Source organism: Triturus cristatus, chromosome 4_2, assembly GCF_964204655.1.
Source record: "Triturus cristatus chromosome 4_2, aTriCri1.1, whole genome shotgun sequence".
NCBI lineage: Eukaryota > Metazoa > Chordata > Amphibia > Caudata > Salamandridae > Triturus > Triturus cristatus.
In genome coordinates, this window is record NC_140586.1 from 392,630,302 (window position 1) to 392,774,480 (window position 144,179).

Consider the following 144,179-nt stretch of genomic DNA (forward strand, 5'->3'; position numbering starts at 1 on the left):
AGTTTCCCTTTTCTCTGCCGCATCTCACAAAAATTCAGACTGTACTAGCAACAAAATCACAGAAGCCATGGAGGAACACCAACACTCTCTTCCTGACATCCCGTACATTAGCCTAAGCATACCTGCCTTACATGAAACAGAATCTGAGCACTATGACTCTCTTGACATCAACTACATTCACCTTCCAATCCTCCTGACCTACACTCCACCTGCCAGGCTGAAAACAAGTCCCACTACTCTGTGGACCACATGTACCCCTCAATATATATACAGTAACCCTAAGGTATTACATACCTGCTCTTTCAAAATAAAGACAGTGAGCACAGGCACCTAGGTGCAAAAAGTACATTTATTAATGTCAGTACACAAACATGTTACAGCTCTGGAATGCGGCCTGGTCACTGTAAATATAGTGTCACTCACATAAATAGATATAGATACATTTATTTATGTAGAGTGCACCAATATGCTATAGCTCTGAAAAGACACTTGCTCACTGTGAACATGGTGTCACTCGAATAAATGAATGTACTTTTTGCACAGTTTAAGCCAATAAATGTCAGTGGTCGGGGGGTGGACGGGACACACTTGCACATTTACACATACACATTCACACACGCACAAAAAAAACCAGTGCCAACACTCATTACCAAACATTGACTCTTTCTCTGCCCTTTGTTTGCCCAGCCGGACCCTACACTCACCTCGTGGTCCTCCCTGCGGGGCAGCTGTCGTTGTAGCCTGTCCTTTCCCTCCCGCCGCCGTGAAACTTCTGTGGCTGCAGTGTGGAGGTGAGGACAAGAGGCGAACTACATATCCCAGGCTCCCCGGACGACGACGGAAGCAACGTCACCCCTCAGGCGCCCGGAGGCGCTCTAAAACCGGCCCTACACCCGGTGGAGCGGATTGACTCTTTCTCTGCCCTTTGTTTGCCCAGCCGGACCCTACACTCACCTCGTGGTCCTCCCTGCGGGGCAGCTGTCGTTGTAGCCTGTCCTTTCCCTCCCGCCGCCGTGAAACTTCTGTGGCTGCAGTGTGGAGGTGAGGACAAGAGGCGAACCACATATCCCAGGCTCCCCGGACGACGACGGAAGCAACGTCACCCCTCACGCGCCCGGAGGCGCTCTAAAACCGGCCCTACACCCGGTGGAGCGGGTTGACTCTTTCTCTGCCCTTTGTTTGCCCAGCCGGACCCTACACTCACCTCGTGGTCCTCCCTGCGGGGCAGCTGTCGTTGTAGCCTGTCCTTTCCCTCCAGCCGCCGTGAAACTTCTGTGGCTGCAGTGTGGAGGTGAGGACAAGAGGCTAACTACATATCCCAGGCTCCCCGGACGACGACGGAAGCAACGTCACCCCTCACGCGCCCGGAGGCGCTCTAAAACCGGCCCTACACCCCGCGTCGCGGGCTCGCGCGCGGGCTAAGCCCGGGCAAAGGGCGGGCCGTCTGTGGCCGTCAGGGGCCAAAGGAGGCCGGGCTGGGCCACACATCTAAGCTGTGGATTTTGGGTCAGTCTGAACTAACCTCCATTCGTCATTGACATTTTAATTTGTATTTGTCAGTCTTACGCTGTGCATAGAGTGTGTTCTTTTATCCTATACTGTTTGGATTTTAGGTATTTGTGTTAGGGGTTCCTTATTGAAATACAATCGCTGTTGGTTTCATTGGAATCATGGGGAAGCATTCTAAACCTACAGCAAGTCGCCCTATGACTAGACAGCTAGCCAATTCCAATCCGCAGATCCCTAGTCTCACAGCGATAGATAAAATGCTGCAGAAGACAATTGGGGTGGTGGCTACAGCCATTGAAAACACCGAGAGACGGTTGTCGATTACTCCGGCATTTAATATGGCCCCCCCCCCCTGATGGATTGGCTGACTTATCTTCATACCAGGTGGATCCTGATGCTATGTCATCTATGCTGCCCTCGTTTACCCAATTACCGTGCGCTCAGGCACAAATAGATGAGCCTGAACAAGAGGAAGCTGGCCCATCATCATCCTCTTTCGTTTCCATAGTGGCCCCCATGAAGCAGGTAAAACTAAGAAAAAAAAAACAGAAATCCAGAAAAAGGAGTTTTCTACCAGCCCCCCCTGCAGACAGCCCTGCTCTCTCGGCCTTGACCCATCACCCTCCTACTTCTATCCCTCCGACCTGGGTGACTACTTTATTAACTGACCTACAGTCACATATAGATCAGTCCCTAAACCTCCTTTTAAAAACCCTGTCATCTAAAATTGACAGGTTGGTATCTTTAGTTAATACCAAAGGTTTCGGGAAGAAGCAGATAAACCACGATCTATTGCATAACTTGGGTAATACGGAGGGTGCTGGTATTCAAGTAACGCATAACAACCCTACCCCCCTAAGCCAGACAATTTCATCCTCAAACCATGCAGCCACGGTCTCAGTCCAGCCTCCATTGGTGCAGCCAACTGCCCCTTCCCTCCCTGCTGGTCCCCGTATGCCCCCGACTTTGCCCCGAGCCCCTATTGTTGTTTCAACACGAGAACAGTCCCTTAGTTGCAGGGACCCAGCCCTTCGGAGTCCGGATGGGGATAGGATCCTTCCTCCTGGGGGGGGGAACCGAGTTCTACGGTGCCCGGAAAGTTCCCCTCCTCTTGTACAGCTTCCCCCTGAGGCAGCTCCCTATGTGACTGTGCTTACCGGAGTTCCTCCACTAACGAATGGTAGGGGGGAATCTTACTCTGAATTAAAAAACAAAGTCATCCATTGGTTGTCCAAAAATAGACCATTGGAGGGAGCAGGGAGAGGGGAGATCCTCTTTGTTCGGAGGGTTAGTTGGCTGGGGACCCGCCCAAAGGACATTGGTGGGGATTGTGTCCTGATTAATTTTAGGGACCCTAGAGTAGTAGGACACATACTGGAGCAGGGTGGGCACCACAAATCAGGAGCCATTGACACATCGCATTTGGGGTACTTTTACTCCATCCCCAATACTTTGAACCCGGTGGAATTACCGTATTTTCATCAGGCTTCTCATAATACTTGCTTTAACATCCCAGTTGAAAATCGTTTCGATGTGCTCAACACTGTGGACTGACCATCACCCCTGAGGCTCAGTAAGGGAGGGTATATGCCTTCGGGGGGGATTCAGGCCTGGGATGATACTGGTGTGGAGACGGCTCTCCCCTCGGCTGCATTTGGCACGGAGAGTGGTTCTGGGCCCACTCCTCTTTCATCCCCGATCTCCAGCGCCATGGAGGGACGCCCCGTGTTGGGCCCCATTGAGCATTCTGCTTCCCACCGCCCCCCCTCCTCCCTCCCTCTGGCTGATAGCCCTCCCCGTACACTCACTCGAAGACCTCTAGTTGGGTCTTGGAATGTGGCTGGATTGGAGTCCAAACTCTCTGACCCCGAATGGGGAGAGCTAATGGACAATTACGACATCTGCATATTCCAAGAAACATGGTTACGGTCCATACCATGGAGGGTGGGCTATGCATCGTTTTCGGCCCCAGAAGTTCAAGGGGCGAGAGGCAGACCTTCCGGGGGGTTAGTAGTATGGGTTGCAACACACTTGGGGTGCTCAGTAAAGTTATTAGACTCAAAGTCCCCCGACATTTTGTGTTTGATACTTACTTTCCCTGCTTCTTATTCGCTAGTAGTAATAAATGTCTACCTGCGTCCCCACCCGGTACAGCTGGGTCTGTCGATTCTGGGCGCCCTGGAAGATGTATTACATTCTCTTCCACCTGCGTCCCATAAATTAATTGGTGCAGATCTTAATTGTCACTTCGAACCCCTTTCTGGGATCCCCTCTCCCACCTGTGACGAGGATGAAAGTTATCTAATCCCAGACCCTATTATTTATCCCGCCAAACGATTTTCCCCTCTAGCCCTCGAGATTAATAAACTTACCATTGCACATTCTCTGAGGGCTTGCAATGGTAGACTCTGCCCGGACATGCCGGGGTCTTTTACCTTTAATAGACCCGGGAGCTGTTCGACTATCGACTATCTTCTGGTGAACGTGGAATTTTGGGGCCATTTGGCTGCCTTTTCTGTTATTCCACGGGTCGATAGTGATCACAATCTACTGTCACTGGAATTGGTCAACAAGATCGGTGGCAGTGGAATTCATAAGCTCCAATCACCATCAAATAGCGAGAATCTGGTGTTAGCGGCAGGTGGTAGACGGATCAGGTGGGCAAGGGTAGCGTCCGACGACTTAAAGCTTGCAGCTATATATAGCAGTGTGACTTGCTCCTTGGAAGCAGTCTCCCACCTCTTGAGCCCCACTGGGGATATTCCGCAGACCCGCCTCCTCGATTTCCAGAACATTCATGAGGATCTCCTTGGCAGCTTGGCTGGCTTCTTTTATAGTCCTACTGCCTCAAAACCAAGGCCCCTTAGGCCCGAGCACTTGTTTAATGGTTCTTGTAGGCGGGCTAAGACTGTCTTGATAAAAGAAGTAAAAGAGGGCACACAGTCTAGTATCCGGGCGGCGAGGGCCACCTACAAAAACCTGATCAAGGAGGCAAAATCCGAGTGGGAGGATCAAAGGTGGCAAAATTTATTGCAAGCTTTAGTAGACCGTGACTCGAGGGCGTTTTGGAACATTGTTCGAACGGGCACGGTAGCCAGCAGCCCTGCAATTATTCCTAATCTCAGTGAGGAGGTCTGGCTTGCCCATTTCCAACCCCTCTTTTCGGTCAGTAATTCCAGGGGTGGCCCCGATCCGGGCACCTCGAGGATTGATATTGCAATGGACCAGCAGGGCCAGGAAGAACTTGAGAGCCGATCCTTCTCTCTTTCAGAAATAGAATTGGCCCTCAACTCCCTATCAGTAGGGAAAGCTCCGGGGCTTGACAGGATCCCTGGCGACTTGTACAGAAGTGATGTAAAAATCTGGGCCCCTTACATTTGTGTGTATTTTAATGCCATTTTGCAGGGCCTTAGAATCCCGGACACCTGGTTGGGTGCAGAAATTATACCCATTCACAAAAAATCTTCCCCGTTGGATCCAGCCAATTACCGCCCCATAAGCTTGATTGATGTTCTACAGAAGCTGTTTGCCCGAGTCCTTTTATCCAGATTGCAGTCCTGGATGGAGGATCAACAAATTCTAACCTCCCTCCAGGCGGGGTTCCGTGCAAAGGTTTCCACCATCGATCAATTATTTAGATTACTATTGATCTATTGGAAGTCAGTCAGCATGGGTGCTGGTAACCTTTATTTGATTTTTGTGGACCTTCGGTCCGCTTTTGATATGGTCCAAAGGGAAAAACTATGGGCCCTTTTGTTAGAGATGGGTGCTCCCCCCTACCTTTGCCACTTATTTAAACGCCTCCACTCTGGCACCTATGCAAGGGTGAGATATGGGAGATGTGGGGAAATTTCTGGGCCATTCCCGGTTGAAAAGGGTGTGAGGCAGGGCTGTGTCCTGGCCCCCACTCTTTTCTCCCTTTTTATCAACGGGTTGATTGAGTATCTCTTGCGCACCGCTAACTTGGACTCCCCTGTACTGGCGGGGCGTAAGGTCCCAGCCCTAATGTTCACGGATGACACGCTTTTGTTATCTAAATCTTACATGGGCATCCAGCGTACATTAGAGGCCTTCTGCTCCTTCTGTAAAATCAGGGATCTGGAACTGAATCTTTCCAAAACTAAATTTATGGTTTACGGTTCCAACTCATTTAATTGCCCCCACCCTAAGCTGGGAGATGTTGAGCTGGATAGGGTTGCCACTTTTGAGTATCTGGGGGTGACCCTAAATGATAAAATGAATTGGGGGTCCCATTTGGCAAAGGCCAATTTGAAATTAGCTCAATCAGTGGGGGGTATCCTGAAGGTGTTTAACAATACCTCTTTTAAACCTTTGGGTCCCCCCATGGAAATTTATAAATCGCAAGCTAGAGGAGGAGCGCTCTATGGCGCTGAACTATGGGGATATTCCATTCCCGCTTCCCTCTCTTCTACTGAAAATTCCTTTATTAGGAGATTGCTGAAACTACCCGTCAGCACTCCATTAACCCCCTTGAGATGGGATCTGGGTCTGGTCCCCATAGAAGAGATTGCCCTGAACCGTCCTCTCCAGTTCTGGAGGCATCTCTGGTCAACGCCTGAGTTGGTAAGCTATAGGTATGATCTTGGTGATATATTGGCAAGGGGAAAATCGGATAAGATCCCTTGGCTTACCTATATAAAGAACCTCTGCTACTTAATTGGGATGGGGAACCTATGGTCCGCCCCGGAAGAGACCTGCCATGCACTTTCGAAGAATTCATTACGGGAGGTCTTGAAAGCATATCGGAAGGGAATTCTATTCCACTCCTCTCTGGGTAGGCTTACTGACACGTTTCTGGATATTAAGTTTAGTCCCCAGTTTGAAGTTTTCCTGGACGTTATCCAACCACCTTTGGCAAAGAAACTCTACATCCAGTTCAGACACGGCTCGCTACCGCTGAGGGATCTCACACATAGATGGTCCAATGTTTCGGATCCCGTAAGCACGTGTCCTTTATGTACTGTTACCTGTGAAACAGAGTTGCATGTTGTCCTTTTCTGCCCTTTATATATCATTGCAAGAAAAAAGTGGATCGTCCAGTTATGCAAGTCTAGGGGTCTCAGGGACCACAAGGAGGTGTTTAGAATTTTGAAATATGATACTACCCCACTGATAGTGTTTGCAATGGCCAAATTTCTCCTCTCAATGTGGTTTACAAGGTCCAAATTTATGATTTCTGCTACCCACCTCCCCTGATTTTAGTATTACCTACATTGCCACTACAGTACTTTGAGGTGTAGTGAGTATATCTTCGGCCCTGGATACAATTTTTAACAATTTGTCTCTGTGGAAAAACCACGTTCCTTCACTGTGTATTTTTATGTAATAATTTTAATGTTTTAATGGATTACACTCTACACAATGTTTATTTAATCTTGTTTTAATGTATATTTCTATTTATGACTTTTTATGGTATTTTACCGAAATAAAAGCTTTGACTGACTGACTGATACATACAAGCACGCACGCACCAAACATTAATTATAAAAAAACACACACACACTTACCTGCAGCTCTGCCTCAGAGGTCCCAGGAGGCTTGGGACTTCTGCCTTCCCTCATTGGCTGAAATAAGGTTGACATTAAACAGCCAGTGAGGGAAGGCAGCAGTCCCAACGTCATTACAGAGTGGGATAGGGAAAGTGAGAATTCTGACCCCACCCCACTCTGTGATGTAGTGTCACTGATTAACACTCGACCCTGGGTGTTTCAGGGCCTAAAACTGAAGCACCCAGGTGCGAGGCAATCAGGGATGCTACCCCTCGTGAATGAGGGGAGGACCTAAGGGACAATTGCTGAGCTGAATAGGTCACACCCACAGGAGCTGGGACTTCCTCAGCTCAGGAAAGTTCAGCTCAGGCAGCCAGGAGTCTGTGCATTTAGCGCATGCCTAGCCCCTGGCTGCCTAACCTGAAAATGAACAGTGTCGGTCAGGCTGACCTTTGTTCAGCCAGACAGACACTGTACATGAGGGGAAAAGGTAGTGGGTGGTCCCTTAGCCCCAATGGACTGGCCACGGCTGGTAAACATTCATTTGCAAATATATTTAGCTTTGTTTGGTGATGCCTTGTGACATTTTCAAAACTAGCTCACCACTTACTTCAGCAGCTGACTTGAAAGTTTTGGGGTGATCCTTCAAGCCGGGTCTTAGAAAAATTAGGTCCCAAAATGCGTTCTCTCCATGTTCATTTCCATAGGATCTTTAGACACTGCTGAAAGGAATTACACCAAACTTATATGTAGGGATGCAGAGAATCCGTGACCCCTTCCGATCTCGTGCTGAGATCTAATGGGCTGCCAACACTTCAAACCAGGAAGTGTTGGCAGCCGTCTAGGAACTCGGCTTGAGCTACATTCCAGTGTGGATTAGGCAGTTCTGGCAGTCATACAATAATCCTTCCAACAAAACCACCATTTGCTGCCGTACACTTAAACGGGTGCCTCTGTTGTGAGAGGTTTTTTGATGGAATTTACTTCCAAAAGAACAACTCATTGCGCATCAGAAATAATATTTATCCACCCAAAATTATTGTATGACTGCCAGAACAGTCGCATCCGCACTGTTATGTAATACCTGCAGATAAAAGGAACATTACTATAATGGATAGGTGTCTGTCACTCAGAGGGGCACCTACGGACATGTAACCATGAAGAAAGTATTTGCAGTAAAATGAGGGCAACAGTTTGAAATTTAATAAATGGCAAGATCACTTCTGCCAATGAGAAATCAAGACACATTTGTTATAGGCGAGAGGACAAAAAGAATCAAACTGTGTGATGTTTTGTGAACTAATTACATGATTTCTCGCACTCAATGTGTGTTTGAACATCCATTTAAGGCATAATGAATGTACGAGCAAGAGCAGGTATTTAGTATCTGCAGATAAAAGGAACATTACTATAATGGATAGGTGTCTGTCACTCAGAGGGGCACCTACGGACATGTAACCATGAATAAAGTATTTGCAGTAAAACGAGGGCAACAGTTTGAAATTCATTAAATGGCAAGATCACTTCTGCCAATGAGAAATCAAGACACAATTGTTATAAGTGAGAGGACAAAAAAAAAAACGGTTGGATGTTTTGTGAACTAATACATGATTTCTTGCACTCAATGTGAGTTTGAACATCCATTTAGGGCATAATGAATGTACGAGCAATAGCACTGTGCCGTATTGAATAGTTAAACACACACTTAATGATGGTGGAGGACAAATGAGCCATTGTAATGAGAACTACCAGTCCTCTCTTGACATCTACTACCTGTTATAAGACGGGAGTGAATTAATTTGTATATAAAGGTGTGTTCAGTGATACTTATCATGTGACCTAAATTGAAAAAGGAAGCATTGCTGAAACGCGTCTGAGGTGAATAAATGGTATTTCTGCAGCCCGTTGAGAGCTCTGACTGGTTCCTGCTAGGAGCTGTTTGCACATATATATATATATATATTACCTACTGGCGGTCGCCATTAGGTAGTTATAGTTAGGACCAAGTTTACATAGGAAGAGCATTTTTTGTCTTGCTTATAACTTTGGCGTCGTTTGATAAATCTTCATGATATTTTCCACACTAATTCTTTGTTCATATCAGCTCCTATGTTTAAAGTTTGGGGGTGATTTGTCAAGCGGGGGCTGAGAAAAAAGGGGGGTCCCAAAACATGTTTTCTCCATGCAATTTCCATAGGAAACTTTAGACAAGGCTACAGGTCGAATGGGTGAACGGAATTTCCCCAAATTTGGCAGGGAAAAAGGTCTTGGTCTAGAAAGCACACTTTTGTTTATTTGGTGTAAATCCGTTCAGTAGTTTTGGAGAAATATAGAAATGTACAGATATCAAAATTTGGGAATTCTGCAATCTGATTGGCTAAGGCGTTACAAGCACAAGCTTGCTGCTTATTGGCTGCGAGCGGTGCGATTGGTTGCAAGTAGGAAGTGCTGGCATCCATTTTGTGATTCTGTTGAAGCGAGTAAGGGGAAAAAAGGATGAAAAAAGTAGGAAAGAGGAGGGTGGGAGCACTGTAACCTCTGTGGGGTGTTTAAGGTGTGCTATACATGGGTGCGAAGCGAACTACTCATCCCTACCGGTCTGAAAGTGCTGGGCTACGGAAATTAAGTGAGGTATTGCCTAGAGTCTGATGCTGCTAAGGTGAGCTGCTGCGGGAGTTGGGGATTAAAGCGTGAGCCCAAACTGTGTGACTTATGCTGTGAAGTCATGTGCCCTCTCCGTTGCACCACACCTGTGGAAGTAGTGTCAGCATGTGTTTATACCTACTAGGATGAACTACTGACCGCTACTGGTCTGAAAGTGCTGGGGTATGGAAATTAAGTGAGGTATTGCCTAGAGTCTCATGCTGCTAAGCTGAGCTGCTGCTGGTCTCGAGGATGAAAGTGTGAGTCCATATCCTGGGTGCACTGCCAAAGGCAGTGCACCCAGGATATGCAGCAGACGTGCAAGGTATAGGTGGACGTGAATGGAGTCGACCATGTATTCGAGTTTCCCTGCTATGCGTCAGTGGCTCTGCTTGTAGCTGCACTGGCTTGCCGTGTGCCAGTCTTGTGGATGAAATGTCACATCTTGGTGCAATGAGCAGGGTCTGTGTGCAATAGGTGCAGGGCAGGGCTGTGGTGGGAGTATGTGTGAAGGCCATTTCATGCACGCTAACTATGATGAAGGACTTTCGAGTGTGGGATGTCCACTCGTTCTGAAATCGGGCAGTGTGTAGTGTGGGAGACAGATGCAAATATTATCATATCTGTCAGGGGGGCTGGCCACTTGCAAGTCCCTTCTCGGAGCAGCATGTGTGTTAGCGCAAGATAGCTCAGACAAAGAACCTTTCATCCTTACAGTAACTTCTCCAGCTGCATTCATACAGGATGTGTACAAAGGCCGGTCATGGGTGTTGTGGGATGTCTGCCACCCTGGTCATTATGGATGAGATGCCCAGCACATGGCACATGGGCGGGTTCACTGTGTGTTACGTTGCCAAACAGCTGCTCCTCCCTCCCATGAGCCTCCACAATTTTGTGCGCTGCGCAAAATTGTATCCCGTGCACTCCTACAGCACACCTTTGTAATGGCTATTCGCACATGTCCTGCGGATTCCAATCACACTGTGACACTGATGTTTGGAGGTGGTGCATGCCACTTTACAACATCAGCTTCTTCGCGGCCCGGCAGATCTCACACATGTCGCTGAGTCCTGAGTCATCGATGGCGGAGACCACATCAGCTTTTGGGGCCGCTAAGCCTGTGGAACTCAAGCGTGTGCACGTGGTTTTAGGCCCCTAATGGCCATATGAGGTTTTGGTGGTACTAACCCTGTGCATCTGAAGTCCGCGCCAAAGGGGTGGTAGGCCCCTGATGGCTATACAGATCAGGGTGCGACTAACCTTCTGCACAACTTTTCAAAGACTCTTTATGGCTGAGACACATGGAGCGTCCGCCATCCAGTCACCACCGGCAATTAAGGATGTGACGTTGTTGATGCATTATATTTGCGTGGTCACATGGCCTGTGAAGTATGTGCCGGATGGGTGTGGTGTGTGTGCAAACCTGCCCTCAGGGAGTGGCCGTGACATGTTGACAACTAGAGCACTGACCTGCATACCAACAGCGAGGACGCCTGCATCAGTTAGCTATGTGGGGGTGTGAAAATGTGTTTTCTCAATGGATTTTCCATAGGAAACTTTAGACAAGGCTACAGGTCAAACTGCTGAACGGAATTACGGCAAGTTTGGTAGGGAGAAAGGTCATGGTCCAGAAAGCGCGCTTTCTTGCATCGAGTGAAAATATAGAAGAAAGGTCCCAGGGGCAATTTAATATACCGGAGCTCTATCTGTGCGAGATAACCCTTTCACGGTCCCTCTTCCCAACATCACCACTTTGCAGCTATAGCGTTAGAAGCCAGTCCATTGGGTCGCAGCTCTCTACCTTTGCGAGCTATTACGTTGCTATGCCTGTACCTCTGCGAGCTACTACGTTCCTATTCCTTTGGGAGCGGCCGGGTCATAGTACTGCGTCTGTGAGTCGACCGGCCGCAGTTGTCCCTCTGCGAGTCTGGGTGCGAACTGTTCATAAGTCACACTACATAAGCATTGAAAAGCCATTTTGTGATTCAGTCCATCAGCTGGCATCTGTCCGAGGCATTTCTGAAAACATACCGGAGTTCTTTCGTTGAGAGATACCCCTTTCACGCTGCCTCTCCCCACATCAGCAGGTAACGCACCCTCTTCCCACATTACCAACATACCCCCAACAACCTTCTTGTGCCCAGAAATATCCCTGTGCAGTTGGACAAACAAGAATCTTAGTCATGTATAGATTTACATATAAAATATTTTATTTAAACAAAGCAACAACAAATAAAACTGAAGGGAGTCTGTTGCTGTGGTCGCTGCCACGAAGTTGGGGTTACTGTCATTCAGGACTCAGGACACAGTTCCACATGTGGGATCGGCTTGAATTGAACAGGGTTAGTGGCACCATGTGTCGCGCCTTGTGTTGAACAGGGTTAGTGGCACCGGCCTGCTTAGTTTAGGTTCAGTGGCACCACGTGTCGCCGGCCTTCCATATGCAAATACGCATCACTAATCGAAGGGAGTCTGGTGTTGTGGTCGCTGCCACAAAGTTGGGGTCACTGCCATTCAGGACTCAGGACACAGTTCCACATGTGGGATCAGCTTGTGTTGAACAGGGTTAGTGGCACCATGTGTCGCCGGCCTTGCATATGGAAATATGCCTGACTGATCAAATGCGCATGTGCGAGTGGCCGCACATGCGCATTTGTGAGGAAGTCGTAGGCGCGAGAAGGAAGAGGGAGCCCCGGGACGCCGCAGCTCAGTAACCCTAGGCGGACAACTACGCTACGCTCGTGTAGATTGCATAGTTTGTGCTACTTTGCGCTACGCGAATTGCACGTAGCACAGTGCGAAAACACGTAGCGTAGTTGGCATTTCTTGCTTGCTCGCGGTCCTCAACGTCAAGTTGGCGACCACGAGCGAGCAAAATGACAACCCGGCGAGACTTTTTCCTTGTTCGCAATCAGCAACATCAAGTTGCCGATTGCGAGCGTGGAAAATAAACCTCTCGGCGAGATTCTCAATGCGGGGAGGTCAGGTTTCTCATTGCGAGTGGTCGCGTATGCTCGCGACCGCTCGCGATAAGAAACTACCATTCCGCGTTGAGAAAGCTGCCTCTCGAGTAAAAATCTACTCGAGTGGCAGAAAACAACAGCTCGCACTGTGCAAGATGCTGTTTTCAATGATTGGACAGTGCGGACAAGCATCCGGCACTGTGCAATCATCGCGAACAGCGCAGTTCACGTAGTGCTACGCGTATCTCGCATAGTGCGAAGTGCACTTTGCGTAGCTACGCATAGCCCTACTATGCGAACTACGCCCAGGGTTAGTCATCAGTGATGTCATCAGCGATGTTATGAGTGATGTCACTGACCATGTCATGAGTGATGTAATATGTGATGTCCTCACCAGTGCATTGCGGGCACGCGAGTTATAGTTACCTCAACTAACTATAACGGGCAAATTTATCTGGAGTCAAATGTCCAAGTAACTATAACCTCCCTGAAACCTATGGTTTTCTCAGTGAATTTCTAAGGTTTTTTAAATGCTAATTTCTAATTATAATGTCCCTGAAACCTATGGTTTTTTCAGTCAATTTCTAAGGTTTGTTTAATGCTAATTTCTAACTATAACATCCCTGAAACCTATGGTTTTTTCAGTGAATATATATATATTTACACAGTACATATACATCATACAACTCCAATTTAGCATCTATACATTCACAAGGCATTGGAAACCACCCTACATATCAAACAAACCTTTGATGCTCCTTAGGGACCCGGGGAATGATTGGGCTGCCTAACCTCTTAGACTATTGCTGGGAAGATACCCTGCAATACCCTACATAATAGGTTGTGCGAGAGAGTGAAAAATATGCATTTCGTATGGACCATGCAGTTGTTTGATGCCCTCTCTGGGACCTTATCTGGTTCCCGCAGCAACACTGACCGAAAAGCACATATGTATCCGCGCCTTTTTCGAAAACAGTCTTTCACATATGAGACTGTCTAGCTATTAAGAAGGGAATCACCACATTTCCATCGCCAAACACACCGATAGACAAAAAACCCAATTTCACCCCAGTGCTGGGCCTAAATTTTTTTCTGAATGAATCTGTTTCCCCAGGACTCCATTAAATCATATGAACAATGGGGGTCATGGCTAGCACCCACGGAAGGTGATGGCTGGTCCCTGACTCTCCGGGGATGGCGGATGAGATGGCGGATCTGGCGCATTACTCATCGCCAATGAAGGACCTAGAATGTCTGACTAATCTTCATTAGCGGAGCAGCACTCATCGGGATGTCTCTTGGATTCCACTGCAAGCCGTAAGCAGTGTTTTCTTGCTTTTGCACTACGGAGTGGCTCCTTCATCAGACGGCCGCCATTTTGAATCACGCCTGACTGGGACAGCATGCACAATAGTTTTTCCACGCGCCTCATTACCGACAACTAATGAAATCTATTATATCACGCTGTGAGCAGGATTACTGTTGCCATAATGCAACTTTACTCTCTTTCCTTGCCTGAAACGACATAGTTGCTGCTCCTCTCTGATACCTCAGCCATCATTACTTTTGCTCTCTAACAGGAGAGTGTCTTATGGCAACCTCTATTTCCCTGTTGCTATGGGCTATTTTCCATAACTCTCTCCAGCTTATCTCCTATATTTGGCTGAGGTTTGAGACCCTCCACCCTGGTATATTTTTGTTTTTACTGTGTCATATAAGGCTTATGAACAGTAGCACTCACATGAGGCTGTTTTTCATGGACAGATAGTGGCTTACACTTGTACATTACACTGGTGTGGATGTGTTAACACGTGCCCTTTTTCCCTATGTTCCCTCAATTAAAACACTTTGAGGAGTCGCCTTGACATAGTAAGGACTATTCCATTGATAGAACGCTATCATCTCTGGAATTGCTAGATGTGCTCTCTCCCTGCTCAGGTGCATGGGCAAACTAGTTAAAATCTCATCTCAATCAACGCCTTTAGCGCGCAAACTTTCAACACATTTAAGTTCTCGCTCCTGTCATATCTCAATGCAGGATTCAACAAACCCATTGCCTAAAGGCACCCCGCCATCCGCTACTTCTATATCCTCTGGTACTAGTAAAGTGTCAAGCAAACATCTGAAAAAAGACCCTCCCTCTCCTCCCAAACAAACCTCTTCAGTCTCTATGGACCTTTTGTTGGAAGAAATCAGAGCTTTACGCCCATTTATTGGGGAAACTAACTCCAAACTGCAGGTCCTAACTGACACATGGTCATGCCAGGAGGACAGAGTTACCACAATGGAACAACACATTGAATCTCTAAATTCATCAAACAATAAAGCAGAAGCTCTTCAATCTCAAGTGTCTACGCTCCAAAAACAGGTAGAAAATCTTGAAAACAGGAACAAACTAAACAATCTCCATTTATATTGGCTGCTAGAGGGATCGGAGGGCTCAGACCCTATCACTTTCTTCAAATCTTTTCTTCCAAAAATCCTTAATTTGCCAGAGGACACCATCCTTAACATTCAGCGGGCTCACAGATTAGGTTCTGCTTCTGCAATGATTTCATATCCCGCGAGGAAACCGAGAGGGATCATTTTGTACTTTTTGGAATATACTGACTTGATCAAGATTCTCTCGGCTGCCAGATCCAACAATCGTATCACCTGGTCAGACAACCCTCTGTTTTTCTCTCAGGATTCTGCAAAGCCCACCGGTAACAGACGTAGGGAGTTCCTGGCAATGAGACCTCACCTTTGTTCTATTGGTGGGTGGTATGGCCTCTTTCACCCTGGCCTTTTCAAGGTGACCTTCAATAACAAGACTACCACTTATGAGGACCCTATAAAACTGAAAAGTGTTCTCAATTTGTGCCAAGTAGATTCTCTGGATATACCCTGATCAGATAATAAGTAGATGTCTCTGCTTTTGTTATGCTTCAGTTTTTTGGACATTCGTTCTCAACTTTAGTAATTCTTTCAGAATGAAATTAGTTGTTGTTTCTCATTTCTCAAAATGCAGATGATGAAGGCAGATGGTTGTTCACCAATGTAATGATTGAGAGAATTCCGATCCCTTTTCTCAATGTGTATGCTCCTACAAACGGTGATGTTTTCTTCTGGTCCCAAATCTCCCGATTAATTGCACAGAGTCCTGCAAAAAACTTTATTCTTGCAGGTGATTGTAAAAAAACACAAATTAATCCTTTTCTACATCGAAAATCCAAAGTCTCCTTTATACTGAATAAAGCACATAAAGCTTTTGTACAATCTGGAAAGCAACAAGCCCTAATAGACGCATGGAGACTTTGTAATCCGGATTTTCAGGAATATTCCTTCTACTCTTCACCTCACCAAACACAGTCAATAATTTATTATTTTTTATTTCACAGAACATTTCCCAATCCTTGCTTTCAGTGGACATAGGTCCTATACTTATCTCGGACCATGCTCCTGTTTCCATTCAGTTAGATCTTCTTTCACACTTGGATTATTCCAGAAGATGGAGGTTTAATAACTCCCTACTTTTAGATCCCAACTTTCACGCCTCATTTTTTTCATTTTTTAATGCATAGTTTCAAATTAATAGCACAGACAACATTTCCTTACATACAATTTGGGATGCTTTTGAAGCATCTGCACAAGATTGTATTCTTAAATACGTATCTAATAAAAAAGGAAGACAGCCCGGCTATTGAACTTGGAAACCCTCTCTAAGATAAAGGAATTAGAACATTCATATTACACCTCTAAATCAAAAGATTGCCTTGCAGATCTACTTAAAGCTAAGATTAAATATAACAAAGATACCACCGACAATGCTTCCTTATTTTTACTGAAGACTAGTGGGAAATTCTATGGAGGACAAAATAAATCAGGCAAATTATTAGCCAATTATTTTAATACTAAACAGAACAAATCACACACAGATTCTATATTAGATGCTAATAACACACCAAAATACAAAGATGCTGACATCTTGCAAGCATTTGTTCAATTCTATGATAAACTATACACACCAGAGATCGTGCCCAGACATTTCTCTCTTTGTTTCTTCTGTTTCAAAACCTACAAATTCTCCTACAGATTTGTATCTCCTATAATGTGATATTACGCAGACAGAATTGCTTAACACACTCAAAACCCTAAAAAAAATAAGGCCCTAGGTCCAGATGACTTCACTGTTTAATTCTTCTTGCATTTTGCCCAACAACTTCTCCCAAAACTATATAATCTCATTTCTTCCTTCACTGATCCCGGTAATTCCTCAGGAACCTTTTTAGAAGCCCTGGTATGTCTCATACCGAACTATGGTAAGGATTTATGATATTGTAAAAATGACAGGCCTATTTCACTAGTTGGTATAGATTACAAAATGTTTTCTAAAACTCTGGCCCTCAGAATTAAATCACATCTCCCTCACTTATTTGGCAAGGAACAGGTTTTGTCAAGGGACGTTCTATTACTGACAACACTCGTTTGTTTTTAAATATCATTTCCAAATCATTGAAATATAGAGCCTCTTGCGGCTATTGCTCTAGATGCAGAAAAGGCCTTTGATAAAGTGTATTGATCTTCTATTTTTCATACTTTGACGTGATTTGGGTTTGGCCCGAAAATCATTTCTTTGATTTCTCTGCTCTACTCAGATCCAAAAGTGGCGATTTTTGCCAATGGTCTCACATCTCCTTACTTCACTTTGCATAGAGGAGTGAGACAGGGATGTCCTCTATCTCCATTCCTTTTCAACTTCACTTTAGAACCCTTCTTATCCAGAATAAGACAAAATCAATCTACTACGGATTTTGTTTCAAACACTCTTCACATTGAACTAGCAGATTACGCTGATGACCTACCAGTGTTCCTTTCTCAACCTCACCTATCTCTCCCGGCCTCTCTAAATGAAGTCCATTCCTATACATTCGTTCATGGTTATAAATGAAATAACGGAAAATGTGAAGTTTTACCCCTAACTAATTTCACCATTAAAGAGGACTTTTCAATCTCTAGCTTTACCTGGAACCCTATAAAAATTCAATATTTTGGTTTGTGGTTTACTTCACCGAATAAGTCATCCATATCCATAAATTTTCAGATGTGTGTAGAGAAGCTGACTACCCTCAAAACTAAATGGCATCCCCTACATCTTTCATGGTGGGGACGACTTAATACCATTAAAATGATGTTGTCTCCTATTGTCCTCTATGTTATTTCTAATATTCCAATGCCCATACCAACAAGATTCTTTTGTAAAATTATCTCCGTCCTTATATCTTTTCTATGGCTTAACAAAAAGTCTAGAATTTCTTTGCAAAAATTGAAACGCCCCAAATCATAAGGTGGTGTCAACTTCCCTGATTCCCCTAAATATCATGAAGCCTTTCTATTAAGACAGCTATCCAAATGGTTGTCTGACTCATCTCCTGATTCTCCGTTATGGTTGAGTTAGAGAGATCTTATCTTTCCCCCATTTCTGTTCAGGAATTTTGTCCTTCTCACAAAAACCACAAAAACTCTCCACACCAATCATTAATCATTCATTTAAAGTTTTAAACTCTTTCCTCCACTTTGATTCACATGATGTAGATACACTTCTTACCTCTACTATATGGCATAATAAACATATATGCATAAAAAATAAACCTATTTATTGGAAGACGGGGAAAGACAAAGGCATAATATGGGTAAATCAATTATTTGATAAGGGCTCATTTATCACATTTTCAAAAACATGTTCTCTTTTTCAATTGCTTACCTCATTTCACCACAAATTTCTAATTCTATGCACTATAATGTTGAACTCTCATTACCACTTCAGTTCTGTGGTTTCTTCGTCTCCCCCACCAGATTCTACATGGCACAATTTACTACGATCTGCTCCAAAAGCCTCTACTATCTATACCCGACTTTCACAACCCTGCATCGAGAGAGACAAATCAAATACGGAGCTCTCTTGGGAGCTTGACTTAAATATACAATGGTCTATTCCTCTATGGAATAGGATTTGACTAGAAATTAGGAAATCATTCAGAGCGGCAAGCACCACACAAACCCTTTTTCTCATATATAATAGACTTTTCCTAACACCGATTTTATTACATAAATTTCATGCTGAGATTCCTGACACTTGTTGGTCATGCCATTTGGATCATGCTGATCTAAAACATTTACTATTTACTTGTCCATTTGTACTTCAATTCTGGAAACAAGTTTGGACACAAATTAATAACATATTTCAAACTGAAATTCACCTCTCACCTCCCAATATCTTTCTCTGTAGTCTTTCTGAGGGATGGAACACGAAGTTTGCACATGCGCAAATTATTGACCTGCTATTGGCAGCTGCCTTTTAACAGATAACAAAAAACTGGAAGGATGTTTCCAAACTCTCATACCTTGCTTGGTGGTATTCTGTTTGTAATAATCATAGATTGGATACAACTTTTGTATTTCCTATGTCTCTTGCCAAAAAGCGAATACAGTTATGGACCCCTATTGCTAAAAAATCATTTGCTCCCACACCTTATATACAATAAGTTGCCCAGCCTCCCTGAGTCCTCAGATGTTGTAATTTGTATTTTTCAGGCAATAATTGCAGCACTTGTGCACTTGAATGTACTCAAAATTAACAATGTACTCTGTTCATCAAGACTTTTATGAGTGGAGTGTGCACCTTGAAAGGGGCTCTGTCAGCCTCCTTATACAAAAGTAAGATGGTAACAGCCCAGATAACTATCCAGGAACTCAAGTTGCACTACTATAAAGTCACTTTATCCAAAGTTTACATTTAAATAATAAAGAGAACTTCAGAATGAAACTTATAACAATATTGGAACAAGTAATCCACGAATCATTGAACTTTCAACTAGCGTTATCAGAAACATTTCACAATATGACACAAGAAGATGTGCTCTGAAATCTACTTTTAATTCAATCCATGGCAGAATCTCTTCAATGTAAAATGTGTGATGCTTTCCTCAGCATGACAATTCAGTTGTACAAATGAATATTCACTTCTCCCAATGCATTTTGGGCGTGAATCTGCCCTTCGTCAGGGAAGTCTAGAATATTGATAATCACAATCAGTGTTTCAAGAAAGCCATGCTCACAGCTATATACAGTTGTTTATATGTTTTTAGAACTCATACAGACAAATTACATAGGGCTCTGACAGGGAAACGGGTGTAGAAAATGATTGGGAATGGTGGAAGATGGTTATTGAAAAGTGCAAAATAACCTGGATTAAGAAGGGAAACGTGAAATAAAAGACGTGAAAAGCGTGAAAAAAAGCATCATGTGAAAAGACGATGAAAGGAGAAAGCGATATATCCAAATCATTATTATATGCACACAATATGCAACGCTGAACGTGCTGGAGAGCGGATGAATCTAAAAGAAATACCTTAAATGTGTGCTGAGTACACAACATGTCGTTGCGTATAAATGTGGAACTGACTCCGACTGAAAATCGATGGAAATAACATGGTGAAATATCTGAAGTTAAGATACCAGAATATTATGTGGTTACTGAGAAAGAAAAAGAAATTACCTCCAATTGCGGCACTTATTCACAGTGAAGCTGTGTAAGGAATCTAAAGAGGGGGTTAAAAACTATGGTAAAAAACACCGCTCAATCAAAAGTAAGACTGAGAACGATTGATCAAAGAAAAATTAAAGGGCTTACCGAATATCAGGTGGTGCATCCCACTAAAGTCTATCAACTAGGTGACTGGCGTGGTTTACAAACCTCCCCACCTTCTCACGGTAGTGAAAGATGAAGCTGTGATCGTACGTACTATAAACACTGCGCTAATTCAGTTAACTAAAAAACATATATACATTATGAGTTTATTATCATGGCAAAATCGTGATGTGACGGTATCAAAATCAATGAGAACAAGCTTATAATCAACATAAGTAAATACAATATTACTGCCTATACAAAACTATTAAAATTAATGAAGGCCCTGCCTATACAAAGCTGCATCAATGAAAAGGTATACGACCTATAGATCAAACAGCATAGAATACTATTTTGGTGGAACCCGTAAGAAACAAGACAATTCAAACTTGCCATTCAACCCTTTCGGGTGAACAGTCTCGAAAAACGAAATCCAGTGTGTTTCGCGCTGTAAAAGCAGTTTATTTAGGTCTCGACCTGGTAATGGCTCAATAATTTCAATTGCGCTGAATCTAAGTTGTGATATAGTATGATGATTATCTATAAAGTGTTTGGCCAAAGAGGAACTCAATGTTTTGGTGCGTATTCTACTTTTGTGTTCTGTAATTATAATTCTTAAGGACCTCTTGGTTTTTCCAACATAAAAGGAGCCACAGGGGCATTTGATGACATAAATGACGTGAGTGCTATTGCAGTTAGCTTTAAAATATAAATTTATGTTCCTACCGGATCTGGGGTGAGTGATCGATTGACCGATAAGTACATTGTTACAATGAGAACAATGTTGACATTTAATCATACCTTTATGTGCATTAGTAGTAGTCGATAAAGAAGATGCCAATATCTCCTTTAAATTGCGTGACAGTTTGTATGCAAATAATGAAGGATTTTCAAATAGCCCAAGAAAAACAGATTCAGTTTGAAGCAATTCCCATTGTTTTAATATGGTCTTTTTTATCAGATGAGACTGAGATGAAAAGGTGGACACAAACACTTCTCAAATAGCAGTTTGCTTGGACTTTTGTTTGTTAGTAGAAAACTTCTGGCCACTTGTGTTGACTTCGTTTCAGCCTGGTCTACTATGTCACGAGGGTAACCTCTAGCCATAAATAGTTTCTTGTATTGTTTGAAGACTTAAAGCAGGGTCTGAGGTGATACGTATAATCCTGGTAAATTGAGAGTAAGGGAGCTGACGTTTAAGGGACCAAGGGAGAAAGCTCTGATACAGAAGAGCATTATTCTTGTCTGTGCTTTTTTTGAACACCTTAGTGTTGATCTGAGACCCATTCAGTTCTATAGAAACGTCCAAGTAGGAAATCATCTGAGAGTCAATGAGGGAAGTGAATTGAATTCTAGGATTCCTGACATTCAATTGACTGACCATATCTTCCAGGTCGGCATGTTTACCATGCCATATGAAGAGTATATCATCGATGTAACGACGGTATTAAATTAAGTTACTCTTCCAGTTGGTATTGGACAAAATGTGTTCAGATTCAAGTTTGGACATGAAAATATTGGCGTAGCTGGAAGCTCCTAAAAAACCCATGAAGGTACCATTGGATTGGTGATAAAAACAATCTTTCCACCTGAAGTAACTGTGGAATAAACAAGACGCACCAAAACATTGAGTTCCTCTTTGGTCAAACACTGGATAGACAAACATCATACTATATCACAACTTAGATTCAGAGCAATTGAAGTTATTGAGCCACTACCAGGTTAAGACCTAAATAAACTGCTTTTACAGCGCGAAACACACTGGATTTGGTTTCTCAAGACTCTTCACCCGATCTTGTTTCTTATGAGTTCCACCGCAATAGTATTCTATGCTGTTTGATCTATAGGTCATATACCTTTTCATTGACGCAGCTTTGCATAGGCAGGGCCTTCACTAATTTTAATAGTTTTGAATAGGCAGGAATATTGTATTTACTTCTGTTGATTATAAGCCTGTTCTCATTGATTTTGATACCGTCACATCACGATTTTGCCATGATAGTAAACTCATTATGTATATATGTTTTTTAGTTAACTGAATAAGCGCAGTGTTTATATTACCAATAGATAATTTTTACGTTTCCCCAAATGATGTATAATTTATTTATACTCCTTTACGTTTCACTTGAATGCTCATGTGTTCTTTTTGTATACATTTTTATTTCACCTCTTCTCGAGCAATCGCTTGGTGATTTTTCAGGTTTAGTCCTATTTCTATTGTCATTACTCACACGTCGTGTACGCACGATCACAGCTTCACCTTTCACTACCGTGAGAAGGTGGGGAAGTTTGTAAACCACGCCAGTCACCTGGTTGACAACTTTAGCGGGATGCACCACCCGATATTCGGTAAGCCTTTTAATTTTTCTTTGATCAATCGTTTTCAGTTTTACTTTTGATTGAGTGGTGTTTTTTACCATCGTTTTAAAACCCCTCTTTAGATTCCTTACACAGCTTCACTGTGAATAAGTGCCACCATTGGAGGTAATTTTTTTTTCTTTCTCTGTAACCACATAATATTCTGGTATCTTAACTTCAGATATTTCAATGTGTTATTTCCACCTTTTTTCAGTCGGATTCAGTTCCACATTTATACGCAACGACTTGTTGTGTACTCAGCACACTTTTAAGGTATTTCTTTTAGAATCATCCGCTCTCCAGCACGTTCATCGTTGCACATTGTGTGCATATAATAATGATTTGGATATATCTCTTTCTCATTTCATCGTCTTTTCACATGATGCTTTTTTTCACGCTTTTCACGTCTTTTATTTCACGTTTCCCTTCTTAATCCAGGTTATTTTGCACTTTTCCTTAACCGTCTTCCACCATTCTCAATCAGTCATATTGTGAAATGTTTCTGATAACGCTTGTTGAAAGTTCAATGATTCGTGGATTACTTGTTCTAATATTGTTATGAGTTTCATTCTGAAGTTCTCTTTATTATTTAAATGTACACATTGGATAAAGTGCACCTTGAGTTCCTGGATAGTTATCTGGGCTGTTACCGTCGTAATTTTTATTGTTGCCATTCCTTTTGCTATACTTGCTATAGATATATGTCAATTGACGTTTTAAGCCTTGCCTTTTTCTTTTTCTTCTCTGTTATAAGCTTAATTTTTCTCTTAAACCCAGTATTTATATTGCCATTGTTTTTCCTTTCAATGTAACTTTTTGATGTTGATACATAAGTTGTAGTGATATTTTTCCATTGGTGCTTAATAAACTTACCTTTTTACAAACTTTATAAAATCATTTGAACATTGCAAACATGACTATCACAGGGACAATCAGGCTGCAGTATTGTCAACTCATTCACTGGGCCCTACACCCATATAACTGCACTGATTTTACAGGCACCATTACACTATTCAAGAGTCTAGTTTGTGCCTATATGGGCACGAAAGGCCACATCTCTCGGGCATACAAGGTCCTACAAGGCTACAACCCAGGCTCCCACACACCTATCATACCCACTGGGAGACAAATTTACACAAAAACGTCCTCCCCAAGCACTGGGATAGACTTTGGCAGGATATACGAAAGGCACAACGCAGCATTCCAACATGGAAATTGTCCTACAAAATGTTTTACCAATGGTACTTTGGTACTTTACATTGACACAATTACATGAAATCATTCTCACTGCCTCAAATCTGTGCTGGCACTGTGGTTCTGAGAACCGGACCTTCCTACACATCTGGTGGTTTTGTGTGCTCAATGAGACATTTTGAATGGAGATCCTGGGCCACATCAAAGGAACCCTGGGATACCTCATCCTGGACAATCCACGTACAATGTTCTTAGGCATGACGCCACTGATGAGAGCTATGACATGCTTTGACGGGGTACTTGTCCATCATATGACAGGGACAGACAAGCAACTGACAGCTCTGAGATGGAAGCAGAAGGACGCCCCACACACAATGCTTCGGTTTCACAAGATATGGCAAGTACTTAACATGGAAAAGATAACATCCACCTTCACATACTCAGATTGGAAATTCTTCCGCACATAGAGGCTTATAATGGATTGCATGTCACAGTCAGAATACCAGTACTTCACATACCATTGACTCTGAGAACTGCAACATTTTGACCAACCTGCTGGACCTAGGAGACATATTCTGTGGTTGTATCATCACCCATGACTCCCAAATAAACTAAACGGAGGATACATGCTCCCAGTTGGGACACACAGGCCTCCCACATTTTGAGGAAATAGCCTCCCCAGCATTCTGCAGCTACCCTCCTGCCAAAACCACCGCTGCTACATGCCAAGTCTTAACATACTGTGTGCACTTGTATACCACACTGCTGCCCTGTCATCCCAATCCATCTGCCCTGCTCTGAATTACTGGTCCCCCCTCTTTCGGGCCCGGTCCCTCTTCCTTTCCAGTGCCAGTCCCTTCTCCCCTCCTCATCAGGGAAAGCAAGATGACCAGATAATCTGTGCTCCTGTACTAATGCAATTTTTTTGATTTTGGTCTATGGATCCTCTCTGATGCACCATAGTTATATATTTGAAAAAAACTATCAAAAGATTTGATACAAACTGAGGTGGCCTGGAGGGTAAAAGAACGATAGGCTGAATTGCTACCCCAAGCCCCCCAATCATCTTTATTGTGCTTGGTTCGGTAAGATAATCTTTGATATTTAGCTGACAAAGAGTTATGAACCTCTTAGAATGATTACTTGTGTTAGTGTGGATTATTGTGAAAACGTTGTTCCTTTACACATTTCCGAATGCACACTCCCCCTAACTCTAATATTGTTTTTTTTTTTATTTCCTTTTATGCAGTTGCATGTGTAGGGTGAGTTATTGATTATGCCCATATGTTGCATATTTTTTATGGTACCTCATAGCACTGGACGCTGTGGCAGTAGCTGTGCGCTGGTTGGATAACATATCAACTTTGTGTTTTGCTCTGATTGTGTAAATATAACTTGTGGGTGGTACCCATATGTCATCTAGTTCACTTCTCTAGTAAGCAGTTGGCTTAATAAGTCATTCCCACACCAATGAGGTGCCAGTGGCTTGGCTCACGAATGTGGTGGCCATTATGTTGTATTGTAACCACCTTCATAAATCAACTACGAGTTTTTATGTACTATGGTCCACATTTACTACTGTTTTGCAAAAGCAATGGAAACTTGGCACCAACTGTTGAATGGGATTTACTATCTAAACTAGGATTTGCAGAGGAAAGTACCCAAAAATAATGCAAAGTTGCGCTATGTGTTGCATTGTTATTCTTTGTGTCAAGGAGGCATTCTTTGAGTGGAACATGGGCGTTCCCATGCAACCATCCATGGGATTTGGCACAAATCATTATTTCCCAACATTCCGAGGCAGGGATATGCACCAGAATCTTATTCCTCCTGGAGGCAGGCACAGCAAGAAGAAATGTTTCATTTCTCTTAATTTTTCCAACTTTGCATGTGTGCTGCATTGTACAGCATACAAAGTGGGAAAAGTCTTAAATTATAGTTTTTGTCCTGGAAGAGTCCCATTTAGTACAACACCTATTCTCAGCACAACACACACACACTTTCACCATGGTGCAGCATTGTGTGCGTTGGTATATGGCAGTGAACAGTGCAACAGCACTGGAGGAAAGAGGAAATGTGCCATATATTTATATAGATATGGTGCAATTTTCCTCCCACCCTCTGCACCAGGAAGCAGAGCAACTTAACTGGCTGTGCAGCGTTACATCAAATATTTGTAAATCTGCGTGTATATGTGTTTCAGGCATTTTACCTTAATTCCACATTACATGTTTCAGCTTACAGAAACCCATTTCTTAGTTCATGTGTGAATACTTGAACACGTAACCTCTGGGTACGGCTTAAGAAAAGGTTTATTTTCCTTGTGTAAGTCTCTCCTGCACGCTGTCGTGAAATATTCCCTGCTCAGCTAGAAACAAGGCCGGGCTGGGAACCAAAAGAACCCTGGCAAACAATTTCAAATCAGCCGCGAATTGGACCCTGCGCAGAAATATATTAAGGTAGCCGCATCCTTTCCAGGGTTTTTATGGTGGTGGGAAGTGCAGAATACCCTCCAAGGAAAGGTTTTGAAAAAATGGGTCTGGAAGCATATTACAACTGGATTTTTCAATCATATAAGCTACGCGCTCTCAAGGCCAAGCCATGACTGACAGCCTATCCAATAATAATAGCTTCCAGCAGCTTGCAACCCAATGGTAAAAGTGGCAGAATGCCTACATAGCCAGTCCGGGACGGGCTACAAACATGTCAAGGTATTGTGCATTGTGCCTCTTGTCAGGTGTTGCAAGATTTATTCTTTCCTCTTCAATTAGGCGATTCAGCAATAAACATTTTTTTCCCATGTAAACAATCAAAGCATAGGGTGACGTGCCAAATACTACACACAAACAAATATAGTGGGTTTTATTTTCATTGTAGCTTTTCCCCATACAAGGTCTCGCGCATGGATTTCCTTGTCAGCCTTATGAATATTCTAATTGAGGCTGTTGTCAATTTCATGGACCCAGCTGTATAACATTACACACTGCACGACTAAGAGCTTTTATTTAAAATCTAAACATTCATTCCCCCCAGTGAATGTAGCTTCTATTTGGAAGCATTTGCAGAAATAGACCAATTCATTTCCATGCTTTCAGCAGCTTATACCACCATTCTGTAATTGTAAAGAAAAAAAAACCTGTAATGTACGGAGAGCGTAGAAATCACTTTTAATTTAAAATGTATGTATGCCACTTGTGATTTATAAAAAGATAATTACATATGGCAAGACAGAGAGGCTTTAAAAAATAAAGTGAAATGTTCCCTTGAATGTGTGCCTAACTCCATTTACAACTGTTGCTACTTTAAACACTTCAGGCAGAATAAGCGGATGGCACTAAACAGCTTAGCTGCAATTATTATGGGATGTCTGAGGTATAATTTCCCCTGCGGTTTTGTTAGGCGTACAAAATTCATAATTCTGATTTGTGGCAGGTAGTTATTAACCATCACAGGTGGGGATATGCAAATATTATCCTGGTTGGGATGAGCAAGTGAACAGCCTTTATTTCTAGATTCGGCTATTAACGAGATTTGCGAGTCTGGTACTCTGGGGCCATTTAATTAATTAGATGGCGCAGATAAAATATAAATTGTTTTGTAGGCAACACAATTCTGGTTCCAGGAGATGAGAAAAAAAATGGCCGCCTTGAGCGCGCGTGCTTGCGGTTGTTGTTTTGCATGCACCGAGTAGAAAAAAAGACATATTTCTCATTATTTTTCTATAATAATCCTTCAAAGAGCTGATGTTTTGTCAGGGGGCTGGTGAAATCAGGCTATTTGTTTATATTGCTCAACGCCTCATCGACACCGTAGCGCCGTGTAATCCATGAATGTCAGGTGTCTGACACGGACTGTACTGTCATTTTCTTTTTAATAAGATGAACAATAGCAAAGTGAATGCATTATTAGGAAATGTGCAGTCTCTCCCTATTGGCGTTTTACGTCTTCGGATGAGGAGCATGGTAAGGGCAATTCATCATAAACTGACGTGTATAATAAGTACAGTCATCACAGGGCTTTCGAGTGTTTCTGAAATGTCCTCCCCTTCACTCCCACAACCTGTCCCATCACACGGAATATGGGGTGTTTTAAACTATCTTATCATTACATTTTTCTCAGTGGGTACATGAATGTAGCAAGTAAGGTTTTTTTCCTGGGAACGCTACGTGAAAAGGGTTTAACAAAATGCCATTAACAACTACATCTTGAAATATTGCAGCTTCTGCTGCAAGACAGTGTTAGTGCCATCCAAAGTAATGCTTCGATTACTAACAGATAATTTTCATTATTGTCATTATCTCACCTATGTATTGAAAACCAAAATATTTCACCTTTGCTAGGAGCTTCAGTATGCGTTCAAAGCGTGTTAAAGGAATTGACGACTCCTAGGAATTGAGCAAAATTTGGTGTTCCACCAGAAACTTTGAGCTGCACATCTCACGCGACTTTGACGGAGGTCATCTTGATTTCCATACTCAAAAACCCTTCAAGCTCCTCTATTGGAGTTTCAGGAGAAACAGCACCACTCCACCCAATAAACCAGCAGGGGCCATATAATGTAGGGTGCACCGCCCTGGTCTGCACCGTGGCACATCTTTAACTTGGTGTGCCCTGCACAGACTCGGTCACTGCATCCTTTTAAGTCTAATTGGTCGCACACTGCTCCACCTACCAAGCGTGTTACCCCAATGAAAAATGGTCCCTGAGGTCAGCGTCGGCGGGTACGCCTATGCCCGTGTAATGCATGCAAGTATGAGTAGCGTTAGCCATCCCTGGACACGTGTTTCGAGGTAGTTGCTTCTCGTCAGCAGGGAGTAGGTATGTGTGTAGGGTTGCAGGGTAGGCTGCCAAAAAATATTCTCAGGTAAAGTACCACTCAAGGCGCACAGGTGCGTAGCCATGGGCTCGTCAGCCCCACCGGCTCAAGGGAGCCTGAATGTAAACAAAAATCCGATTGGCCGCACTCTGCTAGTCCTACCAGCGTGTTACCCCAAAGAATTGTGGCACACTATTATGCTGCCTCCGCCGCTCACTCCTGTGACTGTTGTGATACTGCTTTAGAATTACAAACAGGACTTTCAGGTACTGGGGCAAGGATACATGTCCTTGTGGCTAGGGGGAGAGGCTCCTTCTCTGTTAACCCCTTCAGTGCCACGCCCTTTCCCCCTCCTGTGCCGGGCGTTGCATTAGTGGGTGGGGTTCATGACGAGATAGTCTCGTCATGGGCACAGCGCGACCGTGCTCCATGACGAGACTATCTCGTCATGGGCGCAGAAGAGGTGAAATGTAAAAAGCTGGCGCAGTTGTCTGCACACAGCACAACTTCACCTAACTATGTAAGGACTCTGATGATAATACGTAGGGCTTAGTATAATTGTCAGGCCTAGTCAGATCTTCTGCTTAGAGTGGGTCCCTCTGTGTTACCGCCATGTTGTCCCCTTGATTACACAACGTCCTATTTAGCAGCAGAAGCAGCAGCAGAAAGTAAGATGGAAATGAGAATAGAGAAAATTGTAAAGGAAGACAGTTTTTTATGTAATTAGTGTTCTGTTGTTTAAACTTCTCATATCCCTTTATCTGAAACAAATGGGAGATAGTGGCCTTCAACTTGTTGAACATTTTCCCTATTCCCTGTTCTTTAAGTGGAGTAAGTGTACCCTTATGGTGGGAATCTACTGCATCCCTAAGAGACTGGATTGGCACGTACTGTGAAATACATTTATGTATTCAGTTACTTCAAGATGTACTAAGTACAATAAAACAGTTATCATGTTGCTCTTGAATAAAAAATTGCCTTCGTGTAATTTCTATACTGTGCTGACATACATGAAATGTAAGAGCACTAAAGCAAGCACTGAAGAGAAAGCACATTTGACTCAGTAGTCGAGTTTGCCTGTTGCTTCATTAATTTGAACTTTTGCTGATTGTACTAATTATATTTGATCAGAAATTGACTTTAGTTGCAAATGTGCTATGTGCTTTATCTTCTTGGAGATAACGTAAAAGACTTCCTAGATTAGATGATAGGTCAACGGTTTCCACAAGCAGTATCAGACAAAAGGTTGACTCCAAGTCCAAGACTACAACTAAAAGCAGATCCAGATCTTGGAAGGGCAAAAAACTAATAACAGTAAAACCTGCCAAGACTGCTCGAATTCGAAAGAGGCAGATAATGCTGGAATGCCCAGAGATTCGGAGGGAAAAGCAGAGGTATCAAAAGATCAACCAAAAGTGAGCAAGCCACACAGCAGAAACGTTGTGATGCAACCGGCACCTGCTACATTCCTGTTGGACTTGGCCCTTTTAGCAGGACCAGCCCAGAACATTTTGCCTTCCTCCAGTATTTGTTCTGACCTGTTGTTGGTGGTTTTAGGACTCTGGGCACTTTATCAGCACTGTTTAGTGCTAAAGTTCATGTTCTCTCTATGGTAAACTTGGTAAGGTTGGTCTACCTATAAAGTCCCTTGTAAAGTGGTATCTCATATACCCAGGACCAATAAATTAAATGCTACTGGTGGGCTTGCAATGCTGCTTGCACCACCCACCAAACTATTCTTTCAAACCTATCTTAGGCCTCTGTCATTGCAGGTCCTGCGTGCGCAGTTTACTGCAGCTGTGACGTGGCACATTCAGTGGTTGCCACGTCTATAACTCCCCTTTTACTACATATCATTCACCCCTAAGTTAGGCGCTAGCTAGCCCTATGGGCAGGGTGCTGTGTAGGTAAAAAGTAGAACATGTGCCTTAACTGTGTGGCGTGTCCTAGTAGTTACAAACATCCTATTTGGTTTCTCACTGCTGTGAGGCTGCCCTCTCATATGAATGCATTGGAAATTCCCTGATATGTGCTCCGGTGGTAATTCCTGACATGAGAGGAGTAGCGTAATCAAGTTTGGTATGTTTGGAATAGTGGTGATAAATGCTGCGTTGTGGTGTTTGCAGATGTAGTATCACTATTTTAGAAATGCCACTTTTAGGAGTAGGCATTACAGTGTGCTATGTGTCTTTGTGCCTGCCTGTTGTGTATTGACTTTCTGGCCTTGGAGTGGGGGCTGGGTAGGTGCAGTGGCTCCAGAGGGTCTAGGTGAGTCAGCGATAGGCTGCATAGGCCTGATCTGCATTTGGAGTTGTGGGAGGAGTAGCACCTGAGCCTAAATAGGGATGTGCCTGCCTTCCGCAATGCTGGCTCCGCCCCCTGTGGTGTGTCTGAGGCCAGAGCCTACACTTTCAATGAGGAGTGTTGTGCACTTGCTGTCTTCTGCTTGGTGGACCTGCGTGCGGACCTGCCTGTGCCCAGCTGTGCCCTATGGGATTTTTGGGGACTTAGAGCCGAGCTGAGCACTCTACATTGGTTGCCCTGGACTGGGGCTTGGGGCGCTGCAGGATTCTTATGTGTTGAGCCACTGGCGTGGGCTCCTGCCGCAGCAGAGCGTGGTGAGGGCTGTGCTTGATACACCGCCCTAGAGTGTTAGGAGCACTTTGTAACTGCTGTACCCCTTAGCGCTGTGCTACACACCAGATGCACATGATGGGTGCTTTTTAATTATATCTCTAGAGCCTGAGAAGGGGGGCTCCAACTTTGCTCATAACGAGCTCTGTGGCTAGGAAGCCACTGAAAGTCAGGGAGCGTTTGCACCTGATTGTGGGTGGGGCCCACAGGCAAGATGCATAGACTGCCCGGAAGTCAGGCAAAGGTCGATCCTTGTTGTGGGCAGGGCGGCGCTCAAGGAGGAAGCCAAAGACACCGGAGCCGCCGGACACTTCACTCCGAGTCCTGCCCCCTTTGTGTCCCCACAGCTGAGCAGCTACACCGCATGGTCGCAGGCCACCGCCATCCTTAGAATTGAGCCGGATGACCCTAACCTAGCAGAGGCTTGCAGCACAAAAGGATTGTGTGGCTGTGCTTGGCCCAGAAGAAGTGATGCCTCCTGTGAGAGCCTGGCAGGGAGGTGGGTTCCCCGGGGTAGAACAGGCCAGAGGGAAATCACCATCCCTCATTTTTCTAACATGAAGGCAGCCACACCGCAGGGTAGTGGGTGGCCACTTTGGTGGCCATTCCGTTGACTTTCAGGGGGTGGGGGGAGACCAAGTGAAGTTGTTCCGCCCTCGTCGGCATTGTTCTACCTGGTGGCATTGCGGGGATCACCCCGACCCTGGACACGAGACTCAGAGAGGTCTCCAATGTATTTAGCACCAGCCGCTGCGCCCTGGAGAGTCACTGCAGCTGCCAGTGGTGTGTCCTGTTAGGGGCCTCCTATTGTTCTAGGGGGCAACGCGGGGTAAGTCCACTTATTTTCATTTTAAACTTTTGGCATAGGCGTACCCGCCGACGCTACTTCATGGACCACAATTCTTTGGGGTAACACGCTGGTAGGACTAGCAGAGTGCAGCCAATCGGATTAATGTAAATAATCCCTCAAGAAATCTAACTTCACCAATGATGTGCTGTTAGAAATGGGGGTCTCTAGTTCACAGAGGTAGGTACCTTTGTCCAATTAGGGGCCCCTCCTCCTAGTCAGGGTAAGGGGGACACACTTCTAAAATAACCTCTGCTCACCCCCTTGGTAGCTTGGCACACACAGACAGGCTTATCTCAGAGGCAGTGTGTAAAGCATTTGTGAACACATACAGTAATACAGTGAAAACACTACAAATAGACACTACACCAGTTAAGAAAAATAAGTAATCTTTATCTGAACCAAACAAGACCAAAACGACAAAAATCCACAATACAGTTATCGAGATATGCTTCAAAATAGGTTATGCACTAAAATAAAATGTGTAGCAACAAATAACTCCACCTGGAGTTATTGAGACGTCGTGACAGATAAAAATCCCAAAGTACGGCAGTGACTGCGAAGTGTGCGGCGTCAGGCGCGGAGTCCAGCAGAGGCCCGAAAGGACAGTACATTGGAAACGATGAAAGCAAAGACAGGGCACAGCATCAGGAAGGTGATGCTTTGTTGGCGCCGGGCGGCGTCGGTTTGTTACGACCACAGGGGAGGTGAAGCCTTGGTTCCTTACTGCGATGCAGGGTGTGTGTTCCTTACTGTGTCAGTGAAGTGACATCACGGTGGCGGCGAGACATCAGTTTCTTACAGGGTGCGGTGTCGATGGATTCAGGTGTCACCCACGTTGAGTATCGTCTCCACGTTGATGAAGCACCAGCGTCGATGAAGTCAGGGCTGAATTGCAAGTTGGGACTGTGCATTGAGGACGTCACAAGCAGTGTCCTTGGCTCTGGTGCGGGCAACGGCCTTGGTGACAGCTTCGGAGTCAATGCGGCACAGCATCAGCAGGCGTCGGGCCTATGGTGAAAGTCAGGGCGGTGTGTTGTGCTCTTCAGGAGTGGTGCTCACGGCTTCGGTGGAGGTTACGGTGTCACTCGCCGGCATCGGTGTTGCAATTTCCTTCTGTGGCAGCTGAAACAGCAGTTCCAGATAAAGAAAGACAGAAGAAATTAAGCCTTTGTGTCCCTGAGACTTCAGAACAGGAGGCAAGCTCTATTTCAAGCCCTTGGAGATCTTCCTCAAGCAGGGGACACAGCAAACATCAATGTCCTTCTCCTTTTCTTGGCAGCAAGTAGCCACTGCAGGCCAACCCCAGACAGCAAAGCAGCACAGGGGCAAGTTGAAACATGCCCTCATAATGGCTTACCCGTTCGTCCGCAGTGATATGGGCGTCCAGTAAATTGCCATTATCCCCTGCCAGAAAGGGACTATTGATGATTCTCCAGAACTTGGAGCTAATACCCAATTTGCTAGCCTCTAACAGCTCTGACCAGGCCTCCTATTTTTAAAGGAGCCTTGCGCTTTGCCAGTGTGGCCTTATATTGCCTACGGTGTTTCTGGACAGCGATGGGGTCTCTTGGTGTAACACTCAAAGCGTCCGTCAATCTCCTTTAGGCGCAGGAGCACTCCTGGTCAAACTATCTTCAGCCTGTGTGAAGTAATCGTCTACCCAGAGCCTGCAATAGGTTTGCTATAACTTCTGAGATGCTTCCAAAAGCCACCAGGATATCTGGTGATATTGCCACAGTATCTAAGCAAGTGGCAAACTCCCTATTACACTGCTTTAACAGGGACTGGTGGAACTGGTCCGGGATAATCTGACACCACTTAAGTCTCCTCCCTCCTTCCACAGCTGCCAAAGCCCCCCTTAATCCATCCTTGATTGGCTTTACTACTAGGGGCCATTGAGTCGATCACTATACACACTTTACTTAATGGTGAAGTCCAAGATTTAGGAGAAAAAAAAGGCATGGAAACAAAAACAAACTCATACAGAACACTCTTAAGTATAGTGCACTGCACGGTGTGTTAAGCTTTCCTCAAAAATATGTCATAAAAGCCTTAAAAGTTAATATACTGTTTGAAATCCCAAGCACTCAGAAAGCCATGGTGGCTAGAAAAGAGGAACAAGATAACAAAAGCTGTTTTGGTTTGTTTTGTTTAAAAACAGGCCAAAGTGTTCCTACATGGAAAAGCCAATTTTTTTATTGTGTTCCGGGTGGTAGACGCAACATCACTGTTGCCCACAACCTCAGATGAAGATCCCAGAGGCGCAACTCAAAGCAGGTTTATGGAGCAAAGGTGATTCCATCCAATTGCCACAGCAGCCTCTGAGGGAGGTTTTGTTACCCATGAGTGATCCGCCGAGCCGCTTTTCACATCACTAGGAGCTGAAGCATTCCAGGGTGACTCTAAGAATGCATTCATCATCAACAGAATACACTGGGGACAAAAACACATGGGCCTTTAAGGAGTCCATCAGTACTTCAATTTCCGGTGGTGCACCCAATTGTCATCTGAGACATATATCCAGGGTGCATTCATGGCTGCAAAGCAGACAGCAGAAGACAGGTTGTATACAGTCAAGTCAGACAGGCCTGAATTATAAGAACCAGTGCTCGTTTAGGTCTTGAAGCTGGGGTGTGCCGAAGCAGGGTGCCATGCGCTCACAGCAATGGAACACCAGCAGTGCTGTCTCTATTCCGAGTTAAACTGGGACGTCCATTCTGGAGTAGAAAAGTTTACATCAGCATTCCCTCATCAATAAACAGAACAAGCCCTCAAAAAATGCTTACCAAAACGGAGTGTTAGAAAGATAGTATAACTCAGAAAATCATCTGAGAGGTGCTAACCAGACCAAAGCCAATACATTTTAAAAAGTGCACTATTCCCTTTGTATTAGACATGATAAAGATACGGTGGACCAGCTCCCCAAAATGCAGCAGGAAGTTAGTGAGAAGTAGTGTCTGTCTCTCAGACAAGGGCCTTGCAACCTGGAGATCACACATCTCTCTGGCTGAAGTTAAGGCCACATCCTTTTGAAAGAGAATGGCTTTCAGTTTGTTCAAATAAGCAAACTGTATGTCGGAAACATTAATCGAAGTCCATACCGCTGCCTCCCTAACAGAGCGGGCCGGTTGAAACAGGATGTGTGTGACACAAGTCACTATGGATTTAGCCGTCCCTAGATGAGCAATGTCTCATTCCATTCCGCAGCAACCTTGATCATTCAGCATCAAAGTGCTTCAATTCAAGAGCAGCTTGGAGAACCTAATGATGTTTAACAAAGCTGAAACTTGTCCAGTGTTACTTGCATTCCCATTTTCAAATGATATGGCTTGGTAGTTCGCGCTAGCCTATTTTTACTGGAACTAGGACTAACATTGATTGCCATCTGTTTGCATATGGACTGGAGTACAGCTTATTAAATACTAGTGAGTGAGACTTTGGCAAACAGTCCTCCCATCAATCTTTGCTGTTGGAAAATTATTCAAAGTAGCTTGAGCTGTTAGTTTTTACATATTCCCTACAACAGAGTCTGAACCAAAAACTAGTGAAGAGGGTAAGTAAAAGTTTATTGTTTCTGATTAATTAAAACCATTACAAAAGTTCATATTACATACACATTTCATCAATTGAAACATTTTTAAAAAGAAAAGAAAGAGAGATCTTAATTGTTAAGAAAATGCAATAATTATAAGATAAGAGTTTAAGAAATGTCCATAATTCCTTATTTTTCTGAGCCACCATCGTCTGTTTTGGATTGTTTGAGCATGACTAGTTTCATAAATGTTACCAACAATCCATTCAGTTGCGGGAGTCTTGGGCCAAAGCATGCGATGACTGCTTGTCTCCGTGTACGTATACTATGTTCCTTAAAGGTGGTTTTCACGAGAGCTACTCTTTCCTCTTTTAGCTTCTTGCAGGAGCATAACAAATGTTCAATATCTTCTTTCCCTGTGCCGCACAGCCTACATATAGTCCCGCAGTTCCTTCTCAACCATGGTTGTAGGTGGGGTATGGCTGGTAAAATTCTTAGCCTTTTACTTACTTACTTACTTAGTGAAGAGGGGAAGTGCCTGGGTTTAAGAGTACCTCATGAGCCTCATCCTCTGATTTCTTCCTCTGCTATCCAAAGACGAATGTGAAGATCTTCCTTGGAATCCATTGCTTTACTTGAGTCTTTAGATGTCGAAATCCTATTTCTGACTAGTACAGTTCGGAAGTGGAAAATGTGAAACAGATCTTCAGTTTGCTGTATTGAGGACTAATATGATTCCTGCATGGTGACTGCTATAAGTAGTTAGTTAAAATTGTCAAAATATCCAATGCATTGTTGTCTGCTTCCTGTGCAAAGTGTTGTTTTTTTGGCATCAACACTGATTTGTTCTCTCATGAGTCCTTCGTCAGGCTTCTATTTTTCCACCTTACATGATTTTCTCTGGCAATAATTCATGCAAAGAACATAACCAGTGCTACTGTAACATCACTCACCTATTCTCAATTTGCCCCATCAAAGTATAATGCACTGTTTGTTGCATTTATTTTTTGGGTAAAAATGTTTTTATTGGGTAGTTGTAAATTTTGTATTCCTCATTATATAGGACCTGTTGGCTTTACCTCCAATTACTGTGTGTGTTATGTTGTAAAGTCTATAATCCTTAATGTGATTTAGTTCAATCACAATTTACATTACAAGGACATGAATAAAGACACTCATACCTAACTATGAATAGGAAGTCTTCCTTACCTGTCATTAGCTTTCTACTGAAAACTCACTAGAGCTTCAATTACCTTTGTATCCCTCAAACAAAACCAGCATTTATGCTGCCAACCTGGTTGGAGATATGGTGCCCTAGATGCTTAATTCCTGGATAGAGGGCCCTCACACATAAACATTGCATAATTTGGAGTGAAATTTCCCATTTTTATGTATAGTTCCTTCTGATCATTTTTACCATTGATCACCAACTGACAGACCAACAACTGACACCTGAGCATTCTAGCCTCTTTCAGTTCATACACTCTGTCTCATCAGTATATTGAATCAGCTAAACTTTCTTGATCACAGGCAGGCCTTATTGCAGGACCTAACATCCTATTGCACTCAGTTAAATCATATATTTCATTACCCATGTCACATTCCCACTACAATCTTAAGAAAAATTGGCAGGAGGTATGGTCAAAAATATAAAACAGTGTTATCTTCATTTGTATGGGAACTATAATTCCTAGATCTAAATGAATTAAAAAAATGCATTAATTTCATAACATACTTGGTTCACTGTATATGAAAATGACAACCCCCCCATTAAATAGGGCAGTAGCAAGTCCGTCATATATGCATTTCCCTTGAGGGGTAGGTCAGCATATTGTGTTTAGAAATATTGTTTCAACTTGGATGTGCCCATGTTTTGCATGGTGTACGACCATATATTTGCCTTTACTCTTTTTGCTGGCTGTAGAGCTTGGTGCACTCTACCGTCTCTAACCAGTGCTAAAGCACCTGAGCTGCCTCTTTCAACACTTTGACATTGAACACCCTTAATTGACATATTTAACTTACCTATATCACTTTAGTATACAAAGGTGTACCCAGGGCCTGCAATTTAAATGTCACTGTGGGCTGCATCACCCACTGTGCCACCCACTGCGGTAACTGTGCAAATATGACTGCATGCCTACCCTTTGTAGCCTGACCGTATAGTTTTAAAACTGCATATTTGACCTGTCAAAATAACCCCTTGTGACAGGCCTATACTTTCCTTTTAAATTTTAATAAACCATCCTGGAGTAGGCCTTACACCCCACAAGGTAGGGTGAATGATATTTAAAAGTTGGACACAAAAATATTTACAATTAAACATGTCCTTGTAGTGAAAAGGTCCCAAAAATGAGTTTCATTGTATGATGATTAGTGTTTCCATAGGAAAGCACTGGGAAATACTATTAGATATATTAATGTTATCTCCATCAAGGAAACAGCTACAAAATTCATTCTTGAACGTTTTAAAATATTTATTACAACCTCAATTCACTGATGAATTATTTTGAAAAAGGTGCTTTTAGAAAGTTACCTTTTACCAGGCTAAAACCTCTGGAGGCCCATCAGCATAAGATTCAGCTGTCACCTGCAACTCGATAGGCCCCTTGATGAGGTGTGAAAACTGCTCAAAGAGCATGAAAAGGGCTCGGTTGTTCCTCTGGCAGAATGACCATCTGGACTGTCTCCAGAAACTTGATTAACTTCAAAGAGGCCTACCCTGTCACAGACAGATGTTGGATGACATGTGGGCATTGTCCTTCTTTAGTCCCTCTCTCAGCCAGGCTCCAGTCTCAGTGGGGAAAAGAGCTACCCTAAGAACTGATTTAGATTGACCACAGAGGAGGGGTTTCTCATTTGCCTGGCCATACGTCTGCGGAAGGAACAACAATTCTTCACAGAAGGAATGTCCTGGCATAATGGGCACAATAGTGAGTAAGCCTGTCTTTAGGAACCTTTACCCTATTAGTTAGGGAGGGGCTAGGAGTCACCTCCATTCATCTCATGAAGCCAGGCAAACAACTTTTACCCACAGAACCCCCTCAGACCACTTTCTGGATCTGTGGAAGAACAGAAGAGGAGTGCACCTGCTGTCTGTGACCTGAGAAAAGCCAAGATAAAACCTGCTCCCCCTCTTCTAACCTGGCCAAAGAAGTGGACTCCTACGGTCTTACAGCTGACCTCCTGGTTAAGCTGTAGAGAAACAAGAAGCTACTGGAGGCCTTTTCTGCAACTGCCCAGCACTCCAGTTCTGACTGGATCTGTTCTGGAACCTGCTGCAGGACTCTGCTGGAGTGAATCTTGAACCCCAAGTTATATCCCCAAGGTCCTGAACCCTTGGCTGGTGTCAAAGTATTCCCCCCCTAACTTTTTCTGAAACCTGGGACATTTTGGCTCCAAATAACTGTGCAGTTCTAAGACCAAGCTGATCCAATGACGTCTTGTTGTTGCTAGGACAAAGACTCAGGCTGCTACAGCTCACAGGTTTTCTGCAGCATCAAGGGAGATTCAAAAGTCTTGTATCCTTGGCTGGTGTCAAAGTATACTCCTCCTACATTTTTCTGAATCTTGGGACTTAGAAATGTTTTCCCCTAAATGCCATATGCAGGACCGGAACCAAACTCATCCAACAAAGTTGATTTGCCAATAGGCCAAAGTTTCAGGTTGCTCTAATTTTGGAGCTTTTCTGTAGAAGCAAATATGATTCAGCAGATCCTTGCAAAGAAGGTTTCTGACCTCATGGAGCCCTCTTCAGCTGCAGCCTGCAGCCTAGGCTCACTAGCAGGATCCAACCTCCAAGAAAATGACTAAGGGGCCGATTACGATTGCGTACGGAAACTTTCCTCCCGACACTGTCTCGGAATCGGGACCGACAGACTCATGATCAGCGGTTCCGCCTGACCGATTACTATGCGACCAAACGCAGTTTGGTCGGAGTCCCATTGTTCCCTATGGGAGCTCATGTTCCACCTGACAACCAGTCGTAACACAAGTTCCCATGGGGAAATGTTGTGTGTGTAAAACTCTGCACCCTGTCGCTGGCACCCCATTGTGCCTGCCACATAGTGCAGGGTTTCACAGGGAGGGCTCTTAGGTATCCCCTCAACCACCAACCGTAGACTGTGGAGGCAGGAGGCCCTGCTAGGGGACCTGCTAGGGGCTCCCAAACTTGCTTTCTGACAGCCCTTTCATGTCGAAAAGACCGACTCAGAAAGGCTGTAGAAAAGCGATATCGTAATCAGTCAGAAACGTCGTCCATAGAGGTGTACGATGCGGTTGCGACCGGCACAAATACTCCAAGAGCCAGTTGAAACCGATTCAGAATGACCGTGTGGTCTACTTTCCAACCAAGAACATTTTAATCAGTCGGTCAGAATGTAAACCGACTGAGTCAGTAGGAAGTGTTCTGACATGGTCGAGGAGATTCCAACTGTCGGGAGAAGGCTTTTCGCCTGACATTGTAATCAGCCCCTAAGTATGGACGTAGACATTTTACCTGGGTGAAGGTGTCAAAAGTATTAATTTGGCGAGGGACCTTCCTTTTGCATGAAATTTAAATTTCTCTCACTCTGTACTTTCCTGCCAAAATGCAACAGCTTCACCGAGACCTTGCGCGGCAACTATCCGACAACGTGGACCATTCTTTGGCCACTGCCTGCTGCTTTGCCCTGCTTAGGATTTTTGACATACATTTCAGAGTCAAAGGAGCATCTTTACAAAAAAGCTACGCAGGGCAGCAAGTCACTTTGCTGCGCTGCATGACAAAGGGCAGGAATGTGCCATATTTAAAATAATATGATGCATTCCTGTCCTTGTTCCTGCGTTGGTGCCATTTTGGCTGCCTAGCCCCAACACAGGCACCATTGCACCATGGTGCATAGATGCCTGTGTTGCAGACAGGATTGTTTGTGTGCAGAAAGGGTACCTTCCTGCACCAAAACAGTCCCAGGATGTTAATTCCTCATCTTTCTGTGTGTGCTGTATCATGCAGCACAAATAGAAAAATGAAGTAACAAGGCGGAATAAAGATATTTCTCATCGTTAATCCTCCTCTGGGAAAGTGCAAGATTTTTGCACATTCCCAGGTTTACAAGTTCTTGTAAATCTGAGAATGCATCAAAATACATGGGAGTTGTGTGGGAACACCTATGCAATGCTCAGGGAAAGCCTAACCTGGGCAGAGTAGGGCGAAGCAGCGATTTGTGCTGCGTTGCACTACTCCAGATTTATGAAGCCACTCAGAGATACGTAAAGTAGCTTTACGTGGCTTCATAAATCTGTCATAGAGGTTTGTGTTGTCAATGTACCACATTGAATGGTGATAACAGGATGCAAGCCTCGCGTAAATATGGCCCTAAGTTTGAAGGTAAAAGTTCTGTCTGGGTCGCACATGGTCTCAATATCTGGCTCACACCCCATCACAGGTTGGTCATAACTTACACCTAGGTATTGGTAACTGCTACCAGATGATCGTGGTTGGCACTTTATGCATTTTTGTGTTATTTTCACATTTAAACTTTAAAAATCATAACTACAATTTCCCTTATTGTTTTTGTCATTTTTGTGCCATTCTGTCTAATGAAAGGTACTCTATTTTATTGAATTGGTTTGGGATGTTTCTTGTGCTTGCATTTCGACTTTATTACTGTTTGTGTGTGTTAGTACTGCATGATTAATTTACAAATTGCCTCTAGGTTAAGCCCATCTGCTGTGTGGTAAAGCTACCAGGGAGTTGAGCTGAAGTTAATTTAGTGACTTCACCCACACCAGGGTTGTGACTATTAATTGAGGTGAACACATATCCCCTTCAAGTAACACGACCATTTCTAACATTGGTGCTCAGCAGTAGGACCTTGGACTTGTGATGCAGTACGATTCAGTTATTTAAGTGAAAATCAAAAATCCCTATGGTAATCTGAGACCAAAATCTAATTTTATTTTTCAAATTTACTTTTGAACGCAAATGTTTTTTCCCCTAAATGTTATTCTTACACCCTGTTTTGCACCTATGATTTTTCAAAGGATAAAAGTGGAACTGAGCAGGAATGAGATCCACAGCAAGACAGATACAAGGAAGATGTATATAAAGAGCAGTCTAAAGCTGGCAAATGGATCAGAGAAGGAGGAAAGTTCCAGATGAGCCTCAGAGCATGGGAGAATGTTGGTCGTCTTCAGTCCCCCACACAGGAGCAAGAGGCTGAACGGGAAGAAGATGAGGAAGAATAAGGTGAAGAAGAGAATGGCCATGAAACAGGTACAGTATCAGATAAGGAGGTGGTTCCCCATAGGTTTCAAGTCACCTCCCTTGTCCAGAGCAGAGAGCAGTGTGTCTTTGCACAGCTTTATGGAATTAGAATTGGAGAACAGACAACCAGAGAGAAACCTAAAACAACAATTGGCTACTCTTGCACTGGGGGAAAAGAAACTGGCACTGGCATTGGAGGAGAAGACATAAGCCGTGGCTTTTGAGAAGAAAAAGTCCATCATAGATTATGTAGGTAGTCAGAAAGAATTTTACCTGAATGCAAGGAAGATCTCCAAGTCTAGTGATGATGGCTGGTGCGACAGTGAAGTGCCTAGTAGAGATTAAAAAAAGTCTACATCACCAAAGACCTGGTGCCTTGCTTTGTTAGAATCAATTGAGAAAACGATTGTTGATTTCAGAATACATACAGTGAACTTGAAAACCTCTAAAGTCACGAAAAACATTTAAAAAATGTATACCAAAATGATATATCCATATTATTTAAAAGAGGAATTTTTCAAAAATAATAATCCCAGCACTCTGAATCTGCAATATGGGGGTAGAACCGAAGAAAATGTATTACTTTTTCGGATTCCTCCTCTGATTCAGATTAGGGATCGGGAGCATATTTTCAACCCTTTCAACACTATCCACCTTATTATCAATACCCTAGAGCCCTTCCATTTTTAGACAAAGGAAACAGGGGAAGGGGTTTCAGAGGGGAATGGACAGCACCAATGCCAGCCCCAGAACAAGGAATTTTCAGGACACGACGAAAAACATACAGACGATAGGACATGAGCTCATTGAGGGTGGAAACAGCAATAATAATGAACTCATCCCTATTTATAATCTTTTGAAGCATCCATTGACAGATATGGAACGACAAGTATTACATAAAAGTCTGTCTTTTGTTCCACTTACTCTACAGGACCCAGTCAACACCAAAACAGAGGTCCTTCAATTTCTGCGTAAAATTAGATTGAAAACCTTTTTCGCAGAACAGGATGATGTTTATGAAACTAACATTAGTGGATTGCGAAATAAATCGATATTTTTTCCAGAAAGTGCATCTATGGCGAATGAAATTCTTCTCTTTGAAGACCAAATATTGAGAGAAATTGATGATCTCAATAAGAAAAGAATTTTCTTTAAAACCAACTTCACCCACGAAGAGCAAAGCGCATTGAAAGATTTAATCAACAATCCCCTTACAGTCATTAAACCAGTGGATAAGGGCGGGCGGTATTGTCTTATGGGACAGTGATGAGTATGATAATGTGATAGTGAATCAACTTAACAAATTGGAACATTATCGCCCCATCACTGATAACCCTACCTCGCGCCTGAAAGCCCAGATTTTACATCTTACTACACAGGCCCTTGAGGAAGGATATATTTGTAAAAAAGAATACGACTATTTGAATACTACTACACAAAAAATTCCCAATATTTATGTATTGCCCAAGGTTCATAAAGATACACAACAACCCCCAGGATGGCCGATTATTGCGGCATGTGGGTCATTACTAGAACCTCTGGCCAAATACATTGATGTGTTTTTTAAACCATTCGTACCTGAGACTAAGGCCTACGTTAGGGACACCATGAATTTTATTTCTAAGATTGAGAATTTGGTATTTGACAGTGACCAACAGGTGTTGATCACTTTCGATATTGAAATCTCTACACCAACATCCCACAGGAAGAAGCGTTATTAATCCTCAGGATGGTGTTAGATAAAAGGCCCAGACCACATGTTGTTCCGACAGATTTCATCACAGCTCTAGCTAAGATTTGTCTTAAAAACTATTTTTTTGCATTCAAAGAAGACCTGTATTTACAGGTCAAAGGCGTGGCCATGGGGTGTTGTTTCGCCCCGGAAATTGCTAATCTTGTGATGGACGCCTTTGAGACACAACAATATATTTTCCATGAAAATACCCCGTTCAAAGCTCATATCACACGGTGGATCCGATTCATCGATGATATTTTTATGATATGGACCGGGAATCAGGAACAACTACAACTATTCCACAATTGGTTGAATGAGCGCTCAGTAGATCTCAAGTTTTCCATTACTTATAGTGACACCAAAATTAATTTTTGGGATGTTTGGGTATTTATCAACAGTGGTACTCTTGAAGTAAGTCTTTACACTAAGCCTACTGATCGCAAAACACTATTGCACTTCTCAAGTGGTCACCCGAAGAACCTCAAGGAAAATTTACCTTACGGACAATTTTTAAGAATTCGCTGTAATTGTACTAAAAAGATTGACTACTTTGAGAATGCTGAAAAGTTACAAATGAAACTATGTGACAGAGGCTATCCTAGAAAATTGGTAAGGACTGCATTAAAACGAGCATGGTTCACACCACGTGAAAATCTATTGAGACCAAAAGAAAAGCAGGAGTCTAAACAAATGACGTGTGTGCTTACATGTAACACCAAGGCCAACAAAATTAAGCAAATTATTTTACGGAACTGGAGATTAATACAGCACTTAAATATCATCAAGCTTTTGTTCGCATTTCGAAAAGGCAAAAACATCCGCCAATATCTAGTGAAAGCAGCACAACAACAAAAACCCTAAGGGAAACCTAAAAAAAAAGTTCGGTCTTCCATCAGTTGTGGTACACTTTAAGTGAAATTGCTGTGTAGTTTGTCCTTACACGACTAATTCTAAATTTGTAATGTTGAATGACAAAAAGCATTTTCAAAATAATTTCACGAATTGTAACACGAGAAATGTTGTGTACTCACTTACATGTCCTTGTGAAAAGGTATATATTGGGCAGACCACATAAGCAGTCAAAATGAGGGTGATGCAGCATCAGTCCAAAATACGCTATAAAACGCAGGGAGCCCCCTGGTCCAACACTTTATGGAGTGTAGCCATAATGAGAATGATATTAAGTGGTCCGTCCTTTTGGTGGTTAAATCCCAAAACAAACTGATTTTGCAGACAACTCTGAATAAGCTTGAAGTATGAATGATAGAGAAATACCACACGGCTAGTATTGTCCTTAATGACCACAATGAAATCTGGGCACTTATCTAATTTCATATGCAGATATTTAGTTGGGATGAACTGTAAATCTATGTGAAATGCAACTTTGAGTAAATATGTATATATTGTAAATTCCAATGACACGCACCTCCATAGTTGTTACATCATATTGTTTTGTGCAATTATTTTCAATATTTTTATTTTTTAATATTTGCCCTTTCTTATGTGTAGCTTTAATGTGTACCCATACATCACTTTAGATGATTTAGTGGTATGTTACAGTAGGAATGAGATTGTAAGCTGATTTCTGTGCTGGCCAGTGCAGACCGACGTGTCATTACGCTTCTTTGTAATATACGTGACCGATTTCTCTGTTTATTTAATTTTTTGGTTATATATATTGGTGTTATTCGGATATATGCTTGTTCTTTCTTCTGAAGTAGAATAACGTTTTGTTAAAGCATATGGAGCCGGTAGTGACTCGTAAGAATGGGTAGTCCCTTTTTTGTGGTTTTGTAGTCAGGTACCTTTGGACTAGCAGTACTTCTTTTTACCTAGTCGGGTCCCGATCACGTGGGACGCCGAGTCACATTCATATTCTGAATGCACCATTGCTTCGGAGCCCTGTGCCGACAGATCTGAAGGAAGTACGCCTACGGAAGTCATTGGAATAGACAGAGGTATGAATTGCAGACTGCTTAGTTGGTTGGTCACTTCGGAGACCAGGCAGAGTAGGGATAGTTGTTAGAATGAAGCTCTCCTGTTCTTCTCCCTAGACCTTCACCAGAGGATTGGAGTAGAGGCTATTTACTATTGTCGAGTGCCTTCATTTTTTGGATACAGACACATTATGAAATTGAGATAAGATTGTTTAGGATGAGAGGGACCTTATCCCCTCAATAGTATACTCATAACTATCGTTCTACCTTGCTAGAAAGCAAGTTACTACGACTACCTTATGTATTGTAGTTAAAAGCCCTGGATGCTGCCCTGTTTAATTAGCAAGTTCCTGTTAGTATTTCTGAGCACATGTTATTATTTTTGTCGCACTTAGGGGTCACTGCATTTTATTCCTTTCTCACCTTATTATGATTTTCTCTGGGTGAGTTTCTCTAGTGAAATGTTCGTTTGGGGTGACTGGCGCAGAGATTGAGATAGTTATTGCTGTGGATGGGCACTATATGTTTGTTTGTATATTTATATAGTTTAGACATTTCACTCACCCTTGTCTTGAGGAGGCCAAGATGTGTATGAAGGCCGAAACGCGTCCGCGTCAACATGTTACGATAAAGAGGAGTCTGATGAGATTTGGATCAATTCTTTAATGATTAAATGCACAACTTTTTTTAACGTTCTGGAGGAATTAGAATCTGGTGTGCATATAAGACTACCTCCAAGTGTATTCCCTGTATGGATTAGGTGAACACTTTCTTTTTGACCAAGCGGGTGGAAGGAACCGATGAATTGTTGTTAATTCTTTGTGTTTTGTATATAATTGTTATGTGTATATATATGTATGCAGTTTGATGATAGAATTTCTAAAATTATTAATTAAATTATGTAATCATGTGTCCTTGGTATTTGATTGTTTTGTTGTTAAGAAGGAACTTGTACTAATGACAGGACTATGTACGGGTAATAGAGGAATATATGGTTCCCTCTAAAAAGAAAGAGAATTATATATCGTCTTTCCTCAGTGCAATTTTTTCTATTTTCTTGTTGCATTCTTCTTTACCCAGGTATAGGAGGGTAATTTGGGTAAACCCCTATAATCTTTTGAATATATATTGTGGTGGGAAATGACATAGATGAGAGGTGTGCAGCATTTGAGATGTTCCTGTGTATGCACAAAGTCCCGGAGAAGGACTGAGGGATAGTCTGTGAAAGCACATTCCAATATCTGGACGGGATACCCTTACGGCTCTAAATGTAGCTGACAAGATGAGATATGCCTCCCTGAAGGGAGCCCTTTTAACTCCTCAGTGATATTGTCTGAAGATCTGGGATAGCCAAAAGCAATTATACCATTAATACGTTGATTTTGTGAACTCATCAAGTAAGTCACTAAATGGTTGGGTGAATGCAGCAAGGTGAATGGGTTTTATGGGCATTATAATCTGATGATGAAGCAGCACATTTTGAGTAATTGTTTTGCATAGTTGCACCAGTATCTAAGTGATTCCACGCTAACTGTACCCAGAGAGCTTGGGAAATAAGCTGACCTTTGGATCAGTAACAGTGTACATGAAGGTACCTTAGGGGATTACTAGAACAGTGGGTTGTTCCCCTTTATCAGAAGGATGGGGACAGGGAATACCAGAGAAGTTCTCTGAATAGCCTCCAAAAGATTTTCCAAGGAAGAGATTCCTATTCTGGCCATAGGAAGGGAGGATTTAGTGGCAAGAAATCCATCTGGCCTTACTAGCCCCAGTGCTAGGATGTTTACAGTCAGGGCACAAGAAAGTATATGCCATCTGCCCTAGAAAGAACCAGACTCTACTGGTGGGCAAACCCCAGCTATTGCTAGTATAACCCTGGGGGTGGGAGGAGGTTCAAGGTGCAGTGCAGAGGTTAACCTAGTTCCCTGGGTGACAGAAAGATGGTACCTAAAGCTCACATGCCTGATAAGTCTAAGAAGTACAGGCAGTGGCTCACCATCAATAGGCAGAGAGGTGGATCCTCTGATAGATACAACAGCCAGCATGACTACTGGTAGGTGGCATATGATGTTCTTAGAGCAGGTTATCCCTGATGAAGTCCATCACGTTGAGACAGTATACGACCATGTAAACAACTACCCTGGTTCTTTGGTTCCCCTGGAATGGTTGGGGTCTCTGGTTCTTTGAGAGGAGCTGTGAGTCAATCAGTCAGTCAGCGTTCTGTATAGTGCAGTTACTCACCTGTGAGGCTCCCAAGATGCTGGGGGAAGGGAGCTTCCGGTCGGACTATGTGGAGGATCAATCGAAGAGCCAGGTCTTGAGGTCCTTCCTGAATCGGGTAAGAAAGTAAGATTGTCTGAGGTTGAGGGGCAGGGTGTTCAAGGTCTAGGAGGTGAGGTAGGAGAATTACCTTCCTCCGGTTTTGGTCTTGTGGATCCTGGGGACGGAGGCAAGGGTGAGTTGGGAGGATCGAAGTTGTCTGGCGGGAATGTGAGGCGATGATTCAGGTATGCTAGTCCTTTGTCTTTTAGAGCTTTGTAGGCGTGAGTGAGGAGCTTGAAATTAATTCTCTTGTTGACTGGGAGCCATTGGAGTTGTCAGAGGTGTTGCATGATGTGGCTGTGGTAGGGGATGTCGAGTACCAGTCTGGCTGTGACATTTTGGATTTTCTGTAGTTTTTTGAGCTGTGTCTGGGTAGAGCCGGCATAGAGTGCGGTGCAATAGTCAAGTCTGCTGGTGATGTTTGCATGGGTGATCATCTTTCTGGATTCTGTGGGTATCCATCTGAATGTTTTTCGAAGCAGGCAGAGCATGTAGAAGCAGGCTGATGAAACTGTGTTGATTTGGTGGTATATGGTGAGCGATGAGTCCAGTATGATAGTGCGGTTCCCTGCGTGGTCCGTCAGGTGGGGGAGGTCCCGGAGTGGCTGGCCACCAGGAGTCATCCCAAGCTGAAGGATGGGTCACAGGTGAGTACTTCGGTCTTGTCCGAGTTGAGCTTGAAGCAGCTGTCTTTCATCCATGTAGCAACTGCCTTCATTCCACTGTGGATGATAGTTCTGGTGGATGAGGGGATAAAGGAGAGGATCAGTTGGGTATTGTCTGAGTATGAGATGATGTTGAGACTGTGCCTTCTGATAATGGCTGCGAGGGGGGCCATGTAGATGTTGAAGAGGATGGGGCTCATGGACAAGCCTTAGGGCACTCTACAGCTGATCTCTATGGGTTCTGAGAGGAAAGGTGGTAGTCTGACTTGGTGGATCCGGCTGGTGAGGATGGTGTGGATTCAGTCCAGAGCCTTAATATGGATGCCGGTGTCCTAGAGTATCGTGATTAGGGTGCGGTGGGAGATGGTGTTGAAGGTGGCCAAGGGGTCTAGTAGGATGAGGGCTGCAGTATCGCCCAGGTCGAGTAGGTAGTGGATGTCATTGTTGGCAGCGAGGATGCACGCAGTGATGGTCAGCCCAGGAGAGTTCGGTTGTGTGGCTACAGCTGATGTTCCAGCTGGTGTAGAAGATAAGGTCGAGTGTGTCCAGAAGTGTGGGTCGGTGCAGTGACTAACTGCTTCAATCTGATGCTGTTGAGGTTCTCCAGAAGGGAGGTGGTGTTCTAGTCACTGGGGTTGTCCATGTGGAAGTTGGGGTCTCTGAGTAGAATGTAGTCAGTGGATGTGAGAGACAAGGGTGTGATGAGGTCCACGATGGTGTAGCGGAATTGGGGTCGGGCCAGGGATCCTGTAGACAAGGGTGTCGCAAAGGGTGGTGTCGGGGTTGGTCCGGATCTGGAAGTGGGGGAGTTCAATGGTCATCGTTGGATTGTTGGAGTGCGTGGTCAGTTGGAGTGTGCTTTTGTGGACGGTGGCAATGACTCCTCCTGGGTGGTCGGGACGGTCCTTGCGGGTGATTTTGTAGCCATCGGGGATGGCGATGTCCGGTCTGGAGCAGAGGTTAGTCCTAGTTTCTGTAAAGAAAGCAATGTCAGGTGAGGTGGCATCAAGGAGGTCACAGATTCTCTGGCATTTTTGTGGAGGGACCGCAAGTTGAGTAGGATGCAGCTAAACCAAATGGGTGTGCTGTTGGCCCGCTGGGCGGCCAGAGGAACTGGTGTGTTGGCGTGGCTGAAGGTGCAGTTGCAGTTCCGGCATGTGATGGGGCCAAGGGCCTTCTTCGGTAATGCTAGATGGCAGGCGGAGTGGGGTCCCGGGTTGAGGGCTAGGAGGCTGCTGGTGTTGTAGCAGTGGAGTGCAAGAGAAGCAGTGGCCCTGGCACTGGGTGTGGTCCTGGCATGAACGGTCATTGAAGGGCTTGCCTTTAGTAGTGCTGTGGGGGGCTGGACAGCTGGGAGGCAGGAAACACCAGAGCTGGAAGGGGCACTGGAGGTGGGCATGGCTGTGGGGGCTCACAGGGGAAAGGAAGAAGGAGGAAAAAGAAAAGGCAGAGGCAGAAAAACACAGAGAAAAGAAGAAAGAGAGATAGAACCAGCAGCAAAAGAGACAAATGGGCAGTCAAGAAAAAGAGCGGTGACGCTCTCCCACTGGACCACCAGGGATGAGGTGCAGGCAGGAGTCTCTGAGTGGAGAAGGACCTCGAACTACCGACCTCCGAGTCAGTAGCAGAAGCAGATCCGGACTACAGCAGCTACCAAATGCCTCTGTGCTGTGGAAGTAGCAAGTCCACTAAAGGATAGTGGACTGCAATTTCACCAGAGGCCGCCTTTAAGTAGTGCTGTGGAGGGGCTGGAAAGCTGGGAGGCAGAAAATGCAGAAGCGGGAAGGGGCACTGGAGGGGGCCGGGCCACAGGGGATCACAGCAGCAGGGGAGAGGAAGAAGGATAAAAATGGTTAAAGGAAATGCCGAAAGGCAGAGGCAGAAAAACGAAGAGAAAAGCATAAATAGAGACGAAACAGCAGCAAAAGAGAAAGAAGGGCAGTCAAGCAGCAGAGCGGTGACACTTAACCACTGGACCACCAGGGATGAGTTGCAGACAGGAGCCTGCATTTGGAGGAGAGCCTCGAACTCCTGACCTCAAGGTCAGTAGCAGCAGCAGATGGGGATAGCAGCAGCTGCTACAAATCAGGACCTTGGCGAAACAACACCCCTCTTTCAAATCTGTGGCTCACAACACAGCTCTCAGGGATCCCAGTTCCATGCGCGGGTATGTGCTCCAGTCCACTGTTTTGCTTTGCCTTTACTATATGCGTCCTAGTTTTAGAACGGGAGAAACAGAACTACAACTACCAGAACACACGGCAAATCCAACCTTGCCTGTAGATTGCCTGTTGGGGATGACTTTGAGCACACTATCTGGAAAGAGACAGAGCGCAGGTCTCATTTGAAGATGTTGGGATTGCCTGAATGGGTCCTCGTGACCACATGTTTCATGGCAGCCCAACAGGGGAGTCAGAAGGACCTGAAGCCTGAAATATTGGCTCAGGTGCCTTCAAGGAAGAGGAGGAAAAGGAGCATGAGAAACCCACTTTGTATATTACTGTGGTCTGGCAGAAGGCAGAGGGGGGTGTCCCAGAACCTACTGGGGAAGACTTGCTGCCCTGGGAGACCTGTCTGAGCTAGCCAAGTGAGCAGATGCATGAGGACCATCCCTGGCAGAGTTCTGCAAGATGTAAAATGAGTGCCCCTCTCTTGAGGCAACAGGCTTACCCTAGTTTTGGTGGATCATGCCACAAGTTACCTAAGACATATGTCTAAGGCAGTAACTGCACTAGTCGTGGCCAGGGCACTGGTGTGGACTTTTAGCTGCATGGGTTTCTCTAAGGAGGTAGAGTCTGACAGGGGCACCAACTACATGTCTACCTACATGAAAGCCATGTAGGATAAATGTGGGTTTATCTACAAGTTCTCCACACCATACCATATAGGCTAGTGACAGGCATAAATGCAGCATCCACACAACCCTCTCAGGACATTTTCTGGACCTGTGGAACAACAACAGAGTACTGGACCTGATGTATGTGACCTGAGAAGAACAGAGAAGACTGGACTTGCTCTCCCTCTTGTATCCAGGGCAAAGAAGTGGACTTCAAGATTTATAAGGCTGACCAAAACACAACAAGTGACAACAGGCTTTTCTGCAGCTGTCCAGCGGACCAGTTCCACCTGAATCTGCACTGGACACTGGTTCTGGCCTCTCCTTGAGTGAGTCTTGACCCGAAGATATATGCCAAAGGTCCTTGTCGCTTGGCTGATGTGAAAGTGTTCTCCTAACTTTTCCTAAAATCTACAACTTACAAACATTTTGGCTACAAAGGCCCCCAGAAGACTAGGACCAACCTGCTAAGCCAAATTGATGCATTTGTGTTTCTATTAGGCCAAATATTTAGGTGCTCTGTCTCAGAGCATTTCTGCAGGACCAAATCGGATTCAGCAGGACCTTGCAGCTCTCTTTGGCTACAGCCTGCAGCATTGCCCCACTGGAAGAATCCCAGCTCTAGGTATAAAATGTAACCTTTTTCTGCTCTGAGCTTTCCTGCCAAAAGTCACTGAGATCACTCCTAGCGGCTATCCAACTATGTGCAGCCTTCTTTGACCACAGGCTGCTGTCTTGCCCCGCTGAGGATTTTGACTTCTATTTTGGAGACTAAGTAAAACTTCCCACTGGGTCGAACCTGGATTTTGTGTATGAATTTTTCTCAATTACAGTCAGTATGTTGCGCCTAGGTACCAGTCAAGCACAACCAAATGACTGCAATTGCTGCTTTGTGCTTTCTGGCATTATTTGCACATTTAAAATTTTAAAAATTCTATATCTGGTTTCCCAGTATTACAATTTTGTCTTTTTGGTGTCAATATTTGCTATGTTTTTTTAATTGATTTGAGATTTTTCTTGTATTTTATTTTTACTTTATTACAGTTTTGGTACTACATAAATGCTTTCAAATTGCTTTTAAGTTAAGCCTGTCTGCTCTATGCCACAGCTACGTGGGAGTTACGCTCAGGTTAATTTAGTGCTTCACCCTGACAAGGGTTGTGGTTATTACTTAAGGTGGGTACTCATACCCTCAGCTAATACCGCAGTTTATTCCATTTCACGTAAATATTCTATCCCAAATATTTGGTACAAAAAATATTGCCCCATCGGTTAGTAGAATTTCTATAATTTATGTGGTTACATATAATCCAATATCAACTGATATTATTGATATAACTATAGGTAATATTTAGATCACAGTATTTATGTCTGATAATATTTTGCCATCAGTATTCTGCTGGCACACCATGACAACACACAATATTTATATTAACATTTCGAAGATCAGTCGTTTAAAGGAGAAACAAGGTGTCATTCTATACCATCTATCTATTAATAACATGGAAGTTATCATATGGAATATGTCAACTCTTCTCTACGAGATGCTTTTTGAGTAGATTACAAATGTAAGGTGATCTCTTGACAACATAACCTCTTTTGCATTATTTGCTTACATCTCCTTGGAAAGACACGTTGCAAAATTTCCTCACACAGAGGTAAAAGTACCTAACACTCATGCCTCAATTATGTTCCACTCCAATCTCAGTAGAGGCCTGTGTGGGTCGAAATGTAGACTAGATGACCTTACAGTAATTCACTTATATGTTATGTACCATGACTGTCTCTTACAGATGATCAGAAAGACTTGAGCTCCAGCCAGTTCATTAATTTTACAACGTTTTCAGCAGAGCTGTTTTAATGCACGGGCAAAGTGGGCTAGGCCCAGGCCCCCAGCTTTTCAGGGGTCCCCTTGATAGAGCTAGATCTGTTTTACAGAGTCTTACCCTGATGACCTTTAGTAATTCTTAAGTAGATTGTTTTAAATATCGTTTTCCTTTAATGTATTTTTAATGTGGGTGATGTGCGAGAGTCTATCACATACATTTTGCAATGAAAGTGTGTCGGTGTGTCATGCAACATCCATAAAAACGTTTCTATTAGATCACAACAGGACCTCAGATATGAGAAATGGGAGGGTGTCACAGAGATTACATGCAGTACTATTAGTGAGCTGCTGCTGTGTTACAATATTCAAAACGCAAATCACTATCCCTGAATGTTAGATGCAAACACAGAATATGGACGATCCATCATGTGCACTGGCAGTGACCTGACCAAAGAGCGCGTGAAAGAGCTGATATTAAATCATAAATTCAAACCTGTCGAATAGGGGTCCCCAAAACAGGTTTGGGCCAGGGCCCCCGACATTTTTATGATGTCCCTGGTTTGAAGTCTACCAAAGACAAAAAAAAAATCTCTGGATTTATTTGGCCTATCCTGCAAAAGATATCTCTGACCATTCAAACAAACCTGTTTGCCTCGCGCAAATATTTCAGTTCTAACCCTGTTTCGTCTTTCGGACTCTGTAGTCTCAAGAGTCTTCAAATCATAAGCTGTTTCCAGTAACCGTTATCCCATTACTACTGCTGTGTTTCGATATCCATTTAAAAGGCAAACTGGGTGTTACGTTTTTACACAAAGCCATGTCCAGCTGAGACCACTTTGGTTGCCACATACAAAATAGAAATTGTACCTTTTCGCGTTAACATCCAGCTATGCCAACTAATTGGACACGCATTTGCTTTCCATATTTATGTAAACGTAGGGCACGTGTGTTAATAAGCAAAGTTACACACAAAATTACAATGACCTTATATTTATATATAAAACTGTTTGCTATTTGAGTGCCATTTTACTGACATGTTTTCCATTTAAAAGAAACCCGGGCTACCAAAGATTCAATGCTTCCAGTTGGCAATTTATTATACTGGGGTTCATATACCATGTAACTGTGGTTAAACATTTATGGGTCATAAATGGAACAAATGCCCTTTCACTGAATATTATCCATATTATACATAAGGATGTTAATCATAATAAAGCCAGTAGAGGCATAGATACCCATGATTTGCAGGGGAATAATCATCCTTCAAAAATAATTGGGAGTTAAGAAGAGTAATGCATTGGAGTTGAACAAAACAGTTCATTTAGAGGAAACCCCAACGGGGGAAAAACTCTGAAAACAGTTAAGTCGGCAAAACAGGTAACACATTCAATCAATCAATCAATCAAGAAATTTGTAAAGCGCACTACTTACCCGTGAGGGTCTCAAGGCGCTGAGGAGGGGGGGCGCTACTGCTCGAAGAGCCAGGTTTTGAGGAGTCTTCTGAAGGTGAGCAGGTCCTGGGTCTGCCGTAGGTGGGTGGGGAGGATGTTCCAGGTCTTGGCGGCGAGGTAGGAGAAAGATCTGCCGCCGGTTGTCTTTCGTAGGATGCGGGGGATAGCAGCAAGGGCGAGGTTTGCTGAGCGGAGCTGGCGGTTGGGGGTGTAGAAGTGGAGTCTGTTGTTCAGGTAGGCTGGTCTGGCGTTGTGGAGTGCTTTGTGTGCGTGGGTGACGAGTTTGAAGGTAATCCTCTTGTTGACGGGGAGCCAGTGCAGGTCTTTCAGGTGGGGTGTGTTGTGGCTGCGGTAGGGTAGGTTGAGGATCAGTCGTGCAGAGGCGTTTTTGATGCGCTGAAGTCGATGCAGGTACTTGGCTGGGATTCCTGCGTAGAGTGCATTGCTGTAGTCCAGCCTGCTGCTAACGAGGACCTGTGTAACAGTTCTCCTTGTTTCGGATGGAACACACTTGTAGATCCTGCGTAGCATGTGGAGGGTGTTGTAGCAGGAGGAGGAGACGCAGTTGATCTGCTTCGACATGGAGAGGGAGGAGTCGAGGACGAATCCGAGGTTGCGTGCGTGGTCGGTGGGTGCCGGTCCCAGCGTTGTTGCCCACCACGAGTCGTCCCAGGCCGAGGGGGTGGGTCCGAGGATGAGGACCTCCGTCTTGTCCGAATTCAGTTTCAGACGGCTGCTCTGCATCCAGTCGGCGACGGTCTTCATTCCCTCGTGGAGGTTCATTTTGGCAGTGTGTGGGTCCTTGGTGAGGGAGAGGATGAGCTGGGTGTCGTCGGCGTAGGAGATGATGTTGAGGTTGTGCAGACGGGCCACTTGTGCGACGGGGGTCATGTAGATGTTGAACAGCGTCGGGCTGAGTGACGATCCCTGGGGGACGCCGCAGATGATGTCGGTGGCTTCGGTTAGGAAGGGTGGGAGTCGAACTCTCTGGGTTCTGCCGGAGAGGAAGGATGTGGTCCAGCTGAGGGCTTTCCTGTGGATCCCGGCTTCTTGAAGGCATGTTTTTAGGGAGCGATGGCAGACCGTGTGGAAGGCGGCCGACAGGTCCAGGAGGATGAGGGTTGAGGTTTCGCCGTTATCGAGTTGGCGCCTGATGTCATCTGTGGCGGCGATGAGGGCTGTTTCAGTGCTGTGGTTTCATCTGAACCCAGACTGGGATGGGTCCAGGATGTTGTTGTCTTGGAGGTGGCGGGTTAGTTGTGCGTTGACGATTTTCTCGATGACCTTCGTCGGGAATGGGAGCAGGGAGATAGGTCGGAAGTTCTTGAGGTCGTTGGGGTCCGCCTTGGGCTTCTTGAGGAGGGCGTTGATTTCGGCATGCTTCCAGCTGTCCGGGAATGTGGCTGTCTTGAAGGAGGCGTTGATGACCTTCCGTAGTTGGGGCACGATGGTTGAGTCAGCTTTGTTGAACACGTGGTGAGAGCATGGGTCTGATGGTGATCCAGAGTGGATAGTGTTCATGACCTTGCGTGTTTCTTTGTCGTTGACGTTGATCCAGGAGGTCAGGTGGTTGGTCCAGGTGGTGTTAGCGGGGGTGGAGTCTGGCGCGATTGGGTCAATCGGGGGGTTGAAGCTGTTGTGGATGTCTGCGATCTTCTGGTGGAAGAAGGTTGCCAGAGCGTTGCACAATTCTTGCGAGGGCGGGACGTCGTTGGCGTTGGTGTTGGAGAGTTCCTTCACGATGCTGAAGAGCTCTTTGCTGTCATGTGCGTTGTTGTCCAGACGGTTTTTGAAGGAGGATCTTTTGGCCATTCTGATGAGGTGGTGGTGTCTACGAGTGGCGTCCTTCTGGGCTGCGTGACTGTCTGGTGTGCGTTCGCTGAGCCATTTCTTCTCCAGTTTCCGGCAGGCGCGTTTGGAGGTCTGTAGCTCGTCGGTGAACCAAGTGGATTTCTTGCTGGCGTGGTTGATGGGGGGTTTCCTGAGTGGAGTGAGGGTGTTGGCGCAGTCTCCAATCCACTGTCTGAGGTTGCAGGCTGCTGTGTTTGGGTTGGTGGAGGCCTCAGGTGGGTTCTGGGCGAGAGTGGAGGTCAGTTGGTCTTCGGTGACTTTGCTGCAGCAGCGACGGGGGAGTTGTTGGGTGCGGTGGTGCGTGGTTGGTTTCTTGAGGGTGAAGTGGATGCAGCGGTGGTCGGTCCATTGGAGTTCGGTGGTGTGGTCGAAGGCGACGTGGATGCATGTGGATAAGATGGGGTCCAGCGTGTGGCCGGCGGCATGGGTGGGTGCGGTGACGAGTTGTCTGAAGCCGAGGTTTGCGAGGTTGTCAATCAGGGTGGCGGAGTTGGCATCGCTGTTGTTCTTGAGGTGGAAGTTCAGGTCCCTGAGGAGGATGTAGTCCGTGGATGCGAGTGCGTGGGTGCTGGCGAGGTCTGCGATGGAGTCGCTGAATGGCGCCCTGGGTCCTGGGGGTCTGTAGATGAGCGTTCCTCTGAGGGTGGTGTTGGGGTCGGTGTGGATTTGGAAGTGCAGGTGTTCGGCGGTCTTGAGGGTGTTGTCTGCGTGGGTGGAGACCTTGAGGGTGGACTTGTGGATGATGGCTATTCCTCATCGGATACCGTTGGCGCGGTCTCTGCGGGTGATCTTGTAGCCATCTGGGATGGCTATGGCGATGTCGGGCGCCGAGGAGTCGTTCCAACAGGTCTCAGACAGGAAGGCCATGTCAGGGGCGGTGGTGTCAAGCGGGTCCCAGAGCTCGACGGCGTGTCTGCGTGCGGAGCGGGTGTTGAGGAGTATGCAGCGGAGGTGGTTGGGTCTGGTCGTTGGAGGTTTGGTGGCTCTGTCGCAGGAGAAGCTGCTGCCAAGGCAGGAGAACTGTCTGTGGGTGCGTTTCGGTGCGGCCTGGAAGCAGCTGTGTTTTCGGCCAGTGTTGAGAGCGTGGAGGGCCGTGGCGTCGTATCGGAGTCTGGCGTAGTGGCGTTCGTGGGGTCCAGGGGTTCTGGCGCTTGGCGCGGGCCCGGCGCAGACGGGCGCGGATGGGCATTAGCAAAAAAACCAAAACCAAAGCTGCGCACCTGCCATAGACATATCTGAACAATGACCTCGAAGTAAATAAAACACTAAAAACAATATAAAAAGAGGACTGGCAAAACGCCGATATGTAATAAACAATACAAGAACCATGCACATAAAAAAAAAATCACATAACAAAGAAGCACGCTATATAAGTCTGACAGGACAAATAAACACATGTAATCTTAAAAGCTGCACATGGAGCCTTGCTAGGTGATGATCAGGTACTGTTGTGTTGTGAGCAGAAAGGAAAGTGCTCAGGCTAATCCACGGCCTTAATGTCATGCTCATTCCCATGAAACCCCTCCATTGCTGCACAGGTTTATGGCCCAAATCCACAGAATGGACCCATAGACTGGACTGCACACAAGACTAGTGAGGAGAAGGAGCTGTCGTGTATACACAGGGCAGAAACACCTGTCAAGGGATCACCCACCTGCGCCTCACCGACTCTCTTCATTGTTCTGTGTGTACAGATAAATGTAGTGAAATAGAGGAGAACTTATATCAACTGAGCTGTCAAGATGAAGAACCAACAATATGCTATGTCGGTCATTCTCCAGCCAATTTGTCATTAACAATGCAGAGATGATGGACTGTAAATAAAACACTTTTATTGACATGTATTGGGATAGTAATTTTTAATGAGACACACTTAGAAGTCTTTGGTTTGCATCTTTGTCAAGATTGGATGGATGGATTGGAATGCTACCTGAGCAATTGCCAGTGGTTAGACTATTTGCAAGCATTCCTCCCATCACCTTTTGGGTGGTTGGTTTGAAACTAGTCACTCATCCTCAATTTACACAGATTATATGTGAAGCATTGAAGACCACAGAACATTCCATTAAACCAGCCGGTTTGTAAACACAGGAAATATCATCTAGAAAGAAAGATTTTTGATCTATAGGTCAGGTTAGAGTTTGTCATTTTGTCAGGTAGCTGAAATAGCCATACTACTTTCCGGCAATTGAAGCAAGCTTGCATGGCATGTAAAAGTGAAATAACCAGTCAGCAAGATTAAAGGCTGTTTATGAAATCATTAAAAAAAGAGTCAATTTACTAGTTTTATCTTGCTCCAAGATGTAAGCGTTTCTTGTAAGGTGGCTTCAGTAGAACTGGTTAAAGTGAAATCAAATGGAACAAAAAACTCTAGGCACAGAGGTAGTTTAGGTGGTTAGTGAATATTATTTTGTTAGCAGCTGAGATTTTGTTTTAATATTGTGTTTTTTTGTTGTAAATTAAGGTTCCAGTTTTGCGGTCAGCTTTTACCGAGACGAACCTTCAGGCATCTGCGAACATCTCCTATTGAAATCTTGATTATAAGATTGTTATCGATATTTTAACATATTTAACAATGGTATTTCAAAGTGAATTCACCCTCGTCAGAAACTGGATATTCCACAGTAGCTTATTACTACCATTGATCCGGCTGAGTAGCTCCTAACTCCTTTTCAACTATTGCTAATATTTTATTAGATAGGGCAAACCTGAGACAGATCTAAAACAAAGGGTGAAAAGAGTTTTTGAACTGGTTTTCAATCAGTGTTTTAATAGAACAAATCCAGTAGTCTTTGTCAATCGAAAGATAAACTAGACCTTTCCATTCAGTAGAATACTTGTCATGGGGGTCCCTTGTCTCCTCTATTATTCAAACTATATAAATAAGCCTCTCACACAAGCTATTGCAATTTGTTAGAACTGACAGCCTTCGGGTGGTCTTCCCCAACCATTTGACCTGTTTGCATGACCATTTTGCTGATTTGCTTTTGTTGGCCAGAAGTCTTTGAACACTTTACCACTGCCAACCAGTGATAACATGCACATGCTTCTCCCCTAAAACATGGCGTGGTTGACTATCTATAATTACCATATTTAATGTATCTGTAAGTCCTTAGTAGAATGCACTACCTGGCCCTTGGCCTGTAAATAAAATGCTACTAGTGGGTCTGCAGCACTTACTGTGCCACCTACATGAGTATTAATTTAAACATGTCGCAGGCCTGCCACTGCAGAGCCTTTTTGTGCAGTTCTACTGTTGTGTCGACTTGGCATTTAAAACCCATTGCCAAGCCATAAACTCTAGGTAGCCCATAGGGCAGGGTGCTGTGTAATTAAAAGGTAGGATATGTACTGTTAAGCTTTGCATGCCCTGGTAGTTAAGAAACATCCAAAATAATTTTTCACTACAGTGAGGCTGATCCCTCTCTTCGGTTAACACTGGGAATTTCGTGTTACACTTATAGGCTGTAACTTTTGTTTTGATTGGAATGGTGAAATGTGGTAGAGAGTTTATCATCACTATTTTCAAAATTCCACTTTTTGAAAGCTGGCATTTCTCTGCTCTTAGCTCTGTGTGCCTGCAGCTTGTCCCAAAACACACCTGGGTGGGTGACAGCTGGACTTTGTGCATTACTTCTAGACAGCCACACACAAAGGAAAGTTAGGTGTGATTGAGTGGCCATCCATTTCCCGATGGGTCATCCTGTGCAGGAGGCAGTGCTCTTTCCCCACACAGAGGGCTGCATACCCCCCTGTAGTGAGACTGGAGCCACCAGAGCTGAGAGGATGGACCTCTTTGCACTTCAAAGCCCCTCTTTGAATTCACCTCCACTTGAAAGGCACAACTGGGAATGAGTACTGGGTCTCTGACTCCACCGGCTCAGACACTACTGGACCTCTGAAGAAACTCTGCCAGGAGGAAGGCCTACTGCGCTGCGTCAAGGACTGCTACTCTGCTTGGATTCTGCACAGCAAGAACTGATTTTCTGCTGTGGTGCCATACTGAGTAAGAATTGGACTCTTTGACTTGTATCCAGATTGATATGCAAGGGTATGCTGCTGTGCCTCCTATTTTAAGACTCAGGGATATCAAAGTCTTCCCCCCTGCTCCTGTGCCTGGTCCATTGAATGTGGGTCCTGGCGCTTGCTCCAGTGGAACTGATGCATCCTCTGCTGTTGGAGCAGAGTCAACACATCATCGCTGTTGCAGGAACAGAACTGGTGCATCGCACTTGGAAACAGCAAATTGCCTTTGGAACCGACACATTGGAATTATCGCATTGATGCATCCCCTTGACTGCGTGGAGAAACCCGGGGCATTGGCTTCAGAACCAACAAATCTTGCAACCGGTTCTTTTGTTTTCTGAACCAGCGCATTGCAATCGCTGTGTGGAGAAAATCGATGCATCATCTCAACTACAGGATCGACACAGACACATCGCTCAGTTGAACCCCACATATCGCTCTTGAACCAGGATCAAGGTACTTTTTTCAGTCAGCCTTGCGTGACCACATTAGCCATCCCACTCTCCATCATGGTTAGTCTGAACTCTTGACTTTGCCCGGTACTGCATGAGCTGATAACCCCAGATGTGCTTGATGTTTCTAAGCACTATTTTGCACTTTTAATCTTGAAAAATTCATAAATTGACTTCTACTTATTGGATTTTTATTATTTAAATTTTATTTTATTTATACAATCATAATCCGTTTTTCTGAACTGTTGTTTTCACTGTGTTACTGTTTGAAGTGCTGCACAAATACTTTACACATTACCTCTTGATTAAACCTGCCTGCTCTGTGTCAAGCTACCAGAGGGTTAGCACGTGTTACTTTATGATGTTATCTGACTTACTCTGACTAGGATTGTGGTTCTTGCTTTGACAGGGTGCATACCTCTGCCAACCAGAAATCTAATTACTAAAATTGGTGATCAGCGGTGAGGACAGGACTTGTATTTGTGCAGTGCCACACAGTTACTTAGTGTACACTACTGCTACATATCTAGACCAATTCTAGTCAATTGTCCCTAATTGACATTTCTCATTTTTGCAAAGTTTTCCCTACTCTTTTTTCTGCTGTGTCTGTGACCTCACCTGACAGGATGAACGTTGGGCGGGGCAACCTAGAGAGCTACACTGCTGCCAAGAGAAGAGGAAGTGCTAAGAAAGCAGAGCTCCAAACAGCTTTGTCAGCATGTGCAGAAGCTTACTAGAACCACAAAGATAATGAGGAAGAAGGATCTGAGGAATTGTTAGAACAAGACCAAGAGGGTCTTGACGTGTGATGTGTTGGGGAGGGAGCATTCTCCGAGGACTGGAAGTCCATCCACGTGCAGGGAGCAGTTTGTCATCCAGGAACCTGTCCCCAGAGGAGCTGGAGGACAGGAGGGAGGAGAGGAAACCAAAACTAGAGCTTACAAAAATGGAGAAATAACAAAAGCTTGTCAAGTTGGAGAAGGAACAAGCTCTAGAGTCGAAAGGCTGACAGTGAAGGAGAGGGGGATGACTCGGGAGCTAAGCCTGAGAGAGCTGGACATTAGAATCATGCAAGTGGAGTCCAGCAGTAGTGGTGGCAGCGAACCAGCAGTGTCCACTGGAGAAGGGAAAGTTTGTATCCCAAAGGATTTGGTACCAAGTTTTGTTGTAGGGGAAGACATTGACAAGTGGGTCACCACCTATGAGGTGGCTTTAAGGGTACAAAATGTTCCTGAGGTGTTCTATGGGATAGCTTGTGAAGATACATGCCAATGGTGGGAAGAGACACTCTCCTATCACTAGAGATAAAGGATCAAACACAGTACACCCCCATGAAGGCCCTTCTAGTCAGTGCATTTAGGCTGGCCCCTGAGAGGTAAAGACAAAGGTTCAGGGGCAGCCACAAAATCTCTTCACAAACATGGGTGGTATTCCTTGATTATGCTTGCATGGCACTGAAGGCTGGGTGAGGGGCAGCAAGGCTGATGCTTATTCTGGGCTGTACAACTTGATTTTGAAACAGCAAATTATAGATTTTTTTTTTCAGAGCTCTGCCAAAATCTGGTTGGTAGCAATCTAACTGACCCCTGAAAATGCTGAGGAGGCAGACATCTAGGTCAGCACCAGAGTGTCCATGAAGGCATCTGGGGGGGGGGGTCTTCCAAAAGATTGGTCAAGGTTCCCACCAAAAGAAGGAGGGAAGGAAAGATGTTCTCTCAAGGGCCCCAAAGATTTTTACAGGGGAAAGGGTCCAATTCCCAACTTGGCCACCAGAAAAGGAGCTTCCCTGACAAGAGTCAGTCAAAGTATCCCAAATGCTATCAGTGCTTCAAGTATGGGCCTTACAAGGGGATCCTAAGTGCACATGGCCTCTTAAGTTAAGCCTTCATAATGCCATCCTCCCAAATCAAGTTAATGCTTATCCAAGAAAGCTAATTTTGTTGATGGCTGATATATCAGTCCAAATGTAAAATCTTTCAAACTTTTTCCCATATTGATTAGTCTTGAATTTTGAAAAGAGATAGGACTATGAAATAAAGATTTGTTATTTTTATTTTTGCAAACTTTTTTTATATTTCTTATACAAAGTATGAAATAAACATGAGGTTATGAAGAGCTAGGCACGTTTGACCTTCAGAGGTAAACCAGGACTTCTGTGAGTTTATTGTACACATGTAGAATTTGTGATTCAATCACTTGTGAGAAAATGTAAGCATATGGTGCAAAACAGTTTCAGACTCTTCACATGGCAAAGCTAAGCAAGGTGTGTATTTGCAGAAAAATACTCATGAATGTATTGTGTAACATGGGTTCAAAGTACTCAGGATAAAAGAAACTGAGCAAAGTATGCATTTTCAAACACAAAGTTCACATATTACCAGCGTCTTTGCGGAGGAGAGTCACAGTTCCTAAGGAGGAATAAGGGAGCTTCTTCTTTTAAAACAATGGCAGGGGAAAGTGTGTCCTTTTCTTGATGTCCTCACAAACCCCCAAGGATGTCATGCTTCATCATGGGGCGGTGCTCCTCGTCAGGCAGGCGCTGCAATGCCCGAAGGGTCCCCTTGTCGGAGATCTTCTGATCTGACCGTATGGGTGTGTGCATTTTAAAGTGGTGTACAGTGCAGTGTTAGAACATGGCTACAGGGGAGTAAGGGTAGGTTTAATAAGGAAAATCCCTCTGTCATCATTAAAAAAACAGGAGGTTGTGTGCTGCTCAAGGGTGATAATGGCCCTCAGTAGCTAGACAAATGTGCAGTCCGTTTAGAACAAGAGTAGTGTCTACATGTTTTGTGCAGTGTTGTGGTCTCAGGAGGAGATCCTATGTGCTTCATCAGGACTAGAAAGGGAGTTAAGTGAGTGCTAGTACAGTGAAGTGACCTTCCAGGGTGGCGAGAGGTTGGGTAGGTTCAAGCGCCTGCACACACCGACGTAGCTATTACGACGGCATACCCTCAGTTGAACCTTATTGGATATTGCGCTCACATTGAATAGATAGAATCATTCCACAATTCCAATGAGTGGCCCTACTACATTTTACTAGTCCACTTAATTGCACTAGCACTGACAGGATTGCCTCATTTTCTTGGAGCAGACATACTTTCAAAAGATAAAATTGTCCTTTAATAATGTGTGGCACTGAACCTGCACACACACATTCTGTAATACAGAATCTGGCAAACAACTTAGCTTTCCTTACCCTTCCTTAATGAAAGTTTGAACCCACAATGATGCAAATTCCATAATTTAGGGAAAATGCTTAAACTCTAGCACTTTCTTGGATGATTCATTTCATGCAAAATGCCCATAATATCTAATGTAAAATGCACAGTGAAATCGTATATTTAGTGTGGTGTTTTCCTCAAACGTGCCTTCTGGTCTCACCTGGCTCTGCATCATCTGGAGTTTATTTTTTGGGCTGCTGAATCATCTGATCCTGTTATCATTAATGTGATGTTGGCTGAAGAGTAGTACATTGTGGGAAAATGCCCCTTTTTGGTAGGTTACTCCCATTTTATTGCAGTATTTTATTTCTGTTTTTTAAACTCTGCACACTGATACACAGCTGTCCATTGCTCAGTGTATCTGCACTGACCTTGAAAACATGTCGAAATTCGCTAGTCTCCTAACTGGCTTATTTAACTTACCTATAAGTCCCTAGCCTATGTTAAAATATGTACCCTGAGCCTGTGAGTAAAATGTCACTTGTGGACTGCAGTACACACTGTACCCTGGATCAACAGTGATAAACTTGACAGCAGGCCTACTACTTAAGGAAGTGTGTGCCGTTTTAACACTGCACATTTGACATATAAAAATACCCAATTTGACAAGCCTAAATCATCCTCCTTTTCAATATTAACAGGTCACCCCTATTTAAGCCGTATTACCCAAAAAGGGCTGGGTGGTATATAATAATGGACAGATAAAGGTTTAATGTAGAACATATCCTCAATAGGACAAGGCCCCAAAAGCTATTTCAACTGCAGCAGGGTTAGCTGATCCATGGGAAGCATTAGGAGTTAATGTTAAAATTAAATAATTTTATCTCTGCCTAGGAACCAGCCACAAACTTCATTCTTGGACTTTTAAAAATAATTATGACAAGTCCAAATCATTGGTAAAGTCAGATTTTACATATGGTCCTTTTAAGAAGTCACCTACCACATAAACAAGTACAGTAGCATCGATGAGGGTGTTAGAAAAACACAGATCTCTCTATCAAGTTGCCTAACAAAAACTTAGGGGCTGATTACGATGCGGACAGAAAAGGCTCTGACATTTGGATTGCATCTAATATGCTGGTCGGATTCCCTTCTGACCGCCTCATTATAATGGATGCAGTTAGAAAGGAATCATTCTGGCTGGTTTTCGATGGGCTCCGAGAGTCCGTCCGCCAGTCGGAATGCAGCCAGTAATCCAAAAGATGCACTTTTCGCCCTTGGAATTATGATGTCGGGTTTCAGCAGCCTTTCCGTGTCGGCCTTCCAGGCACAAATAGGTGTTGGCCCCCAGCCTCCCTCTTGATCCCTGCACCCCTTGACAGGCACCTTGAGATTCCTGCCTCGGGAGCAGGTATGAACTCCACCACCCATTTTACAATGCATTCTGGACAGTTTATGGCTGGAATACATGCTCCCATTGCAAAATATAGGAATGCGACTGAACAGTGTTCGGTCGCATCCTAACAGGCTGGTCGGGATCCCAGACTGGGTGTTGGTTGTTCCCATGACCGAGATGATGTTGGACGGAGGCAACTCCACCCGGCAGAGTAATCAGCCACTTAGACAGAAGGAGGGAGTTCTTGAAGAAGACTAACTGGACAAAGAAGGAATCCAGATTTTGTTAAAAATACCTGTGTTGCCACGTTAATACCTTTATTCAAAGGGGCACCAGGTATCTCTAAAAACAATCTTGAACAGCCATAGTGAGGACATGGGCCCAAACCTGTTCCTCATCTGCCAACATGATTCTGCCCAATGATAATAGCCGAAACAGTCTGGGGCGTTCTTCAAGGCTAAATGATCACTTCTAACCGTCCCTAGAATGAAAAATATAGTGAAGGTGTGAACTACCTTTAAAACCAGGTGATTCCTATCTGGTGCATGTTTCCCTGTTCAATAGACTCCTAGATCGGAAAAATTGATAAAAATAAGCAATTTATTTTATTGCAAACAGAATACATGAGTGAATAGAGGAGGCTTGCTATCACAGCTTATATAAACTATGAATGCAATTAAAACTGTGTGAGCATGCAAGTGCAATATCACAGCACACCACTATAAACAATAAAATGTGAAAGTAGCATGGCATGGAAATCATCGCGAGTGTCCATGCAAAAAGTGGGTGTCTTTATTTGCTTTTTTGTTTAAACCACAAAACAATATTTATAAAAAATATTACTATTCCTTACCCTAAATGGTAGGGGATACCGACTTCCTGGTCTCAAAGGGGATGGTGTCCTTTGTAGTCACACTTTGATGTATAAGGTAAAAATATTAGTTGTATCTATATACGGGTATACTCATGTGAGCAACAAGATTCTCCCTGGAGCTTCTTTGTTTACTGTCCTAACTCCAGATGAAACTAGATGCTAGCATCTCTTATGTTGGTATACTCCAAGAGTTTGTAGTAGAAGTGAGCAAACAATCTGAAATACAATCTGCCATCAAAAATAATGATCCAACTGAGTATACCTCACGCATTTAAAGTAGGCTCAGAAAGAACAAGAGCTGGGTTTGTAATCATAGTTATTGCTTTCACCACCAGCCATAATTAATTGCTACATGCTGTTCAGTGGGGATTTATATTGTTGCGGCATTTCCTCCGGAAGAAGGTAGACAACTGCTTAAGGACCCCAAGTAGTAGTCTGTCATCATCATTCACTCACTACAAACAAATGTAGTGACATGTACTGGCATGCAAACTCATAGTGGGTTGGTTAAATAATCAAGGTGATGCATTTTTATCATATAACCAATCATAGCAGTCTTCACTTCGATATAAGGAAAAAGACTACAGCAGGGATTCAAATGCAGGCCCTGCTGCCGCACGTTGCTGCCGTCATTTTATGTACCACACAGACAGCCATTAAGCGTGACAGAGAGTAATGAGTTCTCACCACAATCGCGGTGTTGGTAAAATATCACACACATTTGCACATTCAAACGTACTGGATTCCCTCGTGGAACCAAAATGTTAACGCTGCTTTTTCTCTGCCCCACTTACTTCATTGAAAGGTACACCACGTTTGGCTACATACGTGTACACCACTCTAAGACTCAGGTACACTGGTCTGGAGCAGAGGAAATCTATTTGAACAAGATTCCTCAATTCGTGGTTGTTGGTCGGCGGAAGGGCACGGTGAAAGAAAGACCGGAAGGTTGCTCGCCCTACTGGTTCATGGGAAATGTAGTTCTTCCAATGGGCGATCCCCATGCCAAAGGAAATCTGAGCTTGTTTTAAATAGTGTGCTCATGGGAGATGTAGTATTTATTTAAATGGAGGGAAGTGTTTACTTGAGTTTTAACATGAGCCAGAGGATTTATACAGTGGATACACAAGGAAAAATATAGATCATTCCTCCATGGGTCGTCGGCGGGTCAGGCTTCAGGCTGGATCTGAAGGAGGGCTTGATGACGGCAGCCTGGTGAAGCACGGACCTCAGTGTGAGCCTCAACTTTGATGGGAAACTTGACACGCTTGTCATCAACAGAGAGAAGCTTAGACTGGGTAAAGTTCAGAATCTGTACCCAGGAATGTCTCATTGGCATTCGGAAGCTGTTCGAAATTAGCCTTGTGGAATTCCTTCTACCTTTGAACTGTCAGAAGGATGCCAAACCTCCTCCCATCCAATGCCATTTCGTTCCCTTGTCAGGGAGCCATTCACACCTTCTTGCATGGGGCCAACAGGCTGCCAGGTGACAGTTGGGATTAACTCTGAAAAAACACTAGAGGCTTTAGGTAGAAAAATAGGGACTTTCTAAAGCCACTATTGCTGAAATAGACATTTGATTTTTGTTTTGCAATAAGTTGGATTTAACTCGAAAAATTAGTGTTTTATGTGTTTTTCCAACTAGTGTCAATCTGAAGTTAGCTTTATTAAGTTTAGTAAAGTAACCCATGTTTCCTATGGCACAACCAAACTTGCTACAGTGAGAATCAGTTTTTGGGCCTTTTTCATTGTAAGGACAAGTACAACAATCAGAGTGGACATGAGACCTTACTCTTGTCCCCGTCTAGCCCACCACATCGTACTGACATCTCTGCCTTTTTGTTCAAAAGGGAACAATGGTGGGTGCACAAGCTTCACACAGATGTCTGTGGTATGAATGACAACATTCCCTGGTTACTGATATAAACTTGGTTCTGCATCTTTTTAGTCTAGGCTCATGATGCTCTTTTGTTATACTGCATTATATTTAATATCTGGCTTTCAAATATCTGCCTCTAAGAATTCTTCAGCAATACATGTTGATGGTTTCATAACATATGTTTTGAGGCGTGTTGGGTATTTGGAATTTTAATTTGGCCACAACATTGTAAACTGATGGCGTCATTTGCAATGTACCCTTGAGCGAGTTTGTATATCTATACCGTTCAATCTACACTGACCTGTCAACTTTATCGGATCGGTATGTTAGATCCACACTTGTGGTATTCATGATTGATTATGTTTGTGCATGGTTGTGTTTTGAACTAGGTGAAATACTTACCTTTCGTCATCCTGGTATTCCTCAGGTCTTATGTAACCTGAGTTGCCCTTAAATTGCACATTCGTTGAGAGGAGCTCGATACTGTTTTTATGAGACTGTTACTGGCATTGTGAGCATCACGATAAGTACGCTTCTCTCATTAGTTTTTTGCAACCCTTCTCACCGGTTGCCATGTGTATCGTTGGCTACACATGCGCTTTGAAGTATTTCTGCCGCTCTCACATACGCGCATGTCTTAGAGACGGTGGCTCTTTACGCGCATGCTCTTATCAGTCTTGTGTTCTCGCGTTTACACTACGTTCAGCCCGAGTAGGTGATTGGGCATGAAGGACACGGGGCTTCCTTTTTAAACGCAATCACTTCCTGGTCCCAGTACCTCCGGCTTCAGGCTCACTGAAGCGCCGGCGTACCGACGGACAGGTAGGCTTGTCTTTTGTTCCCTTGATTGTCATTTCGTTAGAGCCTGGTGTACTCTACTTTTACGTTATTTTTACATTCGTACAGACTGGTGTGTCCGATTTCTCAAGTAACCTGGTTTGTTTCATGTATTATAACACAGTTTGTGTTCTATCGGTGTCTTGATGCTGTGCCCTGATTACACTGTTTTAGAACGCATGGCATCATGTCTTGATGTGGGGTCCCCCAGCACCATGGCTGGCATTTTTGGTATTTTTGGCACTTTGTCCATTTATATTAATCATGGTTGTACCCTTTGTCCAGTCCTGAGAGTCCCCTTTTTAAAGGAGTCATTCATTCCCAGTTCTGTCATTGTATTTTGGATGTCTTACATCTCTGGGAGGCTCTTCTGAAGGGTTACAATTTACTGATATGTATCTCCCCTTCAGGATTGAGACTATCCCTACTAATTATTGATCACCTCATCCTTTATAGAGCGGTGCTCCTTTCCTGAGCGGTTGCCAGGTAGAGGTGTGGCGACTTACCCAGTATTCATGGGTAAGTTGATTTCCACTTTTTTCCTTCTTGTATTTGAGAATGACTGTTTGAAATGACACTTATTCTGACATTTTGCTTTTTGGGCTTTTTTAGGTATTTCACATCGTTCATGAACGTATCGAAAGAACGTATACCTATAGTATCCTTTACTTGGGTTCATTTGCACGCAGTAGCTGTCTATGTCCTGATGAAAGCCGTGCCTTCTTAGCTGCTTTATGGCTGAAACATGTTGACAAGTTATTTCACTACCACGGTCTCAAATATTTTCTGACTGTTGGTGTATTATCATTTTAACGCTAGCCAAGCACGTCTTACGAATAAAGTTGTGTCTCACGCTCTTGAGATAGTTTTAAAACTTCACTTGCACTCACTATTATATTTTCTTTGCGCTGCGCTCTCACTCACTCCATTCGCTCTTCATTTGTGGATTTAGTATATCTGATATCTTATTAATTAAAACATCCCTGAGCTCCTCCCTCCCAGTGAGGGAGTTGTAGCCCCCAGAGGAACTAGGTGTTTCCTCTGCTTTGGAGAATCCCATATGATGAAGCATGTCACCTTTGGTGAGTGAGGGATTTCGTCCTATTAAGGGATATGCCCATTTAGTTATGTAGGTGCTGTTTCACTCTCAAATTTCTCTTTACATTTTTTGATTGGATGTTGTTATAGTGGCTCTTCACACTTTTCAGACACGATACAGACCCCAGCATTTGCATGACCAGTTGCCCACAGTTGGCACATTGCATTTTTGGGTGTTTTTATATATAAAACCTTTAAAATTCATGTCTCCAGGGCCTTTTACTGGATTTTTGTTGTTTTAATGTCATTTTTTTTATTAAAACATTCTCTGTTTATATAAATTGGATTGGGATTTTAATTCCTTTTTTCAACATTTAAGCTGTTTTGGTACTTCTAAATGACTTACACATCATTCTTAAGTTAAGCCTGCTTGCTCTTTGTCATATCTACCAGGGGCAGAACTCAGATTTGAATTAGTAAAACCTTTACTGGCGCTAACAAGAACAATGACCTTCTTATTTGGGGTGGACTACAATCCCTCCCAATTATCAATCCACTTTCTCACATACATTATCTCTTTTTTTATGAGATCAGCATTAGAAAGCTAACCTCTACCAGACAATTTGGGGAAATCAAGATTCTTTGACTGTAGGTGAGGGGTGAAAGTTAGCAAGCAAAAAGAGAATGTTGCTTTAATGTGTGTCTAGATGATTGTGAGATCTATAGGAGAACAAGATGTCACAATAGGGCTTTGGAGCAAGGGCTTAATTGAAGGGGATCCCAGCTGAGCATTGTGAGAATCATATGTGTAAGACTGCCTCTGTGGAGAGTGTGGAACTCCATGAAAGGAAGAATAAGTCTAATGCTGAACCAGGAATACCATAGTCAGTAAGGATACACAGAAGAGTTGTCTACAGTATCAAAGGCAAAGGAGAGGTCAAGGAACATGAGAAGAGTTTTAGTTGTGGTGGGCAAAGGAAATTAAGTTAGCCATACAAATGAGGGGCATTTCAATTTAGTGATGGCTCAGAAGACTAGTTGTGTCTGTTGAGAGAAGGCGAGGCTGTTAAATAACAGAGTTGTGAAAAGCAAGTAAATGTTGTTGGGGACTGGGCCGTAGCTGGAGGATGAAGCATTTTGAGAGCTGTCTTGTTTTCTGGCTGTAAAATCTCTGTCAACTTGGGACATTATGGGTAGGTGCAGTTGAGCAAATAAATAACAAGTGAATTCATCCAAGACTGGAAGATTCAAAGCTGAAGGTTAATTGTTCGATGGCTGAATAGATCAGATGAAGCACAAGGTAGGCTAGCAGTTTTAGTTCTGGCAGTAAATCTAGTCTGATATGTAGGTGAACAAACATATAGTTGGGCCAGGTAGTTGGTAGCGAAGAGTGTATAGGCGGGAGGAATAGGAGCAATGGGGGATCTAGTTATGGTAGTTCTGATGACAGTAATCTTTGAAATAGATATTCCACACCTGAGGGAGGAATGCGTGATAAATATGCAGGAAGGGAAAAGTAAGGTTTGACCACATCATTTACTATGTGCTCATTTTCTTGTCAATGAATGTATATTAATGATGGTTGGGGCAATGGGCAATGGGAGAGGGTGCTTGGGGTTAAGCTGAAGTGGTAGAATTGAGAGTCAAACTCTGCTCTTAAAACACTGCAAAGTTGGTGAAAAGAAGGAAGTTTGGACTGACTGCAACATCATTTGGGATTTGGTCTAGAAATGATGCAATTGATGTTAGGGAATGCCTATGTTATCTACATTGGGGACTTCATTAGACAAACTAGGCAGGTAGAGAAGTTGGAAGCATATGAATCATGCCACATCCTAAGGGTTATGGGTTAATGATGGAAGGGGTATGAGATTAATCAACGGTGCTAGCACTCAGGTCTAGTGGATTGAAGTGGGTATACAAAGATGACTTAAGGTGTAGTGGGTGTTGTCCAATAAATATTAAGAGAGAGGTTGGTCTAATTCTGAACTTTTTCAGCATAGAACTGGCCCTATGGCCAAGTCCTTTAATATTATATGGGGACTTTAACATTCATATAGACAGCCAATATGATTTGCATAATTTGTCCATATATCAAGGTAAAAAAGTTAGGGTCTTCAGAGCCCTTCAAGGGCTAGTAACTGAATATGGGCTATTTGATACCTGGTTCAAACTGAAATCTCCAGACCCAGGCTACACTGCCCCCCATAATAAACACGTGAGGTTAGATTATTTGTTTCTCTCAACGCATTTGGCCAGTTTTTGTGATATCGAGATTTTCCCCAGGGTGATTTCGGACCACAACCCATTAATAATAGAGATTCCTATGCAAGGGATGGGTAAGGTCCAGCGGTCATGGACGTTCGAAAGAAAACTTCTGTTGGATAAGGCATACTGTTCCCACATGGCTACTTGGATACCTGAATTTTTTTCCATTAATCGCAATACAGCATCAGCCTGTGTAGTATGGGATACTTTTAAAGCAGCTGTTAGAGGTGAAACTCTGAGCTTCACTATCGCACGCCAAAAAAACATACAAAGGGAGATCCAAAATTGGGTGGAATTATTAAGGCAAGAAGAATGTAACTTAATAAATAAGATTTTGCAGGGGACAAGTATAGCGGAGTGCCAGCAATATATTGCTATATTAAAGAATAAAATCCATGAGTATATTAGAACGGAGATTGCAGCCAGATATATTCAACAGAAGGCAGAGGCATATGAGCTGGGTGAAAATACTGGTAGAGTTTTAGCCAAGCGAATTAAACAATGGGAGGCTGTTAACCGAACCCTTAAAATTAATGACCATGATGGACATGTTCAAGAGACTCCAACAGGAATTCTAAGGGTTTTTAAAAAATTCTACAAACAACTGTACCTACAGGACCCTACCGTGATAGAGAATGATATTCTAGCAGAATTTTTAAATGAGATAGACACGGTGAAGGTGCCTCAGGCTCAAAAGGAAGCTCTGGGAACTCAATTTAATTGGGATGAAATAGAGCTTGCATTGATTTCCCTAGCTTCAGGGAAAGCAGTTGGCCCTGACGGCATCCCGCTGGAATTTTATTGTGTATTCCGACAAGAGCTTAAACATGAATTGACACATCTACTTGAACATGCACGTAACAACTATGAGATCCCTGATTCTTGGCGAAAGACCACCATTATTGTCTTTAAAAAAAAGGGCAAACCGGAGCTAAGTCCTGCTTCCTATAGGCCAATAACGCTTATTAATAGTGATAGTAAAATATATTCGAAACTATTGGCAACAAGGCTAGGAAAAATTATAACTCTCCTGGTCTCCCAATATCAACATGGCTTCATTCCAGGAAGGGACACGACTGATCATGTACGCAGGTTGATTGCCCTTCTTAATTGGGCTCAAGCCACAAGGTCACCGCTGGGAGTGCTCCTCTTGGACGCCGAAAAGGCGTTCAACAGGGTCTCCTGGCGGTTCCTCTGGTCAGTTTTAAGCTGGAAAGGTCTGGGGACAGATTTTATATGGGCAGTTAAAGTAATGTATACTAATCCTGAAGCCGTAATTAGGATAGCAGGCCAGGAATCAACAACATTTACTATAAGCAGAGGCACAAGGCAGGGGTGTCCTTGTTCACCCCTCCTTTTCGCTCTATATATTGGTCCTTTCCTAAAGAAGTTAGAGACTAACACCTACATTAAAGCAATAGAGACGGGAGGGGCAATATACCGAGCATTGGCTTATGCTGACGACATCGCGGTCCTCTCGCGCAATGTCGCTTCTGCCTTTCCAATTGTTAAAGATTTAGCAGATCAGTATGGGGTCTTATCTGGGTACAAACTAAATGTTGATAAAACTTAAATTTTATGCTCTGGTTTGTCCTGCCCCCCCGGTTTTCCAGTCATGACTGAGGCTACATATCTTGGCATTACAATCACTGCCCAAGTTGAAAATATCTCAGATCTGAATCTTTGCCCTTTAATTGAAGCTAGTAACAAGAAATTGGAGAGGTTGGATCAACTACATTTATCTCTGATTGGGCGGAGTAATGCTCTAAAGATGGTGATTTTACCTAAATTCCTCTATTTGTTTAGGACAATACCGCTTGAGTTTCCTTCTTCTTTTTTCTTGAAAATGGAAAGGGTATGCTCTAGGTTTCTCTGGTCTTATCGCCGATCTAGGAGAGCATTTAAGTGGCTGTTCCTCCCCAAACAACGAGGGGGATTAGCCATTCCGAATTTTTTACTTTATTATTGGGCTGCAATTCTCCAACACACGTTTATTTTACATGTTGGATCCAAATTTAATATACCAACGGCATGCCGCCCATCTATATACGAATTCGGACTGGGGGATCAAGCGAAAGGGTTGCTGGTCTCAATATTGGAGCCCAGCTATTACAAAAAGACAAGATTTAAAATATTGCAGGCAGTGTTTAAGGTATGGAGACAGATTCAACGGAAATAAAAAAATCCCAAATCTAAATGCATATACTCCCTTATTCACCACACCCAGTTTACCACCAATCTTTCGGGATTATGTCACATCTACCTGGGGTAGGAAGGGTATCTATACATTGGGAGATCTTTATTTTAATGGGCAAATGAAATCTTTCGCAATCTTACAAGAGGAGTATGGGCTAAGTAGGACTGATTTCTTCAAATTCTTACAGATCCGAAGTTTCTTATCTAGCGGACCCCATCGGTCGGTTTACAACTTTAGTAAAATATCCTTGGTTGAACTGATTCAGAAAAGGGACCGTTTGGGGAAACTATACATTAACCTGCTAGAGTCCTTTCCAGAAGACTTACTGTCCCATACAGGAAAATGGGTTAAACTGCTGGGGGAGGATGAAATTGATATTGAAGATTCCATATCTTTAGCAAATCAGATATTGATCATGGGTAGTATAAGGAGTCAACATTTTATGTCCATATTTGATTTATATTACACTCCAGCGTAAATATCAAAATGGGGTGGTACAAGGGGCGCAAGCTGTTGTAGGTGCAATTTATTTGCAGCAGATGCTATTCACATGTTTTTCACATGCCCAAAATTAAAAGAATTTATATATGATATTGAAACTTTTCTTTCTATAATCTTACGGATCTCAATCCGAATTAATCCAGCTCTCCTTATTTTTGGTATTAGTCAAAATCTAACAGATGGATGGGCAAGATCAGATGTAGAACTCTTATTTATTTCTATGGCCATTGCCTGTCTCTGTATAACGTCCCAGTGGATAAGTGCCGATCCCCAACCTTTTCGAACTGGAGGGCACGATTACTTGCAGTATATAATTTAGAGTCTTCAATTTATAAATTAAAGGGACGTAGGAAAAGAGAAAGAGGCTTGCGAATATGGGCACCAATTGATAAACTGGTGAATTAAGTTATGGGGAATTCTATTATATTTTTTCTCAAATTATTTGTTAGCCCTTTTTGCCACCCCTTGTTTTTTTATTTATTATATGTATATAAAATTGATCTATTTATTTACTCATGAATTGCTGAAAATGATTAATATGCAAGGACTATTTGATTCTCATATATGTATTTGATTGCTGAAATTTTTCTCTCTGATACCTATTGTTTCTGTTTCTTATTTATTTTGTATTTTATGTCAAAGAACAATAAAATTATTTTTAAATTCTTTTTTTTAAAAAACAAGCGGCCCAGAGCACAGACACCATCCCTAAAATACAAAACAGGCACACAGGAGCGCAGAGGCAAAAGCCCTTCACGTGACACTCAGGGGCATCAGGCCAAGAAGCAGGCCTCAGGCTCACATTCATCCAAATCACCCCCATCCAAGGACACGCCCATCCCCACACCTGCTCCCAAAGACAAACAAACAGTTGCCCTGCCTGCTGTGAAGCTGGTGCCTGCAAAGAGTCAGCACAAACAGCTCTCTAAGGCAGATTCACCCATAACCTCAACTACCACCCACACCCCTGTGAAGCTGGGACAGGAGAGCAATGTGGGGGGTTCACCTGGTCAACAGGGGATAGAGGGGAAGAGGCAAGGCCAACCCAAGCATACAACCAGATCCAGCAAATCCCCACAGGGAGAACCACCTGCACCCTATACACCTTTGGTAGTGAGGGATGCTGTTGTGCCCGCCCCACTTCCCACTCCTACCAAGACAATTCTTACCTATCAAATCCCCAAGAAGTGTAGACTCAGCCCTCCTGTTGGACCCGGCCTTGTGGCGTGGTCTTAACCCTCTCGGATTGTGCTCGTCCCCCCGCACCGGCCTACACGGGCCGCCCTTTCAGGCCGCCAGGGACCCCTCCTCCCTTCGAGGCCCCCTTTGGATTGTACCCGTTTTCCTACACCCGCCTCAGCGGCCCGCTTTTCCAGGCCGCACAGGGACCCCTCATCCCTTCGGGGACCCCCCATGCTTACTCCACACACTAGCCCACGCAGCCCGGCTCCCTCCGGCCTCGTCCCCAGCGAAGCCCCGACATCGAGGCACCAAGATCTGGCCAGGGGGCACCGCATGGCCACTTCACCACTCCCGGAGGAGGAGAGTTTCGATGGGACCCCCCCGTCCCTCAACACCTAGGTGTGATCATCCTCCGGCCTCCCCTGGCCTGGCGCCTCTCCCGCTGGGCGTCTGGCCTCTCCTAGCCCGGCCTCTCTGCCCCCCCAGGCGCAAGGGTCCGGACATCAAAGGGCTCCAGACCTATATCTGGGGCAACCCCGCAATGGGACAGCAGTTGTATCCCGGAGTCAAGAGCCCTGCTGATGGAATCGCGGCTGACCCTACGGAGAAGAACTCTTGCTGACACTACCACGAGCCCTGCTGACTGCGTCGCGGCTCCACCTTATTGAGACAAGGAACCTCACGGAACATCGGAGCCCTGCTGACGCTGTCGCGGCCCAACCTCTCTGAACCCTCCACCAGAGCCCTGCTGACGTCGTCGCGGCTCGAGCTGAACTGAACCACCTTAAGAGCCCTGCTGACCTAGTCGCGGCTCAAGCTCCACGAACTGATCGCCAGAGCCCTGCTGACGCCGTCGCGGCTCGACCACTCTGAGACCCGGAGTCCCTCCAGCTTGAGGATCAAGAACTGGGCCTAAGGTACCCTCGTACCCAGCTGCTACTAAAGACTGTCCCGCTACCCCGTCCCTACCAAAGACTTTGAGACTCTTAGGGATCCCTCGATCCCCCCCTTGTATATATCGATAACCGTAACTTCCTAAATGCTGATAAAGAATTGCTCGTCTTGATAAACCTCCTTGAGTCCTGTGTGGTGGTGTTACTGTGCTAGTACGGAATAGGAGAAGGACCTCTCCTAGGAGGCTTCTCAGCAGCACTCGGCTACTTCGTACAGTGTGGGGGCCCCCCTGGGTGGTCTCTCCGACTCCCCCAAGGTCCGCCTTCCAACACCTCCACATTCAACCTCACACACTGTGTCTCACAGAAGCATGTCTCTGCCTCCCCGTGCCACCATGCCACCCTGTCCAAGCAACCCTCCGGCTTCTATAGCCACTGATGCCTTTATCTCAGCTGGTCCTCTTTCTCCCAGGTCCAGTCCTCCAACTGACCCGAAAATCAGCCACTTCCCAGTTCATCTGACAGCAAAGTCTGAGGCAAAGTCCCCCTCCCAAACCCATCTCTCCCACAGCGGTTCCTGGACTGCCTCTTTGTATCCCTGGAGCTGTGGTGATTCCCATGGCAGTGCACGGTGTTGCCCACTCCCTGTGCAGTTTCTCATGCGCACATGTACATACTTTGCACTATGGACTGGCCAATGGCCTTGCTGTTTGTCACTTTGGATGCCCATTCCCTGTGCAGTTTCTCATGCACACATGTACATACTTCGAAATATGGACTGGCCAATGGCCTTGCTGTTTGTCACTTTGGATGCCCATTCCCTGTGCAGTTTCTCATGCACACATGTACATACTTCGAACTATGGACTGGCCAATAGCCTTGCTGTTTGTCACTTTGGATGCCCATTCCCTGTGCAGTTTCTCATGCACACATGTACATACTTCGAACTATGGACTGGCCAATGGCCTTGCTGTTTGTCACTTTGGATGACCATTCCCTGTGCAGTTTCTCATGCACACATGTACATACTTTGAACTAGGGACTGGCCAACGGCCTTGCTGTTTTCTACTTTTGATGCCTATCTGGGTACTGGGTAATATGTGATAAAGACAGTTACTCCTGTTGTCTGCTTTGTCTATGTCCTTGCTAAATAAAAAGTGTTATGTATGTGTATGGTTTAATGTGACACATGCTCTGAATGCCACTTTAACATTGCCAATTGCTTGTTTTACTTTTTAAGAGTTTGCCAGAGGTGACAGGTACTTTAGTTCTTCTTGACTCTGAAGCTTGAGGGTGCAATGATGGTTGTTTGTGATGATCTACTCTTATCCTAATCATTCGATGGTCAGGTTTCCTAAATTGTACACATGTCATGTTAGGATGCAATACCACAACAGAGGTGAATTCTATCCACAGGATTACTTGCGGGGTGGCCAGGGTCCATCATATCTGTGTGATCTTTCTTAATGTGTGAACAGCAATGTTGATGTGTGGTCATCTTGTGTAGGCCTGTCTTCCTAGTCACATGGGTACATTTAAATATGTGAACTGGAGTGGGCATACAATGTGAATGGGCTGTCATTGTCAGTAGTGTTGATGTGTGTGTGCCCCTGCAATGCCAACTGCACACATGTATGATCCAGGTAATGAGTGCCTGTTTGTTTCAATTGTATGCCATGTGCTTCAGATTGTGGGCACATGTAGGAGTTGTAGGTTAGGCACTGTGCAGTGTGTTGGTGTGTCCTTGCACTCCTGGGGGACACCTACTTGTTGTCGCTGCCAGTTGTGAGTATGCTGAGTCTGTGACTGCCAAGTCTGTGTTGTGTTATGTTGATCAGCCATGTGTCTTGTTACTGTGCAGACCTGCTCAGCCACACTGACATTATTTGTGAGTTTTCTCATGCATTGCTGTCACTTGACCAATTTTTGGCTCCAGTATGGTATGTGGTATGTGAAGTCATGCCATCCCCTATATGTGCTTCTGATGCCTAAACATTGTGAGTAACTCCTCTATGTGTTTGTGTACTGCACACTCCTCACCTGTCCACTACTGAAGTACACACCACTTCAATCTCATGTCTTCCACCCCATGGCTTGCCAGTGTGTGACCTCCCCACCACTTCATAGTGTGACACTATGCTGTGTGAGGCCGAACTGTGTACAGGACCAATGTGACACTCTGGACAGTTTCTCAATTAGTTATGTGTTATTTTCTTCTACTAGTTTGCTGTCATGGTTGCTCATGTGCAGTGCATTTTTTTTAGCAGCACAGTCCTCTAGCCATGTTGTTTGCACCTGGGATTCCCTGAGTTATGCATCTGTGGGTGATGGGTAAGCTGTATGTGTGTTTGCTGAGGTACTGCTACCCTACCTGAGTGTGATGTTCTCTGTGTGCTGTGATGATTTGTGATGTGGAAGTTCATAGTGTGGCACTCAGATATGTGTGCTACTGGTTTTCTTGGTGTGCACACACTGCTTGGTGTGCATGCAGTGCTGTCAGTGTATGTTGCCTTGCACTTGCCTGGTGTGCATCCCCCTGATGTCCAGCTGAGTTTGCTATGTGATGGATTGGTATGTGCCTCTGTTATGTTGTTCTTGTGGATGTATGCAGTGTTTGGCCTGTGTTGGCTCTTTCTAGTGACAGATGCTATGTGTGTGTGATATTCTATTTGCATGACATTGTGTGTGAGTAGCTGTTGATGTGTGATACATTCAAATGTGTGTTGCAAGTGAAGTGTGGATTCCTTGTGTGTCTGTCACATGCAGCAAGGTGGATTCTTGTCCCTGAGCTTGTTTTTAGTGCACATTAGTGGTTTGTCCTCCTATTTTTGACCTGTCAATTGTCAGGATTGTGCATGTGCATGCTTGTGGTACACTGTGGCACCATGTTCACTTGATGAGTGGTGTGGTGTTTCTGTCTGTGTTAGCTGATTGTCCCACTGATCCCAGTTAGTGTGTAATTCTTGTTTGTGTGGCGGTATGGTGTCTGTGCATTGGCACTGAGTGACAATGTTGTGTACTCTTCTGTCCAGGGTGACATTGCCTTTCCACTGTTTGGCTACACGTGTCTGGGCTTCCTGGTCTTCTGTGGATGTGGTTTGTGAGCTTTGTGTTTGGCTATTGTTTTTGTGTCAGCATTGGTTCACGTCATTCGAACGCGTGAGCTGACTTCCGGCGGCTATCTTGGTAAGATCGCGATCCCGAACACGCAAAAACTACAATCTGGCAAAGGATATCTCTCGAGCATCATAAAACCTTCTCGAAAATGATCATTTTGCTCAGAAAAGCTCCTCAGATTGTGATTAGGCTGTAGTCTTTTGTGCAAGGAGTCCTTTTTTTTTCTTTACTCTTTTTTTCAAGAGGAAGGAAGTGCCCCTGAGTCTCCAACTTCCTGTTCCTGTCCAGCAGGAACCTCCCAGTGCTTTGTCCATATGCTGGTCACTTTCATTTGGATTTGGAGCTGGAAGGATCACTTTTTGTGTCTGTCTGCTGCATCATATCATTGGATTGGATTTATTTGAGGACTTTTGGATTTGAGATTTAATTTTACAAGTAAGTTGGAGAATTGGTGTACATGTTTGTTTGATTGGGGCTTGTTTGTACCTACATTTTTCTGGGATTTTCATTGTTTTTAAAAATTATTGCTGTGGGTGGCCTGTACTTTCAATAGGAGCCTAGTTGTTTTTCTTTGAAATTTCAGCCAGTATGCCCAGAGGTACCCATGGGTCCATGTTTCTTTTGGTGTCTGTTGAATTTAAACATCATGTAGGGCATGGATGGCATAGGATTGAATTGCTAAATGTGGTTGTGGTGTATTTCACTGTTTGGGTGTGTGTGTTAAATACCTTTGTTGGATGTGTGTGTATGCTTGATGTGTAACTTTCCAATCCCTCCGTAGCCCTGTTGATTTTCATTTTTGTATTACAGCTGTGTTGTTTAGCAGGCCTCCTTTGTCTGGTCATATATAGGCCTGCTTCAGTTAATTGTTTTTAGGCCTGGGCAAAAATTTAGTTCCGTTCGTGGAAATTGCGATAATTTGACATTTTCGCGTTCCGCGGAGAGCGCGAAAATGTCAAAATTTCCGCTTTCCGCAGCTTGGCGATAATTTGTTTCTTGCTCGCGCTGTAAAATAATACATTCTCGCGCGCGCGCGATCGCCTTACCTGAATCCCTGCGTTCGCCGACAAGTTTTCTTGATCCGGTCGCGTTCTCCATGAGATGTTGGATTGTTTTTAGCCATTTGCGCTGTTTCGCGACAGTTCGCGCCCGCGGTGACGTCATGCGTCGCGCGATCACGTCTTTCTTCTCACGATCATGCACCGCGAGACAACTCAAAACAAGATGGCCGCGCCCGCGAGCAACCACATGGGTAAGTTGGCGACCCGCAACCATGCAGAAAATCTCGCGAACATGCGGGAAAAAAAATTCCGCATCTTCGCGATATTTCCGCTTGTTTGTGATAATTTTAAACATTTTTGCGATAATTTGGGAAAATGGATTTCGCAAATTCCGCCCACCCCTAATTGTTTTCCATGGCCTGTTGTGACTGTGAGTGACCATGTGGCTTGTTGCCATTTTGTGGTGGTAGTTTAGTAGTGTGCTTCTTTTTCCATATAGGCCTGCATGTCTTTTCTTTGTTCCCCTTGGCTTATGCTCGTTGTTGTTGTGGCCTAGCCATGTGTGTGGCAGCCATTTCGTGAAGACAGGCAGTGTGCTTTTGGCATAGGCTTACATTGTCTGTCTTCCATTTTTTGTTGTTGTGGCTGGCTAGCGGCCATTTTGTATAGCCATCCAGGCAGTGTGCTTGCTTTTACCATTCAGTTCTAAGCTTGTGGCGTAGTCTGCCAGTAGGCCCAGAGGTAGTCATCATCAAATCATGGGTGCATAAAAACTGTTTGTGTTGTCTGTTGAATTTTAACACCATGGATTGCAAAATTTGGTTTTTGAAGTGTAATTTCAGTTTTTGGGTGTGTGTTAATGAAATAGGGATTTTCAGCCAGTAGGTAACCCTAGGAGTTCAGATCGCGTACTTTTGGCAACTCTGCACAGCGTGACAACACGGACTTACAGTTTTTGTCTTCTTCTCGCTCTCTATATAAGAGTGTTCGCACACGCAATAACGACTTTTTGTACAGTTCGCGATGCCGAACACGCAGAATTTGCAATCTGGCAAAACAATATCTCGCGAGCAACATAAAACCTTCTAAGAAAATGATGATTTTGTGCACATTGCTAAAAAAAATCCTCAGGTTGTCATTTGGCTGTAGTTTGGAGCATGGAGTCACTCTTATTTTTTTTATTTTTTTTTAAAAGAGGAAGTAAGTTCCACAGAGACTCCAACTTCCTGTTCCTGTCCTTTGGATTCACTCTCTTGTTATTATTGTGGTGGGTGGCCTGACCATGTGAGTGGCGGCCATTTTGTGAAGCCGGGCATTGTGCTTTTGCCATAGGCCTGCATTGTCTGTCTTGTATTCCTGACTTTTTCTTGTTTTTGTGAGTGGCAAGGCCATGTGGTGGCGGCCATTTTGTGGGACCAGCCACTGTGCTTTTTCCATAGGCCTCCAAGCTTGTGGCCTAGTCTGCCAGTAGGCCCAGGGGTACTACTACTCATCAATCATCATGGGTGCATGAAAGTTAAACAACTGTTTTTGTGTTGTCTGTTGAATTTTAACATCATGTATGGCATCGATGGCTTTGGATTGAATTGCAAAATGTGGGTTTTACTTTTTTCCTGGGGTATATTTCACTTTTTGGGTGTGTTAAATAAATGCATTTTTATGTGTATGTGTTCGTTGTTGTTGCTCCCTGATGCTGCATCCATCCCATGTGATGCACACATTTTTATTTAGGGCAAACAGGCTCTACTACATTTATGTTTTTGTTCTCTGCTATTCTTATTCTTCCTGAGTGTACACAGTACAGTACACCAGGAGCCCTGGCCTTGTTGTCGAAGTCTCATAAATGGCTACACTGTTGTTGTTCACTGACTTAATACAATTTAATAATTGTGACCACCCACCACACACTAAGAAGTTATATATTATATTAGTTTGATTGTACTATTTTTTGACTGATGTTCTTCTGGCTTCTTTGCTTTTAGGTACACAAAAGACTGAGGAGGAGGTGTGTCATCATCATCACCCGTTGTGGTGCCAGACCGACGTCCTGCTGCTGTACACGACATGACATGTGAGTGACCTGACCAGCCATCTCTGCAACTTGTGCAACTGAGTGCTGCTGACATCTGAAGAAGATGCCCCCAAAGAAAGCAGGTAGCAGGTCCTCCAGTACCAAGAAAGTTGCCATTGAGAAGAAGGAACAGAAGAAGAAGGAAGTGTCACTTAAGTCTGGTGTGCCGCCCAAAACCTTTTTTGGGACACCAAAAATGATGCCTCCAGCAGCGGTGTCCGGGGTCCAAGCTGGGGGCAGCACCTCTGCATCAGTGGGCCCAACCCACGAACCCAGGCCCAAGCAGATGAGTGTGGAACAGGTAGACAGCCTACTGGTGGAAAGCAGTGATGCTGAGCCTGACCTAAACTTATCGCGATCTCAAAGTAGTACACAATCAACGCAGAAGGGAACACAGCAGATATGTGGTCAACAACAACAGCCGCAACCACCGCGGGCAATAGTAGTTGTTGTTCCTCCCGAAGTAAAGGCAGTTCAGGAAATTGAGCCTCATGCAGAGGAAGAAGAGGAAGCCACTCCTTCAGAAGTTCCATTGTCTTCCAAATCCCCAGCAAGGAAAAGGAGGGTTAGTCCATCAAGTTCTTCGCCAAGCCCCCCTTCTGATGATCTAGATGCCACTTGGAAGCCACAAACTGAGTCTGAGAGGAAGACACGTCCCAAGATCAGGCTAGGGAAAAGGAAGGTTCCAGAAAGCCTTACACTTATGGAGGTTGATGTAGAACAGCAGGATGCTGATGATGAGCCAGTCATCATGAACATCACTCCCGGCCCAGGGGAGATGGAGACCAACATTATTACCCTATCCAAAATGGCTGCGAGGGATGTAGCACACATACCTCCAAAACAGGAACCCCCAACACGACCTCCAGCTTCCATATTTACATTAGCAAAGGGCCGGTAGTGTCCTACATCCAGCACAAGCACCACCTCAGCAGAAGTAGGTAGTGGTACTGCACAGAGTCAAATTCAACGCACACCCTCTAGTTCATACGGTATTTGAAGTGGCACCTCCAGCAGGAGACAAAAGTAAATCTCCCCAGTGTGGGACTTCTTTACGGTTAGCGAAAAGGAGGAGAACATTGCTATATGCTCCATTTGTCATACCTCTGTTAGTCGTGGTAATCTTGGTACAAACTAAGGTACCGGAGGCCAAATGACCCATCTGAAAAAACATGAAGCAAACCACTGGGAGGAGCACCTTCGTCACATATAAACTGGAACCATTGCTGTTGGTGGGGATATACGAGTAGAAGAAGGTCCGCTCACGGTGGAACAGGAAGAAGAAGAAGAGGGAGACATTCTCTGTGGTAGTGGTACACAAAGTAGCCCTGTCCCCAGCACTGCAGTGGTAACGCCCACATCCTCAGCAATATCTCAGTGGCACAATAGTAAGAGTCAGCCTGAGACACCAAGGAGTAATGCATTGAAAAAAAGTGCGACGTTGAGCAAACCAGGAAGGAATACCACGCAGCCTACCATTCTTAGCATGTTTACTAGGCCGGAGGGGCAGTACAAATGCAACCACCCAATAGCACGTTTGTACAATGTGAAGCTGGCTAAAATGTTAACACTGGACCTTCTCCCTTATTCTTTTGTTGAAGGGGTGGGTTTTCTGGAATTTGTGACAACCATTTGCCCAAAATGGAAGGTTCCCACCGCTACTTTTTCGCCAGAGTTGCTGTTCCAGCACTACATTACGACGTGCTGGAATTGCTTGGAAAAGCCTTAAAACAGAGTGCTGTTCAGAGTATCCACCTGACAACAGACATGTGGACCAGTTGCCAAGCCACTGATTACATGTGTATCACTGCACACTGGGTCTCTTTTTCGGGTGTTAGAGATAAGATATCTGCAGGTGTTGACACTGCTGAGATTTTTAAAGATACTCGCAAACATGCAACTGTAGCCATGTTTGCTATGGAGAAATATTTTGTATGAGTTTAACAGCAAGGTCTTTGAGTGGCTGCGACCAAGAGGGCTTTACATTGGCTTTGTTGCCACAGACATTGGCAGTAATGTAGTTAGGGCCATGAAAGATTGTGGTTATTTCAGGGTCCCATGTTTGGCACACTGCATTAACATTGTTGTTCAAGACTTTCTGAAAAATGAAGGCAAAGTCAGCAACTTACTGACCACCTACAGAAGAATACGCACACATTTCAACCATTCTTTTAAAGCCCGGAAGCAGCTGAGGGTCATTCAACGTGAGCAACACGTTGGAACTCAACTTATTACATGCTTGAGCTTCTGTTTGAGCAGTAGATACCACTCAATGCTTATGTCATGAAAAGGTCAGGAGATCCTACTGTGAAAGGCATGACCGTTGAGATGGCCCAATGGGACCTCGTTAAATGCCTGACAGAGATGCTACTTTCTTTTGAGGTCTTCACACATGAAGTCAGCAGGAAGGACTGTACTATGGGCCAAGCTATCCCATTGTTGTACATGCTAGAGCAAGAGCTGAAGGAGGTGTCTGAAACGTATGCAGGTGTGGATGACAAAGTAGACGCATATTATTTGGCAGACACCTTAGCCGTTCGCTTATCTGAAAATGCAAGGATTCAAAATAACATAGTGTCACATTGACATTACATTACTGCATCAATTTTGGATCCACGGTACAAATTATTTCTCAACAGTAATGAAGTAATTCCTTTTTCAGAAGTGGATGTTGCCAAGTACAAAACTTTGATAGCTGAGGAAGCCACTGACTTTGAAAACGAATGGCTCTTAATTATAGGCCCGCCACCCCAGGCCAAAACAAGTACTACAGGGCACCCAGAGATAAGTTCTACTTCAGAGCCTGAGAGCAGTGCATTTACCTCCCAGCAGTCACCAGCACTACCAGCAATAACATCAACAACAGCACCAACAGGATCATCAGCCACATTAAAAAAAACAGCAAGTGATTGGTTTCTACGGAAAGGGTTTTGTACGTCCATGGCTGGTGCAAAGGCAAAAGAGGCCAGGCAAATCGGAGCACCCCTGAACATTGAGCGGATGGTCCAGGCCTATCTGGATGACACAACAGAGATCTTCATGTAGCAAAGGCCATTGGTGTATTGGTATGGGAAAAGAAGCCAATGGCCAGTGCTCAGCAGGCTGGCAATAAAGTATCTGGCTTGCCCTGTTGCAAGTGTCTCTTCTCAGCGTGTTTTCAGTGCTGCTGGTGGCATTGTAACTGTGAAAAGGACCAGTCTCTCACCCAAAAGCTTGAAGAGGTTAACCATGATCAAAATGAATCAGCACTTTTTACCACTGGAGTACAAAATACGTGAATCACAGCAGGAAGAGGAGAGCGACTTCGATGACATAAGTAGTGGGTTACATGAGCTACTTCTGTCCGAACCACCAGAGTTTGAGGACGAGCTCCTCTTCCCTGACAACTAGGCTTTCAAATAGTTACTTTCTTCCTTCCTTCATTTGTGTGTGTATCTGTTTTTCTGGTTCAAATCTAATCACAACAAATCCATCAACACCGTCTCCTCTTTTTATTTCCCTATTGGAGTTGCATGTCTGTGCATAACTATCCACTCCACTCCTCAGAGTCCTGCTCCATCTTCCTTACTCTCCCTAAATACATTTCCAGCAAGCCAGACATTGGATGGAGATGGAGAATAGTACAATAAATGTTGCCTCTAACAGTCCCTCCATAAGAAGTGAAACATGACTACAGCTATCTTCCGTTTTGTTTCCGAGCTGAGACTCATCACTGTCAGAAGGCTAGGCATTTGATCTAACAGCCAAAGAGATGAGCAAGACAGGTAATGATTAATGAATGATGGCATGCATTGCATTGGATGCTTGCTGACTCAGAGTGAATGTGCATGAAGTCGAACTATACTAGTAAAAGTAACAGAGAAAGTGACTCAAGTGACAGTCAATGTTTCCTTGTTATTTAATAACCACATTGTACTCCTACTACTGCAGGTGCAGGCCAATATCCGTTGCAATTTTTTTAATATGGAATATAAACTTAATCGGAGTCACTACAGACTGAGTTGGTGTTGGACAGCACGTACCACACGGTCATGATGATGACCGTACAATCTTTCCACGCAGTCAGTCAGTCGGATCGGAGATAATTGATGGAATAACTGCGTTTCATGGACTGGCATAAAAGGTAAACACAACAATTCAACAATTCAACAAGAACCATAGCAGACCTAGGCTACATGTCCATGTAGTGGTGTGGAGTAGAGTGTAGTAGTATGACTGACAGTGGCGCATTGATTTAGTCACTTGATTTGGAAAATGCTAGGTTGCTGTATATGCCTTTTGACTGGCTCTGTCAAAATTTAAGGTAAATGGAGGTTGGGTCACGGGCCGGCCCGGTGCTGTGGTGGGCCTGTTCTGTGCTGGCTCCTGTCCTGTTGTTATTCTAGCTTAATGCTGTAGAGTGGACACGATGTATCCAAGCTGCCTCAGTCTGAAAGTGTTCTCTCAAGAGTCTTGTCTTCTCTTCTTGCACTCCACCGTAATTGAGTTTTTTTTTTTATTCAGTTATTTTTCAATACCCCTTTTGTGTTTCCATCTACACTTACAGGCCGGCCTTTACCCTGTGCTATAGTGGGAGAAACAACTCACACTTACCTTACCAATCTGCATCAGGCAGGCAGTGTTACCCAAGATTGATGTGCGGAGTGTCCATGGAAGGGAGGACCAAGATGAATGACGAGATGCAACTCGACAATTGGACCAGGATAATACAGTAACATTAGTATCATTCATCATTCGTCTTTTAGTTTATTTGATTCCTTTTTTCTCTTCAATCATTACGACTGTGTGTTGTGGTTTGTTTGGTACTGGATCCCTACAACTATTTTTTCATTTTCTTTGCTAACTTTAAAACTAAAAGTAAGCCCTGTACAGCATGTAATTTGGATCTCTCTGAGAGCAGACAGGCAAGGCAAATTTCATATTAATAATTTCTGCCCTGTACTGTCTAATTGTGTAGTAGTAGTTAGTAAGTACTTCTCATTAACCATCAAGTTCTCTTCATCATCATGCATTTCCTTTTTCTCCCTTTATAGATTTATTGGATAATGGATCATGATCATCTTCCAAGATTGAGTTTTACTTTTGTTGTGTCCATGCGTACTGTCTGTTTTTCTATATCAAACCTTTTCCCAAACCCCCCTTCCCATCCATTCATCAATCCTTAACCCTCTTCCCCCGGGCTGTGTGATTTATATTGAGGTGCGATGTGACTACATTAAATGTACATCAACAATTGATCACACGCTTGCTGGGGCAGATGTGGTGAAAGCAATACTAATTCAATTTCAAGGCAGGGCAAGGATCTTCTTCTGCTTGCCTACCCATGCTGTACTTTACTTCGTTCTACTACTCCTCCCACAGTCTCTCTTAGGCAAGTGACTGTTTTCTTTTTTTTCAAATGCTAGTGCCAGTGTCTACTACTACCACCACAACCATGGCACCTTCTCCATTCTCTTGGGAAACCATGCAGCCATCGCTGTACCGAACTTAATCATCATCAATCACAGGTAAGATAAGTTTGGTGGGAGGTATAATGAACTAGGAGGAGAGACTGACAGTACTAGTAGGACAAATAAAATAACTCCGTGAGGGGTACCGTATCTATCTGTTTGTGTGTTACAAAATCGGCGGATATTTTAAATCAAACACTGGCTGCAGGCCTGCAGCAGCAAGGAAACCATGTGATGTAAATTTGTAAAACAGTAACCCAGCCACAAAACATTAACATCATATGTTTAAGTAAATATAATTTATTACCCTAACAAAAATAAACTATCCCACTCTGACCTGACCTGACCCACCCCTCTCCCTAACCCCAACCAATGTCCAAAAGTCCAAAATGTCCATAAACCCCAATGCCCAAAACCCACCCACCAACAAAAGGAATTTAAAAAGGGGCAATTCAACGAGGTCCTAAATTCAGCGGGCTTTGAGATGTTTATCGACCAGGATCTTGACCCGCTCCTCTAGGTGCTCCTCCAAGAGTGCCATTCGGAGGAGCATCTGGCGGCGAAATGCCCTGCAGTTACATCCAGGGTGGGGGGCAGCAGTGCTTGATGTTATTGAAACACGGTGGCGGGCAGCTGCCTGACCACGGCGCCGTAAAACTAGAAGCGGGGCCTGGCTGGGGCCCGGGGCATTGGAGGAGGCTGCACCTGCAGCCGCCTCATCCTCCTCCTCCGCCTGAGCCACCAGCCGCCGGTACTCTTCACAAATGGCCTCCAGTTTACGGTGCTGGGCCCTGGCTGCCAACTCTTTCCGCGATGGTTTTTCTTGGGAAGAAAGAATAAGAATATTGTAACCAATACTCTTAGCAAAACAGTAACACAAAATTAATTCAACACATAGTGGCACAGTATCACTAGCAAGCACAGTACATAACATTTGTGGTAAGTATCTATCCTCCTACTTCCTCGGACTCTAACATTTGTGGGAGTTTCCGGCATTATATTAGCACTATGGACTCCAGTACACACCATTCATCTTCTTCTTATCTCTAGTTTAGCGAAATGACATAACCTTGTTGTAGCTGGCATGCCAGCTCAGTCAGCTAAGCTTGCACCCAAGAGAAACATATACGAGTCACATGATGCAGACTCACGTTAGTTTTATTTACTACTACTGTCTGCAGGTGGGGAAGCTCATATTTTTGTATTACGGGTGGCACTGCTCATACTCTCTCTGTTACATGTGGGCAATTGCTCAATTTCACTTTCACCCTGCCCTGGGTACTAAAAAAAGGCAGATTATTTATCTGATCCAATGATCATTGCTTATATTATAGACGGTAACACGACATAAGGTCAGTAGCGGTCGGTGGTGGGAGTGCGGCCGGGCGTAGACGTGGGGAGGGGCAGGGTGGGGAGTAGTAAACTATGGATTACGGACAATTACAGGTAAGTAAACAATACATATAAATAAATAAAACAAATTTTGTTGCACGCACTGCATCACATTTGGCGGTGCAGTGCGCACAATGAAATTTTTTTTATTTATTTTTATGTTTACTTACCTGTATTTGGCCGTAATACATAGTTTACTACCCCCCACCCTGCCCCTCCCCATGTCACTGCCCACCAGCACTCCCACCACTGACCACTACTGCATAGGGTACTTTGTTTTCATTGATTGTGTAACCAACAGATAGGCCACCCTTTGCAAGCTCTCTGACACAATCGAAAATACATTAACATAGGTAGGGAGTGGTCCTCGGAGTCGGAGGAAGGTGCTTGATAATATAAATATATATATGATGTGCTTGCAAACTACTGTGAGTCAACTGTATTCTGAAAATAGTACTTATCTTCCCCTCCGCTTTGCTACTCTGGCGCAGTTTCTTTTACATTCTCTTCAAAGAAAGACTCTCCAGTGACAGTCTCCACCTATGCTGTCCAGGATGATAGAACATCCAGGCATCCATCCATTAAAAGTAAATGTCTATCATTCTTTTTCATATATATCTTAACAAACCTTAGTTGGTTTCACCAACAACCACCCATGCGTCCGCTCCTTCCTTGCTTGCCATGGCTTTGAGTTTGACCGAAACACCACTGATGATTCTTGCTATCTAGTATCCACCCATACTGTGTCGCCCACCCAGGCAGGCATCTTCTTTCACCTTCCACCCATCCTTCAACAACCCATGCATCTGATCTGATTCCTATCAGCCACCTATGCATGCTTCCAACATATCCTTCTCTGCCAGTCATATTACATCTCACCAGTCCTTCCTCCTTCCACCCTTCTTTCCCTCTTTGTTCAACACATTCATCAAGGTTATATGATCTGAGTTTTAGTCTTCTCCATAAAACCTTCACAGCTGAGTAGGAGTCAGATAGAAGAAGCCATTGGTTACTCAGCTCACGCTGCTAATGCTATTGCTAATGCATTGCTATTGCTAAGTAGAGGGTGTCTTCTTCAACCCTTGTATAATATTCACTACAACTTAATAAGTCTCACAGTACAGCGAGTGAAGTGAACACCCTTCCAGCTAGTAGTAATGAATATAACTTACCACCGCCCGCCACTGCTGCTGGATCCCCCCTGTAGCTCATGCAGGTGCCGCATGTTCTCCTGCCCCCTCAGGAATGGCCGCATCGCCATCGCTGCTGGCCCCGCCGGCACTGGTGGTTGGTAGTACGCCTAAAAAAAACATTACACATTTTTAGATGCCTGTACACCTCCCCCTATTTTATTAGTTTTCACTAGGAAGAATGGAAAAAAAGTTAATATAACATATATCATCACTAGTCCAAATCAGGTACTAGAGTAGAGTCAGTAGACAGACACTAGTAGTGTTATTATGGTCCCTCGGGTCATCTAGTCCTACTCTACTCTTTGGAAAGTTAGCCTGAGCCATGTAACCATTTTAGATTCATCATGTCTACTCTTGTGCGCATATTACCTCGCAGCTTGTTGTGCAGTAGACACCTTTGAGGCCACATGAGTGTTGCGTACAAGTGAAGAGGTCGAAAGACAAGCCACTTTGTTATGGAGTTCGGTTAGTCCGTATTGCTTAGCCATCACATGTACATGTTACACTTTTTGGCATGACTGCGAAATGCTTGCATAATTGCATTATACTATCTAACGTGCACCATTTTTCTCATAATAGGTGGAAGATTCCCTTCTACAAACCAGAGATATGCAGAGCTTATGATGCATGTAACCAGTATTTCTACGTTCTATGGTGAGGGGTCTTCCAGAATTCACAAAGATCTTTTGTCTTCTATCATGCACTTGTAAATATTTACTTTTTTAATCTTATGCTTTTTGCTGTTGGAGCTGGCTGTAGTAATAATTTCATAGAATGACGTACAGAGCTTGTTACTTATTTGAAAATAAAACTTTTGAACTTACACATAGACTCTGTGGTATTTGGTGTTGTGGGGTGGACTTACACAAGTGAGTGATCAAAAGAGTGTTATGTTCTGGGTTGTGTCATCATCATTGGGTATCTTCGTGTGGGGGTCGGGACCTAATGAGACACTATAGCTAGTTGGTCAAGGGATTGTGGGTTCTTCTGACTGAGGTGTGAGTAAGGTCCAACCTCCCATCACCAACATCCTATTTTCTTGTGCATAGTTCTGTATGTGGCTGTGCAGAATCCCTACAACAGGAGTAGTATGTACTATCCTATCCAAAATACTAGTAAAATATCTGGTTGGGCATTTTGATGGTGGGAATTGTCAAAGCCTCAAGATTAAGAAGACTAGAAGAGGACAACCCAAAGGACAGGACACAGTGGCTAGAGCTATTGGTCAATCTGAGTTTTATTCCAAAGAAAACCTCCAATAAAGAGTGGCCAGTACAGAGAGTCATAGCAGAGGCAGTTAGAAGGAACTTAGAGGCAGGGATAACCAGAATTTGGAAACAGATAGTCAAGGTCAAAGAAGCTTTTGTAAAAAATAGAATTAGGAAGTGGAACCATAATTAATAGTTCGGAAAAAGGGTGCAGTAAAAGTTAGGGAAAAATAATTGTTAATATTAACCACTGGAGGACTTACTGGGGCCAGCAGCAGGGGCCTCGGTAGAGGAGCGGTCCTCTGGTTGTTGTCCCGCCGACTCGGACCCTGTCTTCTTGCCCCTGGGTGGTGCTAATGATCATGTAAGATATAATAAAGAAAGAGACAAACATTAAGGAGTGCTGTGAAACAAATAAATCATTTTAAAAAAACATAAAAAAACATTTTAGGAAACAACAATTGCAATAAAATTGACCTATCTAATCAGATGGATCGACTACTGGGCTGCTTGCTGGATTCACGGATCGTCTACTTATTTATGAACACTCCAGTGTTCCATAATCATTCTGATTCCAGAATACTAACGAAGCCTAAGTACCACCTGACCTAGACCACCTATTCCAGACGGGCCAATTGTTCACTAAGTCGCATTTCCATTTTTTTTAGCCATCAAAAATGCATAGATGAGATGGAGGACACAGGCATAAATTTGTGCATACACCAAATTGTGGGTTGGTTGCCTCTGATCTTGTTCTGCTACTGACTGACACTGCTAAGCCTACCACTCACTAAACAAACTACAAAAGGTTCTATGGAGGACTGGGGTAAGCAGCACTCAGTGACAGAGGAGGCGTCACGCAGACCGTAAAAAAATTATGAACTAATACTAACTAAACCTAGTATCCATCCACCACTATTTCACATGAGGACAATGGAAGGACTAGAGTCTCTCTAGCAATAGCATTACCTAACTTCAGTTCTCTAAAGTAAACTCTTACATTAATCAGCCCAAGCTAGTGCAAAGTTGCAAACAAGAGTAGCGCCGAACAACTGTGTACTACAATCACAGAAGATTTTGAAACGTAATTTACCAGCAACGTAAGCAGCAGTAATCTTGTTATTCGTCAAAAATACTTATACTACTATATATTAGCTACTCACCAAGCCCCACGACCTCGACACCTAGCAGCTCCAACAGGTCCTGCTCCCGGTCCAGGATGTCTGACCACCGGTGGGCCAGCTGGTTATGGGAGTGCCAGACCCCTAAACAGCGAAACACTGCCCGGCGTACCTTCGCCCACCGACTGTGATGCTCCTGGGTAGGGTACCCTGTGCCGGGCTTGACGCCGGCTGCTAAGGTCAAGGGGAGGTGGAGCTGGATAACAAAAACAAGGGCGGCTACCTCCACCTCGCCAAAAAGCTGCGGGGCCTGCACCCGTGCAGGGCGCATTCTGCTGCAAGGCGACTCTTGGGCGCAGGCACCTTGCCCTTTGACCCGTTAGTGCCCTTGGCCATGGTTCTGGGGAGGGTGGGAGGCGGAAAAGAAAAGTTAGAAGGGAAAAAATAAAGTAAGGGGGAAGAAGTAGTAGCTTAAAGAAAGAAGTAATATAAAGTAAAAAAAAACACAGTAAAAGTAGAAATAAAATGCAAAATATAAACTTAGGGACAGAGAGAGATAGATGAGCAATAAAAAAAGTCAGAAAAACTGTAAAAAACTAAGGATTGCAAAGATAAAGAGAGGATAGAAAAGTAGGCCCAGAACCATAGCATAGAGTGAAAAACAAGATGGTTGCGCCCATTCGCAACCGCGTGGGTAAGTTTGCATGATATTTCTCACGACCACGCAAGAATCGTTGCAAACAAGTAAAATGCCCTCCCGAACATGTCATGTGCATCACGAACACGCTATACGCGACCCGGAACAGGAAATAAGGCATCGCGAGCGGGCGGGACAATTGAAAAACAAGATGGCCGCACCCATAGGTGACTGCATGGGTAAGTTCGCGAGATATTATCCTCCGAGCATGCAAACAGAGCCCCGAACACGCAATACGTGCTCCCGGACAAGAAAAACGCATCGCGAACGGGCGCCCCAAACAACTACGCACGCTCGCATAGCTACGCGTAGCTCGCGTAGTGCAATGACATCTTTGCGTAGCTTCGCGTAGCGTGACTACGCGAACTACGCCCAGGGTTAGGTGTCTCCCTGAGTTGTTACACAGAGGTCCCGTTGGTTTAATTTCACTCACTGTGCCACCCATGTCTGATTTGATGGCCTAAGGGTGGTGTGATATGTTCCTTCTCTTGTATGTGATGTACAGATGCTATATGACTTGCTCCATGGTTTTCCAGCACTATACCCATCACTTTTGGCTGACCCATTTATTGTCCTCCATTGGTGCTGACCTATGGTATGAGTATGTGGCTGGGTGTCAGTGTTGGGTGTTTGCGAGTGACTTGACAAGCAGTGTGAACTGTTCAGTGGATGTTCATATGCAGTGTGAGGCTTCATTTTGTAATCATACTCAGCTTGCTTCACATGAGTGGAAGGTTGGTGTGAGGAGGAGGGTTGTCCAGCCCCTGAGCTTCTGTGCAGGGTGTTCCTCTTCACCCACACCTTCCCAGTCAATCTCCCTTGTCCTTTGATGTGTGAGGTGCGAGGTCTGGCTGCACCTGACAGATTAATTGTGCAGGGGGGAACAGAATGTTCCCAAATGGGTGTGGGAAGCGTAGTGTGAGAAGGGTGAAGGTGGAGCCCTGTGAATCTTGGCGGACTGGCCATGCCTGGCGCAAGCCCTGCCTACTACATTGTGCTCAGGTTTTTCCACGTTTTCACCGCTGCGGTGACGTGACCGGGACATTGCAGTGATTTTGCGATTGATGGGTGACCCGGATGCGGAGGGGTGAGTTTCTGACAGGTAGGCCATGTGTGGGTACACTGAGAGATATGTTCCTGTCCCCACCAGAGTGTCTGATGTGGACAGGAACCGTTTGTCAGCATAGGAGTTGTGTGTTGTGGTTGTGTGCGGAGTTGTTTATTTGCGTACCTGCGGCGTTGTCTGTAGTGGTGCATTATTTGCTGGTTGTGGATGAGGTACAGCAGCGGAAAGGCTTAAAGAGCTGTATCCATTGTGGTCAGGACCCAGTGGAGGGTACCTGGAGTCTAGTTTCGCTCTCCGCAGTAGTGCGTTTGCCGTCTCCAGTTGGGTGGATTCTCCGCTGGGGTGTGATGGGCTGTTTGCGGCATCGTGATTTGTATGGCAGACGGAACGTCATTCCGCACGGCGGTGTGTCTCTGTTGACTCCCTTTGCCACAGTGGGGGGGTACAAATTTCTGGCGGGTCACGTAATTCTGCAGCGGACGGAAAATGGGCTATGTTTGCCCATTGTAATATGGCGAACATGAGGACCGCTGCTGGAGTGCGGAAAATGACATTTTCCAGCACTGCGGCTGTGCCTCCGCTCACCATCCTAATGAGCCCCTTAGTTCTTCCTTGTTTGCATTTAGGCCGAGCTCTGTATTGTTGATCGTATTCAATAATTCCCACCTGGTTATGTGTAGCCGGCAGGTGTTTGCCTTTGTTTGCAGGATGACGAAGGGTATGGACACTCTCATGTTTACTTTTGTGTTAGAAAACTGTCTGCATTCTTTTGGAATGTCCTTGTAGCCAAAGTAATCAGCAGTTCTGTTTCTCGAGCCTCCTGCAAAAGAGTTGTTTTATTCTGTAGATGATTTTGGAACAACTTGGACAGATCTTCTTCAGGGATGATCAGGGTAAAGGATGTATGGTTACGAGGGTGCAGAGGCCCTCCCATCTGGGGACGAGTTGAGCATAGCCAAACTCTCCACACTGTCAGTAGGTATCCATCAGCGCAGAGGTGTCATATTGCATGTCTGGTACGTGCAGTATTACCCTGCAATTTTCATTGGTGCCAAGTGGGATCGTCGCTTAGCCTCTGAAACACAAATAATACAGTGTAACTTTCAGTATTATTCAGGGTTGCCTCTGGCTAGTCACGTGTATCTATCTATCTCTGTGTCTCAGATCTCCTGACATGGGGTATCTATGCTGGCTTTCAAACTGTTGCGTCTAGACTAATTTCTCCGTGTTCCACTGAGGTGGATGGCCCTGCACTGGAACTCCATGCCTGGAGTCCATTTGTTATTAAAGAAGACTGCCCCAGTCACACTAAGGACCTCCCTGGGACCACGGACGGAGGCAGGAGTGGATGTGTTTTTGTCCCCTGGTGTGGTGGTTTGCTACCTCTAAGAACCTCTATTCTACAAAATCTTTTGGGCCAAACAGTCTCCTCCCCTATGGTGCCCTGCCTGCACATCCTGTCTAGGTCAGATTGAATATTGTTAGACTCAGTGAGAAGATACAGTGTAGTGGGTTGTGTTTCGTACCAGGCAGTGTTTACCATTACTCTATGGGGTTCTACTCTACTGGGTTACATTTTGGCCCTAATCCTACATAGGTATAGGTGGATAAGATATTTTGCTTTCTCAGGGGATATTTCTTGGAATAAGTAAAGTCTGTCTGCGCCCACAGTGTGAGGTATCAGGTGTCTGGGTGCCCACAGCGGTCATGTGCTGATACTATATGTTGTGTAAGAGTGCACTGTGTAGTGCGTGTGGAATACTAGTGTTTGGTTCAGTGTAAGCATAAGTGAGGCAGGAGAGGTTCCTATGAAAGCGCTGTAGAAATGTCAAGGTAGGCTCCATCTGACTGGGACACCATTATCCCAAGTACACAACACAGGGGTAGTCTCCTCCTTAAGCTTCCTGGTTCTTCTCCTCAGCAAATGTTCATCTTGATTCCCAGAAGTGATCTAAAGTCTTGGGGTCTGGGTCCCCATATGTATACTACTAAATCCTTTGTCCTCTGAAGGCAGAGGAGCCTGCACCTAGTCCAAACCAGTTCTGTGTAGTCCTGGAGCTCTTTGTTTACAGGACTCCTTCTTTCCTTTGACAGTGTGGGCCAGGGATATCAGACGTACCGCAGGAGTTGGAGCCAGCATTGTAGAAGGCAGGCACAGCCCTATTCAGACCCAGGTGCTGACTCCTCCCACCACTCTACATGCAGATAGGTCTATCCAGCTCTGTGCTGACTCACCCTGACTCCTGGAATCCCCCAGCCCCTGTCACTCACAAAACCAGACACACAATACACAAGCTAGCAGAGGCAGGCTGGATGGTTAAGTAAGAAAACACCTACTTTCTAAAAGTAGTATTTTCAAACACAGAATGTTAAAACCAACTTCACTAAAACATGTATTTTATCATTCTGAGTTCAGGCATACTAAACTCGAATTTCTACCATGTTCCCTGGGTCAGTTAGGATTATAAGGTGTTATAATCAAACTGCTCATTCTGGCCTATGGAAGCAGGTAGCCTTGCAATAGTGAAAAACGAAAATGGCTGTAATTCACTATCAGGACATACCACACACATCAGGGCATGTCCTACCTTTTACATACAATGCACCCTGCCCTTGGACCTACCTTAGGGGTGGTTAACATGTAGAAAAGGGAAGGTTTAGGGGCTGGTAAGTGCGTGCACTTGCCAAGTCAACATGGCTGTACCAGACTGCACACAGGCTCTGCAATGGCAGGCCTGAGACACACTTTACGAGCTGCTCCGGTGTGTGGCACAATCAATGTTGAAGCCCACCAGCAGCATTTGATTTACACGCCCTGGACACACGCAGTGCACTGTACTAGGGTATGACAGGTAAACCAAATAAGCCAATCATGGAGTCACTAATCCATACACCAATTTAAGATAGGGAGAGCATATGCACTTTAGCACTGATCAGCAGTGGTAAAGTGTCCAGAGTCATAAAACCAACAAAAACAGGTCAGAAAAAATACAGGAGGAAGGCAAAAAGTTCAGGGATGACCCTGCAAAAAGGGCCAAGTCCAACATTGTCTAATGCGTGATGACATGTGTTGCCTGGTGTGATGGGCGGGGGGCACAATACAGAAGAGCCTGTGAGGGTTTTGAGTTGTATATTCAAGGACAGTCAAGGGATAGGTGAATTGTCACATCAGCCAGTTCTTGATACATCCGGGCCATTGGTACTTCAATTAACCCCATGTAGGTCTGCACGCACTTTGGGCATGGGAGGATAAAATGGCAAGGAGCGAATCCTTGAACAAACACTGTTTCAGTTGGGGTGATAGGTGCTCTCCATATTGGGGTGGTGGACAGTTTTAGACCAACAGTGCAGGATATCAGGGAGGGGGGAGTTAGTGGGCTCTTTCAGTCTGAGTTTGCTTTTTTCATCGTTGCGAGGTCTACAGTGATACCTAGGGTTTTTGGATGGGTCAAGGGGGGATACAACTAGTCAGCGAGGGTGGGGACAGGCAGAGGATAGACGAGCATGACCGATTCTAATGGGAACGCAAACATGTTCTGACTTTAAAATGTAATCCTTGAATGTGATTGGCCTGGGCTCCAGGGTCAAGCACACCTTGGTGCTGCAGTATATTAAGTGGCAGGCCCTGCACCAGGTCTTCTTACAAGTGATTCATTCAAAAGGCCAACGATGCAAGGCTCTTGACAGGTGGGATTTTAGCTTGTTGGCACATGCTGGTTACACTTCTGGCTCTAGGTGTACAGGCTTCCTGCTAAAATCTACAACACCATAAACACCAGGTAAAACATGGCATGACCCATTAGGTAGATTCATGCTGCAGACGGGCATCTGGGAAGGTCACACACTTAATCTAGGTTCCATCTATGCACCACCCAGATTATAAGGAGACGCCCTTGAGGCACTGGGCACTCCTCTTTTAGGTATGCCAGTGGTTACACTGATCCTGGTCAGTAATCTGAATGATGTCATGTCTCTGGGGTGGGGATAGGTGGCCAGGGAGGGATGAACCCCAGGAGGGGAGCCCACTTCACTTGTTTATGGACACTATGGGCATGGTGGACCTATGGTGGACACATCATCAGACAGACACATAATTCACACATTTATCAGCCAGGCATGAAGTCTTTCCCGACTTGATCACTTATTCACCCATTGTGACAGTGTGGGCCATTTTAGTAAAATGCACCATCTAGCACACAACATATCAGATCACTCCCCGGTGGTCACATGGTTCTCAGGACCGGTCAGGGAAGCAGCACTACCTCCCAGAATTGCCACATGGAATTTGACTGATAAGAAAATTCTGGACTGGGTGGTGGAGGGCTTGAACCAGTAGTTTCAGGTCAATGAAGGGTTGGTAGAATAGGCCTGCATTCTATGGGAAGCATACAAAACAGTGCTGAAGGGACATATCGAGGGTTTCATTGGGGAAAAAAAGAAGGAGAGGATTGCAAAGAGCTTGGAGCTACAAAGGGAAATAGGATCACTAGAGGAAGAGATAGCAGGGGGACATCCCTGGTACAGAAATAGTCCATCATCTCCGGTTGCTGCGGCAAAAGCTGAGAGATCTTGCAGAAAATGCTGCACGGGCAAACACCCTGGTGGTGCAGAGATGGCTTTATGATGTGGGTGACACGGCCAGTAAGTTGATTGTGTGACTGGACAAGATAGATAGAGACAGACATTAGGTTCCTGAGATACATGACCCCTGGGGGGATACATGTCGAAAGAAATGATAAAGCAGGAACATTTGCAACATACAACAAGGTTATTTACTCCTCGAGGGATCCACCGGACAGGGGATGACTGTTCAGACTTTATGAAAGACTTAGTACTGGGTGTCCTCTCATAGAAGGACAGGGAGGCACTGGAGCATGACCTGATGGTGGGAGAGTTAGAAAGGGATACAATCGGGCAAGGCACTGGGGCCTAACGGCCTACCGATTGAATTATTTAAACGTGTAGCCCGCAAGATCGCATCCCACCTTCTTCACATGTTCCAGGTGGCACAGAAGGACGGGGCCATTGTGGAGGATCAGAGAACAGCCACACTAGCGTTCCTCCCTAAGAAGGGTAAACCACCCATGATATGCAGCTCATACCAGCCCATATCCTTACTTAACATGGCGACCAAGGTGCTGGTCAAAGTGTTGGCAACTAGACTGACAATGGTTATAGCCTCAATCATCCACCCACACCAGTCTGGTTTCATGCCATGTCAGATTACCCATTTAAACCTGAGGCGTCTCTTCGAAGTGATGCATATGACGGCAGACCCGGGGTCAGAGGAGGCCACGGTACTGTCTTTGGACGTGAGAATGGCCTTCAACAGTATAGAGCAGCCCTATCTCTTTGCAGTCCTTCCCCGTATAGGCTATATTCCTAAGTTCTGCTTGTGGATTAGACTCCTATATCAGGATCCCGTGCCTTTGTCCTACGTAGGGGAACGCGACAGGGGTGCCCCCTGTCGCCAATGATCTTTGACCTGGCCTTGGAGCATTTGGCAGCCTGGATCCATTAGGATCCTCCTATTTGGGGGATAAGGAAAGGTAGGGCATGGAAAGAAAGAATCTTTCTCCATGCCAAAGACATCCTACTCTATGTCTTGCAGCCCCATTCCTCAGTGCATAGACTTTTGCACATCCTTGACCTCTTCTGGAGTTACTCGGGGTACCAAATTAACTGGGAGAAATCTCTGGTTCTTCTGCTCACAAGAGGGACTCTTACCCTTCTGCCGGGTTGTCTTGCACTGCTGGTGGCATGGGGATTCTGTTATCTGGGTATTTTTTATCACCAGGACCGTGAAGGACTTCCTTCAACAGAAACTATTTGTTTAGTTGGAGTGCCTCCAGGCAGACGTGGCCCACTGGAGGTCACTGCTGATCTCCTTGATGGGCAGAGCCATCCTGTTCAAGATGATGATCCTGCCCCGTATGCTTAATGTCCTCCAAAACACCCCATAAAAGGTGCTAGACAATTTCAATAGAGTGCACAGCGAGCTTCGCATACTCCTATGGTATGGTGGCAGTACAAGCATTTCTTTTGGGAAGCTACAATGGGGAGTGTTCGAGGGAGGATTGGTGATCCCAGACCTCTGCACCTATTACTGCGCCACACAGTTAATGGTGATCAATGAGTGGGTGTTTTGTAATAGGAAGGAACCAGCCTAAAGAGCCAACCGTGATACGATGGCCGACCAGGGATACCTTGCCATTCTGTATATGAAGAAAAATATATTCACACTCCCAAGCCATACTCGGGCGGTGGTGGCAACTTGGCATGAGGTCAATAAGCAACTGGGGTGGGAAGGCAAATTAACTGCCATGATGCCACTGTGGGATAGCGATCTCCTAGGAGAGGATAAGAAGCTGAGATGCGTTATCCGGTGAAGTCTAATTGGGATAGATAAATTAGGAGACGTTTGGAGGGGGGGAAGCTCCTGACCTTCAAGGACTTGGAAGCAGAATATGATATGGCACAGTGAGAGAGATTCCAATATCTACAATTGCAGCATGCTATGAAGTGCCACCTACCCGAGGGTGAACAGCTCACAGAATACTCGCCCATGGGGACTAATTGTTGTTAGACCCAATGCCAGTCAAAGCGCTCTCGTTGGTCTACCGGAAGACAATTAACAACCCACTGGATCTTCCATGCTAGCTGCGGGCAGCTTGGGAGGGTGATTTAGGACTAATAGAAGTTGACGACTGGGAATAGGCGTTCCAAAGTCCAAGGGAAATTGCCATGGGGGTTGTTTCCATCTTATAGACCTGCACATCCTACACAGATCGTGCTATTCTCAATCCAGGATAGCCCACATGAGGCGCAGCACTACTGCCCAGTGTGTTCAGGGTTTTGGGATGGTGGGCACCTTTGTTTACACACTTTGGGAATGCCCAGAGACTAAAGGTTATTGGCAGGTGGTCATGGCGGTTGTGACTGCGGTTACAGGCCTGGAGGTATCATTAGATGCAAGATGACTGATTTTAGGTATTTCCGGGTTAGAGAAGTTACCCAGGTACCTCAAATTGTGGTTGACACTGGCTGCATGGTTGGCTAAACAAAACATTGCTAAAACCTGAAGAGCGAATAGACCCTGGATACCCGGGATTGGAAAGAGGGCTTAGATTGGTGTTAATTATCGGAGCAAGACGTTTACCAGAGTCCGGGTTGTCCTCGCAAGTAAGAAAAAGTTTAGGGCAACTGGATACAATATAGGGGGACCTGATGTGGGTGGGGCTGGGGTATAGGAGGTTGGGGAAATACTTCTTGCTGAATCTGCTTGGGATAGGAATGCGTGCTCATGAAAATATATGCTTTCTGTATTTTCCATGATACTCTCCGCCGTAGCTGATGTAATCTGCGACATTCACAATTGACCCATGATTTTTAACTCCTATTTGACATGTTTTGTTGTATGCTGATCAACTTTTGAATAAAAAAATAAATAAATTGAGGATTGGGGTCCTTTCAACCTAGTGATAGGAACCCGTCCCAATTGGACTTGGATGAAGGGACCTGTGTGCCTGTTAATAAGCACTTGTCAGGGTCCGCCCTTTCCGCTCATCAGACTTTCCTCCGCCTGGGGTGTGCCTAGTCAACCCGACCCTGTGGTACAAGTTGCAGAGTGGGGCCTAGGCCCCTGTAGGCACCAAAATGGAAGATTTTGGCATGGATTCCCGCTCAACCGAACATACTGCGACCCTGAGTTTTTCCTAAATGCAAATAAAGGCTGGAGTTTTCTCCTAATGCTGTGTCACTAGTCTGTATTGTTGTGTTGAGTTTTCTGAAGTGGATGTGTTGTATTGGGTGTTTGGATTTACTGAGTATTTGGATTGGGTGATTGTTTGAAGGCATTGCCCTCCCAGACAGTTACCCCTCGCTGCTATGGGCCCGGTGCTTGCTGGGCTGGGTTCCCTGCCTTCTGCTGTGACCATAAGTTTCACTGACTTCCTGGTTCTCGTTGTGGTAGTGTATTTGCTCTCTGATTTCCTTGTGGCTGAACGTGATGTGCGCTCAGATTGATCTTGGCTTGGTTCTGTGGATGGGGATTTTGCAAGGGCTTGCCCAAGCTTATTGGTCTTTGTACATGGTATGCATTCAGGTGGCAATAGACAGACAGGTGGCCCATTCTGAGGCAGTAGAAACACTCTCTCGTGTTTGGCTGCTGCCAGCTTTTCGGACTTCTGCCGTCGTAACTGGGCAGGAACCCTCTGGGATTCCGTGGTGGAGTCCCTCTCAAGACTGGCGCTATTTGCGCGCTTGCGGCCTGGATGTGGGAGGTGCCGACACCTGGCTTGCGCATTCTGGAACAGGATGGTAGATCGGGGCCACCTTAAAGACCGCTCAAAGTTCTAGCAATGGCTTTCTTCTAGCCTTCTTCTGCCCTACACATTTGTTCTGAATGTGCGTACTCATGTGTTCTACTATGTTGGTGTCGAAGGTTCCTCACTCTGCCCAGGGGTAAGCATGTGTTTTACTGTGTGCCTGCATTTTACGACAAAATGTATTTATTTTTTTGCCTACGTGGGTAACCTAGTTTGCATGAGGTTTAAAGGCGACTCCATGATGACTTGAAAACTTTTTAAGGGATAGTACACATTAATGACACATTACATTCAACATGAAACACAGTTGCAATACATTTATCAGCACCACATCCTCAAGACAAAATGCATCAATTGAAAACCACAATGTAAATAGAAGAGAAAAAAGTGACAGAGGAAAAAATTATGACTTCATCCGAAAAACCTTAGCCCCCTCCTAGCGCATGTTGCTCAATGATGAGGGGAGGTTCTACGCAGTACACTTAACTAAGTGAGCCTGATAGTTTGTCAATATCGGCTCAGAGACAAAATAACAACAATTTACACAGAAAATACGGAGCAACTCGACAACTACAGGCCCTCCTTAACCAAGCACAAGCTGCACCTTGCTCTCCAAGGTCCAGAATTTTCCCTAACATCCGAATTGCACCCTGTTTCACACCCAGGGACTTAGTGTATGTTCTGTGTCACAGCCAGGGGTCCAAATGAATGACACCTTTCACGTCTTTCAAGACACAACAAGTGTTTAAAAGACCGGTGATACTGAGACAACTGCTTTAAACTAAAAAAATTAAGATCAAGATGTTTGCTCTATATTACACCCAAAGCCTATGCTTGCTATCTGTGTCATGCCCACTTGTCCAAGCGGTGAGCCCCCAGTGCTGTATTACAACCTGGGATCAAGGGTGCCCTCTATGTCTCGCCCAGCTGTCCAATCGGTCCCTGTATCACATCCAGAGACAAGCATACCCTCTGTGTCTAGGCCAGTGGTCCAAGTGGTCAGTGTATCACACCCAGAGACAAGCGTACCCTCTGTGTCACGCCCAGCAGTCCAAGCAAAAACAACCCTCATCTTTCCAAGTTTGCCATACACCAAATGCTGGAACTAGGGATCAGATATAGTCTCTTACCCACTGACGGCGACTTCAGGATGATCCTCCACCCTGCGGATTCAGCAGAACTTCCTATCAATTGCGGTGTCTGCTGACCCTTCTTCTGGCACAGAAGGGAATCCGTACGGGTTGGGTCCTTTTCCTTTAGCTGAAGTCAGGCTCGATGAACCAATCTCTCATGTCTGGCTCACCAAAATGTTGCACAAATATGAATTTACCTTGAAAAAATAAAAGACGAGAGGTGAATGGCAAAAGAGGAACACTTGGTTTAATTAAATGCAGTGGCCGGGAGAGCAGGCAACAGAGTCGGGACCTGAAGACTGTCTCAAAAGTGGTGAGTGGGTACGTGTCCAGATGTCCGGCATGGGATCATGTGATCTCTGCGTGTAGTGTGCATGCGGTGTTCTGATTGGCCGAGTGTTCCTAACTTAGTGTGACATCTGACTTTAAGGTGTTTTGGCAACACGCGCCACTCCGGCCAAACATGTTTTATTGGGTCCAATCTCCTGAGACCATTGTGGTGTCATCTGTGGTATCGATCTGGGTTTTCCTGTTCACATGCTAGTCTAAAGGTTAACTGTCCCCCACCTGTGATCTGTCAATCAGTGGCTTCAGGCCTAGGTCTAGGGCTTGCCTGACCACATATTTCTGACTCGGGGTTGAGGGGGAAGTCATATCGGGTGAATTCAACAACGGAGAAGTGAGTTCATTATTTTACGTACATATATCATCAACATCACATTTATCAATATTAACAATCATATATTATGCTGTTGCTTTTGAAAACTTACCACACTTCATCAGGGAGCATGGGTATAGTTTGATTACGTGTCAAAAACCTGGTATTTCCTATCACTTTGGTAAACATAGCAATCGAAATTGAGATAATTTACGAACTATTCATAAAGTTTTAAGTGACAGATATGGAAGTTAGGAGGTTTAAATTATCTAATGCATTCAGAAAACAAAATATTGATTTCTGAAAAAGTTTGGCAACAGTATTTCCTCACATTCCCCCCTTTTTCGGAAATATTTCTAACGTATTTCTGATGTGATGAATGAGTAGCCCGTGGCTCACATTCTTTTTATTTCCAGCCAATATTTCATGTATACTAGTTTCAGTGATTTGTAGTGTTGCTTAAGCTGGCACTCCTGATAGCAGAATCATCCATCCTTTAGCATTATTATTATTTTATTATCATTATCATTATATCCTCTGTTTCTCTGTAATAGTTTGAACTTTAACATTTCAAAGTTAATGCTTGGCAGCGACCATCATTCGCCCTCCCTGCTAATGTCTGACATACAAAATGAACCTTTATTACTATTTCTAGAGCACGTATGGCTGTGCATACACATAATAAGTAACAATAATACTATAAGTCTTTTTTCTACTATAAATATGTCGGAAAATAGCAAGGGCGGATAAAGATTTAGTTACCAAGCGTGGTGGTGATAACGAATCTGCGGGGAGAGATCTACTGTTCTAGTGAGTCCTCTCTTATAACTTTTTGAAAGACTTGGCTTTAATCACTTTAGAGCCCAGAGTTGGTGGTTTGAGACTACCATCACTTTCCTATTGAATGGAAGAGTGGTTGCCAAGGCAATTTAGTCTCACTTTGAATATCACAGGAAACAAAGGGCAAAGCTACCAATCAAAGAGCTGCTCTTACTAAGTCAGCATTGCAATAGAATTTGGCTCACTGACTAATGGAATTAATGGGTGACTGCCTCTACATTGTATTGCATGGAATTACTTCTGTGCATTAATGAATGTTTCATAAAATAATTTGGAATCTACTCTCTTGTCAAACTTAAATTGCATTTCCTTTGTTGCAAGGTAAGAGGGTTGGGTGCTGGGTAAGGTGCAGTGAACTAAGTATAATTGGTGTTGCACAAATTATTATTTAATCTGATATCAATGCATTTTCCAAACTAAAAGCTTGTCCTTTGAGATTGAAATGTCTATGAAACCTCTGAACTGAATTTGAACATATTCCTCTTTAAATCCAATGAAAATATCTCACTTCTACTCAGTTAAAAAATGTTGATCTGAAATGATCTTGAAAAAAGTTACGGTTATATTTACAAGAAAATGGTGCAGTGCGACACTGTGGCATATTGTGCAGCTCTGCAATGCGTCCCTTAAAAAACGCAGAGATGCAGCATATTTACAAGAATACAGCACACCCATTTGTTTGCACTTGCACTAAAAATAGCTGTCAAGTGCCAACACACACACCCGTACGTCATAGTGCAAGGGTGTCTGCGTTACAGGGATGATTTCCTGCAACACAGGCACCCTTGCATAATAGCACAAGGATGCCTGCATTACAATAAATCATCCCTGCAATGTAGGCACCCTTGCACCATAGTGCAAGGGTGTGTGTGTTGCAGGGAATCTTTATGTGCAAGAAGGGACATCTTCCTGGACATAAATAACCTTTAATGGCAATTTGCTCTATCTACGTGTGCTGCAGAATGTAGCACACATAGAAAGAGCAACAAGCATTTGCAGTGCAATAAGTCTCGCATTTGCAAGAGTTTGAGCTATTGCCATCGTAAACGAAAATGCCTTTTATTTACATGTTTCAAAAAACAGTATGCGGTGCATAAACACGCCCTTTTTACTTAATAGTCCTTGCTTACGAAAAGGAAGGCTGGCAGTAAAAGAGGCATAGTTACTGCCAGCGTTGCTTCTCGTAAGCAATGACTGCAAGTACAACGTGCCTGTTTACGCACTGCTGGCAGGTTTTTAAAATACATAAATAAAAGGCATTGGTATTTACAATGCCAATAGCTCAAACTCTCGCATATGCGACACCTATTGCATAGCAAATGCTTGTTTTCTTATTGCGTAGAAGAGACACTCTTTGTGGAAAACAGCAATCATGCCATGCTAGCTAGTCTTACAGGCATTCAAAGATATACAAACCTACATTATGTTTCCTATATTGAGGTTTTGGAATGTTCTGTTTTTTTAAAGCACAATAAAAATGGGGTGCTGTTGGTGGGGGTTGGTAGTTATACACTGGTAAAGGAAGCCCGCCAGTCATCTATACCTAAATGTTCCCTCCGCCGCCTCATATCTCAAACCTTTGGCTTATGCAGATAACCTCCACCTGCCTGACTTAAAGACTCTGGCAAAGCATTGTCCTGACCAGACTAAGCATGGAATGGCTTTCTGAAACAGGCAAAGCCAGCAAAAGATGATGACCCAAACAGGCGATCCAACAGACAACCATAATCACATTTCATACAAAAAAACGTATTGGCAAACTTGTATTAAAGTGTGAGGATGAAGGAAGAGGGTATGGCCAGAAGTTGCGTAAATACAAAGACAAAGGAGGTCCACAATAGTATTCAAAGAAAGGCCAAAGAGAGGTAACTCCCGCCTTTAACTTGTGAGGGCCTGAGCCTGGTGAGGTAGCCTGTCTGCTTTGTTTCACTGTACTACCAAGGTTTTAGGAACTGTAAGACTCCTGTCAACAACAGCAAATGATGGATGATCTATGGCTCAAAACGTAATCCCAAGTAGTAATTGTAGTGATTCATTATTATCATTTAGACCGGACTAAATATTGATAATGAATCATTACAATTACTATTTGGGATTACGCTTTGGTTTGCCCACAGATGAGTGCAAACATCCTTTTGTGTGAATATTAATCCAAAATGAGGGATGAATGCTAGCCACTGTCTGTCCATCCCCTATTTCTCCTTGCTATTTTTCCAGATGTGGAATGGATGAGATGCCGAGCAGCCGGGAGTGCACATCTGTTGGGTGGGAAGGGATAGCAAAAGATGGTGAGGGGAGGAAGGAAGTAGGTGGAAAAGCAAGAGTAAAAAGGATAGAGAAAGTTGGGAAGGGATAGCAAAAGATGGTGAGGGGAGGAAGGAAGTAGTGAGCAAGGCAAGAGTAAAAAGGTAAAGAAAGTTAGGAACGGATAGCAAAAGATGGTGAGGAAGGAAGTAGGGGGCAAGGCAAGAGTAGAAAAGATAGAGAAAGTTGGGAAGGATAGAGAAAGATGGTGAAGGCGTGAATACAGAAAGAGGAGGAGCATGGTCACAACAGAAGGAAGGAAGAGCGACTTGGATGCTACCAAGTACGAAAGGACGTCTGTCTAATTCTGGCCCCCTAGGGACACTGTCTACAGCCTTTTGTGGTGCTGGGATGCTAAGAATAGCCGCCTGTGCTACTGGGAGAGATTAGAAACGCCCATCACCAGGCAAGTGAGTAGGGGGCGATTACGGCATTGTGGGGAGAGTGAACACCGCAGGCATCTCGGACCCGCACACACAGCATACCTCACAGCAGCTGGGGGCGTGCAGAGGGGGAGACAGGTGCTGAAGGGAAACAAAGCAACAGCGACAAAGAAAGGGAACTGGGGAGACAAACAAAGAGAGAAAGCGAAAGAAAGAGAGGGGAAAATAGGTTAAAGGAGAGGGAGACAACAAAGAAACGGAGGAGGCAAAGGGCGGGAGGAGAAATTTGCACTCTTGAAGCACAATTTCTCACCCCAACGCACACTCGTATCCTTATAATCTATGGAATCCCAAAGACACACAAAGATCAGACTAATCCTCCCCTGAGACCTATAGTTTCCACCATTGGCTCTGCCACCGAACCACTATCTAAATACATCGACAAATTCTTGCAACCCATGGTGGAATCCTTGCAGTCATATGTAAAGGATACAGGACACTTCATCTCGAAGTTAGAAGGACTACAGTACAACCCCCAACAGGAAATTTTGGTCACACTAGATGTTGCATCTCTGTATTCAAACATCCCCCAGACAGAGGCATGCAGGGTCGTGACCAACATTATCCAAAAAGACCCTACCTTACACAATGCTCACTTCCTGGTTCAATGTTTAAACATAGTCCTGGAAGAAAATTTCTTTGAATATGATGGAAAATACTACCAACAGGTCCAGGGAGTTAGCATGGAGGCGGCCTGTGCCCCGAGCGTGGCCTGCTTGTATATGGGGCATTTCGAGCAATGTAACATCTATAATGAAATTGCCCCATTTTTTGAAAACGTGCGTCTTTGGTCCCGGTACATTGACGATATTTTCTTCATTTGGACCGGTGACCAAACATCCCTGGGAGAGTATATTGAATGGATTAATGCAGCAGACATCAACCTTAGATTCACTGCACACACGAGTACCACCAAATTAGAATTCCTTGATGTTTGGGTGGAACATCGGGAATCTAAAATTTGCTTCTCTCTCTACACAAAACCTACTGCCAGGAATACTCTCCTCCACTTCAAAAGTTTTCACCCGAGAAGCTAGAAAGATGGAATACCTTTCAGTCAGTTTCTACGCTTGCGTAGAAACTGTACCACTATCGACAATTTTCTCGTCTATGCTGAAATTATGAAAGAGAAATTCATCCAAAGAGGATACCCTCGCAGAATGGTCAGGAATGCCCTCAAGAGAGCCCGTTACTATAATCATGACTCCATGTTTCAACCTAAATCGCAAAACCAGCCAGACAAGCTGGTCTGTGTCACTAAACACTCTGTTATGAATGACAAAATCAGGCAAATTATAAATTCACAATGGCATCTGCTCAATCTAGATTCGGAAACCGCCCATATCCCCAAACCTCTCTTTGCATTCCGCAGGAATAAGAACTTGCGAAACTGGATAGTTAAAGCTAAACAGCCTGAAGACAAAAACTGGATGCAAAAGTCTATCGAGGGATCGGCCCCCATTAAAGGAAACCACAAGTGTGGTACCTGCCATGCATGCGCCCACGCCATAGTTGGCGATAATATCTGCATAAATGACTACAAGGTCAATATGAAAGACATGACCAACTGCAGGACTTCCAACTGCATTTATGCCATCCAATGCCCCTGCTCTCTCACTTATGTAGGGGAAACAGCTAGAGAGGTAAGGATACGCATAGGTGAGCATAAATCCAATATCAGAAGATCCAAACATGGAGCCCCCTTAGTCGACCATTGGGCCCAAAAGAATCACTCTGAAACTGACCTTCGCTGGACGATTCTGGAAAAGATCCGCGTACAAAGAGGAACGGACAGCAACAATGTACGGAGGAAACGAGAAGTCTTCTGGATTTTTGTTCTTAAATCTAAGGATAAGGGCCTAAACGAATCCATCCCTTGGGAAAATGCCATATGTTAAATCTTCTCCAGACTGTGTGTTTGCTTCATGATTGTTATATAAGAAATTACATATAGACGCCAGACTATATGTGCGTTCGCCTTCTACTTCACTGCTACCATCGCCATTTTTTGGCTTATCCTATTAGACCTTTGACAACATTTGACAGACCCTCCTGTTATGCTCCTTATTGGAATATTTAGTCAGTTGTCTTAATTATTCTCATGTATTTGAATTTTTATTTGCATAATTACATGCACTTCGACACATGTCCTTTATTTATAGTTTGTTTCTGTAGCATCCCATAGCTCCATCTTCGTTATGCCACACATTTCTATTTCTTTATTCGATCAGTATTTGAATTTATATTCTTTGACACACCAACGGGCCCCTGTCTTTGTTTATTGTTCTGTCCCGTGTCTCCTTTCAGAAAGACTCGCTCTCCTTCCCCCCTCCCACCTCTCCCTTGCGTATCTCGTATAACGCGTCCCTTTCATGACGCGTTAGCCCATTGGCCTATTTAAACAGCGCCTACTTTGCGCGTTTGCTCTCCGGACTGATGATTTCCACCTGAGCCTTTTTGTCACTGCTCGGAGCCCTCTGGATCGACAGCTCTCCGTGTTTACTCGCGCTGCACCAGGTACTCTCAATAGTCGCGATTCTTCTTCCTCTTTACCAGCGCGCCTGCAATGTTCATTTCTTTTCTTTTCTTTATCTGTTGTTCATTCTTTCCCTTATATTCTCACAGCCTTGTTCCAATTTCACCACGAGGAGTCTTCCCGTGGACTTCACGAAGATGACGCTACTCCATCTTTCCAAGGCTCTCTAAAGCCCAGTTTATTCAGGTAGAGACTGTTTTGTTATATTATTTTGTTTTCTTATTCTTTTACCTTTTATTTGTAATGTACCCGCGTTTCTTTCACTTTTATTGTTATCTAATCCTTGCAGGATCGGCAGACCATTTTCCTCGCACCCGGAATTCCTTTGATTAGGAACTTGCCCTTTATTCCGAGAGCGTCCATTCTGCTATTAGGTGAACTTTTTATACTTTCGCCATTACCCATGCGCTTCCATCGGTTTTTTGTATCCTCCCAGTGCCTCTATAATTCATGTTCCCTTACACACTTTAGTTTTGGCTCTTCCCCTGATGCCCAGATGCAGTTTTTTCAGACATTTAAAACCGCATTGTTTATTTACATATTTATTGCACCGAACCTAAAGATTGTAGACTCTTTGAATCTCCACCCTAATGACCTGCTCTGACAGTTTGAATCTCCTAAGGCCTGTGCGCCCATTTTTGTTGTTTTCCTTCATGATTAGTTCTCTTTTTGTATGTCTCTCTTGGCAGAAGTATTCCAGCTAACGCATTGATTGACTCTGACCTGAGCTATCCTGCTTTTACCTTGTATGTGATCTCACAGGTGAGCGCAAATGACCCTTTATGCCCCTCTTTTTTCCCTTCCCCTCCCTCTCTCCTTGTCTTTCCCCCTCCTCCTTTTTCATCCCCCCTTTTTCCAGCTTTCCCTCCCCGTTCTTTTCTGGAAATAGAAATTTTCTTTGATTATGTGTTGTGGCTTATCTAGTGTACCCGCCTTTTAAATAATTATCCCTCCGTGCAGGGATCAACATTTTTAATTATCGCCTGTTGTCCTGTCAACACTTATGACTAATGACCTTTGTTTAACATATGTTTTTGACTTAGATAAGCAATGTTATTATAGTACCTAATATAATACTATTATTACTTTTTGATAGGTCCAAGCAAAACTTATATTAAGACCTTGGTTCTGTCCGCCCTGAGGAAGGTGGCACCAACATTTCGGTGCTTTCACCGAAACGCGCGTCGGCGTCTACATGTGGCCCACCCAAGTTCTAATTCCTCAAATTTGAACATATGTCTCCTAACACGATCTTGAATGTTCATATGATTTTGTGTACATATTGAGCCTTGTTCATTAATTGAGTATTCTTTTTATATGTGAATGTGTGTTTTGAGTGCTGATGTTGTGGATTGATTTCGGTATGAATGTGTAATACTCAGTGAGTATTTGAGTACGCCTGGGACCTCGCTTAGTATTTTCATTGTTATTCTGAAAATTTCTTTTGTATCAATTATTCATCAGTCTATGCACTGAATCCATTTGCCTGAAATTGATCTAATTTAAAAAATTAAAAAAAATTAAACACTTATAAATTTGTTTTTCTGATCATGTTCTGATTTAATTATTTGCTTTTTCCTTTTGTCTTAGTCCTAGTGTTGATATATTTAAAAACGATACATTGTACGTTCTGAAAATCATAGGTAGAGACCTTTTCTTTGTATTCATTTCGGGAGGCAGACAAAGAAAGGTGGCAAAAAAAAGGAAACAATGGGCGAGAGCTACTTGGCGCCACCATCACTCTTACCTTGGGGTCCTGGAAATCCGTTCTCTGGCAAACCATAAAAAAAGGAAAATTAAAAAATACAATTGGAACCAGGGAGGGAGAATCATAAAATCCTTCGAAACATGTGGGCATACTATCAAGCACATTATCACCGCTTTAGTGGCGATAATGGGCTTGATAATATGCCACAGAGAATTCCCATAGAAGCCCATGTTGACACCAGAACATGGGCTTCTATGGGAATTCCCAAGGGCATATTATCAAGCCCATTATCACCGCGTTAGCGACAGTTTCCTGCTGCTAAAGCAACGATAATTGTAACGCAGTTTCTTGATAATATGCCCCTTATTTCCTACATTCCCAAGATGTACTATTTCACTTTCTAGCCTGGAAAGAGATTTGCGTCAGACGTTTGCTTGAACAAATCTCCAACAATATTCAGGGTGGGAAATGAAAAGAGAAGAATTTATGAATGCCCATACACTCTTTAGGGGCATATTATCAAGACAGGCGATAAAATTATCGCCGCTTTAGCGGCAGAAAACTGCCGCTAAAGCGGCGATAATGGGCTTGATAATATGCTCTATGGAATTCCAATTGAAGCCCATGTTATATGTGAAGGACATCTAACATGGGCTTCTACGGGGATTCTCAAGGGCATATTATCAAGCCCATTTTCGCCGTGATAATTTTATCACCTGTCTTGATAATATGCCCCGTAGTGTGCGAGTGTTCACAAACTCTCCAGGAAACCGAGCCCCAACCTGCCCCTTTCCCACACCTTGTATGTGTAAATGGTATGAAATTGTGGTGTTAAAATATACAAATTGAAGGTTTTTACATTTGTGGGTTTCTTTTTGTTGGTACATGAAAGATGTAGATCCAGCTATTGTAGATCACTTTGACAATCAGTCCCATATCATACAGTTAAAAAAAACATACAGTACATGTGCCTGGAGAAACAATCAATCCCACAGCAGGAATAAAAATGAAACGCAACTCTACAGCAAGTCACACAGAGTGAGACTGAGACAATCCCTGGAACTATTTGGGGCAAACCATAAACATATCATTCGTAAATGAGGTTTACAGGTACACATTGCATGAGCTACTACTGAAATGTTTAGGAAATCCACCTTTTCCTTGTGTTCCCCCAGATATCTCACCTTTAGCTAGTCCAGGGCTTTAAATGGGCCCGGTCTCACCGGTGCTGAGACCAGGCAGTTTTTTAAAGGGGTCTCGAAACGGGTCTCTGTCGATCTCTGTTTCGTGCCCTGGCACAGGCGGTCCGTTTTTCCCCGGACTGCGGTGACAGCAGGCTCACCGCAGTGACACTGCTCACTTCTCACTAGTGGAGAAGTTACAGCATGACGTCATGCCAGGTGAGAATTCTAGGGGAAGTGAAATCCTTTAAAGAGTCATTTTCTCTCTAGAGTTCCCTTCTCTTTTTTAAACGCAGGAGCAGCAACATTGTCGTGGTGTCACCAGGGATGAAAGTCGAAGCTTTTTCAATATTATATACAAGCCATAGATGCAGCCTATCTTATGCAACATACAACCATTGACACAGCCAATAGTCCTAACTTCTTGAAGGTATGATGTTACTTGTTGCATCATATATCTGGATGCAATGACAGAAACAGCAAAATACAAGATGGGTGGCACACAATGCTAAACACAGATTTTTAGCATATGTGTTTTAAGCCACGTCCCTAATTACATTGGCCACGTCCCTTTATGAGACCCCCCAGTTTTTTCATCCTAAGAGCTCGATCATATGTTTACTGATATTAGGACTCCGTGCATTTACCCCTGCTAACCAGTAGTAAGCCGCTGCTACATTTACTTTTGCATATTTGCATACCCAACTAGGGATAATTATGCAGAAGTAGCTCCTAGGCAAGCGATGGGATCTCAGATGATAAAACCGTGATTTGCCTTGTGTGTGTATGAACCCCCAAAAACTTCTTTCCAACCCTTTTAAAGTCTGAAAATGGCCAAGAATGCAGACCTGTAGAAAATCCCTTTCCAGGGTAAGAGGAATCACACAGACACAAACATTGGTGGGGGCATGGTGAAAGTAGATTTAGCATGGAGAAAATGTTTTCAGAGTGCAGAATTGATCCCCAATACTCCTTTTTACTGATCTTTAAACACTGCAGAAAAACTTTGGCAACCACTAGAGCTGCGTCATTGCATCTATATAAATGTGTAGTGAATTAATACAAATTGTGTATGCTCAGATTGCGACATAGAAAGAAATCAATAAGCTTTATAAAAATACACATTCTTTAAAACTAAATTACTTAATATCGCTAATAATGCTTTGATTGAATTATTAATTGCTGTTTAAGCAGCTATTAATTCATTTGCTTAGGTTAGGGAATAATTTGCAAATATTTCATTTATGGGTCATTTGAGTGACTATTCAGTGTGTATCCATATATGTGTTAGGCAGGGGCATAATAGATTCTGGGGGGGTGTTTTGGGTGTTACGCCCCTCTGATAAATTTATTTTATGAGAAATAGTTGGGTACAGCTACCTTCAGTCGGGTATGGTGAGGTGTCTGTCGGATTGCAGCCAGGATTTGTGCATGCACACACTGACAAAAATATACACACACACTCTCTCATCTCTATTTTGAAAGTCCTAAAAATGTTGGTAATTTTACAAAAAATTGTGTTTCTTTCATAGTGATCCAACCAATCAGCATTCCTCTCCCTTTCCACTGCCCTTAAGCCCCTCTCATGCTCCCTGCTTCTCCTATAATGTACTTTAACATTATATAAACCAAACAACCAGTATACAATAGGGTCTAAGGATAAAGGATTTAACGACCTGCCACAGTTCTAATCCCCAACTTCTACAATATCAAAAACTAAAGGAACTGGGGGTCTTGCAGTAGATAAATATATATAAGGATGTATATATACGTCAGCATGTGTCAAAAGCTGCCGGAAACAGGAGTGCAAAAACAGAATATCATGAAAAGACAACAAAAGCAAAGAAAAGTGGGACCCTTAAGCAGAGCTTGGATACCCATCAATTGTCTATGTGATCAATCCTATCATCTGGTCATCCATCCCAATGAAAGATATGTCTCTTGATCATAGAGACTATCGTCTAAGGAAAAAGCTCTCTCAATCGGATCAGAGCCTGGAGGGATGACGTAGGACGTAGGAATCCCTCCAGGCTCTCTTCTTCGCGCCCGGGACCTACAAACTACTTCCATAGGGGTCGGAAGTTCCCCTGCAGTGATGGTGATGTTTGCGGATTGATGGGGTGAGCACAGGCAATATTTTTTAGCCTTTTTTGCCGCTCGCGGCTCGATTAGGAGCTGCAGCTGCCATTTTGTTTTTGCTTTTTCCTCACTCTCCCGGTTTCCCGCCTATCACTCTGAAACATCCTCCTCACAGGAATATGCATGGAAGACCTTCATTTGAACGTTTTTATGCAAATTTTTGAGGTACATTTATTCTCTTTTGCTGCTTATGCCTACCATTTGGATGTTTTTCGCTCCTAAACTGCCTAAATGATTATATTGATCTCTGCAGTTTAAATATCTTGCATTACCCTATAACATTATACTTCATTTTTGTCTTCATGCCTCCCGTTTTCAGCGTTTTTATGCTCATTTTTGCCATTTATCTGCTGCTCATGTCTAGCATCTGAATGTTACTGCTCTTAAGCTGCCTAACTGATTGCACTGGTCTCTGCAGTTTCAATATACTTATTTTCTCAACAGTACAACACTTCTTTTTTTTTTTTTTTGCCTTTGTGATTTTCACATATTTGGGATGGCAATGCCTTGTTCTAATCACAATAATATTCATCATACTGAGCCTGCACCATTGGAGGATAATAATCCTTTCAGCGTTTTACAAGAAAATATGGAGGAGACAGTAAATGATTCTGCTGGTTCAAGAGGATCGACACCTAGCATACCTCGCTCAGGTTCTAAACCTGGTACTAAGATACCCTCCGCATCCATTTCTTCAGGCAAACGAATAAAGACAAACCCACCTTCTCCTACGAACTTTTCCTCCTCAATCTCCACGGAACTGCTATTGGAAGAAATACGTTCCCTCAAGCCATACATGGCAGAAACGAATTCTCGTCTCCAAAGTATTGAAGACAACTGGTCATACACAGAGCAAAACATCAAGGAGCTTGAAAAAAGAATGGATTCGGTCCAAGCAGTTACAGATCATGTTCCTTGCATGCATAGGGAAATACAGCACCTTAAACAGCAGATTTAAAATTTGGAAAACCGCAACAGGCGTAATAACCTACGCATTTATAGCCTTGCTGAAGGACTGGAGGGTTAAGACCCTTTGTCTTTTTTTCAATCTTTCCTACCAACATTACTTGGTCTACCTGAACAACCTCCATTGAACATTTAACGTGCTCACCGCCTGGGACAGAGTCCTCGCTTTTCCTCATCCTCATCCTCTCACACGAAACCTAGAGGAGTTATTCTGTACTTTTTTGAATATACAGATTTGCTCCATGCTGCCAAACAAAAATGGAAAATCTCCTGGAATGGTTCTAATCTTTTCTTTGCCCAGAATTACACAAAGGCAACTGCGGATCGTCGGAAAAAGTTCCTGGATATGAGACCTGCCCTTCGTACCCTGAATGCTAGATATGGCTTATTTCATCCCTGTTTGTTCAAGGTGACTTATAACAACAAGACAACAAACTATGAAGATCCAGCCCTCCTTCAACACTTTTTAAACACCTGCAGACATGAGTCAATGGACACTCCTCAACCTTGAATATGTCTTGTGAATGTTTGATGTTTTTGTTATTATTTCTTATTCTCAGTCTTGATGTATTTTGTTACGTTATAATGTCCTTTGTTAATTTTTTCTTCTTTCCCTCTCTTTTTAATTAGATGCAGTATTGTGGTCCTTCATTATATTTCTTCTTCGTTGTTCCTGGAGGATATTCCCCGTACCGTTTCTCCTCCCAAAGCCTTCCGCCCGGTGTGCTGACCTTCCTATGTGGCTCCACCTCCCCCGTTCTCATTGTCTACATGTGGTATGTCTTTCTGGTATTTTTGAGTCATTTTGTCTTTTTTGTTCTTTGTTTTGTCCTTTCTTTTTCCTTACCTTCCCTCTTCTTATTATTTTTCTTCTCTTTCTTACTCTATGGCATCACTTCCATCATTCCCTTTTCCCATATTTCAACCTTGATTATGAACTTATATCTCTACTCCTCTGTCTTTTTTCTCTCTTTTTACAATGTTCTTGTGAATTTTACTATTTGCTTAGAAACTGTTCATGTAAAATTTAGTGGTTATTTTTAGAGTTACTACGTGGAACGTTAAAGGAGTAAACAATCCCATTAAAACTAGACAGCGAGTATTAACCCATTTAGACAAATTAAAAACAGATATTGCATTAATTCAAGAAACTCATCTGTCTGAAACTGAAGCATCCAAATTGAAACGGTACTGGGTAGGCAATGCTTTTTCCTCCCCAGCTCTAGGTAAGAAAAATGGAGTATCAATTCTCTGTCACAAGAAATATCAGATATCCGGTATTCATCAAGAATCTGGGAGGAGCTTCGCGCGCATCCAAGATGGTCGCGTGAGCACAGGGCTCCCCGGACCCTTGCCGCTCCTCGTAACTTATCCTGACATTATCCTGGATTTGTGGATTGATTCTGGAGGATGAACCTTGGCTGGACCCATAACTCTTCTCAGAACGAAAATCGGACCGGGGAGACCTGAAATACAGCGTCTTGCATTGTGGAGGCCCACCTGGGAGCTGCGCCCGGTGCTTTGGTGAACCGTGGGGCCGGGGAGTAGTTGAACAACAACGGCATCGGAGCTTTGCCAATGACCGCGCCCCCACTTTCAGTTTCGCTTTTGCACTTCTGCATGTCCTGATCGAGGAGCCACTTTGCACGGCTGGGGCGTCCTCCGGCCTTGGTACTGGACTGATTTGTGCCTTTTTCTCAACTCTCCCGAGCGGGCTCTCGGACAGTCTGTGTCTGCTCTGCTGGTGCCCCTTTGCTATCGGTCCCCGCCGGTGAACATCGCCCAACATGGGGGGCAAGGGGGATCCCGAGAAACGGAAGACCAAGACATCCCTGCGTGGAGGACCGGTCCAGAGTAACATCATGGATCGCTATACCCAGGGTAAAGGGACCCCCGGGCCGGCGGGTGCCGTCATGGAGGACTCCGGTGGGGGTCCGTCCGTCCCCACGGAACTGTCGCTGCAGGACGTTATGGGCGCCATCAATGGCATAAGGGAGACCATCGCCCAGCAGTACGAGGCTCTGGCCCGTAAAATTGACACGGTTGCCGTTGATGTTACGTTAATCTGGGCGGATCTCTCTAAGACTAACGAGAGGGTTCAATCGCTGGACTTGAGGACATCTACTCTTGTCACGGATGTATCAGACCTCCAGGCAACTCTTGGCGATCTAAAGTCTGCCAACGACGCGATGTCCCGGCGGCTGGAGGATTTCGAAGGTCGGGCACCACGCAATAATATCCGTGTCATAGGTGTACCGGAGACTTCCAACAATTGTCCGGTGGACCTTATGGTCGAGGATCTCATCCTCAATCATCTTGCTCCTTCCGGCCTGAGCAAGTTCTTCGCCGTGGAGCGTGCCCATCGGGTCCCGGGTGGTAGGCCTCGACCAGGCGCTTCCCCGAGGCCTATCATTGCAAAACTTTTTCATTACAGAGACCGGGATGCAATCCTGCAGGCCTCGAGGATACACGTCCCAGTCAAATATGAGAACTCCTCCGTCAACCTCTTTCCGGACTTCACCCAACTCGTTCAGAAACAGAGAATGAGCTTTCAGGGGGTGAAGCGCCGTCTTCGAGATCTGGACATCAAATACTCTATGCTTTTCCCTGCCAGGCTTCGTGTGGAATATGAAGAGTGGACTCTCTTCTTTGAACGCCCCGACACAGTGAGTGACTGGTTGGATTCCCTGCCGGAACCGGGAGACCGAACTGGGCGTACTGGCGGTGCCGAGGGCGGTGGGCCTCTGCAGGAATAATTCTTGGTCCTCCACTTTGACAATTCCTTCTGTGCTCAGCCAGGTTCTACCTCAACTGTATATTTTGTCTATTAATGTTTCGTCTGGGTGCGGGCGGGGACGGGTCCCTTTCCTCCTCTAGGGTCTTTTTGTAGCATGGGATTGTTAGGGCGACAGGCACACTGCAAGTTGGGGGGGCTGTATAGTCCGCAGGGGTGCAGGGTGGGGGGGTGGCAATGGTGTGGGGGTGGGAGGGTGGCAGTGGTGGATGGGTTGTGTGTTTTTTCTTTTCAAGGCGGTGCTATTGTTTTCTTTCAGTTTCAGGTGTCTGGCTGCATGCACAGGGGTTCCAGCTTCTTGTGTTGGGATGGGGGGGACGGGTTGAAACTGATGTCTTGGAACGTCAACGGATTGGGGGACCGTATCAAACGTGGGGTTGTGTTGCAATATTTGCGTCGATTGGCCCCTGATGTGGTATTTCTTCAAGAGACGCACTTGGTGGGAAATGTATGTCATGCTATGAACAGGGGGGGCTACCGACTGGTCGCACATTCTGGCTTCACCACTGGCTCCAGAGGGGTGGGCATCTTACTGCGCTCTTCCCTCCCGCTTGAGATTGACAAAGTTACTCTTGATGATAGAGGGCGCTATGCGTCTTTGACTGGGTGGTGGGAGGGGCAAACTCTTTCATTGGTTTCGGTCTATGTTCCCCCGGGCCTCCAGACCTCCACTTTTTCTGATGTGGGTCGTATGTTACTTGAACTTCCTGATAGTCTCCTGATTGTGGGTGGGGATTTTAATTCCGTGATTTCTGGCGAGCTAGACCGTTACCCTCCCAGGGCCCTCTCTGCTGCCCAGGCGTGGCTCGGCGGGTTCTTGGACACTTTCGGTCTGGTGGACTGCTGGAGGTTGATACATCCGACACAGAGTCAGTACACCTTCCACTCCGGGGCCCACGGGAGTCTTTCCAGACTAGATTATTTTCTAATGCCCGCGGCCCAGACCACCCGGGTCCGGGAGGTTAAGCACCTGGCCCGGGGCATCTCCGATCACTCCCCATTGTGGCTCCTCTTCGACACCGGGACGCGATCCGCTGGGCGGATCGCCCCCATTAACCCCTGGTACTTGCGTGACCCCAAGATTCACAAGGGTCTTATTAAGTCGCTTGATCAGTATTTTCTGGAGAATGAGGGGTCCGTCTTGTCCTCAGTGTCCCTGTGGGAGGCCTTCAAAACGGTCCTCCGAGGACACGCCCTATCCCTGATCGTGGAGGCCAAGAAAGCTAAGAACGGGGAGGTGGTTGCATTGGAGGCTGAGATATCGGGGTTGGAGGCTGCCTTGGAGATGGGTGTCACTCAGGACGGGCTCCATGCCCTCAGCCTGAAGCAGTTCGAATATAAGTCCCTTGTTACAGATGCTGCTCGGACAATGTATAGGGAACAGCAGGGTAGACTGTATGATGCTGGGGATAAGGCGGGAAAATTGATTGCTTGGCTTGATAAGAAGGAGAGAGTGAATCGAGTGGTCCCCGTGCTTCAGACGTCGGAGGGAGTGAGTGTGACTGACCCTGGTGAGATTGTGGAGTGTTTTGCGGACTACTTCTGTGCTGTGTACTCCCCTGTGTCTACTAGAGATGAGGCTGACTCTCGTCACTTGAAGGATATCGCTTTGCCCTGCTTGTCGGTGGAGGAGCGTGAGCAGATGGATGCCCCACTTTCGGTTGACGAGATTGCAACCGCGATTCGTTCCCTTCGCTCAGGCAAGGCTATGGGCCCCAACGGACTCCCGATTGAACTCTATAAATTGCAACCGGATAAACTTGCGCCACTTCTCCGTCGTATGTTCTCGGAGTCGCTTGAACTCGGCTCTCTCCCTGATGACCAACGCTTGGCCACTATCGTCGTGATTCCCAAGGACAGTAAGCCTCGGGACCGTTGTGCCTCGTATAGGCCTATTTCTCTGCTGAACGCAGAGCCGAAAATCCTTGCCAAGGTTCTTGCGAACCGCCTGCTTACTGTTATTTGTGATTTGGTGCATCCGGACCAATCCGGTTTTATCCCGCACCGGAATACGGCCCTTAACTTGCGGCGCCTCCATGGCGTACTTGCAAGGGCGGAATATCTTTCAGAGCCGGCCATCTTGGTTTCCTTGGACGCCACGATGGCCTTTGATACGATAGAATGGCCGTATCTTTGGGCCGCCCTCGCAAAGTTTGGCTTCGGGGCGGGATTTATTAATTGGGTTAAACTCTTATACGCTGCCCCGCTGGCACAGGTGGTCGTTAATGGGAGGGTTTCCCGGCCCTTCGTTCTTGGGAGGGGCACTAGGCAGGGGTGTCCGTTGTCTCCCCTGCTCTTCGCGTTAGCTTTGGAACCGCTCGCTGCTTGGCTCCGTTGGGAACCGTCGATAAGAGGGATCCAGTGGGCCCCTGGCTTCGAGGAACGTGTTTCGTTGTACGCGGATGACATTCTCTTGTACCTCACTTCACCGCGTAAGTCACTCAATGTGCTCTTTGACATCCTCACTTCCTTCGGCAAGAACTCTGGTTTGATCATTAACTGGTCCAAATCTTGTGTCTATGCTATATCCGGTGACTTTCCTCTCTTGCCTTCTCGTTTTCCCATTAAGGCGTCCAGCGCCGGCTTTACGTACCTGGGGGTGTACGTCTCATTGGATCCGGCTGTCCGCTACGAGCATAATCTCCTCTCTCCACTTCGGAGATTGAGGTTAGACGTGGCCCGTTGGTGTAAGCTTCCCTTGTCCCCCCTCGGTCGCGCGGCACTTTTTAAAATGATGTCTCTTCCCCGATTTCTTTACGCACTCCAGAACTCCTTTGATATTATTCCGGCGGCCTACTTCCGGGAAGTAGAGAGCTTACAAAGGAGACTTGTTTGGGGCGGTCGTGCACGTATTGCTCTTGCAAAATTGACTCTCCCCTGGTACGACGGGGGCATCGCGCTCCCGGACATCAGGAGGTACTATTGGGCTTCCCAGCTATCTGCTATTAACCATGCCACCTACTCACCTGGTCCGAATCCGGCCTTCGAAATGGATAGATTTTTGTTGCCTGGCGGCAACTTTAACAGAGCGTTTTACTCTCGATCGGCTGGGAGGACCTTAACCGGTCCCACTAAGGTTGCAGTACGCTTGTGGAAGGCTGCGAATGTGGCCATGGGCTGGAATGATCGCTTGACGGGCGCGACCCCCTTGTTTGCGTCTGACAGATTGGCAAGCCTTTGGACGACGAAGGGATTCGAGCGTTGGGACACGATTGGCATCAGCAGAGTAGGTGACCTTTGGGTGAAGGGTGCGGTTAAATCCTTCGCGGCGCTGCAGAGTGAGTACGAATTGAGTGAGAGGGAGTTCTTTCGGTACGTTCAGGTTCGCCACGCTTTGCTCTCGGCCATCGGGGCGGGGACTGCAGTCCCTGTGTCTTCGCCACTCGAGGACCGCATACTCGACGGTCACTTGCCCGAGAGTACTATTTCCCTTATCTATAAAAAACTAATAAACATTCGGGCGGATCTCCTCGTGCATCTGCGGGAGGCGTGGATCGGGGATGGGGTGGAACTGGACGACGAGGACTGGCAGTCCGCGCAGTCCTCCCCTAAGGAGGTGGCTATACCCGCGCGTCTCCGTCTTGTCCAGCTTAAAATTCTCCACCGTGTCTACGTGACGGGCCCTCGTTTAGTTCTGATGGGTTTCTCTGAAGACGGGCTCTGTAGGCGCGGCTGTGGGCTCAGCGCCACTTTTCTCCATGTTCTCTGGGAGTGCCGTAAGGTTGTGGAGTATTGGCGCCGGGTGCATGCGGTCATGGAATGTGTCACTGGGGTCGCCCTGTTGCCTGAGGTTCACCGATGTGTGCTGAACGTGTGGGAGCCTAACGATTATAATGCGGCTCAGACTCGGTGGACGGCCCTTGGGAACATGGTTGCTAAGAGGGACATCGCACAGCTTTGGGGTTCCCGGCGGCCCCCCACTGTGTCAGTATGGAAGGAGAACATGGACTGGTGCATGTGCAGAGAGAAGACTGTGTATGTGGCCCGGGGCAAGCCGGGGGCGTGGGGTAGAATTTGGGGCCAGTGGAACACGTACCGTGGGAACATCTGCACACCCCCCCTCGTGGACTCATCTGATGCTGCCTTGTCCCCCTGATCCTGAGGTTCCCGGACTATTGCATTTCACCTGTAGATGGTTCTGGCTCTCCTGTCGCCCCCACCTCCCCCTTGATCATCCTCATTGACCACCCGAGGGTGGAGTTGGTACTGTGTGGTCCCCCAGCTGTGGTTAGACGCCTCTTTTTCGATGATTTCCGCCTTGTCTTTTGGTGTTATTTTATTTTTCCTTTTTGTTTGTATTTCTAAAATTTATGTCTCCGGATAACTTCTGTGGTGCACTCAGTACTTTGTCAATTCGGCTGAGCCCCAGGGGGCCCATTGCTTCCTAGATGTTGTCGAACATGTACATCTTAGCGGCTGGCCCTGGTGGTTGTAGGCCCATGTTTGTATTGATTTTTATGTGCAATAAAGGTTTTTCACAAAATAAAAAAAATAAAAAAAAGAATCTGACTCAGATGGTTGTTGGGTAATTGTTAAACTCCTAATTAATCAGATTCCTTTAGTCCTTATTAATGTATATGCCCCTGTTAATGTTGACAATGTATTCTGGACTCTTATTTCTGAAAAACGTCTCCTATTTGACGATGATTATATTATTTTCTGCGGAGATTGTAAAAAAGTATTTGATCCTATATTAGATAGACAGTCCTCAGTTAGGTTTGTAAACACCAAGATGCACTCACAATTTATCTCTGCCATTCATTCCAAAGCACTACTTGACATATGGAGACTTTGTAACCCTGACCTTCGGGAATATAGTTTCTATTCTCCTCCACACCAATCACAATCCCGAATTGATTATCTCTTCCGTAGTAAACCCCTATCCCAACAAGTACTCCACTCTGAAATTGGATCTATTTTAATATCAGATCATGCCCCAATTCATGTTGATTTTGATGTGTTACCTTATACGCCGCATTCAGGTAGATGGAGTTTTAATAATACTTTGCTAGGTGATCCTAAGTACTCAGGTCAATTCAGCGCTTTTGTATCTGAATTCTTTTCTTTTAACTCCTCTCCTAATGATTCTCCTGTAATGGTTTGGGATTCTTTCAAAGCAGCAGCAAGAGGTTTTATAATAAATTTTGTTTCTCAGAAAAAGAAATCTTTTGAAATCCAAACAGCCCAGTTGCTTCCTAACATCAAGCAACTTGAACTCACCTACTATCATTCGAATACGGAACCATCCTTGAAAAATCTTATAGATGCAAAACTCACTTTTAATAAATTATCCACGGAAGCGGCGTCATCTTATCTTTTACGAAGTAGCTCCCGTTATTATGGATGCCAAAATAAAATGGGAAAGTTATTAGGGAATCACCTGAAAATAAGAAGACGAGAATGGACGAAAATAGATTCTATACGGAACTCTACTGGTGTTTCATTATTTAAGGACAGTGATATTTTAAATGAGTTTGTTTCTTTCTATAAAAATGTATATACCGCTGAAACACAACCAAGTTCGCAGGACCTTTCTTCAATCTATTGATTCCCCGCCCTCTTATCATATTGATTTCCTTTCTCTAGAAAAATATATCACTCTATCAGAAATTACACATGTGGTCTCGTTATTAAAACGAGGCAAAGCTCCTAGTCCAGATGGCTTTACTATTTATTTTATGCACATTTTGCCTCCTTGCTTCTTCCAAATCCTTTAAATCTTTTTAACTCTTTTGTCACTGCTGGCTCTTCCTATGGAACTTTTCAAGAAGCAATGATATGTTTAATCCCTAAAGACAATAAAGATCCTTCTCTAGGCAAAAATTATCGCCCAATTTCTCTAGGTAATTTTGATATTTGCAAAAATTCTTGCTCTCCGTATTGATCCTATATTACCCAATCTTATTGGTCCTGAACAATCGGGTTTCGTAAAAGGTCGTCTATCATCCGACAACTCCAGAGTCTTTTTTAATATCCTTAGTAAAGCCTCCTCTCTTGATTACCCTATTGCAGCTATATCTTTAGATGCAGAAAAAGCTTTTGACAGGATTGGATGGGACTTTATGTTTCAAGCTTTAAAGTGGAAAGGATTTCCACCAAAACTAATATCCCTTAATTCCTTTTTATATTCAGGCCATAGAGCATCTATTTTCATTAACGGCAAGACCTCTGAATACTTTCCACTTTTCAGAGGAGTACGACAAGGATGTCCGCTATCACCCCTTTTATTTATTATTGCATTAGAGCCCTTTTTAACCAAGATCAGACAAGATGCTCAGATCACTGGATTCCAACTTGATACTATCCAGGTTAAATTGTTTGTAGATTCAGATGATATTCTCTTATATTGTTCCAACCCTGCCACTTCTATTCCCTCCTTTCTCAACCAGGTCGATGTATTCTCTCAATTATCTGGATATCGTCTTAATTCGGACAAATGCGAGGTCCTACCCCTTAACATGACTTGTCTTAAAGATTACTTCATACCTACTGGTTTTTCTTGGCAACCGTCAAAAATTAAATATCTGGGCCTTTGGTTCTCTTCTAACATTTCTGAAACTTTGAAACTAAATTTTGATTACATCATTAAAACTCTATCTAACACTATCGAACTTTGGCATCCGCTTTTTCTCTCTTGGTGGGGAAGACTCGATTCCATCAAAATGATGCTTTCCCCTTTGATTTTGAACATTCTCTCAATGATATCTGTACATATTCCTGGTTTTTACTTTAAGACTCCCTATTAACAAAATTTTTCTGGAAAAATAAAGATCCTCGCATTGCCCTATCTTCTCTAAAAGCAGACAAATCTTCAGGTGGTCTTAAATTTCCTGATTTCAAATCCTATCATTACGCTTTCTCTTTAAAACAAACCACTGATCATTGTGTTCACCCTCTCATTTGGATTTCTATAGAGAAATCTTTTATTTCACCTTTTAATTTTAGAGAATCTCTCGCAGTTACCAACAATATTGCCTCCTTTCGTCCTCCAGTTATTTCTCATACGCGTAAACTTCTCATCCCTCTTCTACCCTCGTCCTACCCCTCAGCTTCCTCATTGGATCATCAACCTATTTGGTATAATAATTTATTACGTTTAAAAAAACGCACTATTTATTGGAAATCTTGGAGACTCAAAGGACTGTTTTAGATTTCTCAATTATTATTTAATGATGTTCCCTTATCCTTTTCTGCTCTTCAAGCTAAATTTTCATTACCATCATCTTTCAAAACGCAATATAACCTCTTACTGCCTTCTCTTATTCAATATCTAAGTTCTTTATCAGCTGCTCCCAATTAACCATCCAGATGCTCCAATCTTTTTCCCTTATTAACATATTCTCCTTCAGCCTCCTCTCTATATAAAACTGTATTTCCCTCACCAGACAGAAGTAAAACGAAGGCTGAATTGACATGGGAAAAAGACCTAACAGAGTGTTGGTCGACCAGCTTTTGGGATAAAATATTGTTAAAGATTCATAAAACTTCTCTAGCTGCCAATACTTCCCAAACCCTTTATTTTGTTTATCACCGCCTCTTATTCACCCCTGCTAAATTGGACTCCTCGGATCTTCCACCTACTTGCTGGTCTTGTCCCTGCACACATGCTGATCTGGTCTCAAATTAACAACATTTTCAAAACTACTATTTCTTTTTCATTTTCTACAATATTTCTAGGTTCCCTATCTCCTCAATGGCCCCAATCTCCTTCAAATTTTAAATTAGTTGATCTATTACTAGCTGTGGCCCTTCATTTAATAACTTCCAACTGGAAAAAGGAGGATAAAGTCACTTTTAGAGCCTGGTGGAATGCCATCTGCTACCATCATAGATTGGATGCTAATTATATTACACCTCTATCTCTAGCTATTAAAAGAGAACGTTTGTGGCTCCCTCTGACTACATACCTTACTTGGTCTGCTTCTTCTATTGCCACTCCAGCCAGCACTCCAGATGAAGTCCGGAAACCTCCATGATGAATTGTGTTTTTTTTTTTTCTTTTCTAGAATTCGCTTATTATCTTATCACATTACTCCTTGCGTTTTATTTTTTCTTATCACAGTATGATATTTTATGCCTCAAATGTATTTTAAATGTTCCGTAAATATATTGTTTTGTTATTTCTTTTTGTTTTTAGAGATATACAGTTTTAGCAACAATCTCCTTCTCTTGTTCCCCCCCCTTTATTCTCCCTTCCCCTTCCTGCCTTCTTTTACTCCCATTGCTTCATACAGTGTGTTCCTGGATAATACCTATGTTTGAATTCAAATTTTTCTCTTTATACTCTTTATTCATAATCCAATTAAGTTGTATTGTATTTGATATACATGCTGTTTTTTCTTCTAATACTTTTATTGCCTAATAAACTTTAAACTTAAAAAAAAGAGCAGCGATACGTCGATTTCTTGTAAATGACCCCCTCAGTATTAACCTCACTGCAGGTATGAGCACAATGAAGTTGAGACCTTTCACAAGCCAGTCCATTACAAATAGAGTAAATATGTAAAGCAATAAATACTTCTTCAAAATAAGTAATGCATGATGTCAACCCAATAACAAAATATTTTTCAGGGTCTTCTTGAATATTTTTCTGGCAGATTCCTTAGCGATTGTTAAAAGTTAGAATCCGAAAGACCATGTGTTGCTCTCTAAGAAGACTAAAGTGATGTTATGGAATAAGAAGATGCTTTACATTGGCACGCCTTAAAATTCTTCATTGACAGTAGTTTACACAATATCTTGAATTAATTACAGTGGTGGCCGGTAAGTTTAGGAGGGAGGGGGTGGACAGAACACACCCACACATACACATTCACAGCCATGCATTCACATGCTCTCGCACACACAAACACATCCATTCACAACACTCATTACCAAACATTCATAAATACACACACCAAACATTAATTTTTTTTAAATCACACACTTACCTGCAGCACAGCCTCGGAGGTACCAGGAGGCTTGGGACTGCTGCCTTCCCTCATTGGCTGAGGGAAGACAGCAGTACCAACATCATCACAGAGTGCGATGTGGTCAGTGAAACTGCTAACCCCACCCCACTGATTGACACTCAACCCTGGGCATTTCAGGGCTTTAAACTGAAGCGCCCAGGTACGAGGAAATCAGGGACCCTACCCTTAATCACAGCTTCTTCAACTCAATTGTTTTTGAACTGGAAGCTAGTCTAGCATATCCTGGTCTCAGAAACATCTTCTCTCTTACACAGACTTTTCATCATATAGAGCACTGTATTTTGCAACTTGTGTAGTTTACCTTAAAGATTAGTAAGTAAAATTATCAAATTGTGCAAAAAAGTGATGAACATGGTTTAATACATTTTAGCAACTGGTAAGTGCTCTGTATAATATACCGTCTGAAATTGTTTTTTGATACTAGGCCTCTACAAATAGGAAGTAGCCCTATACAGGTCATTCTTGTTCTTGCTGAAGTAGTAACAGTCCAGTGTGAATTGCATGGCTACATCTCATCTAAATGCGAACGAAAACAATCCCAGACCAGTTTCAGTCTTGTTTTCCCCTCAGCAGTAATCTGCAGCTTCAGCCTTATTGCATAATAAGCACAGGAACTATTTCTGGGTAAACATGTTGCCCTGTGGGCATCTCACTAAGAAACAATCATTGGCAAAGCTATGGGTCAAACGTTGGCTACCAGCCTTCTGGCAATTCTTTTTTTTATTGTGTCATATTTTTCACAAAATGTTGTTGTTTGGAAGCCTGGTGGGCCCTCATTAAATTAAAAAAATATATTAACTAAAGGCAAAAGTGTTTTTCTGGTCTCAAAAAAGTACATATTACCATGGTATACCCTGCACTGAAGGCAACTACCTTGATCTCCATGTGCTGGGCAGCATTACGTAACCCAAATTACAGTCAGTGAATGACTGCGGTGGGCTAACATTGACCCTTGGTGCATGCTGGAATAAAAATTTAAATTACTTCATCACAGACTAATAGATGAAGTCTGGCTGAAAACCCTTATAAGTTACTATAGCCTTATAGCCCGCCGTAGAGGGCTATACTGACTATTAAAGGAAGTATAGTATAGGAAGGAAGTAAAAAGGAAGAAAGGAGGGAAGAAGGCAAAAAGAAGGAAGAAAGAAGGAAAAAATAAAAAAAGGCAAGAAAGAAAGGAAGTCGGAAAGAAGGTACAAAGTAAGAAGGCAAGAAAGAAAGAAAGACAAAAGACAGAATGTAAAAAGAAAGAAAGAAGGAAATAGGGCAATATGAAAGAAGAAAAAAGAAAGAAAACCATAGAAGAAATAAAGTAGCAAAGAAACAGAGGAAAGAAGTCAATACGAAAAGAAGAAGGAAAACACTAAAGGAGGAAATAATGAGAGAACGTAGACAAAACAGAAAGAAAGGAGGAAAGAAGGCAAAAAGAAAGAACAGAGAAAAGAGGGCAAAAAAAGAAAGAAAAAAGGAAAAAGCAAAAAAGAAAGGAGGAACGAAGGTAAAAAGAAAGACGGAACTAAGGCAAAGCTAAAAAGAAATAAAGAAAATGACATGAAATAAAGATGCAAAAAGAAGAGACAAATGGTAGGATGGAAAGAAAAAGGGAAATTATATGGAAAGAAAGCAGCAAAGAAGGAAAGAATGAAAAAGAGAAAGGAAAGAAAAAAGGAAAGGTAGTGAAAAAGAATAAAAGTAAATAAAGAATGAAAGAAGGCAACAGAAGAAGAAAGAAGGAAGAAAGAAAAGAATGAAAGAAGAAGCAATGAAGGAAAGAAAGAAAAGAAAGATTAAAAATTGAATGAAGGGAAGAAAAAGAAAGAAAGAAAGAAAGAAAACAAGAAAGAAAGAAAGAAAGAAAGAAAGAAAGAAAGAAAGAAAGAAGAAAGAAACCTATAAAAATTGCAAAAAGAAAGAAAAAAGCATAAAAGACGAAAAGAAGGGAAAAAAGAAAGAAAGATGGAAAGAAAGTATGAAAGACAGTTGGAAATAAGGAAAGAAAGAAAGAAAGAAAGAGTCACAGTTTAAAAAATTGGATACTAACCCCCAAATTTCACCCCACCTATGTTTAAATAAAACTGTTACAAGTATGTTGTAAATGAAACAGAATACATTTCTTCCTGGGCAAAATTTATTCGAGAACCACTGATGAAACCGAGTCCAGGAACACAATATAATATGCTGGTACCATATTGGAAGGAGATAGAAGCTTATAAAACTGCAATGTTCACTGTGCTCACATCAAATACAGCCTACTATGACATCAGGCAACACTGGCACTAAAGGGAACTAAACTACCTTGCGGATATGCTCATTGTGAAAGAGCAACATGAAGTCACTGAAAGTGAATTTATTCATAGGGTTAAGTAGGCTGACCCAAAGGACCCATGCTGTATGCTGAGATGGAAGAAAGCAAAAAAGAAATTACATAATAACCGACCAATGGGTGAAGAGAGTGTGCCGAAAGTCCCTTTAAGTAAGTACGTTATACATGTTATTTTAGTAAAATCAGAAGGTCTTAACTAATGCCAGACCTAAAGAGTGCTGGTGGAGTGCTTTAATCACATTCACCAGTAATTACCACTGACTGCACTTCAGTCACAGTTTGGTGCTGTCTTTTTTAATCAAAGCACCACTACCTTTTGAAACAACCCTTACTCAAATCCTTCTGTATCCTTCCCCGATATGAACAGTTCAGATGCCAGGACATGTCTCTTCTGAATATGAGCAAAAGCAACCCCCAGAGAGATTTCAGGCATATTAGCTCAAATGAGTGATGCGCAGGGGCTGTGCACTATGCCAATGTCTGGGCATATCCATTGTACTCAGGACATCCCACTGGAAAAAAATAGATGAATATCAGGAACCTGCAATAACCCTGAACCACATTCCAGTCCATTCATTTTTACTCACTGTACCATTACAGAAAATGACTTAAATGTGCGGTTCAGCATGGCCCTTGCTATAAAAAGGGAACAAAAGCAAAGACTTTTTGGGCATTGCAATACATCCTGGCAGGCGAGGTTTGAGACAACCCAAGCAAGACTTTTCTGCAGTTTGCAGTTCAATCATAGATAGTAAACAATTTATATGATGAGATAATAGTTTATTTGTTCAGTTAATGTATATCAAAAAGGGCAATTTTTATCTTTTATCATCATAGCAGTTTCTTTGTTATGGGATTAAGGCAAGACCAAGTATAAGGCAAATATTAGATTGTACAGAATGCTCCTAAGCTGCAACACCTGTTGAGATATGTCCGCTTTAGAGAAATAATCCTTGGACCTACATATGTAAAGAAACACTTACAGCATTCTTTTACGCAATACCAAAAGGTACAGATACATCTGTAGGTCCATGTTTACAATTGACATTTGGATAGTAGGTCCACATCACCTCTAAACTGTTGGAGAAGGTGTTCAATATGTTTGATATTTATATTTTACTTACCAGTGCACTAGTCACCATCATCAAATAAAAATAAACGTTACTTTTTCATTTGAACTTTAAACTGAGGCAGAGCCACACCTCAAATATGATAGTATAGTTACTAACCTTACTGTCGTTCTCAAGTACTTCTGATATGATTCTACTTAGATTTGTCAAAATACCTGTGATTGATGGACTTATAATAATTGAGTACCTTACTTTATGTAATTACAGGCACTGCTTCCAACCCTGGCATTTAAACTTACAAAGCATTGCTATCTCTTGTATTAATTTGATTCATTTAATGGAAGCAAACCAAATATACATTGGCCAGAATGCAATAAGCTGTCATACAAAAGTCCAGGACTGAAAGCACTATCCTTGATGGCATGGAATGAAGTGGCCAAACATGCTAAGTGCTTTTCCCCAGACTTTGAACACCCTGGGAGAGACGATACTTATATTTTTTGACAACTTCTTAGATGTTCAGTGGAGCCTATGTTTGTAGACTAATGAGGACAACCAGATGATCCGCGCATGAGGATGACCGTAGGAACTACACCCCTTTATCTGCTGATCCCTCTCCCCAACTAAAAGTTATGATTTCCAGTTTGGTCGAGCATGCGGAGACCAACGGATACATAACCAAGCTTGAAGCTGATTTTTTGACTAAAGGAGATGGGATCATTCCCTATTTTTATACTTTGCCTAAGACTCTCAAGAATAAGACACCAGCACCAGGACGTTCAATAGTTTCAGGCATAGGGTGTTTAATAGAACCCTTGTCTAAATATTGCGACTTCTTTTTAAAACCTCTCATCCAGAACACCTCTACTTACTTAAAACATACCAAAGGGTTTTGGGCTCTTTTATTTGACCTAAAGGTGGATAATGATTCAACAATACTGGTGTCTCTCGATATTGAGAGCCTGTATACCAGTATTCCCCAGGATGATACCATCACTGTCCTCGGTGAGGTTTTGGGTGCAGCAACTTGGAGTTTTCAGACACCTAGCAGTTCATTATCGACTGCGCTACTCAAGCACTTCTTTGAATATAAGGGTGAGCTCTACCTCCAGTCCACAGGTACATCGATGGGCAGTACATTTGCCCCTAGTATGGCTGGACTGTATGTTTATGATTTCGAATGCCACCACATTCTGACAGCAAATAATCCATATACATCCAACATAATTTTTTGGAAGATGTATATAGATTAAGTTTTCGCCATCTGGCAAGGTTCTGAACACACCCTTTTGGAGTTTTTTGATTGGATTAATACGTGACCCTAATTTGAGGTTTACGGACTCTTTCAATAAAGATGAGATGGTGTTTCTCGATGTGGTGATAACAAAGGCAGAAGGGCATCTACTCACAAAAATGTATTACAAGCCCACAGCTAAGAACAATCTGTTAGCTTTCTCTAGCTTTCATCTGAGACCTCTGCGGGAGAATCTCCCTTACGGACAATACTTGCGCATACGGTGCAATTGCAGTAAGGTGGAGGATTTTCGTTCACAGTTCAATGAACTGACTCAAAAATTGCAGATTAGAGGCTACCCAGAGAGAATCTTAAAAAGGAGCTGCAAAAGAGCAAGAAACCAACCCAGAGAGGTTCTCTTGGGGGATGTGCCTAAACAAGCTGAAGAGATTCCTCTTACTTGTGTCACCACGTACAGTGTTGCTTCCAACGCCATTACTGATTCCATCAGAAACCATTGGCAAATTCTTGGGAGTAACAACATTAAATGGGAGAAACCCCTTTTTTCCTTCAGAAAAGCAAGAAGTATCAAGGATGCACTGGTACACACGACCAAAGAAAACAAATAACAATGAGGAATCCTCTGTTCTGAATACTTGGGGTTTGCCTCGGATTACAGGGCATTTCCCTTGCGGATCATGTAGCGTCTGCCATTTGACTACATCTACAAAAATACTAGATTTGGGGACGAGTAAAGTATGGATACAACGTTCGCATACGAACTGTAATACTATGAACGTTGTAAACTTAATTAAATGCCCATGTCATCCAACAAAATTTTTTGGAAGAGGTATATAGATGAAGTTTTCGCCATCTGGCAAGGTTCTGAACACACCCTTTTGGAGTTTTTTGATTGGATTAATACATGTGACCCTAATTTGAGGTTTACGAACTCTTTCAATAAAGATGAGATGGTGTTTCTCGATGTGGTGATAACAAAGGCAGAGGGGCATCTACTCACGAAAACGTATTACAAGCCCACAGCTAAGAACAATCTGTTAGCTTTCTCTGGTTTTAGTATTTTGCATTAGTAATATCCGGTGTAAGAAGAACACCTCAAAGCTGACTGATCATATTTTGCAGCACAACTACACTCCCAATGATTTGCGATGGACCATTATTGAGCAAATCAAACCTGGGAATAAATCATCACAGCTTTTGTTTGAGAAAGAGCAGCAGTGGATTTATCGTTTGCCCACTCGTATCTCGGACTCAATGGTAATATCCCCTGGGGTTCAATTAAGGAGTTAATAACTGAAGGAAGTTCATGTGAAATAAGTTTATCACTGAGTTATGAACAAACACTTAATCCCAGGCGCATCTGATATTGAGGCTGCTAGAAGATTGAATCAGGACAATAGGTGAGCAGTGTCATATATCCTAGTCACCCACAATTCCAAATTAGACATCCTCCTTCACCTCCTGCCTTGATAGTTAGGTACACAATATACAATACATAATATTGAGTGTAGTTTACTGTAGGTACAACACAGGCAGGGATGTTAAATTAACATTTACTTCCCACACCTTAATATCAGGCCCCTTAAATATCAGGTTGGGTTACAGTACATCTCTCACGCACAATCTTTGTACTGAGTTGCATCTATTTGGGATTTGTGCAGTAACTTTCCAATCGGTTTATTGTTAGTCCCTGGCCCATTTCAGCCCCCTATTTGGATAGTGCAGTGTGATGTTCCCTTAAGCTGTATCAATAAATAATATAATCATTTTTCATACGATACCTCATTCCATCGCACGTTTAATTCATCATAATTAGGACCCCGCACAGAGACTATATTTATCGAACTACCGAGGGCTCTAAAATGATGTCCTATCAATACTGGAATTGTAGTTTTGCAACTATCAAATAAAGTTTCGTTTTTTGTACTTTACAAATGACAAGGAAGGTTAGCATTGCAGCCTTCTGTGTGACTCTTCAACTTCCGTGGCGTCAGTTACGTAGGCCACATGACCCTGGGAGGTCACATGATGCGGAAATGCAGCATGACACTGGAAACATCTTTCCCGGGCAAACACTCGCTACTTAAACTTCCGCAAAATTGCCTTTAACATCTCCTCGTCAGTTGGGATTGTGCAGGTACCACGCAGGCAGTTGACTCTTGCTAAGTAAGTGAGCTTTGTTTTTGTGCCGGTAGACATAATTTAATAATGTGCACACTTGGAGACTTTGTAAATAGAATGCTTTTGTCCTCCGTTAATTCCTCTCAGATTTTGATTAGGAGTCCCGCCACCCACCAGAACCCAGGGAGCGGTGTTACTCAATTTTTTACGTAAGCCCTGTGTTCTTTCATGATTTTAAAAGCTAGTATTCACTTTGATATGCACAGTCTGCCTTATCCGCCAGCATCTTGATGTTCGTGGATTAGTCGTGTTCTCCCAATATATTTACCGCCGGTACTATCCGTGCTGGTTTGCAGGCAAATACACCTGTCATTTTGTAAATACACGTGAGTGTGCAGAAGTAAGGATGCATCCCTCTGTGTCTATTAATAGTGTACAGTGACATTACAACTATGCATGTCATTGGCATAAGTGTTTCACCATTATAAAACAGTACTGCTTGCAACTGCGGCATGTTTTGAAGAGCTTTGGCCTAATCACTACAAGGTTTTTAAAGTGCATTCATGAAAGCGTAACTTATGCTTTGCAAAACTGCTTTCTGTTCTTGTTTTACAGATACTAAAGGCTTTTGGGAAATGCTTGAAGGCTGCTACGTAACCGTGAGTTTTTTTTGGTTGATTCCACCACAGGTCAGGGTATGCCTTAGCGTATACCGCAGTGGTGTAGCTGGTCCTGACGAATGCTTCAAGTAATACGCCTAGAAGCTGAAACCTATTGACCAAACGTTTTTTCTTATTTTAGGATGCTTCTGGTCAATTTAAACCAGTTAGGGACATCCGACTCACCTGTTTTCAACAGCGCTTAGTTTTCCACCATTAAAAATCTGGATGAAACAGCGGCACTTTTTAAATCACTCTCTGCACTTATTACACTCACTAGTGTCACACAAAAAACAACCTGCTCCGCTGTAATCAGGCGTTGTAGCACATCAGAGATGCAGTTGGCATCTCTGGTGGGAACCCTATGATGAAGCATGTCACCAACTAGGTTGGTGAGTGAGGGTTCTTCTTTTTAACTAGAGTGACTCTTTTCATAAACTCTTATTTTCTTCAGAACGGATACACTCTTTTGTTGTTTGATATATACTTTGTTGCAGGACATTGAATACCAAGGGCCCGGTTAAGAGTTTGGCACATGGGATACTCTGTCATAAACTGATAGCTATCACACCCACTGTATTATATGTTCCTTATTTCCTACGGGACTTGTAATACAGTGGATTGGATACCCGTCACCTCTGTGACTGAGTATCTCACCCGCCAAACTCTAAATCAGCCCCTTAATGTCAATTGATATGGTGGTATACTTGATAATGCGGTATATCAACAATTTATGGAAAGTGCCTATAGATAAAATTCACACAACTGGGACGCCCTCTGCTCCTAGAGAAATACCTGTTTATGTTGCAAAATGAAGATTTGGAATGAAATAAGACACCAAGCTGTTTAATCTTGCAACAGTTTGTTGGCTAGATTGTAACTGTTAGAGCAGATGACAAAGAAACTCACCGAGATTCTAATCACTGGTTTGTACGTTTGATGCTAAAGCTATTTTCTCTATATCTATCCATGTAGTTCCTGAAGGCAGACAGCAGTCTTTTTCATATTATACATGTGGTAATGCCAATTACCTACAACTTACAAGTTATCAAGATACATCTTTGTTAGAAATAGGGTCTCTAGTTTGCACAAGGTCTGCACCCTGTTCAAGTAGTTCTAGTAGCTTGCTACAGAGCAGTCAGGCTTAAGTTAAGAAGCAAGATGTAAAGTATTTGTGTAACACTTAAGTTACAGTAACTTAATGAAAACAACACAAAACGACTCCAAGGATTTACAACAATATAGAATATGTATCTGAGTAAAACTAGACCAAAATGACACAAATCCAATAAGTAGAAGTCAAGATATGAATTGTTAAAGAATTAGCTGAAAATAGTGTTTACAAGTCACTAGTGGTAAAAAGGTTTCTTGAAGGTGCAAGTGACCAGTGCAAAGTCAAATTTCAGGCCAACCATGATGGAAGGCATGCTGGCTACAGGACCCAGACAGGTCCCGCTGAAGAAATACCTTGGATGGAGCTTTTGTCAATGTTGAGAGTCTACTGCGTCAACGTCGAGCTGCACAGAGGGGGTCCAGCGTCTTCGAGCTCTGTTCAAGTGAATGCAAAGCTTTGTCATCGAACTGCCTCTGTTCATCGTTGAGCTGCACAGGCTGTGGATTTTTTGTTGTTGAACAACCTCTGCATTGGCGTTGAAGTGGCAGAAATTCTCTTGCAGTCAAGGCAATGTATCTGTTTTTGCAGAAATCTGCTGCAGAACCCACTTCTGAGTTCCAGGATTAGAGGGGGCAACTCAGGCAAGGGTAGGACTAACCAATGGCAGAGTCCAGCAGCACCAGCAGGACGGACGGAAGTATTTTGTATCAAGAGCAAGCAAGCCTTTATAGTCACTCTGGGTTCAAGTGAGAGGGTACAGTCCTTGTCCTCGGCAGGCCAGATATCAGCAGGCAGCAGGGCAGCTCAGCAAAGCAGAGAAGCAGTTCCTCAGAACAGTAAGTCACAGCAAACTGGTAAACATAGCAGTCTTTACTCCAGCAGAGTTCTTCCCAGGACCAGTAGTCTAGTGATTTGATAGGACCAGAGCCTTGGTACTTATACGCAAAAGTGGATTTTCGTAGGGAGTGACTTTAAAAAAACTCTCAGAAGTGCCCAAGGATCCCTTTCAACCCAGCCCTGGCTCCAGACTATCAGTGGTGGTAAAATAGCCCTTTATGTGAGGACAGGAGACACCCTATTCAGATGTAAGTGGTAAGCCACCTTTCCCCATCCCTGCCTAGAAAGGCTATCACTATGCAGTGAATGAAGATGTAGCCCCTGTCACACCCCGCCCTTCCTGTGCTCTGCCTGTCTAGAGGGAATTCATAAGGTATAGCTATCTCCCAGCCTAGAAGTGTATTGGAAGCAGGCTCCAGGCACACAGAGAAAAGTGAAGAGCAGAGAATTGTCCGCTTTCTTAAAGTGGCATTTTCAAAATAGTAATGTCAAATCCAACTTTACCATTAAACAGGATTTATCACCACCAATCTAAAGATATCCAATATGAAGTAGCTACTCATTTATAGTCTGGAATTACAGCTTAAAGAGTATTTTAGGGAATCGCCTCAAGGAGTAAGCCTCGCAGTAGTGAAAAACAAATTTAGCTGTTTGTCACTACTGGCTACCAGGAAATGTAAAATGTTAAAAAGTACATGTCCTGCCATTTTGTCACACAGCACCCTGCAACATGCCCTGCAACAGCAGGCCTGAGAAAGGTAAACACCAATGTCAATATGTTTAGGGGAGAAGCACATACACTTTAGCACTGGTTAGCAGTGGTGAAGTGCTCAGAGTCCTAAGCAATGAAAAGATACAGCTAAAATTGGTGGGAAGCAGTCAAATGGTTAGGGGAAGACCACTTTAAGAATGACAGATTCAACAATATTACAGGGTAGACCATGCATTGAGATCAGCTCTAATGGATAATGGTGGGCATAGTGAAGGCTAGGCTTTTTTGAACTCTACAACTGATCTTAGTTAGCTCAAATACCAAACCTCTCATGTGCACCTGCTCCCAAGACACTTCAAAAATGATTCATTACAGTTCAAGGCCTGGGCTGATATTTTATTTGTGTTTCTAAAACCAGTGAATGGGTGACATGTTCTACTGTGTCAAATGCAGATAATAAAACAATTAATATCACTAGTAACTTGTGACAGCCATCTCCATCAGCCACATATTTTTCATTTTTTATATCCAGATTTGCAGCCAACATTACTCAGGCTGCTTTACAAAACAAAGATGATGAGCTATCAGAGAAATTTTACACAGATTTTATTTCTAAACTAAAACATAATCATGACATCTACATAGCAGTTCTCTCTGTACTACAATATAACTGACGATGGCACAGGAAAGGCATTTAGACCATGTAGTACTGTTGTGGCTCACAGGTTGCGCCAGAGAGCACTGCCAGTCCGAGCGGGAACCAACCGCGGTCGGCGGACATGACGGGAACTACCATTCCCATGAGGCAATGCGTGCTGACGCGCGTGACGTCAGCACGCTGGACGCTCCGGCGAAGAAAAGGAAACATCCGGCAGCAGTCAGGTGCCGGTTATTTTGTATCCAGGTCGGAAGTGCAAGCGGAGAACAGCGTTCGGGTAGGGGTGCTCTGCACCAAAACTGTGGTTCTTTGCTGGCTTCTGTCGTTCAGACATTCGTTGGTCGTTTCTGCTGTAACAAGGCGAGGTTCGTCTTGTCTTTCAGGGTCCGAGTACAGTGGCCCCGTTGGATGCCGCATTGAGGCGTGCAGGGTCGCCATTCTCCGTGTTGGTTTGGTCCAGCACTCCTCGCGAAGGGGAGCTTGTCTTTGTTTGTCCCTGCCCTAAATTTCCGCGGCCCTGTTGGATGCCGAACTACGGCGTGCGGGGTCGCAAACACCTAGGTCCAGTGTTCACTCCGGTCATTGCTCTCGATTGACACACAATAGGACGGAGGGCTTTAACTTTCGGAAGGCGATATTCCCGCATTGGTGTTGTGGGAGTACTATATAGTCGCCTCAGAGACAGTATCTTATCGTTCTTGTATATCGTGAATTCTGGCTGTTGGTAGTATAACAGTGTGACAGAGGTTCGTCTTGAGAACCCGTGGGGGGGGCTACCAGGAGAAGTATCCTCTTCATTGCCCTGCTGCATTTTATGTGTGTTCGTTTGTACTCCATACAGGGGTGGAAAGGTGACTGCTGGCATACGTCCTTCCCCCCCTGTACTGAGAAGAATCCTGAGTTCATGGGTTCCAGTTGCCTTGCGAGCAGGTCATTCCAGTCTCCTGTTCCCCGAGAGCATTCTTTCTTTTACAGGTAAAAGGGGGAGCTAAGGAAGAACGGGGTGATAGAGAGAGAGATAGGGGCTGATGTAACCACTGCATGTTGTTCTTTCTCTTTCAGATCTCCCTCCCAGCTGTCCCCTTCCTTTCCTCGCCTGATCACCCTTCTGTGTCTGTTATATATCTATCAGACCAAGGGGTTATCGGGAGGTGGACCCCTTACAGCATCGTGCGACTGAGGACACTTGGACGGCGACAAGTACTAATTTCCCATAGAATACAACACGTTCACCCCCATAATTTTGGACTACTGAAGCACTTTGAAATAAAGAAGATCCATATTTCTCTGCACCCATGCACACTACCTTTGTATATTTGTTATGTTAGTGCTTGTTCAATGACAGTTGTGATTAGCCTCACTTGCATTAGGTCAATGTCTTTGCCTGTGTGCATTCTCAAAGCCCTGTCAGAGCAAACTACAGAAATCTCTGCCAAGCAAGAAGATATGACCTTTGCTACCCTGGCAGGATGTCAGGCCATATGCCAAATGCTCAGAAATGGAAGTCAAAATCCTTCAGCGGGGAAAGATCCAAGACCTGTGCAGGTGGGTGTTGCTTCACATTGAATCCTTCATCATCAACACTCAGTTTTATCCATTAACCGTGGTGTCAAAAGCACAAGGCAGGACAAAACTGGCTTTTGCAGCCACCGAGGTCACTTTGGAGTTGGGACGGACTTGCCACCTCTTTGCAGTTTAATGTCACGGTAATATTCATGGTTCTCAAAATCCTTCAGTGAAACAAGGCTGGAAGATGTAGGTAGGCAGGGCTGCACAAGGCCGAATTCCTTTACCCTGAGCTCCCTCTGAACCTATTTGCAGTGTCGCAAAAAGTTCCAACTAGTATGAACCTGTTTTTCTTGCACATGTCAGGAGCAACCTCTCTTGGCAAGCCTCTGCACCATGTCCTGGTCCTCTGTCGTTGGAAAAAAATATTAAGTTCCCCTGTTCTCTAACTGCTGGAAATTTGTTTCTAGTCAGTCCTACAGCCCCTATTTCCTCAAGGCAGGCTTCTAAACGTGACATCCCTCTTAATCAGCATCTTTGCAATATTCAATCATCTATGGTTAGCTGGACCCTCTTGGAGTTAGGGTGTCCTGATTTTTGTGTCCTGTGAGCCAGCACATATGGAGGCAAAGCTGTTGATCTTTGGAGAGCTATTTCATCCCCGGGATGCCAGCAGGAATCATTGAGCCCTTGTTCACAATCAAAATCAGTAGTTTTCTTTCTTTTAGCAGAGCCTTCTTCTTCAAGTGTAGCATTCCCAGGTCCTGTAATGTTCAGAAGAAGTGATGGTGAGGTACCAGTCATATCTAGTGCATTAGCTAGTGATTTGAAAACCTTCACCACCCAATCGTAGCTACTTTCTCTCCCTATGCCCACCTCCGTTTGCAGCACTTCCTCCTCATTTCACTTTAAAAAAGCCCTAAGTGTAAAATAGCTTACCCTTTCTTCACTTTGGAAGAGCTCCACGATGTCCCTAGCCACACCTCTCTTAAGATAAACTCTTCTCCTCTCTGTCACTGTCCAGAAGGGTTCTAGGAATGAATGGGGGCATATCATGTAAGCCTCATTTGGGATCAGCAAGTGAAAAGATTACGTTTTAGGGTTGTCTTTTGTTCTGCCAGCTGCCCAGACCCATAAACCCTACTGGATGTCTAATCACTGCTGATTGATCAAATGCTGACACCTCTGACGTTCAGTGGAATTTTCATCAGGAAGGTATTGTCAGACTGAACTAAGTTTTACATTAATGATTTCACCATTAAATCAGATGTGTAACTAAGGAGAAAATAACTTTAAATGACATTTTCTTATCATTTTTGCATGTGCAAAGGTAGGAGAAATATTTTGAATGCACTCATGTTTGTCGCATGGGATATATAGCTCAACCTACACAATGTAATTTTTGTTAGGCCTTCAGTCACTGGGTGGGCACCTATCTCAAATATGAAGGTAAACTTTAGCGGGTTACTTATCAATATATGGAATAGATATTATTTTGTGTCCGCGTCACTTTTCATTACCAGGTGTTACTGCAGTGCAATCATACTGTAGCCCACCATTAGCACAGTTGTGCTCCTGCAGTCATATATTTTTGTCATATGTTTGGGTAGTATAATTAGACACTGAAACCCATATATAAAACCCATGCTAAGGGTGCATTTTCTCCAGGAAAACTTTACGGAGAAAGCACAGGTGCTCTACTGCTATTTAGCTGTGGTATAGTGCATAGCAAAAATGGGGAGAACACAAACATTGTGTACTTTATGACACTCTGCATGGCAATACAATTGCTTTAATGCGTCATGTGTATTTATGAATCCTAGAATTCTACTTCTTTTCATGCACCTTGTTACTCCATTGATTTCTCTCTCTAGAAATTCTGCTTGCCTACAATGCCTTTATAGGTATTACTCTGGCCTATACTTAGCTCTCAGAAAGTAATTGTTCACAGTAACACATAGGCTTGGTTAAAACTCCCTGTGATAGAGTGGAAGATTTGTATCCTATATGGGGTACCTGGTAGGAGCGCAATGTAATCCCTTGTAGAATTCACTCACAAATTATCTGATTTTATGAGAGAATTAGATGTTAGAAGAAACGTGAATCAACTAACCTGTTCCTGTGAAACTTAATGCAATCCAAAGTAAGGCTCTGTGATCATTGCTTAGAATGTGACTCATTAGCAAATGTGACTCAATGAGTTGTTAATGACGATTAAATGCTTTCTTAGATTAGTGGCTTTAATGCAAGATGTTTATTAATGTAGTCAAAGGAACTGCTCCTATCGAATGTTAACAGCTGATGTATTTGCTGTCCTACAATGTATGGTGAATTTATTAATCTAGCTTAACTC

General features: G+C 44.0%; 1 long non-coding RNA gene across 2 annotated transcripts; it reads left to right on the forward strand.

Moving 5' to 3' along the window:
- The first annotated feature begins 22,574 nt into the window (after positions 1-22,574).
- On the forward strand, positions 22,575-118,567 carry LOC146833933 (uncharacterized). Of its 2 annotated transcripts, XR_014960293.1 has the most exons (4): positions 22,576-22,643; positions 22,736-22,778; positions 41,703-41,934; positions 118,436-118,567. It is a non-coding gene; the product is annotated as an uncharacterized LOC146833933 (long non-coding RNA). The 2 variants fall into 2 exon arrangements; XR_014960292.1 differs by lacking the exon at positions 22,736-22,778 and having other exon boundaries at positions 22,575-22,643.
- Positions 118,568-144,179: the final 25,612 nt, after the last annotated feature.